The 123,441-nt window shown below is 41.8% G+C and overlaps 1 long non-coding RNA gene across 2 annotated transcripts; it reads right to left on the minus strand.

Annotated features, from left to right (window-relative positions):
- Positions 1-24,371: 24,371 nt before the first annotated feature.
- Positions 24,372-120,546, minus strand: LOC135206280 (uncharacterized). 2 transcript variants are annotated; one of them, XR_010312725.1, is made up of 7 exons: positions 119,984-120,546; positions 89,139-89,213; positions 88,954-89,028; positions 48,181-48,276; positions 35,811-35,937; positions 27,835-27,932; positions 24,372-27,643 (listed from the first exon to the last, which is right to left on the minus strand). It is a non-coding gene; the product is annotated as an uncharacterized LOC135206280 (long non-coding RNA). The 2 variants fall into 2 exon arrangements; XR_010312722.1 differs by having other exon boundaries at positions 24,373-27,643; positions 35,797-35,937.
- Positions 120,547-123,441: the final 2,895 nt, after the last annotated feature.

A 123,441-nucleotide genomic window follows, 5' to 3' on the forward strand; every position in this document is an offset into this window, starting at 1 on the left:
GCAGGTAGTGAAGGAGTGGTTGCTGTGTTTCTTCTTGACAGTGTTCACATGGTCTGACACTGTTTTCCACAATTTCCCAGCAGGCTTTGTATCCTAGCCTGAGTCTGTGGATGATCACAGCAAGTTTTCTTGGTGTGTGCCTGTCTATGGGAGGCACTAGGTCAGTCGACCTCTTATACCATCTGGCAGATGGTGAGTTCTTTTCTATCCACTCATGATGGTCTTTGCAGAGTGGTTTCATCGCATTCTTGACTTGTTGCTGTGCAGGTTGTATGTGTATCTGCACTCTGTCAATGTGCTTTTGGCTAGCTCATCGACCCCTCTCATTGCCTGGAATTCATATATGACTGGGTATCCAGTTTAAGGTGACAGATCTTCCTCTTTCGCTGTGCTGGTGCAGCAGTGTTTTAATTCCAGCCAGCAGTGCCTTGTTTTCTTTGTTTTTCTGTTGTTGCAAGGCTTGCATTGAGGACTTTGAGTCGGTGTGGATGATTACAGGCCCTTCTTCATTCTCTAGCGAGTATAGCAGTGCCTGTCTTATTGCTATTAATTCTGTCTGCATAGTGGAGGCGTGCTTGGAGGTCCTCCAGCAGGCTGTGTATTTTCTTGAATATACTGCAGCTCCCGTAGTTTGATTCTCAGGATCTACAGTGCCATCGGTGTAGTATGTTTGTGCCCCTATGATCTCAGTGTTTCTGATTGCCTCATAGGCTGCAGCTCTTAGCTCTTCTCTTGTGCAGTCTTCTTTTGCTCTTGGCAGGCTTGTGTATTTATATGTTGCAGTGTCCTTCTTCCAGGATGGTAGATGTTGTGTGCCATGTGTTGTGTCTGGACTTAGCTGCAACAGTATCTCTGCCATGCCTAGACTCTTGATGTTGTCACTTTGGTCCTTACCATAGGAACTCGGACTTAGAATCTCTGGGTGTTTAGCAAGTCCCTCTCTGGCTCTTTTCCTCGAGATGGAGTCTCTTTCTGAGAGGACCATCTTGGCCATTGTGCTTGCATTTTGCAGTGCAATCCTATCCTCTAGTTTTGGCAAGTTAGTTTCAAGCCTGAGGTTGCACAGCCTTGTCCACATGGGTGCTCCTAGCATGAGTCTCATTGCATTGTTTTGAATGACCCCCAGTGATTCGTTTTGAGCCTCTGTCAGCCTCATCAGAGTGGGGGCAGCATAGTCCACCAGTGTTCTGGTGCAGGCTAGGTAGTACTTCCTTTGTATGTGTTCATTTGCTCCCTCCTTCAGGGATGACATGTATCTCATGGCAGCCAGTCTTGCATTTGCTTTCTCTCAAGTAGTACTTGATTTCCTCCTTGAAAGTTAGCTGCTGGTCTATGAAAACTCCCAAGTACATGTAGCTGTCTACCCATTCTATGGGCTCAGCTCCTATTGTCAGTGGTTGCAGCGGTCTGTGGGCTTTTAATTGTCATGGCCTTAGCTGTATTTATATTTATTTTAAGGCCTAGCTCATTTGATTTATTGCTGATGTCGTTGAGTGCCCTTTGCATTCTAGGCATTCTAACAGCTCCTCTTGCTACTACACACACATCATCGGCATAGATAAAGATTTCTACGCCTTCTGGAAGCTGAAGGGAGGCTATATTCTCCATTAGTATGTTGAATAGAAATGGACTTAGAATTCCTCCCTGAGGGGTGCCATTTTCCAAGTCATGGAATGTAGACATCACTCCTTATAACTTTACTCTGGCCTGCCTTCCCAGTATATAGTTTTTTGTCCAGGCTAGTAGGTGTCCTTGGACTCCCTTCCCTACTACTCATTGCAGTGTTGCTGCTGGACTGGCTAATTCAAAAGCCTTTTCAAAATCTATAAAGACTACTGTAGCCTTCTTCTGATTTATGTAGCTGAGAACATCTGTTTTGCACTCTGTAGTTCCGACTCCTTCCTGATATGAGTATAGCTGCTTGTGCAGTGGACCAGTCTTGTACTTCATTGTATTTAGTACCATTTTTTCTCCAGTTTTTTCAATGCATGACACCAATGCAATCGGTCTTGGGTTCTCTGGATCTGTAGGTTTGGGGATTGGCTGTGTGTTTTGCTGCCGCCAGGTTTGTGGTCTTGTATGCTCAATGTGTGTCTTGTTTAGGATTTTCAGAAAGGCTGTTTCTCCAGCAGGACCCATTTTACTGATCATGGTGTATGTTATCCTGTCTGCTTGTGTTCGAGCTTTTATTGCACTGCCAACTAGCCATTTTTTATAGTTCATTTCCAACTTTTCCACCATGCAACTAACTGGTCAAACTACTAAATAAAAAAGCACAACAACATCAAATAACTGTTTGTGATGCAGAAAAATTAAGTGAAATAATAAATTGATTCAAAAACATTTGCGAAATTTAGAACCACCGCATTTCTGTCGCCACTGGGGGAAAATTGGAGGGAAAATTAAGGCCCCAAGGCATAAGTCTTAATCGCGAAAAAATGTGCACTAACATTTTCGTGACACAGCTCTAAGAGCCGATGTAAGGGTAATTTTGGGGTTTTTGTAGTTTTTATGTCCTTTGATCGAGAGCCTCATAGGTGACCATGTGGTTAATTTAGTGTAACCTTGTTGAATATTTAGTCTATTTTTTGTGATACAATTGTAAATCCCCACCGTATCTTGCTGGCCCTTCTATATTGCTGATATTTGCAGGTTTTGCCCTTCATATCAGATCATCCTACTGGTCACATACCATCCTGAGACAGAACCCACCCCAGTTGGAGGGAAAATTTCCGACAGTAGCGTAGTACATTTATTTTTCCTAGGATGCCTCCACTGGAATCCAGGTTTAAGAAAGTCAGGATTTTTAGACATGATTATATGTATGTACTATGTTGATTTTTTAGGATAGTACTTACTCTTTGCACCAGCTGCAATGGTATAAAGTGTGATTTTGAGGATAGATGTGAGGAAGTATGGATTTTCTAAAGACTTTCTGCTAAGTGTGTTAGTATAGGAAGAGAAGGGAAGCAGATATAGGGTGCAAAAGCAATTAGTTAGGTCAGGTTATCAACCTGTCATTTCTCCCTCTTCTCCAGGTCCTTTGTCTATAGTTATCTATATAGGTGCAGCAATAAGGTGCTTGTTGGTATTTCATGGCTTTATGCTGCTATGACGGTAGTGTACATTTATTTTTCCTAAGATGCCTCCACTGGAATCCAGGCTAAGAACTTAGGGATTTGTAGGAATGATCATGTGTAGTACTGTGTTACCAGGATGTTGATTTTTTAGGATACATACTGCGCCAGCTGCAATGGTATAAAGTATGATCTTGAGGATAGCTGTGAGGAGGTAGGGAGTTTTGAAAGACTTTGTGCTTAAGTTCATTAGTATAGAAAGAGAAGGGAAGCAGATAGTGTGTGAAAGCAATTAATTAGGTCAGGTTATCAACCTGTCATTTCTCCCCCCTACCGCTGTATCCTCATTTAGTTGAAGAAAGAGGTCACATACCTTACAGACCTTACAGACCTTACATCTTGTTCGGGTTGCCCCAGGTCCCTCAGTGTGAGGCACCTCTAATGTCTACCAGAGAGTTGCTAGTACATCTTCCGGTATATTTTGCATCTTCCAATCTTGGATGGTCTGGGATGCAGTTTAGATATTTGTCGAGCTTATTCTTAAACACATCTACGCTCACTCCTGATATATTCCTCAGATGAGCTGGCAACGCATTATGAATAGACGCTGCATTATCGATGCTGCGGTGCGCTAGTGGATTAATGTCCTGTGTGCTTTCATTTATTTTTCCTGGTATAGTTTGGGCACTATTAATCTACCTCTGCTTGCTCTTTCTGATATTTTTAGTTCCATGATATTTTCTGCTATTCCTTCTATCTGTTTCCATGCCTGAATTATCATGTAGCGTTCTCTTCTCCTTTCTAGACTATATAATTTTAAGAATTGTAGTCTTTCCCAGTAGTCTAGGTCCTTAACTTCTTCTATTCTAGCTGTAAAGGACCTTTGTACACTCTCTATTTGTGCAATATCCTTTTGATAGTGTGGGTACCATATCATATTGCAATATTCAAGTGGACTACGAACATATGTTTTATAAAGCATAATCATGTGTTCAGCTTTTCTTGTTTTGAAGTACCGTAACAACATTCCCATTTTTGCTTTACATTTTGCCAACAGAGTTGCTATTTGATCATTGCATAACATGTTCCTATTCATCATCACACCAAGGTCTTTAACTGCTTCCTTATTTGTGATGGTCTCATATTAGGTCCCTTATATGCATATAGCTTTCTTTCTCTGTCTCCATAATTTATTGATTCAAATTTATCAGAGTTACATACCATCCTATTTACCTCTGCCCAATCATATACTTTGTTAAGGTCTCTTTGTAGAGCGTTCCTATCTTCATCACAAGTAATTTCTCTACTTATTCTTGTGTCATCTGCGAAACTACTCACTACCGAATCCTTCACATTATTGTCTATGTCTTCAATCATAATAACAAAACCGTATTGCAGCTAACACCGTACCTTGCGGCACACCGGATATTACCTTGACTTCATCCGATTTCTCGTCGTTTGCAATAACTATCTGTTTTCTGTTGTGTAAAAATTCTTTAACCATCTTCCTACTTTATCCACGATATTGTGTTTTCTAATTTTCTTCGCTAATATATTATGGTCTACTTTATCAAAAGCTTTTGCAAAGTCTAAATAAACCACATCTGTTTCATTTCCGCTTTTCATATTTTTGAATATGTTCTCACGGTGGACTAACAGTTGGGTTTGTGTACTTTTTCCGGGTACGAAACCATGTTGTCCTTTATTAAACAAATTATTTTTTATTAAATGTTTCATAACATTTTTCTTCATTACCCTTTCATACACTTTCATAATATGTGATGTTAGACTCACAGGCCATAATTACTTGCCTCTAGTCTTGATCCACTTTTGAAAGTAGGGGTAATATATGCTAATTTGTGCTCATCATAAATCTTGCCTGTATCTACACTTTGTCTTAATAATATTGCAAGTGGCTTTGCGATAGAATGAACTACTTTCTTTAACAAAATAGCAAGGAATTCCATCAGGCCCTGCAGCAGCTCCATTTTTAATTTCATTAATAGCCTGCACAATATCAGCTTCATTAATATCTATGTCAGCTAAATATTCACTATTTTCATCCCTTACTTCTATATCATTATCTTCATTATCTATTCTAGGGGTGAATTCTCTCTTATATCGTTCTGCCAGTATGTTGCAAATTTCCTTTTTTTCATTCGTTAATCTCCCTTCAATTCTCAGAGGGCCTATTTCTATTCTTCTTTTATTCATCTTCTTCGCATATGAGTATAATAGCTTGGGGTTTTGCTTGATATTTAATAGGGTTTTTTCTTCCAAGTCCCGTTTTTCATTTTCTTTTGATTGTATAACTTTTGTTCTGCATTTTCTATCTTACTTTTTAGTTCTATAACTTTCCATGCATTTTTTTCTTTTGCAAGACCTTTTTTCCACTTTCTGATTTTCTGGAACAAGATCCTTCTGTCTCTTTGTATGCATGAATGATGTTTACTTTTCTTCTTCGGTATATATTTTTCCACTATTTTCTCCAATATTTTATATAATATCTCCGTATTTACCCTTATGTCATCACTTACGAAAATGTTATCCCAATCTTTGTTTAATTCTTCATTAATTTCTGACCATTTTATATTTTTACTGTAGAAGTTGTATTTTCCATATCCTTCCCACTTTTTCATTTCTTGCTTATCTCTATTTTTCACTTGCTTTGGAATGAACTGTTAATCTATGACATTATGGTCTGAAATATTCGCATTATAAACTATTATTTCTTTAACATAATTCATCTCGTTCACAAATACTAGGTCTAAAGTATTTTCCTTTCTTGTTGGCAGGTGATTTATTTGTTGAATGTTGTATTCTAGTAGCATATCTAATAGCTTTTCAAATTGCCTCTTATCTTCTGCACTACTATTACTCTCTTTTTTTATATGTATAAGTACAACCACAATCTCCTATTCGTTCTTTCCATTCTACGAAAGGAAAGTTGAATCACCAGATAGGAGAATAGTCCAGTCCTTGTGATTTCTACATATATCATCAAATTTTTCAATTATTAAGTCAAACTCTTTAGTATTAGGAGTCTATATATTACTATGTTCATCAATTTTTCAGATTCAAATTCTACCGCTATTAGTTCACATTCTGAGTTACTATATTTCTCATATATTTTTTCCTTGTTTTTTGTCTTTCCCATATTGCGGTTCCCCCTTGATTCCTATTTTTTCTATCTGATCTATAAGTTTGGAACCCTTTTATTGATCATCATTCCCAGTCTCTTGGGAATACCAGGTTTCACTTATATTCATTATATCTATTTTCTTTTCATTTTGGGTTAGTTCTTCTAAGTATTCTATTTTCTTTTGAGTTACTCGTAACTAAACCCTGCGCATTCATCACTATGATGGTTTGCGTGTTTTCACCTTCATTTAATACTGGTAGTAATAAGGATTTCCCATGTCTCTTTCCTGTTCTGGTATGTTGTTCTTTTTTTCATTTCCAGAAATTCTGACATTAAAAAATCCAACTTTTCCATAATATTTGATCTTCCTTCATCATAATTATTCATTTTGTGTCTGAATCTGCAATTTTCTCCGTTTTTCTGCAATATCCTCTTGCATAATAAATACAGTTTATTATCTGAGTAGAATTTCGGAGCTGATGCTTGAAATTTTTTTGCTGACACCTCTGCATATCTCATTGGTGGTTTGCTTTTCTCTTTTACCTGATATTCTTGATTTCTTTCTCTTTATTGTTTCTTTCTTATTTTGGATTTTATTTACTTGGTTGGTTATTTATTTGATTATGATTCATGGCTACAGGGTGCATATATTTGCATTTTTTGTCGAACTTACATCCTTTTCCTTCTTTTAGGTTTTACATATTTTTGATGCAGATCTCTGCAATCATCCCCATATCCATCTAAGTATGCACATTTACCATATATTTCATAGTTTTTGACATATCTTAGGATGTTTGTAGTAACATCTTTCTCCAAATCTGCAATTCCCTCTTTTCAAAAGGTTGCAGATTTTGTCTTTCTTGTCTATTTTTTCCTCTTTCCCGTCATTGTATAGATCTGGGTAGAGCCTCTTCGGATTTGCTTTTCTGTTGTCATATCGTAATTTATTTCTTCGTAGGTATGCTGCTTTATTGCCTCATATGTTAGTATCAATGAGTATCTCTGCATCCATACTTTTATCTTGTTCTTTTGTTTTCCTTATTTTTTTCTGTCATTTCATTTTTGTTTACTTCTCTTCCGTTTTCCTCTTCTTCTTTTTCTTCTTCTTCTTCCTCTTCCTCTTCTTCTTCATCCTCAACTATTTGTACATTCAATCTTGATTTAATAACATTGTCTATCCATGAATAGACATTGTTGAACAAAAAATTCTTGTATCTTTTCTCAAATCTTGTATTACCTCAACACACTGTGGATGGGTCGGAATGTTTGGCCATGCAGCACATTTTCTGATTAGGTTTTGTGGATTGACTATGCTATACCAAACCTTACACAGTTTGCATGCTTTTGGCATTCTTTTTCCTAATGCATCAATTAGGATATTCACAAGATTCACCTTATTCATTTTCTTTGTCGGAATATGTTGGTTTATGTATATTTTCTTTATGAGTCTCTTGACCACTTGGATTTTATTTGGAACTTCTTCAATTATTTTCAAGATGTTTTTCATTAGATTTGTTCCAGTTTGAAGGATTATATCCTTCTAATATATCTATGAATGCTTTGTATCTTTTTGGTTAGGACTGTTGCTGATTTCATAGATGAGAAATGCCAGTTCCCTTCCTGCTACCTCATCGTATTGCGAATCTGCTAGACACGCCAAATTACGCCACCTCTTCCCGCAGTTGGAACTTACTGCCATCTTGTTCGATTTATAGTATTACACTTGATAAACTAACTTAGAAGACGCTTTATCCTACTATTTTCACACTAATCTTATCACCGATAGTTCACGAACACTTCTAGATATTTCTCAAATTCTAGTCGTATGTTAAACTTGTGATATCTGTTGATTAATCTGACTTCACGCGGGTACGACTCACCAAGCAAGATGGCTACTTACGAGGTCTTAGTTGTCTTTCAGTATTTCAGCACCCTTTAAGTATTTGGAGAAAAAGAACCCAAGCTTTCTCCTTCAAATAGTGTGTATTCCATAAGTTTTCTCTTACTCTGGTGCACAATGCTCCCTTTTATGTCAGCCAAGGCTTGTCTTCTGGATTTTATGAAGCCACAGACCACTGCCTCATGTGATACAGGTGCTTAATCAGCACTTAAACCATCTTAAGGCAAAGATTCAATTTTCTGTATCTTTTCTGTGAAGAGACAAACTCAAGACTGACAAGTGCTTTGGACATGCTAAAATGGGGTCTCAGTTTATATTGTTAAAATATTTTATCTTTTATTGAACTTTTCCTCAGTATAACTGCCTCTTCTCTGCATCAGTTTAGAGAGGTTGAGGTGCTAGCTTAGTGTGTTTGTGGTGCTAGCTTTAGGAGTTCGTGAAGCCAGCTTTAAGTTTTTTTTGGTGCCTGCTTGAGTTTAGCAAGGAAGAGTTTTAGTTTTAACTTGAACAGTCAAACCTATTCCTGACGTTGCAGGCTAATTTCTCATGCTTTTACTAACTCAGTTTGGAAGAAGTGAAAACATTTATGCTTTTCTCTGTTTTAAAGGCTTATACTGCACAGGTTAAGGCGATAAGGTAGGATATATTAGTACAAAATATTTTCAGCTTTGAGAGACTAGCAGAAGCTTAAGGGGTAGAGGCACTGAAGGAGTTATGATAGCTTTTAGGTTACCTTCCACTGGTTTAGTATCCTATAGCTGTTCCTTTGTCTTCTCCAGCAGAAGTACGTATCTTATTCTTTAGTAGGAGGCTGTAAATTAGAAAGAATGAAATGGACAGGTACTAATTCACTGGGATTTTACCTCTGACTTTATCCTAACTCCATAAGCAACTGGATACTAGCACCCCATGTTGGATGAATCGAGATTGTTTAACTTTACGTGCCTGTCCCTGTACAGTTTATGGTTTTCCTAGCGTGGTTTCTGTGGAACATACAGGAGACAATTTTCTCATGCCAGTACATCCTTAGTCATGCAAGTTCCTTTTAAGTTGTATTTATATGGAAGATATTGCTTTGTTTAGGCACTTATACAGCACCTTTATAAGTATTGTCCATAGGCAGATGGTGTCGATTTGTAGGAGGAAGAATTCTTCTCTACTGAGTCAACTGATTCAAGTTGGTCAACTCGGTCGACAGTATTCCAAAGGCCCTTAAGGAAGCTTCCTACATGGTAAGGGCTTTTTATGTTTGGAAATATGGCTTCACTGGAGAATTTGTCAGAATCATCTGGCTCAGTTGCAGTATAGTCTCAGCATAAGAGATTACAACTTACAGCTAACATTCATTAAACTTGTAAGTAATCCAGGTTACATAACATGAAACAATTTTGACAAGTGACATTACACTTACATACATAGAATGGTCAACACTACACTTGGTAAAGCTTATAACACATCAGGGCAGTGGAAAGGCCATCATAGATGCTTAGTAGGTTTGTCCCTGGTCAGAAACTAGTCCTGGGCAAAAGATTGCTTCTTTGAGTGAAATAAACAACATGATAATGGTTTGATAGTTCATTCTGAAGGACAGTGTTTTTGGTGATTGAGAATTCAGGAAAAACAAACTACCTACAAATTGGCTATTACATCCGCAATTCGATGGTTGCTGTGAGATTAGAGGAGTGCTCAAATGTGGATTTATTAGCATGCAGATGAACAGGAACAACTAATCGATTACTACTACTTTGAGGGCCCTCAGGCTTGAGCAGTGGATGTGTTTCTTCGATTTTAGCTTGATTCAGACTTGTAAGCCTTCCCACTCTCACCAACCAGCCTGAGAAGATCCATTAGGCTCAGAGGTCTTGATAAACTAATCCTTTATAATAATAATGATACTAACCTAAACCCCTCTAAGGAAGCATTAAGCAAATTTCAAGTTCAAGAATTGCTCATTGACTCCTGTAGAGTCCTAGTAGCCTCAAAGCAAATTATTTTCGAACTTCTGTCTTATCCTTCCATTCAGGGAAATGGACTTAAACTGCAGAATTCTATGTACTTAAACTAACTTTTACATCTCCCAATTAACCGCTTGGAGGTGCTCGACTGTCTTCTACCAATAAGAGGATCTTCAATGGTATTGTGGGTTCTATCCTTAAGTGGAAAACAACCATGGCCTTGTGTCAGAAGCAACAATTTGTGTACTACTTAGGTTGTCTTCCTAGAGGACATTAAAGTTTCTCTGCTTCTTAGATATATTAAGAGTTTTTCACCATCTGCTTTCCTCAGTATTTTGTCATTTGCTACTAGATCAGTTGAGTTTGAAGCCCCTACAAATCGATATCAATCTCTCTGAAATTTAGATGCAGGTCCAAACAGATTCTTTTGAGCCTCTAGAATGAGTTCCATTGAATTATTTACTATGAAACTCTCTTTTATTTAGCAATATCAGCAGTTACGAGTAATTTTATTGCAAGTACTCTCCTTAAGGCCATTGTAAAGGGAATGCTATTTTATCTTTTTGCTTTAGAGCTGAGATTGATGGTTAAGGCTACTTTTTTCTGAGAACTGTATGAATTCCAGTTTAAGCTCTTTGGTGGGGAAGAATAGGAAACCTTTCTCTGTCCTTTTGGAGCAATTAAAACTTTAGATATTTAGATGTGTTAAGCCCGGAAGAGGCAGTTATCTTTTTGTTTTGTGATTTTAGAAACCTAGAACATCTTTGTCAAAGGTTATGCCTGTAGGAGGTAAAGTTAATCTTTTGTTTTGTGGATTTGAAAACCCAGAATAATTTATATCAAAGGTTAACCCTGGAGGAGGCAAAGTAATCCTTTTGTTTTGTGGATTTGGAAACCTAGAATGCCTTTGTTAAAGACACCATTCGCTTAATGTAGGAATCATCTATCTTTAACAGTAAGTAAGATTCATCTCAAATAATATAAATTTTCATATGTATACTTTCTTATTTGGATACTTACCTGCTGTTAAAGTAGACTCCATCCAGCCTCCCCAAAACTTATTGTGCTGTCAATGAGAATTCTGACAAAAGCTAAAACAACCAAAACACACCTGGTGGAAAACAGGCGTACTAGACAGTCATCCAGGCAGCCATTCGATCTTTTGTTGGAATGCCAACTTGCCTATTGGTGTGGAGATATAAGCTATCTTTAACAGTAGGTAAGAATCTAAATAGTGAATTTTATTACGAAAATGTATATTTTTCTAGGTGAAACTTACCCTCCATCATTATCTTTATCTGTGGCTACATGGTGCAGGTTCAACAGGTGTTAAAAGAATGCTTATGCCCATTCGAACGATTATCCTGTACACAGGCAGATCACATGACTGTAAAGTAGTAGGGCTAGAGCATCTGGAAAACTGAGAGGAGCACAAGCTCCTGGTGCCTGAAGAGCACCCCATGCCCTGAAGAGCACCCCATGCCATTGCAGAAGTGCCCTCTGAGGAAGAAGGCACCAGATGGGGCTTAAAAATAGATGGGATCCAGGAAAGAATCCCAAGTAAGGATCACTAAGTGTATACAGGTCCTACTAAGCCTAGAAGGTACTGAAACTGAATTGTCTCATAAGCATGCTTTGCTTCTGCTACCCTACCTGATTCTTGCATGCTCAAACTGCTCTTTATTTTGCCTTGCAATTCCTTAGGCAACTAAGCAGCAGACTGCAAACATTCCCAGACATACCCGACTTCCCTGTACCTCCATCAGTTGGGGGAAGTGTCACAGTGTGTGACAAACGTATAGCTAATGGGGAGGGTAAACATTGGCTCTTCTGCTGCAGGGGGAAAACCTAAAAAAAGGCTGATAATTATGGGTGGGTAATGAAGCAAGAATTTATGTGGTAAAGTCCATGAATTTTTCAAAAGTAGCCCTATGACTTGCTATATCAGATTCTGGCTTACCAAACCTTACATCCTGAATGATTTGGGTAGCTCTGAAGAGGGAAAAAGGGAAGAGCTACTATGCATCTGACAAATTGTAAGCACCTGGTAAACTCTTACCCTTATCATCACTTCCTACCCTTTTCATCCTTTACCCTGCAAGAAGAAAGGTAGATCCAGTAAATATATTTTGCCTAGTACTAGTAAACAAATTGTTTTAATTTTTGAGCACTCATAATACTAATCATTAGTTTACTAATCTCTTGTAAGTAAAATTACTGCTTTGGGATTCACAAGTAAATTACTTTAAAATATTACTGCTGTGAGATCCACAGGTAAATTATTCCAAAACAATTTTTCAGAAAAAAATGTTTTAATCAAAATTGGAATACATTATAAAACAATCTGAATTCACTCTGGGACAATTAGGTGGCCATTCAAAACGTTATAGTAGCCACACTGAAAGTTTGCAAAGGAGTTACACTCTTCATTTCGTACAGATATTTAATAACTTCATAGTTTCTAACAGAATATACCATAGGTAGTACTTAGAGATAGTATTTGGTCACATCATCTGACCCCAGAGGACTAGAGTGGTCAAAGTGCTCCTAAAAATTGAGAAAAAACTGTTTTGTAGCCTCTGAGGAAACAGTAAGGGTGAGCCAAACACTGAACTGTTTCACAATGAGATGCTACTCTTATGCAACACCTGTCTCAATTACAAAATGGCAACCGTGTCCTCGTCCAAAGGATCAGGTTCACTCACTGATTAGCATTCTGGTGTGCAAGGAAGATCAGAGCCTACCTCTTGATACCAACCACATCCGATACATACTACCTTCTTATCCTGAGACAGGGATGTGTGATAAAACGTAGACCGTTAGCATGTTCAACCAGAGGCCAAGCTATGATAGTCTGGAGGGTCCTCATTGCCATCATCTCCATCCCAAACACCTCTGTTAATGAGAAACACCTTCCTGTAACAAAAACTTCAATAGAAGGTCATTTGTCGGTTCACAGACTAATACATTGAGTACTAATACAGTAGCCTCCATGTCCTCTGACTTGTAGTAATACCTCTGGCATGAAAGTGGTAGGGGGAAGGACCTTTCTGCTGGAGGCAAGGGAACTTAGAACTGCAGATCAAAGTATTGACTTCTAAAACACCACGTGTGAGCTGTGACCATGGCAACCAGACCAAGGGCCTTGATTCAGGAGTGAACTTGAGGCTATCTGTGTCAACAAGACAGTAGATGCTAAGAAACCACAGTCACCTCACCCAGGTTATTCAATTCACTAATGAATAAACTTCATAGAACTGCTGCTTCAGCTCATCCTGAAGGAACTTGGGAGGACTGGGATCATCTGGTCCCTTAAGATCCCATGGGCAGTCTACTGTCTTGTTAATGGAGATAAGCTTTTTGGGTCCACTCCTGAAGCAAGGCCCTCAGTCCAATTGCCATAGACACAACTTGCATGTGGTGTTTTGGAGGAGGTGAACACTTTGATCTGTGAGTTTAGGGAGTTCTCTTGCCTCCCACAGATCATGAGAGGTCCTTCCCCCATTTCTTCCTTGCTAGAGCTGAGGTGGTATTACATATCAGAGGACGCAGAGGCTACTCTGTTAACACTTGATGTGTCAGTCTGCAGACTCACAAATTACCTCTTGATGTTTTTTCTCTGCAGCACAGGTGTCTCAGATGGAGACGGTGGCTATGAGGGCTCTCCAGATCATATCGTTTACTTGACCTCTTGCTGACCATGCTAACAGTCCACATTGTATCAGGCATCCTGTCTTGGGACAAGATGGCTGATTATCAGAGGCCATTTTATCAAGAGGCTTGGCGCTGACCTTCCTGATTTTAAGATTGGTTTTACATGAGAGTAGCATCTCGCTGAAAAGGGTAGCCTCTCACTGAAAACAGTTTAGGGTTGCGGATTTCTAAGGGCACTATGACAACCAGAGTTCGCCGAGTTATTACATAAGAGTAGCCTCTCACTGAAAAACAGTTTAGTGTCGCAAATTTCTAGGACCACTATGACCACAAGTTCTCTGAAGTAAGACGACAAGACCAAGTCAAATATACAGTATCTTTAAGGGTTGCATACCTTTTTCAGTTATTAATTTCCAAAGCTATACATATTCAGTTAGAAAAAAAAGAAATTAAATAGCAGAAGGAAATAAAGAGTATAGCTCCTTTGCAAACTTGAAATGTGGTACTTAAATATGAAAATGTTACAGTATTTCACTAGGACATACAGAAATCTGAAAATGGGATGTAAGAAAATTTTTATAAACAGTTGGCTATTTATGTAGTATGTATTTTCATTTGTTAATTAGAAGTTGCCTTGATCAGCTTTGGGCTGTACGGTAATGTTAGTTAACAAAACTCTGAAGATCAAGTGAGTCTTGTAAGGAAAGCAGGAAGGTAATCAATGTGGGTATTTCATTGTTTATGTTAGTGCTGTACATTTAAATCAGCACAATTTATAGCTGCAATATGTAGTCTATTTTATTCATAAAATTGGGTCCTCTGGTGTGCGGGCAGTAAGAGGATGCATGACATAAGCGTAGATATAGGAAGCGGAATTCTTAGAAAGGGGGGCAGAAAAATAGCTAGGATTCAAGATGATAATGTATTTGTAGCAAACTTTGTGAGTATGACTGATATTGCTAGGAGTGAGAATGATCTGTTGAATGAGGAAGAGATTGAGGAAATGCAAGATAAGTGCCTGGAGGTAAGTATGTTGCGACAATGTATTTTGGGAGGAGTGCGTGTGGAAGATTGGCCATGTGACTTGGATGTATATATGAGGGTTGCTAAATGGTTTGTAATGTGTAAAAACATAGTGTACTTTTTACATCAAGAAGGGGTATATGACAGGGAAGTATATGTGCCGGTGTTTTCTGTTGAGTCAGCTGTGAGTATGTGTTTGTTGGTGCATGATTGGTTTGGGCATACGGGGAAAAATAAGTTGTGGGAATGCATGAGAGAGATTGTATGCGCCTGGGTTAAATAAGATTTGTATGGATGTAGTTGTCACATGTGAAGACTGTCTGAGGGGAAAGTATCAGTGTGTATGCGAGTCTGCCTGTGTTGCGATTGCAGATGAAAGAGCCATTTGAAATGCTTGTGATGGTGGATCACATGAGTAAATTTGCCTATGTGGTTCCCTTCAAAGATAAGAGGAGTAAAACTGTTGTATGAATGATGGGTCAAGTGATGTTGCCTATGTGTGTGTGCATGGCGGCGAAAATGTTGAGTGATAATGGACCTGAGTTTGTGGGTTGGGAATTTGAAGACATGTTGAAGGAATGGGGTATTGTGCATGTGTATTCTACTCTGTATATGCCAAGTGCAAATGGTTTGGCTGAAAGGACTGTTGGAATGATGACTGAGATTTTGCGAATGATGAGTAAAGGCGACAATGATTGGGATATGTATGTAGGATGGGCAGTGTGGGTATATAATGCCACAATGCAGAAGAGTACAGGTATGTCTCCTTGTAAATATGTGCTGAATTTTTAAAGGATTGTTAGGCTGCGGTTGGGTCTGTCAGAGAGTGATCGGGATTTGTGGAAGAAAGTGAGTGAAAGGTTTGAAAGTTTTAAGATTGGGAATAAGGTGTTGAAAGAGGTGGTTGAGATAGGAAGAATGAAAGTGAATAAGGCAAGGGAGAAATTTGAAGGGCATTTGAGATTTTGGGAGTGTGGCCAAATGGATCGAGTTGTTTTGGGGAAATTGCGAGTAGGTGGGCGGATGGATGAGGTTAGCTTCATAACTGCAGGGAAGTACCACAGTATGTTCGGAGAATGCGATGAGTGAATGGTTGAGGGTGAATACGTAATTATGAGCCAAGTGTCAGTGAACAAATGGGGGTGGGAGATCGACAGTTAGTGTTGGTTGAGTATGGAAGAAAGCGGAAGAGTGTAGAGAAAGGAAATGGAAGGAAGAAGCGTGAACGGCATGGTAAGGGTGTTAGTGGTAAGGTGCAAACGGTTGATAAAGTGTGTAGTACGGATAACTTTGAGGGAATGAATGATACTTATAGTGTATGTTGGTTTGAATTAACAGGGATAAGTGAGACTTCAGTGGGAAGGAAACCTAGTAGTAAGGAGGTAATTGATAGTATGGATAAGTCTTTGCAAGTTTGACAGAAGTATGGATGAACTGAGTGGTTTGGTAACAGAAATAGGGGAGATGTTGGGACCAGAGCTAGAAGATGTCGATGAAGTAGTGAATGAGATTTGGGAGGATAGTAGTGAGGGAGATAACGGGAATTTGAATGTAAGTGGTTTGGAAGACGTGAATGGCGATGTAACAAAGAGAATGTATGAGGGTCCTCAAACAAGATCCAGGGGGCCTGCATCCGGGCATCCATGGGTGCTGCGAAAGGTGATTTAGTGTGGATATTGCTATGTAATTGACATCAAATGTAGTTGGGGAGGTAATATGGAGGAGTAATAATGGTAGTTTAAATTTGACAACTTCTCCGAGGGTTGTGTGAAAGAGAGTGAGAGAGAGAGCAAAATTGGTGGAGGAATAAATGGGAGTGGTTTGATGGTGGTCGTAAGCGTGTCTGTTGTAGTGATCGCTGTGTATATCAGTGGTGAGCGTCTGTTATGAGAGTCGGAGAAGTGAGGGAGTCTGTGATCAGAGCTGGTGGTGGACAGTAAGTTTTTGTTAGCATTATTGAATAATATTGATGGTCAGTTATTCTGTGTGTTATTTGAAGCTGTTGTTTGAATTATTGTTGATGTTGTAGGTTTGAAGGTTGTTGTGCCTGTGTTGTTGAGTTTGTTGTCTTTGTGAGTTCTGTTGTGTTGTAGATGAGTTGTTGGAGTTGAATGTTGTTGTGGTTCCTTGGTGTTTGTAGGCGGTGTGCTGACTTGCCATGTTATTGTTTTTTGGTGTTGATTGTGATTATTTGTGCAGTGGTCTTTTGTTGTATAGTTATTGAATTGTTGTGTAGTTGTTGTCCTTGTTTGGTTGATTGTCTATTGTGTTACGACAGCTAGCCTAGCCAAGCTATATCCAGCGGACAGCAGCGCAGCTCCTCATCCGAGTGTGTGGTAAGTAGAAGTGTGATTTTGAGATTTTGTTTTTTAGCTTGTATCCCGCCACAACATCTGTTAAATTTTTATTACAAAAGAACGTAGCCAAGGCTGTGATGTGTTTTCATTCTTTGCAAAAAAATCCAGGGAGAGGGAACATGCTTCATCTCCATTTCCCTGAGAGAAGCCTATCTTCTTATCTATAGTCTAAAGCTCACTGACCCTCTTTGCCATGGCAAGATTCACCAGAAAAATAGTCTTCCTAGTCAAGTCCCTTAGAGAGGAAGACCGGAGAGGTTTGAAACATGCACTCAACAACCACTTAAGGACGTTCAGGTTCCAAGCAATGATTCTTAGAAACATTAAAAGACCTAATAAGGTCCAAGAAATGTCAATATTTCTGATGGAAAACAGAACTTAACATCATTCTATATCCCTTTATAGTGGGCACAGAGAGGTCTCTCATAGATTATAAGTAAAAGTGGTTCAAGAAGACAAAATATTTTGTCTTCTACACCAGAGTCTGAATACTACTGACCTCTCTGTTGGAGGAATCATGTCTGCATCTAGCAATTGCTTCCGCCACTGACTTAGAAAATCCTTTTGCACGGATGAACTTACATACTGATAGTTGAAAGCCTGTCAAAGCCAGAGTGGATAGATTTTGATGGAACCTCCCGAAGTGGGGCTGTCTGAGAAGACTTGGAATCGTAGGAAGCAGCCTTGGAAAATCTATCAGGAGGTATAGAAGGTCCAGAAACCATTCTTTCTGAGGCCAGATAGGGGCCACAAGTCATTCTGATGTTCTGATGAGAGTGAAGCTTCTTTGTTACCTCCCTTATCATCCTAAATGGAGGAAATGCATAAAGATCCAGATCAGACCACTAGAATCATCGCATTTGTTGCCCACACCAGTGGATCAGGAAAGGGGGATCAAAACGCAGGCAGATGGTGGTTCCTGGAAGTAGCAAATAAGTCTAGGGTTGGTTTCCCCCATACACTCCAAAGAGCTGCACAAATCCGACGGTCCCAGGTGCACTCCATAGAAAGGACCTGCTTCTTGAGACTCAATTTGTCTGCTAAAATATTGTATTTCCCATGAAAGAACCTCGTTACTAACTTAGCTTTGTTCTGGTCCACCCAACATAGGAGCTCTCTCACGCTATCTCTCAGAGAAAACAAAAGTCCCCCTTGATATTTTATGGAGGCCAATGCATTGGTGTTGTCTGCATGAATTGTCATCGTCTTGTTATAAACAACACCACTTGCCTGAGACTTCCTTGTTCCCATAGAGAGCTCCCCAACTTAGAACACATCGGAAAAAAAAATCTAGGTTGGGGCTCAACAGGAGAGATTTTCCTTTTATCAACTTTTCTTCAGACCACCACACAGGTTCTCCTTTATCTATAGTGTTATTTTAAAGAAGTGGTGGTCTTGTGGTGCCCTCTGATCCCAACAAGCTCTAAGGTAAAACTGTAAAGGCCTCATATGCAGGCTCCCCAGTCTTACAAACTGCCCAAGGAGACCAAGGTGTCTAGAAGACTCGAACCACTAAGTTGCAAAGCAAGAATGAAGGAAGTGGAATAAGTCTATTTTCTTCAGGGAATCCTCCACCCTCCTGGGAGATAGAGAAGCCTGAAAACTCAGAGTTTATCCGAATCCGTGAATATAGACTACACTGAGTAGGATTCAGCTGGGATTTCTTGAGGTTCAGCAATAATCCCAGTTCTTGAGTCATCATGACCATCTTCTTCAGGTTGTCCATGCACTGCTCCTTTGTTGGAGAACGAATCAGCCAGTTGTCAGGTAGCGTGAAATCTTGACTCCTGCTAAATTTAGCCATCCTGCCAGGGGAGCGAGAACATGAGTGAATACCTGTGGGTGGTCAAGAGACCTAAGGATAGCGCTTGAAACTGAAACACTTGGTCTTTGTTCACAAATCTGAGGTACCTCTTGAATCTACTTGTATGGGAATGTGTAAGTATGCATCTTGCATGTCCAGTGATACCATCCAGTCTCCCTGACTGATGGATGCAAGAACAGATTGTGTCGTCTCTATGCTGAATTTCGTTTTTTCTTTGAAAACATTCAACGCACTTACGTTGAGTACTGGTCTCCGCCTTCCTGAAGCCTTGGGCACAACAAAGAGACGGTTGTAAAGTCCCTTTAATTCAACGGTTTTTTAACACTTGTATGGCCCCATTGTTGATGAGAGAGGCAACTTCTATTGAGAGGGCTGAATATCTCTCCCATAATTCAGAATAAGCCATCAATGCAACAGGATTGTTGGTCAAGGGTGGCCTCTCTTTGAAGGAATATCCCTCCTTCAGCACACTCATTACCTACTGATCTGCCACTTTCATGTTCCATTTCTCTCAGAAGAGATGTAGTCTGGCCCCTACTGGGGCATGGAGGGCCGGGTATTCACTTACGGGATGATGGTTTCATAGATTTCTGGATCGCACAGTGTGTGAACCTAACTGTACCCCAGGTCTAAGTCACAACCTCTGCCTACCCCCTCGAAAGGGCTACGGTTGGAGAGGAGAGGACGATTTGGTGGAGAAGGAAGCCCCAATCTTTCTAGCATTTGTTGATTGGGTCAACAGGTCCTGAGTTGACTTCTTGTGTCGGTGAGATGCAATCTCACTCACTGTTGCTTGGGGAAATAGATGATGTTTATCCAATGGAGAGAACAGAAGGGCTGACATCTGTGATGATGTTACTCCTTTGGACGTAAAGGAAACCCATAGTTCCCTCTTCTTGAAGATGCCCATCTCATAAAGGGTGCCCACCTCCTGTGATCCATCCCAAACCACCTGTTGGTGCAGGAAGGAAACTTAAGTACTGTAGTAATCTTCTGGAAAAGAGGTTTCCTGACCTTTCTTGGATAATGACCCTATGCACCAGTCGAAAAAGTTTAAAATTTTGAACAAGCTCTTTAATAAATGAACTATTTCCCGAGCCGAAAAGAAAAGTTTTGCCGAAGTGTGAGCGGATCTCCAACTCGCATCAATAACTCACAAAAAATCCTCTTGGGAGGAGGCAGCCACACCCAAGGAAGGAGTTTCTGTGGTTGTGTAAGACAGGTAACAACTAGGTGAAAGGTGGGAAGGCAGAATACTGAACATGCCTTTCCTTGTTCCCTCTTTGATGAGGAAGAGAGAACCATTTTCAGGAGCTTGGCGGAGTCTGACAATTGATTACTCATCATAAAAGATGAAGGCAGAGAGGAAGGAGTCACAGGAGAGAACAACTCAGATGAGTTTGTAATATGAACTTGTGTAATGATGCATAGGGAGAGGAAGTTGTTTCCTGGTCCTGGTCTTCATCATTTGACAAAATCGGGGGTAATGCAGGGTCTTCAGAAGGCACCTGCGGTGCTGCATGTTTCTGAAGAAGCCAAAGAATACTATCAGTTGGTGCTGTAAAGGAGCCCATGATGGGTCTAAAGCAGAAGGTTCACAGCTGAACTAGACAAAATTGTCTCTTGAGAATTAAAAGGCTACAAAATCTGGAAAGGCACCATCGAAACACTCGCGCTTGCACTGTCAGTTGAAAAACAGTTCCTAGACTTCACAGAATGCCTGGGAACTATTAAGAGAACCATCCACTACTTTATGACGTTTGGTCACTTCAGGGCGTTTGGATGCTTTGTGGTGCTCGGATGCTTCAGGGAGCTCTTAAGCTTCCTGGTGCTTGGCGAATACTAAGTGTTCAGAAGTAGGGTGCTCTGCTGCAAAGAAGTGCTTGACAAAAACAGGGTGCCTGGAAGAGGAATAAAAAGCTCATGAGAAGCAGGGTGCTTTATACTCAACGAAGAACACTTATGAGATGATGATGGATGTCTATGCTCCCTTCCCTGACGTTCACAAGAAAAACGCTCTGGACTGTCCTACTTGCTGCATGAAGGTTGAGGGCTGAAGAAGAGCTCCCTAAGCCTTTAGCTGGGCAGTAGAGACTGCTCCCTGAATAAAAAAAATGCCACTTAAAGTGGGCGAGACTCGTCAGAAAAGCACCACAGGCACCTCTTGCTCGGAGAAGAATCTCCCCAATTTGAAGAAGGTTGACACACTTCCTCGACACCTTTCCAGCAGCTGTCTCTTGACACAACCTAGGATGCAACAGGCTGGTCTGAGGGGGAGACTGTCCATGGGCAGATCCCACTGACCTCCCTTGGGCTTCCTTGTATGCCTCCTCCCCGGTTTGGGGAAGTATGGCAGTGACCTTTGCCTAGGAGAATCAGCGGGACGAACAGCCACCTCCTCTACTGGCACTTCACTTTTTTCAAATTTAGAAAACAACATTTCCATTGATGCCCTTAACTTGGCCACTGTACCAACTACTAATTTAAAATTTTGATCACATTTATTTTCTAAGCTGGCGAAGCAATCGGGTTCGGAAGTGTGGGAGCCAGAAGGAGTAAGTGGTCTAGGAGAATGGATTGATACAGAAGAAACAGGATTTAGAGGAGAAACAACAGGAATATCAATATTACTGGACAGAGGTGTCTTAGTCTGGCTAGCTAACAATTTCCCACCGGCTTTAGCAGCCGCCTATCTCTTTCAGTCTCTCACTAATTTAGCTAAATGAGAAGCTGTCTTCCATTTCTGTTCACTCCATTCCTCGCATTTGTCACGTTAGATTAACATTACATACCTGTACCCTACAGTTAGTGCAAATGGTGTGTGAGTCGCATGTTAATTTGGTCATTCAAGTATTGCAGCCTTTGCTGCAGATCCAGAAACTACTAGAAGAGCTAGTGTCGGACATAACCTAATTAGCGAACAAGTCACGATCATAAAAATCCGTGAAAATAAAGGTCTCAAATAGAAAAATATAAGTCAGAACAATGGTGAAAGGCTACCATAACAGAGTAGTAAACCAAATGGGAAGATAATAAAAATTCCAAAAACCAAGCTGCTCTGTCAACACCGTGTGTGAATGTTACAAGCAGCAGAAACAAATTGACCTATTGGTGGGTCTTATTACCTACAGAAACAAAAGAATTGCCACCGCGAATTTCCAAAATTCAAGCTGCTGTACAGTAGAAACTCTTGGCTAAATAATTACTGGGTAAGTTACTTATATAAAACTGCAGAATACAGTGCATCAACCAGTGAAGAATATGAAATAAACATAGTAGAAATATACCAAAAGGAAATCATATGAATTCCACAAATCATCAAGCTCATGATGGTATTCAATGAGCAACTAAATGAATTGAGACTGAGTTCACCACCAGCATCCTCAATGTGGCTGCCATAAAGAATAAAATACACTTTCTTATATCAGTGAACAATGTAAAAATATAATCTTCAGTTTATTTGATAAAAGAATTACGTACACATATGTAAGGTGAAGCAGAAACTCACAAAGCAAACTGCATATGTGCAGTGCAATTAAGCACCAAAAAGAATCTCAATTTGAGTTCCTTGAAAAATGGGTAAATGTTTGAAAGAAACATCTTAACAAAATGTTAAGCATCCAACACTAGATTAAATATAACAAAATAGATCAAAAGAGATTTACAGAGTACTTAATCACCATAACATGTTCCACAACAAATATACCAGCCCGAGAAGAGTCTACTTGAGACTCAGAGGTCTGGAAAAACTAACCCCTATTAATAATAATAATCCACAACAAAAATCTTGACAGTTAAAAGTTGTTCAAGGAAGAATGCCTGACTTTTATGTAAAAGTTTTTGACAATTTTGTTCTTAGAGAAAGGGTACCTATATCCAAAGAATTTAATCTGAAAAGGTATTCGAAGCAATAGATTAAGGAAATATGTCACTTGTGTAAGTTGTCCTGGTTATGGCAGTGTTGCTCTTTTCAACTGATACTCTTACCCAGTCTTCTATGACTTTGGCCATAATGTGATTGAGGGGTGATGTAAATTGACTGCTACACAAAAACTAATGCTGTTTAAGATTAAGCCAGCCTTGTGCTGGCACAGGCTCTTAATCCAAGAGCAGCCCGTAACTAACAATATGAAGCAACCATGATAGAAGTAAAAGCAAAACTGAATCATATAAATTCAACAGATCTTCAAGCTAATGAAGATGTTCAATGTGCAATTAAAAGAACTGAAATTGAATCCACCAGCATCCTCAACGTAGATGCCATAAGTTTCATGGAAGAATAAAATGCACTCTTATATTAATGAACAATTAAAAAACATTATAATCGTCAATTTACATATTTGATAACAGAATTACTCAAATGAAAGATGAAGCAAAAACTCACAAAGCAAATTACATATGTGCAATGCAACTTAAGTTCAAAAACAAAGAATCTCAATTTGAAAGTTCTCAAAAAATGGATGAATGTTTGAAAGAATACACTAACAAGTTTAAACATCCAACACTACAGTGAATATAACAAAATAGATGAAAAAAGATTTGCAGAGCAGTTAATTGCCATAACTTGTCCCATGACAGAAACAAGTTTCAATTGCTTAAAGACCAGTTCGTAATTTTTACGTGCCAGTTTTTTCCATTTTGGTCTTAGAGGAAGGGTGCCTATATCCCGGGGATCTAACCTGAAAAGGAATTAGCAGGAATGGAGCTAATGAATTGTGTCAATTGTGTAAGTTGTCCTGGTTATAGCAGTGGTTGCTCTTTACAACTAATCCAAAAGGTATATTCACCTGATAGATTTGGTCTATGGTTCAGATGCTACTGGTATATGGTTGGCTTTGTAGCAAAACCAGCTCTCACCCAATGTCATTATTTGACTTCACAAAGAACAGGGGAGGGTGAACAAGAAAATATGGGGGTCTTTGTAATGATAACACCTTGGGTTACGTTACATCAACATGGGATCACTAGGTACTGTACTGATGCAATTTTTATTATCCTTAAGAGCAGAATGTAGTGATGGTGTATGCATGTCTCAGTCAACCATGATCTATGATTGTTTTGCTGTGAACATGTTCCTAACATCGCAACAGACTCGGTCTGAGTGGTGCCAACTAACTGCTCGCACGGTGGAAAAATCAAAACAACAAAATATAGTGCCAAAAACTGACATCAGCACAAAAGCACCCAAAGTGGAGGGTAGTGCCATCAGTGCACCTCATTCGGTGCAATGTAGGCATTACTTAGGTTCTTTGCAGCGTCCCTTCGGCCCCTAGCTGCAACTACTTTAATTCCTTTTACTGTACCTCTGTTCATATTCTCTTTCTTCCACCTTACTGTCCACCCTCTTCTAACAATTGCTTCATGGTGCAACTGCGAGGTTTTCTTCCTGTTACGCCTTTCCAACCTTTTACTATCAATTTCCGTTTCAGTGCTGAATGGCCTTATTTGCTCCAGTGCTCAGCATAATGCCAAAATTTTATATAAATCAAATCAAATCAACACAAAAAGAGTAGATATGAAAGGGGGAAAACAAAAGTAAATCTGAAAACTCAAACAAAAGTAAATCTGAAAAGACTCAAGTTTGCAGAAGATTACTTGATAGAAAATGTGGAAGGCAATATGGGATAAAATGCTCCCAAAGAGAGCACTTTTCCCCCATAGTCAACCATTTATAAAAAGGTAATTGGGAAATAAGAATTTCAGTTTGACCTCCAAAGACCAGTAAATTACTAGAAAAAGTAATGGTTTGCACAGATTCCAAAACATAAATTTCCTAATTGTACGTCAATACTAACAGTTAAAACACGACTACCCAAATTTTAACGAACAGCAAATGTCTTGCTTTTGAAACAAATCAATATGGAAATTTTGCCTGACTTTTTGGAAGACCTAATTTTAATATTTTTAAAGGAACTCCATTTTATTAAGGTAATAATAAAAATAATATAAATGAACAGTGGCTATGCTATCAAAATAGTAATAAAAATAATTATTTAGTTACTTCATACAAATGCATTTGTATTGTAGTACTTGGGAAATCAAGTTACAGTAGTATTCACTTACATGGAACAATTACATACAACCAACTGATTTAGAAGGGATTCTGAATAGTAATGTGAAGCAGGTAAATTTCATGGACTTTCACATATACAAAGCTTACATCTCACAGAAATTCAACACATGCAGTGATCTTTGGGTTAAAATTAAAAACCTATGGGCTGATTGCCCAGAAGACACAGTGCTCAACTAATACCCTTATTGAAAAAAATAAATACAAAAAATTTTCCCTAACATACAAACCCTCAACTTCATATGACAGATCCTCAATTTTTTAGAATGACAACTGAAGGAATGGGAAAAAATGGTCTGAGCATGCAGATCTGCAATTCAGGATTTAAGAAGTTGACACAGATTGAAAGTGGAGGCACATAGTAGGGCTACTTATAATTAAAGAGTCTGTATGTAAAATTATATTGTGTGTGAATATCACATTCCTTTCATATTTTCCTGACAAATATAAATAAAAAAATTCATGTCCTAAGTGATCTTTATCAGTAGGCTAGCCTCGGCCTGGGTGTGATAACCACCGACATACATAAAAATGTTTACATTATGAAATAAACTGATAATAAATGTAATAAAACCATTTTTACCTTATATGTATATTATTGGCATATCTTAACAAATAGCCTGTTCAAGATTTAATTCCATACAAACGAATTAAACTTTTATCTAAGCAAGCCCAGCTGAGAAAATGCCAACATCAACTTTTGGTTGCACACACAGCAACCTATATTTTTGGTAACCTTCAAGAAATGTTAATGTTAGTGTAATTATGTTGGTAATAACTTTTAAGATAACATAATATTAATTTTCCATCAACCCTTTGTGAGTGGGCATCGTCAAATGATTAGTATACGGACATAGCTTTAGGGTAAATTCTGGATATCATCGTTTCTCTGACGATCAACATTTTGTACCATACAGTTTGAACAAATTTTGCATGAAAAGTCTTCAGATCACTTCCTCGGGCCATAAATGATTCATGTTGAAGGGGAATGTTGCCCAAAATTACCATCCAATGTCTCGTAAATATTTTACATAATATATACACAAGAATTTTTTACTGATTTTAGTTCTTATCTTTTATAACTCGGTAAAATTACCATACAGTAGAACCCCACCCCTTGATGCTAATCCATTCCAGAAGAAGCATGGAGCTGCAATTCAGTCGAGATCTGAATTAATTTTTTTCCAGAAGAAATAACTGAAAATGGATTAATCCATTCTTGACCACTTGGTATTACCCTAACCTTGCTTTTTTATACAAAACATTCACTTAAATTATAATAAATAAGTTCAGAGTTAAATAAAATATTGTATTAGATGTCCTTTTTTTATTTTCAAATGTATACTGCATCAAAAAACTGGCCTACGTCCAATGCGGTCGTAATACCGATGGTGGAGGGAGCACCATAGGCTTAGGTTAGGTATAGTATGTACTGTACTGGGTAGGCACAAAAAGCCTAATCATTACAGTATATTAATAAAATATTAAAAATAAGAAGCTAAATCAGTCACACAAATGCCTCTGCCATACTTTTCAATAATCTCCTTCAGTTCAATTGTGGTTCCTACCGTTTTCCTCTTCTGTTTGTCTGCAATGGCTGTCTTGGGACCCATGATTTAATCAAAATACAATACAGGAAGCCACAAAAACAAGCTTGTGTTTGCTCAAAACATTTGCAGCAGAGTGAGCTGGCATTAAACAATACCAACTAGTGGCGACTAACTGAAACACTTTTGTTTAAAAAAAATCATATAGTTCATCAGGTTGGATACCAGTTTTCTGTTTGAGCTATGAAGCAAAATTTCACATTATTAAATCCATTTATGTTGAGGACTGGGGTTCTACTCTATTTTTTAACTGTCTTGGTAAAGAGGCCCTGAACAGGATTGAAATTACATATTTACTTTCAACTTCCTGTGGAAGATACAGAAATTTTTAAATCATTTTTTTCCTTATATGTACCATGTTTATATACATACAGTACCTTCCTCTTTCCAATTTTTCTTATACCATGTGCATATATGTATATAATTCTCTTTCTATTGAAGTGTTTTTCTTTTTGTTGGCTTTCCATTGATGTGTTTTTTTTTTTAAATTGGCTATCCTTAAATCTAGCCTGTCTAGGGATGTAGCCCAAACTGTGAGGGTTAAAATTCATAATCATTTTGGTGGTTAAAACCAACTATTGTTGGGTTTTTTTTGTGATTGGTGATGAAAAAGTGTTCCCTTTTAGGCGACATGTATGGGAAAAACATGATATATGAAGAAAGGGCTTTGTTATTTTGTTTATTTTGAATTTCTAAGGATGTATTAAGTAAAATAGCAATTGTAACACCATCATCTTTACATAACCAATATTTCATAAAATACCTGTTGTTGCAAAAGCTAGCATACTATACACCCATGGTATCAGATAAATTCAAGAAAATTTGTCAAAAATTTGACATAATTTTTGACCTTGTCTTATCTAAAGGTCATCTTGTACACAGAAATATACAGTAAGTTCCAATTTCCCGCCAGTGCTGAGGTTAGTGTGTGAGTAAATTTAAACAGCAGCAGACACTACCCATTGGCCAGATTTTGTCCATTAAATCTGATGTCCATTGGCTTCAGGTCCGTTGAAGCGAGGTTTTACTGTATCTATAAAAAATAAAATAAAGGCAAGTGAATTTGCTAATTATCATGTGTGAATGCATATGAGGTTATAGCCAAGAAAATGACAATGGTTAAAGACAATAGGGTAAGAAATTCAAGGAAGTCATTAACCTAGTAGGTTGTTTTTACTATCATGGTCAATAGATACACACTTTATACACTGCAACACCACATACCTAAACTATCCAAGTTTAAACTGCATCATGACCTGTTGTGAAGAAACACCCCAACAGCAAATCCCTATAGTATCTATGTATGTGGCCATGTGAAAGCTCTGAAAATAAAAACAAACATTGAAAGTTTTGTATTTCAGTATTTAAGCAGATTGCAGCAAATTTTACTTCCAGCTAACTTGATGAATAAAAGGAAGGCAATTGCATTTCAGAAAATTAAGTTGATTTAAATAAACTACACTTAATATAAACAATGAAATAACCACAATGACCAAGACAGAGAACTCATTTGATCTTCATGAGTTTTGTAATTACTATTACAATACAGCATGAAGCTGATCAAGGCAAATTCTTAAAAAAAAAAAAAAGCAATGAAACTGCCTCTTCAACAAAACTGACAAAACAACATCAAAATTAATGTACTCTAGTTCTACTATAAAAATTTTATTTTCAACCAGGTAAAATAACAAAAACTAAATGTTTACAATTGAGTTACATACATACACTTCATTTCCTAGTTAGTTAATAATTTCTAATTTTCCAACAGAACATAGATCTGGAAATGAATGAAACGAAGCTGTGAAGTACTGAAAGAGATGCAATCCTTAAAGATTTTTTTTGGATTTGGTCTCATCATCTGACCTCCTAGAGCTTGGAAACAATTTTAAAATTAAACTCAAATGTCCAGAGCCCTAATCCTGAGTGAGGCAAGGTCCCCTTGCTAAAGTATACAAGTCCAAGTTATAATCTCAGTAGTCTAGAAGTAATGCCCTCCTTTAAAGATGAATCAATGATTCCTACTGAAGCAGTAGTAGTCCAGCATTTAATGGCAAAGTTCTCCTGACCAGAGAACTTTGGGCACCTGTAGTGGGTTCAGTCTCACATATGAAGACCACAAAAACTGATGAACATAAGTGACACAGGACCTCTCAATAGAGGTGAAGGCCCCTACTACCAGCGTACAGAACAAATCCAACTCAGACTCCTTTGAACTTCAGTTGATCTTATCTACAGCCACAATAACTCTAAAAGGTAAAAGAGGTCACACTGTGTGAAAGAGAGCGTTGTTGGATACCCTGCTGAGAGATCTTTCATAAAGAGATCTGCTCTTGAGGGACTCCATTATAAGAGCAAGGGAGTTGAGAACATATCATTAGGAGGTTATTTGACTTCCAAACCAGTCAAAGAGTATGAGATGGTAAATATTGTTGCACCTCACTGGGATAGGTTAATACATATGGATTGTATAGTGGTAGACAAGCTCCCAGATTATGCAAAGAAATTTGACGTTAAGGTCATTGTGTACAACGAAAATCAGCTTGTCTGATAAAGATTTTTATCTATCCCATAAAGAAACAATCACCTATAGAGTTGTTGATAGGGTCTTCACAATGTGTACAACATACATCCAGGGTTTAGAATTTTGAGAGTACTGTAACCTAATCCAAAATTGACAAACAGTATGCTGTGGCATTGCCTTGGAAAGGCAATAGAAGTAGATAAGCCTCCAACTGTGGGTTAGCTTTGAATAGATTAAAGCAACAGTGTGTCAAGTTTCAGAAGGAAACCAAGTATCTGGAACACTATCAGAAAATCCTGAATGATCAGGATAGGGTGTTCATAGAGAGAATGGAATATTTTAAAACTGATGAAGACTCATTTTTTGGCACATCATGGTGTTTAAAAAGGACAGTGCAACAATCCCTATTGGGATAGTGTTTGACTGTTTGATCATATAGGAGAAAATTGGGTTAAGCTTGAATGATTGTTTGTGGACAGGACCACATATAATAGCAGACCTACTCAAAAGTTCCGCTACAGTTCTAGAAAAAAAATTGCTTCGCTTGCTTGTATTAATGACACAGAGAAGGCATTTTTAATGGTGCAACTTAGAGAAGTGTTAAGAACAGTTCCACAGATTTACAATCCATTTGGAGTACTTCTACCTGTTACTATTAGGGCGAGGTTATACTTGCAGAATTTGTGGAAGCAACAGTTGGATTGGGGTAATCAACTCCCGGACCAATTGCAAAAGCAATGGGTCGAGTTATACAAAGATTTAGAGAAATGTCTTGATACTTCTTTTCCTAGGATACTAGACTAGAAGAGGGGGACTCCTCAGACATATTCTGTGATGCCAGTGAGTAAGCATATATAGCGTTAGGAACAAAAACTCTCATTTAACACTGGTGAAGGTAAGAGTAGTGCCCATTAAAAAATTGACTGTTACAAAATGGCCAAATTTATTAAAGAACCCTTTGAGAAGGATGAATTTGTAGAACTGTTCATTTGGTAGGACAATAAAGTTGCATTAAGTTGGCTACTGTTGGAATATGTTCTACGTACCTGTATTTATGAAAAAATAGAGTACCTACAGGAAATAAACTCTGTAATTCCAGGCGGTCTTGCTTTACGTGCCTATGGATGATAATCCCAGTGACTGGTTGACACGTAGGAGAAGGACAGAAATGTTAATGTAACTGGTGAACTGACCTTGTAAGAACTCCAAGAGACAAAGTATAAGACTTTTATCCTCATGCAAAAGGAAATTTTCCAAGAGGAAAACAAGAGTTTGATGACGGGGGCGAGAAAACCAAAACTAGCTCTCGTACACCAGTTGAATCTTTGCCTAGACAATGGGGTAATAAGGTATAAGGGTAGACTATAACACGCGCAGTTAAGGAAAGCTGCTAAATTTCCAATAGTATTGCCGAAAGGTTGCTATGTTACTCGGGTATCAAAGAACATCATGATACTAACACTCACATGGGTGTACAATGGACCCCCCGTAATCTAGGTGTCGTAGTATAGAACTTAGGCTACGATTTGGTTAGTACAATTCAATTAAGGCTATATGATCCCTTGTGCTTTGAAATACTCTACTTATTTCAATGCGAGTTGTAATACAGAGAAGGGTTTGCCTTCTTGCCAGAGTCTCCTTCCTCCTCTTGCTAAAGGAAGGAGCGGGACTGCTTTCATGATTCTAACAAGAAAAATAGAAAGGAAGCTTGATATGTAGACTTAATGCATCAGGCACCAGTCTAGCAAGAGTAGGTTCCAGTCCTACTCTCAACCCAAATGAGGAGAAGTAGAGGGAGGAGGAGAGGCCAATCACTCTTGAATCGTTCTCACCTGGAGAACTGCACACCTTAGGCGAGATGCAACTTGTCCTTTTAAAGAAGCCGGGTAAGAAAACACAACTTGTAGAGCACCAACACAGGTCCAAGGAAAAAGGTTCCAAGGACTTGTGGGCAAAGACCCGAAGGTAGAAAGACAATGTGGTCCTGATGAGAACACAGCTATCTTCCAGTCTGACAATCTTCAGAATGCAAGGAAAAGACAAGCCATAGGTACCATGAATTCTCAGGAAGTATACAGGTGACTTAGCCACCAGCTGCAGAGAACCTCCTCCAGATCTCGCAAGACCAGGAGAAAGACGTGTCCTTAGACACTTCTCCCTTGGCAAGTCAGTACTGGAGAAAAGTCTTCCGCAGGTACAGCAACATGCCATTAGGACAAAGTAATGAATTATCCGGATCATCAAATACAGTCCAAGGAGCAGGGGATCATGAAAGCTTCAACCCCGTCAACAGACATCAAATACTTCAATATCCGAGATGGAGTTGAGACATGATACCTGCCTTTTGAAGGGTGAAGTTATGGAGGAGTGATGTGGTAGTTACATTTGCAACGTCTTCGAGGGATGCGTGAGAGAGAGAGAGAGAGAGAGAGAGAGAGAGAGAGAGAGAGAGAGAGAGAGAGAGATTGAGTGAAAGCGTCATTGGGTTGTTTGTAATTGTCGGGAATAATTGAGAGTTTAAGTGTTTTCGTGTGTTTGGTGTGTTGTGTTCATGTTTGGTGTTGCTGTATGGTAGTGTGTAAGTGGTTGTGTTTATCTGAAAAGTGTGAGAGAGAGAGAGAGAGAGAGAGAGAGAGAGAGAGAGAGAGAGAGAGAGAGAGAGAGAGAGAGAGAGAGAGAGAGAGCAAGTGGTCTTGGTTAGCGATGGTTTGCTTGTTGGGCGATCGTTTTGGTTGTCTGCTGGTGAAGTTGTGAGTCTGTCTTGGATCAGTGTCTGTACCGGACAGTAGTTTTTAGCAGCAGTCTTGGATACTGTTAATGGTCAGTTGTGTTGTGTTTCTGGATTGAACTGTTGTTTGATTTGCTGTTGGTATCGTATGCTTAGAGTTGTTGTGCCTGTGCTGTTGAGTTTGTTGTGCATGTGTGTTGGAAGGTTGTTGAACTTGTGAGTTTCTATTGAGTTGTAGTTGTGAGTTGTTGAGTGCTGTTGTTGGTGAGGTGATGTGATTTCTTGGTGTTGTTTGTGAGTGGCTGTATGTGGACTTGTAAGGTTGTTATTTTGATGTTGTTGGTGTTCCTTTGTGCAGTGATTTGTTGTGTTGTTCAGTTGTTGTATGGTTGTGGTACTTGGTTGGTTGTTTTGCATTGCGAATCTCAGCGGTTGTTGTGTCTCGACAACCGTATCCAGTGGACACACAACATCTCACCCTGAGTGTCTAGAGTCTGAGGTGAGTACATGTGTTTGTGTTTTGTGTGTTCTGTGTCTCGTTAAGCCAACTGTCCTGCGTAATTAGTAATGTAAAGGGGCAAGCGTGTGGCTGGGGGAACTGTTTTGTCAGTCGTGCTCGATAAAGTAAATTTGGGGAGATCTTGTTGCTTTTGTTTTTTTTGCTTGTGTTTCCTCCACATTATTTTTGGCGCCCAAACAGGGACTGCTAGATTGGCAGAGACAGGACGGTTGGTGCATCATGTGTATGAGTGGTAGGAAAAGTCAGGATGGAAGGATTGAGTGAGGTAGAGAGGTTGAAGGAGGAGCTGAGGATGATGAGGGAAGTTGGGAAAGCAATGGAAGTGGAGAATGAGAGGCTGAGGCTTGAGTGTGAGAAGTATAAGAGGGAGTTAGAAGAGTTTAGAGGAATGATGAGGAGTGCAGAAGAGGGAACAAGAGGAAAGTGAAAGGGGCTGAGCAGGTGGATGAAAAGTTGGGATCAATGATGAGTAATGTGCAAAGGATGGTGAAGGAAATGATGAAAGGGTTCTTTGGAGAGGGAGCTGTCAGAGGTAGGTCTCCTGGGTCTTGTGATGGGCCAGGAGTGGTACGGAAAGTGGAAGAGAGAGTGGATGAGAGTGCAAGAGATGAAGGTGATATGATTGTAGTAAGTGAGGATAAGAAAGAAGGGAGACAGGATAAGGATAGGAATGAGGATAAGGATAAGAAAGGGCTGGAGAAGAAGAAGAATATGGGAAAGGAAGTAAGTAAAGATGATTGACAGGATGAGAAAGGAATTAGAGAATGTTGGGAAAAAGGAAGAGAGTAAGGAGCAAAATGAGAGTGATTTAGATAACGGTGAGTGGGAACAGATAGGTAGAAAGAAGAAAAGTAAGAAGAGCGTAATCAAGAGCATGGATGTTAGTATGGAAGTTGATTCGTTGTATTCGGAGGAGGTAAATAGGAATCAGGATGGAAGTAGTGGAGGTGAGAGTGAAAGTGAGCGAGAAGTACGAAAGCCTTTGTATATGAGAGAGGTACCCCGATGTGCAAAGTATGAGGAATATGGTAGTAGGGATGTAGGGGACTTTTTAAGAGAGTATGAGAAGTATTGTGTGGCTAAGTATGGGGATAACAAGAGAGTTTGGGCAAGAGAGTTAGGTTGCTTTTTGACAAAAATTTTGTTGAGCATGTGTATGGGGTAATGATGAGTGTAGGGAATGTGCTGTATGAGTGTGTGAAAGCCAGGATTGTGGAACAGGCAAAGAGGATAAAGAGTAGCAAGATATAGGAGAAAGCATGATTCTGAAGAGGCAAGAATGAATGGGGTGAGCCGTTGTCAGTGTATGTGTGCAGGTTAGAAACGTTAGCTAGGAAAAAGTTTGGAGATGAGGGATAAATGAGTGTAAGGAGTTAGTGAGGAAGTTGTTAGCGACTGTGCCTGAGAGTGTGTACGAGTTTACAAATTTGGAACGTAAGGAGAAAATGAGATGGACAAATGACAGGTTAACGTGGAATGATATTTTAGAGATAGTTGGGGATTATGAGCTAGGTAGGTGTATGAAAGAGAGTACAAGTGTCAGCGTCAGGAAGGACCGAAGTAAATGAGGGTATGCCTGAGTTTAAGAGCTATGGAGAGACAGTTTTAGAAGGGCCGAGGCGAATGGCAGAACAAGTGGTTGATAGGAGCATTAGAGGAAGTAATGTAAGTGTGGTGAAACCTAAGAAAGATAGAAGTGCAAGTGTTGGAAGGTTAGGGTCAGTTAGCTGTGAGTGAGAGCAGAAGTGTTATAGATGTGGGAAGCCAGGACACAGGAATAATGAGTGTCGGTGGGGAGCATGCATCGGGTGTGGGGAAACAGGCCATTTAGTGAGCGAGTGTAAGAAAGATGATGATATTAAAAGTTACAGGTGTCGACAGGTAGGGCACATAGCGAGTGGATGTCGGGGTACCCGTGTGAATGTGATTTGTGGTAATTGTGGAAAGAATGGGCATTACGCTAGGATGTGTAAAGAACAGTGCAGTGTGCTGAATGTGGAATAGAGGGTCATGTAGCGAGTGTGTGTAGGCAGAAGAGGATGAGTCAGGCTGGGAATTCAGGAAACTAGGTGTTAAGGAGATTCAGTTGGGTGGGTCCTCTAGTGTGCAGATGAGTGAGTGGTTGAAAGTCAATAAATGTGAGCCAAGTGTCAGTGAACAAATGGGTCTGGGAGATCAACAGTTAGTGTTGGTGGAGTATGGAAGAAAGTGGAAGAGTGTAGAGAAAGGGAATTAAAGAAAAAAGCGTGAACTGCATGATAAGGGTGTTAGTGTTAAGAGTACAAACGGTTTATAAGGCGTGTAATACGGATGACTTTGAGGGAATGAATGATGCTTGTAGTGTGTGTGGGTTTGAATTGATAGGGATATGTGAGATTTCAGTGGGAAGGGAACCGAGTAGTAGGGAAGTAGTCGATATTATGGATGAAGCTTTGCAACGGTTTAACAGAAGTATGGATGAACTGAGTGGTTTGGCAGCAGAAATAAGGGAGATATTGGGATAAGAGTTAGAAGGGGTCGATGAGCTGGTGAATGGGATTTTGGAGGATAGTAACAAGGGAGATAATGTGAATCTGGAAGAAAGTGGTTAGGAAGAAGCGAATGGCGGTGTGACTGAGAGAGTGTATGAGGGACCTTGAACAAGATCCAGGGGGCCTGCATCCAAAAATCCTTGGGTGTTGTGAGAGGCAATTTAGTGTGGGTGTTGTGAGTGTAAAGAGACACTGTCAAATGTAACAGGGGAGGTAATATGGAGGAGTGATGTGGTAGTTACATTTGACAACGTCTTCGAGGGTTGCGTGAGAGAGAGAAAGAGAGTGGCAATAGACGAACCCCATAAAATTGGATCTCTGATAACCGAGTCCGGCAATAACCAGGGACTGCCTGTACTAGCGTCTGACATTGTCACAGCCGGTAAATACTCAAAATCAGGTAAAGACACTCTAATTCTACTAAATCGTGAAATTACAGTCTTTTCAAGAAAAACCTACGACTAGCTAATGCTGTAACCAAAAAGCAAACAATACTTCACCAATTTGTCTCAGACCAACAACCTGTAAAGAAAACAAACTCCAAATTTAGTAGAGCTAACAACCTTGTCGTCAGCCAGCAGAAACAAATTGAACAGCCTTGCCTAGTTGTTCCTCTCTTTCCCGAAAGTGGGTGGGGCTATTTATCTACACCAAAACAAAAGTATCGCTATTGCGAATTTCAAATTTTAGCTGCCATGCTAGTTAGAAACTCTAGCTATATAATTACTTGGTAAATTACATATATAAAAACAAAATTTCTGTATGTTGCTGTTTACGCATAGCGTGTGCTTTTTGTCCTTAAATGGGCATTAATAACTACTTACCTGAAAATATAGGACCTCAACTTGTAAGAATGCAGATATAACATTAATTATTGCATGCTTACCATGAATTACTTACTGGCCTGATAGGAAACAGCATCGCATGCTATGATGTGAAGCTGGAAAGCACAGTCAAGATCTCACCCTCAGAAGCTTCTCTTTCTGATCCAGCAATGTAAATAACATTTAGAAATACAGAAGCTCTCCTGTAATTTAAAAAATTTACTTGCATTACATTGTTTTCCTTGTATGGTTATTATAATTATCTTTGTACGGTCAGTCTAATTTTCAATAATTTCCCGGAAAGTGCAACAAAATGTGATCCAATCTTTTGGAAACTAATTCTCTGTAAACCTTATCATTTAGCATATTTTAGAAACAGTCTTATTCAAAACTGGTTTTCATTATTTGGTAGTCTTCCAAACATGTTTTCATTGTACAAAAACAAATTTCAGAATATCCAAGATTTAAACATTAAGGCCTATGCTGTGTTACTCAGGCTTTGACTTACACAGGGGATTGGTTCTATGACTGTACAGTGCACCTCACCTCAAAAACCACATAATTTACATATCATGAAATAAATGGCATACTGTCATGTTATAATTTATATACATACTACAACCTATGCATACATAGCAGAATACAGTAAGTAGTTCAAATAATTTACAGATTGCTGTGCTAATAATACCTATAAAAAATTATGCAAATACTGGTCATTATACTGTTTTGTTTAAGGAACATTGTCATGATGATAAAAATCAAGCCTATAACTTTTAGTACCATGCATACTCTCTTAAGACGACTTACAGTCTGCTTTTAATTAATGACCTGAAAAAGAAACTGTCAACAAAAAAGCAAAGAATGTTCTCTGTAATCTCTTCCTGAAGGTTTGGCTGCAGCTCCCTTTGATGCTGTGGGGGGCTTGAAGGAGACTGCTTTGTTTTACTTTAAAGAGTTACAATGCTCTAGGTCATGTTACATGTGTATGTGGGTGAGTTGGAAAAGTTGGAAAACGAGGGTTAAGTTAGGTTATGCCTATACACATAAACCATATATTTTTCCAAATGCTCATCCAAGGGTTTATGCAATTTTCCATAAATAACTCCTGTTCGTACAATGCCCTTATTTTTGGTTCCCTTCCTAACAACCAAGTTTCCTACTGGAACGGGCACACAATCATTATACATATGGAATTTTTAAAACAAAAAATCCATCGTCATGCAAAAACAATAAGTCAGTAATGCATAAAATGCAAAACAGGATTTCAGAAATATATAAGGCTTATGTATTTGGCAAAATATTTAAGTAGGCCTACCACAGTATTGTAGCTAACTCTCTGGGGCCATCTAGTAGCCTATGGTACTGCAATCCTAACCTACCCTAAGAAGGAGCAAGAACCTTGACTCTAGCCTGAGTATGAGTGCAAAAGGTCAGGAGGGGAAGGAGACTGTTCGGAGAAAAAAATAGAACAGAAAAAGCTAATATCATTGCTTTTCAAGTGTTTTGTTGTTTGGAGAGGGAAACTGAAAAAACAACTATCACTGCTCTTCAATTATTTAACTGATCCAGTAACACAAATATTGCAAAATGTGCTCAAAACACTTGGTGCAAGATCATCATGCTGCAGAACATTGCTCCAGACTCAATGTATTTATGAGCCTTGACTTCCATCTCAGTTGACACAAAATTGCAATCAACGATAGATTACACTCGAAGACAACTTTGAACCAAGATACATCTTAACATGACCTTCCTATGGTGCCATGCCCTGGATCCCACAAACATGATAGTGTCACACACCAAAAAAAAAAGAAAAAAAAAAGAAAAAAAAAAAAAAAAAAAAACTATATAAGGATACGTACTAAGTTAACCTTCTCTTAACAAACCAATCATAGGATGCTGTAGGCTACCCTGACCAGGTAGGCCCTAAGATCCCTTGGGGATCTGTACTGTCCCTTTTGATATAAGTCTTAAAGGATAATTTTGTGCTGACATGGAAGCCAAACCAATGCACATGTTCAACCAATTTGCCACCACCTGGATCTTTGGCAATCAGTATGCCATCTAACATACATAAAGATAACTGGGAATGGAGTGGTCTCTGATTACCATTAAAATCACTAGCAAACTTTAGAAAATCACAGGTCACACAAAAAAAGTAATCTCTAACTGAACAACCAATAAATTAATATTACTTTTGGAGGTTTTCTTCTATAATCATTTGTTCACTGGTGGATTGCATCAACATATGTACTATGACTGTTGCATACTGTTCTAAGTATGCACATACTACCCTTCATCAGAAAGCATATGGCATTTTATACCAAAAACTAACTAACAAACCTAGAAGTAGGCTACTCTAGATGATGTCACTTTTCTAGACTTTGCAACAATTATACTCTACCACTTGATAATTAACACTGCCCTGTGGTTGGAGTGTAAGAATACTACCACCGTAGGTTCTGCGGGTTGTAAAAGGTGACTGAAAGGACAGCTGCTGCTTTGCAGTCTTACTTTTTAGTAAAAGGCTAGGCCCACCGCCAATAACTGTGGAAACTGCTGCCTTGCAGTCTTACTTTTTAGTAAAAGGCTAGGCCCACTGCCAATAACTGTGAAAACTGCTGCCTTGCAGGTGGACTCTTTAGTCAATGGCTAGGCCCAATAACTGTGGTTGATGACAGTAAGGGCATGTGGTCTGTAAAAAAATAAACCCTTTGCCAAACAATAAGCCATGCCTGATGTTTTAAGGAATATGAGTGTGGCTAGGGTGTCCCCTGTAAGTGTCGTGCATCAGAATCCCCCTACTGGTGTGATAAATGGGCGAGGGGTACCACAGGGTTCACAACTGCAGCCAAAGAAGTTAGTGAAAGAGTGGCAGATAAGTATGTGGAATGTAGGTACTACTCTTAACAGGAAAACTGAGGGAGATAGCAGATGTGATGGAGAGGAGGAGGATAGATTTCTCGCGTGTACAGGAGACTTGGAAAGGGAGCGGAAATAGAGAGACAGGAAATGGGTATAAGCTATATTACAACAGGTCATGAGAGGGAAGAAATGGTGTTGGAATTATAGTAAGTAACAACTGGAAGGAAAAAGTAGAGGTGAAGAGAGTAAATGATAGCCTTTTAAAGATTCCAATAATAATAGGAGACAAGATAGTAAATAAATATATCAGCATGCACTCCTTACATGGGGTGCCAAGAGCAAGAGAAAGAATTATTTAGGAAAGAGTTTGAGGCTGCCACTAGAACAGTGAAAGAGGAGAAACTAATGATAAGAGCTGATATGAATGGCTGGGTGGGAAAGAGAAGAAATTAGTATGAGGAGGTACATGGAGGTCATGGGTTTGGAATTAGAAATGAAGATGGGGATTATTTATTGGAGATGGCTCAGTTTTGAATTGGCCTGTATGAACATGGAATTTTTATTATAAAATTAATATTAATCATAGTTACCTGTATAATTTATCTAGCCCTAAATCCCCCAAAACTGCACCAAAATTTACCACCTTGGCAACCCTGTTACCTCCTATTCTGTCCGCCAGTTGGCAACACTACTGTTGACAGTTGCAAAACCTTCCCTTGAAAATCAGTTGTGATAGGCAGATCGTGGGGTAGGATGGATGGGATTAGATAAATTATACAGGCAAGTATATTTAATATTAATTTTATAATAAAAATTCCATATTAATAAACATTACCTTAATATAATTTATCTAGCCCGATTAACCACATTGAAAAGGAGGAGGGAATCTGAGTAAAATTTCCCTTTTAGGCAGAATAGGAGGAACCAACCTAAAGCAATTAATGGAAAAGGAAGAATAAGAAAAAAAAATAATAACAGGACAAAACAACAAAGAAATATATATCATATACAGAGTTAAAAACTCAACCCAAAGTCTAAGATACTAAGAACTCAAAGTCTCCTACCATAATGCCGCCGAACTGTGGTAGTAAAGGACAAGGAGTAAGTGCATAGTCAGTCCGTCTGTACAAAAGTCAGGTGACAGACCAAGTGACAAGTCAGACGACATTGAGGACAGCAAGGTTGCACCCTGATGACTTCATCAAGCACTACAACCACCAACGACACCTGCTCTCTCACGAATGTCTGGCACCAAGAGAGAGAGGAGCGAATATTGGCAACTCTTTCCCTGAAGGATGGGTGCCTGGACTGCCTGGGGGATTCAAAGCTAAGCAAAGATTGGGGGTGTATCAACACAACCCAAAGTCGCCAGCAGCGATATCGGCTCATGAGCAACTCCTGACTCGATCTTTCTGGTGCCAAGAGAAAGGAGCACGGATCAAAAAGGCGACTCAGTCCTGAAGGATGAGTACCAGACAGTCCAAACTGGTCTCATGTTAAACGATCATCGGAGGGCGTATCAACGCAACCAACTTCGTCAACAAGAAACTCAGAGCTACTAAATGTCGCCAGATCTTGCATGAGTGTCTGACTCCGAGAAAACAGGTGAGACAAAAAGTAGATGGTGAACGAGTGCCGACAATCCAGTGGTGGGTCCCATGTCAGACTGACAATGGAAGCAGCGCGAGTTGTCAAGCAGCCAGTCCTTGTCATCAACAACACCTAAATACCTAACTGCCTAATTCCCATTATAACTAAACCAAAAACTGCCAAAAGTTATAATGCAAAAACAAAAACAAAAAATACATATACAACAAAAATAAGATACAGGTAGCAACCAAATGTAAAACAGGAAGACTACCTAATTCTACGGTCTGACAACCTGTCCTGCCATCACCAACGGGCCCAAAGAACGAAGGTCGCCTAGAACTAGAGAAATATCCCTCAAGTAAAAAGAGGCAAAAACAGAATTAGAATGCCAAGTCACTGCATCAAGCACCTTGGTGACTGAGTCGTTCTTCATAAAAGCTACTGATGTAGCAACTGCTCTAACACTGTGTGCTCCCAGCGCCTGGCCTTCACAGGCAGCCGAACCACCAGTTTTAACAATAAGATCTCTGAGGAAAAAGGATACACCATTCTTTGATATAGGTCTCTTGACATTTCGGGGTGAAACAAACAGATGACGGGGACGATGCTGAATGTCCTTCGTGCGACGTAAATAGCATGAGAGCGTCCTAACAGGGCAAAAAACTAATTCCTCATTTAATTACCAACAAAGTCGACCAGCGACTTCAGAATGAAAGACCTGGGAATGGGATTATCAAATGATTCAGTCTTTGCGACAAATTCGGGAAGGTGTGACAAAATTATGTCTTGTCCAGATCTGGCACCCACAAAAGAGTGTGCTTGCAGTTCACCCACCCTCTTGGCTGTAGCCAGCGAGACAAGGAAGAGTGTCTTAGAAGAGAGGTCCCTAAAATTGGCCGTATTCAGAGGCTCAAATGGAGGGAACCTTAAGGCTTGAAGGACTTTATTAACGTCCCACGTCGGAGGAGAACACTGCGGACTGGGTCGAGATAGGGAAAAAGATAGAATTAAATCTCTAATGACATAAGATGAAGAGATTTCAGGGAGCCTCGCCTTAAAAACATACGAAAGCATCGACCTATAATCCTTAATGCATGAAGGTGACAGGCCCCTTTCATGATGTAAATGAATTAAAAACTCCGCTTTTTTCGGTAAGGAAGGTCTAGAAATTGAATGCCCTTGAGACCTACACCAACATCTGAAAACCAACCATTTAGCCTGATAATATACCCTGGTTGATTGCTGTCTGGCAAGAGCCAACTGTCGAGCCACTCTGGAGAACCCTTCATGCTTGGAGAATCTCCTGACAGTCTCCAGGCATGAAGATGAAACACGTGGAGCCTCTGATGGAACCGATGAAAATGGGGTTGTTTGAGAAAATCTGGTCTCTCTGTCAGACGAATGGGGGGCTCCACCAGTGCTTCCAGTAGGTCGGGAAACCACTCCTTCTGTGGCCAGAAGGGGGCGATCAAGGCGAGATCCAGACACTTGGTTGCCCTCATTTAGTTGAGGACTGACCTCACCAGAGCGAATGGAAGAAATGCATAGGCTTGAAGGCCCTCCCAGTCCTGCAAAAGAGCGTCTGTCCCGGCACTCTTTGGAGTCTGGTAAGGGGCGAAGATCTGGTACCGAAAATTCAGTGGGGTGGCAAACAGATCAACTGTGACAGGCCACTTCTTTCTGAGGCTGTCGAAGACTTACTGGCAAAGTGTACATTTCGACCCTTGAACTTCGTTCGGTCTCGACAAGGCGTCTGCTAAGACGTTGTGATGGCCCAGGATAAACTGAGGGACCAACGTAATCCTTCTGTCTTTTGCCCAACACAGGATTGATCGGGCTTTTTGAGTCGGAAGGTCCGACTGTGTGCCACCTTGGTTTCTTAAGTACGAGACTGCTGTGGTGTTGTTGACGAAGATCATTACAACAGACTCTGACAGTTGATCCTGAAATGAAAGAAGGCCTAGGTACACTGCCCCTAGTTCCCTCCAATTTACTGACATGATCCTTTCTTCCTCTGACCAATGGCCTGGAGCGGCTTTGGAGCCCAGGTGCGCCCCAACCTTGATCTGAGGCGTCTGACCAAAACATTAGGTCCGGCAGAACTGAAAGAAGAGAAGACCCTGACTTGAAGTGGTGAACTTGCAGCCACCAATGGAGATCCTTCCGACATTGTGGAGAGGTGACTATCATGTCCTCGGACATGAAATCCCATGACTGGCGAAGTGTCGACTGATGGGACCTCATTCTGAGACGACCTCCGGGAACCAGTTGGATGAGGGATGACAAATGGCCTAGGAGAGTCCTCCAAAGAGAAACTGGCTGCATCATTACAGAGGACAAAAATTCTTTGACCAGACTTAGAATCTTGTCTATCCGTGTCTGAGAGGGAGAAGCCCTCAAAATCTGGGAATTCAAAACAATCCCAAGATAAGTCATGATCTGGCAAGGGATTAAATTGGACTTGTCTAAGTTGACATGAATGCCCAAATCAACACAAAGAGACAGAACTATCTCCCTGGACCGGAGACATTTCTCTAGAGATTCGGCCTGGACTAGCCAATCGTCCATATACCGAAGCATCCTTACATTTAACCGATGCAGAATAGCTGAAACCGGAGCCATCACCTGAGAAAAGACCTGTGTAGCAGTTGTGAGGCTGAAACGGAAGGTAAGGTCTGCTCTTCAGATGGATGGGGATTTGCAGATAAGCATCCTGCTGATCGATGGAAATCATCCAGTCCCCCATCCCGACGGATGAAAGAACAGTCTGAACCGTCTCCATCCGGATCTTGGACTTTAGAATGTACTTGTTCAAGACCGAAAGATCTATGATGGGGCACCAGGCACCCGAAGCCTTTAGAACTACAAACACCCAGGAGGAGGAGGAGCTGGCTCTATGGCATCCTTCTCCAAGAGGGCCGAATACTCCTCCAAGGCTTGACCCCTGATTGAGTGAGGGGAATAACTGATGAACTCTAGAGGACGATTAGAAAGTGTAGGTCTCGAAACAAAAGGGATTTCGTAACCTACCTTCAGGACCTCCATTACCCAAGAATCCACTACTCTCTCCTGCCAAGCTGACCAATAGCAAGAGAGACAAGCTCCTACTGCGGTCTCCGGGCAAGGTAATGACTCCTACTTCCAACAATTCTTATGCACAGACAAGGAAGAAGAAGAAGAAGAAGGTCCACCTGGAGGTTGAGCTCTTCCTCTGCCCTTAGATCTATGCCAAGAACCTCTCCTGCGTTTCAAAGGGTGAGCACCAGAGGAGGAAGCCGAGGAGCCAGAAACCTGAGATGTACTTGGGAAAAACAAGCCAGAAGGAGGAGGTTGTTGGGCTGGAGCAGAAGATGCAGGTCTGGCACTAAACTTACGCTTACTCTGTGAAGAAACGGGAGGAAAACCCGAGGAAAACGCTCTTGATAAGGCCCAGTGAGCTTGTAAAGAGGCATCACCTTGATGTTCCTTCAAAACCTCAGAAGGCACAGACAGATCAAAAAGGGAATCGCCAAAAGGAGAAGAGGACAATAAACGGTTTCTCTGAATCTCCGAAACAGAAGAGGGTAACTGCGACAAATACGGGTTACGCCCTAGTGAAACGAGAAAGGCCTGCATAGAAGCAGCAAGCTCATTCTGATGTACAGAAGAAATTGAAATAGACAAGCAGAATTTCTTAAAGAGGAGCATTGAGAGGAACAAACCCAGAGTCCTTGACATACATTAAAAGAACCCTGAGGGCCCACATATTGAAGGATTGAGCTTCTTGTAAGGAGCTCATAACCGACTCCATGGCAATAAAGTCTTCGATCGAGACCAAGACCGAAGCCTTGGAAAGCAAAGGTTGACCTGAAAGTTGGACAAAATCAGGATTTGGTTTGGTTTGGGGGGGTCGAGAGAATGAAGTATCATCCGCCGCCTGATAAACTCCTCTCCGGTGTCGTAGAAGAGAAGAGAGCTTCCTCTTCCCTTACCCGATCACCTTTGAAAGTTTAGCAGCGATGTCCGCCCTCACTCTCGCAAACCTCTGAGCAAAGGGAAAACGTAAAAATTCCCGCAACTGGGAACGACCGTCAAGAAAAATCCCTTCTGTAATACAGGCGGAGGCTGCTTCTGCTCTTTAGGCCTCGCCTGAGGAAGAAAACTCAAAATTAAATTTAAATAAAAAAGTTTCTTGAACTTGACATCATGACCGCTGTTCAACGAAACATCAATATCACACAAATCCACGTCATCATCATCATCATCATCATCATCAGATCCTAACTGAGAAACTTCCCCCGAAGTAACACCCTGACGACTAGCTGTCTTAGGTCTAACACTAATACCCCTCACCCCTTCTCCTAAATAAGCGCCCTTTGGCACTGTTATGGGACTAACAGGGGACACCTTGGGTAAAGAATCGTCAGGCACCTGCCCGGACCGGATCCCCCCAGGCCTTCGCCACGATGGGTTCACAAGCCGGGGGTATCTGTCGCACCGTTACCCATGGTACTGTCGACAGGTACCTGACGAGGAGCTGAAAATGAATCTAAAAGTGTTAGACATCCTAGTAAAAGCTACTTCAAAATTCTCAGACAGCTTGTTAAACTTGGCTGAAATGTCTATCTAAACTATGCTGTAATGTTTCAAATTTCTTCTTCCAACTAGTTTCCATTGCCAAAAACTCTGAATCAGAATCAGAAACGACTTCATTAGTTACCAGTTGCACAAGTGGCAAAGCATCAATTAATGCGGAATCGGAATCACACGATACTGAAACCGAAGAGCCAGAGCCATTAGCGCACAAGTCAAGGAAACCGTTAGATACAGGTCTAGCTACCAATTTCTTTTTCTCCTTAATCAATCTTTTATGCTGCAAGATTCTTTGATGCTTAATATATGTCGTCATGTCTTCGTCAGACCAAGACTTACATAAGTCGCAACGTGAAGTCAAGTCACAAACCTGTCCACGACAAGAGCTACAAAAGTCATGGGGTTCATACTCCCTGCTATGCATCTTTGTCCCACAAGCCTGGCAATTCCTGATGTTGCTAGCAAAAGGAAGAATTGAATTATCTTGGCTATCCATTGGACTGTTGGACAGGTCACGTAATTCCAGGTCGCGCAAAAGTTCGTAAAATATATATCACAATAGAAATAAAAATTAATTCACTAATTCCGTGGATATAATACGTGAATGGTAATTAACATAAAGACGCATTAACAATTAATGAGAGCTTTAAAGGCACAAAAGGTTTAGGAAATTTATAAAGAGCAGCCGTGATGTAAACAACACGGGCGCTTGTTAACAACTGATTTTCAAGGGAAGGTTTTGTAACTGTCAACAGCGGACAGAATAGGAGGTAACAGGGTTGCCAATGTGGTAAATTTTGGTGCGGTTTTTGGGGATTTAGGGCTAGATAAATTATATTAAGGTAATGTTTATTAATACATGGTTTCAAAAGTTAGATAAGTACTTGATAAGTTATGAAAGTGGAGGAGTGCAGAGCCAAATAAATTACATCCTGGTTAGAGGAGCTGACAAAAGCAAAGTGACAAACTGCAGTGACAAACTGCAAAGTGACCTTGGGAGAAGCGTGTGTTAAACAGCATAGGTTGGTAGTGACGGATTTTAAAATGAAAGGTAGGAAACCCAAGAAGAGAAAGAAAAGATTTAGAATTAAGATTTGGGACCTTAAATGAGAAAAAGGGAAGCAATGTAGGAGGACTGTTAGAAAGAGCTGTTTGGAAAGGGGAAACATAGAATTTGGACAGGGTAACAGAGTGGAAAATATCTAGGCAGACATGAGAGAAATATGTGTTGGGAAAGCAGAGGAACTGGTGGGAATAACCAGCGGATATGGAGTGTCGAGAGGAGAAAAGGGGTGGTGGAATGGAGAGGTGCAAGAATCAATTAAAAGAAAATCAAAAGCATTTAAGGCTGGAAAGTAAGGCATGCACAGGGTGCAGAGGTATGGTACAGAGAAAAGGAAAGAGAGGTGAGGAGGAGGGTAGGTATGGCTATTGGAAGGACACCAGAGCAGTTGAATGAAAGACTAGGAACAAGAGAAGGATAAAAGGATATCTATAAGATTTCAAACTTCAGGAAAAGGCAGAGACAGGATGTGGGTAAATTGGGTGTCATCAACGATTGTGATGGAAATATACTGCATAGGGATGAAGACATTATGAAGAGATGAGAGTATTTTGAACAACTGTTAAATACTGAAAATGAGAGAGAGAGAGGAGATAGGGGAAGCACAGAGGGTGGAGGGACCAGGATACAGAAGTGAAGAGAGCATTAAGGAAAATGAAGAATGGTAAATTGCCAGGTCCATAAGAGTTCCAAATTGAAATGATTAGCTAAATTACTAGGTACAGAGGGGGAAAAATGGAGGCTGGATTTATTAGAAGCTATATGTGAATAGGAAGAAATGCCGAGGGACTGGGAAGAGAGTCTAATGGTATATATATATATAAAAGCAGAAGGGAGATGTCATGGATTGTGGTAACTACAGGGGAATTAAACTAACAGAGCATGGATTGAAAGTTTTAGAGAGAATACTGGATAAGAGATTTAGAGAGATTAGAAACATGCAGTATGGATTCATGAGAGGCATAGGGACGGTGGATGCCATCTTCATAGTAAGACAGCTACAGGCGAAGAGGTTAGAAGGAAACCAGAAGCTCTATTGTGCATTTACAGACCTAGAGGAAGCATAAGATAGAATCCCAAGAGAAGTGATGTTTAGGTGTTTAAGGAAAAGGAAAGTCCCAGAAAAATTGGTTAGGCTGGTCGAGATGATATATAAAAGAACAAGCACAAAAGTGATAACAGCAGTTGGGGAAACAGAAAACTTTGAAGAGTGTTGGATTACACCAGAGATTAGCATCAAGCCTATTATTGTTTCTACTGGTCATGGATGTGTTGAGTGAAGAGATCAGGAATGAAGAGTTGTGGGAGTTGTACATTGTACACCGATGATCTGGTAATTACTGCTGAAAATGAGGAGGACCTACAGAGAAGGTTTGGACACTGGCAGGAATCTTTAGAGGGGTGGCTTAAAAGTGAATGTGAATAAAACTGAGGTTTTGCTGAGCAGTAGGGAAAATAAAGACAGAATAGCAATACAAGAATGAAGAGGTTCGATTATAAAACAGGCAGAAAAGTTTAAATACTTATGATCTACTTTTAAGCCAAGAGGGAGGATGTGAGGCTGAAGTTGACAGTGGGATAAAAGCTGCATGAGGGAAACGGAGAGAGATAGCTGAAGTGGTTTGTGATAAGAAAGTGCCAATCAAGCTAAAGTCAAGATACATAACACAGTGATAAGACCAATGTTAGTGTATGGAGCAGAAACACAGGCTCTAAGAAAAAAAAGAGGAAGTAAAGCTTGAGAGAACAGAGATGAGAATACTGAGGTGGATTATGGGATATCGCTGCTTGAAAGACTGGAAAATGATGAAATAAGAAGGGCAGTCTTAATAAAGATTACAGAGGTGATAAGAGTCACGATTGAGATGGTATGGGTGTGTTGAGGATGGATGACAAGGAGAGAGTGAAGAGGGCTTAGGAGGAACCTGTTAGAGGAAGAAGATTGAGAGGGAGACAGAGAATTAGATGGCAAGATAAAGTGAAGGAAGTTATGGAGAGAAGAGGTTTTGGTGGAGGATGATGCCTTTGATAAAAGGCAGTGGAGAATGCGCATCAGGCAACCGACCCCTTAATGTAGGGATAATAGTGGGAAAGAAGAAGAGGACTTGATAATTAGAAAGTGAATTTGCTAATTATCAAGTGTGAATGCATATTAGGATACTATAGGTGAGAAAATGGGGAAAAGTTAGACACAGTGGAAGAAATTCAAGAAAGAAGTTACTAACCAAGCAAGTAGTTTTAAAATTATAGAAAAAGGTACAGCAAGTAGTAGTTTTAAAATTATAGTAAAAGGTACAGAGTTTCTTATATTACATTTCTTGAAGAGTAATGCACTTTTTACAGTGTAATATCATACCTAAATTGCCTAAGTTTTAACTGGATAATGATCTGCTGGGAATAGATACCTCAACTTCAAATCACTGCATCTAAGTAGGTGGTTAAATTCAAACCTCTGAAAAGAAAACCAAAATCAAATTTTGGACATCAGTATTTATGCAGATTATAGCAGATTTTGATTTGTAGCAAACTTTATGAATAAAAGAGACTATTGCATATATATAATGTTGTAAGAAGCAGGAATATTTTGCTGATCTAAATGTACATCACTTAACCCTCTTACGTCGATTGGACGTATTAAACGTCGAGTCAAAATGTCTCCCGTATGCCGATTGGACGTATCATACGTCGGCTCAAAAAAGTTTTTTTAAAAATTCGCGGAAAAATACTTACAGGCCTACCAGCCGAAAACTTTTGAATCACGCGCCTTGGGGGATGCTGGGAGTTCACGGATCAAGGCGTTGTTTTGTTTACAATCGCTACGCAGGCGCGCAAGCGCGAATTTCTTTCTTATCGCACTAAAAAGTATCAGTGACACATCTAAAATATTATTTCGTCATTTTGACATAATTTTTGCACCATTTTAAATTATCCTTTACATGAAGTATTATATATGAAAATGTGCGCAATTTCATGTAAAATACAAAAAAAAAAAATACTCATGATTGTAGCTTTTATCAGTTTAGAAATATTTTCATATAAATAACGATAAGTGCAAAAATTTCAACCTTCGGTCAACTCGGACTCTACCGAAATGGTCGAGAAACGCAATTGCAAGCTAAAATTCTTATATTATAGTAATATTTAATCATTTGCCTTCATTTTGCAACAAATTGGACGTCTCTAGCACAATATTTCAATTTATGGTGAATTTATGAAAAAACTTTTTCCTCACGTTTGTGCGATAACTCTTCCGATAAATTTTTTCGTGCGATTGTCCTAATGTTTGCACCCTTTTAAATTTGCCGTTACATAAAGTTTTATATATGGAAATGTGCGCAATTTCATGCACAATACAACAAAAAATAACCCATGGTTGTAGCTTTTATCAGTTTCGAAATATTTTCATATAAATAACGTTAAGTGCAAAAATTTCAACTTTCGGTCAACTTTGACTCTACCGAAATGGTCGAAAAACGCAATTGTAAGCTAAAACTCTTATATTCTAGTAATATTCAATCATTTACCTTCATTTTGCAATGACTTGGAAATCTCTAGCACAATATTTCGATTTATGGTGAATTATGAAAAAAAAAAAAAAAAAAAAAAAAAAAAAAAACAGTTTCCTTACGTCCGCGGGGTAACTCTTCCGAAAAAATCAGAATTTTTTTTGTGCGATTGTCGAAATGTTTGCACCATTTAAAATTAGCTGTTACATAAAGTTTTATAATATGAAAATGTGCGCAATTTCATGTAGAATACAACTAAAAATGATTGAAGGTTGTAGCTTTTCTCTTTTTTCGAAATATTTGCATATAAATCACGATAAATAGAAAAAAAATCACGTTCGGTCAAATTTGACTCTACCGAAATAGTTGAAAAACGCAATTGTAAGTTAAAACTCTTACGGCCTAGTAATATTCCATAATTTTTCTTCATTTTGAAACAAATTTGAAGTCTCTAGAACAATATTGTGATTTATGGTGAATTTTTGAAAAATATATTTACCTTCACTCCGCACGCCGATTCGCGGCCGCAAGTCTCCGAAATACGTACATCGCATTATCCCAATATTTGTTCCTTTTCATATTAGCCGTTTTATAGAGTTTCATATATAAAAATGTGTGCAAATACATGAAGAATACAATAAAAAATAAGTGAAGGTTGTAGCTTTTTCCATCTCCGAAATATGTGCATATAAAAAAATATATATAAAAATTTCGACATTCGGTCAAATTTAACTCGTCCGAAATGGTCGAAATCTGCAATTCTAAATCTAAAACTCTTACAGTATCGTAATATTAAATAATTTGTCTTCATTTTGAAACAAATTGGAAGTCTCTTTTTTTTTTTTTTAAAAGGGGGGAAAAAAAACAAAAAAAAAAATATTTAGAATTACGGTGAATTTTTTAAAATAACATTTTTTACGTCCGCGCGTTACGAATTCGTACATCATTTTGTGATAATATTTTTCCGGTGTTGCTTTTATTGTTTTACTATGTATTATATATCAAAATGATTGTAATTTAGTGTACAATACAACGGAAAAAAAAGTAACTCATTAGCTTTGACCGTTTTTTGCACAGCGTGATTTGAATACGTATAATTATCTATGAATTTTTTTTTCCGCTACCATATCTCGCATTATTTACATATGATAATGATATTATTTTTAATTTCTGATGATTGCATACTAAACTTCAGGCAATGACAAAAAAAATGAGCCAAAAATGAACTCTTAATCTTGAAAACTAAGCGTGCTGTGATTTTTTGAAAAATTATTTTTTCCGATTCCGCGCTCACTCCAAACTAGCGCCGGCATACAGGAGAGGTTTTGATTTTTAGGGCTTCGGCGTAAGAGGGTTAACATAAGCAATGGAATACCCATAGTGACTACTTAACTCTAAACCACTTTCTTTAGAAGACTCACTTGGTTTCCTTGATTTATGTAATTAACATTACCACAAAGCCTAAAGCTGATCAATGCAAACTTTTCCCATAAAATATCCATGAATAAACAGCCTTTAACACAACTGAGAAACTACAATTAAATTTAATTTACAAGTCTTAAGCTATTCATAAAAATTATATCCTCTACTTAAATTTCCTTGTCTTTAGAGGAAAATAAAAGTTTTTCATATCTATTGTAACCACACTGCAAGTTTGCACAGAATTATACTTTTCATTTCCTACAGATATTTAATTTTTCATTTTTCTGACAAAATACAGCTTTGGCAATGAATGAAAAACTAGCTGTACAGTACTGAAAACAATAAAATAAACAATCCTCAAGAAATTTTCTGGATTAATCTTGTCATCTGACCTTAAACCAACTCGAATAGAGCTCCTAAAAATTTGAAACATTCTTTAAATATGAACTTCTATGTGCTGCCAAACACTCTTCAGAATGGGGTGTGATCTAGTATCTGAGCCCAACAATTACTCCACAAATAATGTCTTACTCAAAGCCAGCCATGAATGCAGTGAAGTTTTACCTATATAAATCAGTAAAACTTCAAATGGAATCTTTGTGCTAAATAATCAAGAAAAATGACACAACCAAAACAACATGTACATACAAAAAGATGGTGTAGCAATGCGCTCTCCTCTCAAGTACTCATGGGTGACATATCGAATATGTACTAAATATACAGTTGTATAACAAAAATGATCAAACTATCACATATAAGTCTTTCAAGCATACTAAGAGTAAAGAATTTGTGCATGCCAAATGTCTCATTGTTTTGATTAAAGGGTTTGATTTGAGAGAGACTTCTCAAGTAGAATACTTTAAAAAATATATTTATTTTCAAGTTAATATGAAAAACATTTGACTTCACACATTTTCTTTTCATTACTAAGAATTATTTCATCATAATACTACAAGCTTTATGTTTTTATCCTTTATCGGAGTGAAAACAGTAAAATGTGTTCGTTCATGCCCCATAGTTTTGACTAAAATACATTTCTCTCAAATGTTATGTCACGTTTGATAGTACTATACCAAAATTTGCAGGAGTTTCATCTATGTTGCCGTTGCACGATAATAGTCATTAGCTGATGAACATTGCTTTCTAAACTTCAGCTACAACTTGCAGCTTAAATTTAGCAGTATATTTCCTTGCCAATCTTTTCTTCACAGCAAATAAGGATATAGTAATATAAAAATATATCAGGTCTATTCTGCTTAACGTCATTTGTAACATAACTATGGTAATTTTTTACTATGATGATTGAATTGCAAGCAAACCGCTGCTATCTGATTCAGTTGTTCATAACAAATCAGCTCTTTCTCGTTCGGTTGTTTATGGCTGTATGTGCTTACACAACAAGCATAACATTACTAACGATACTTTTAGCATTCTCTTTACTTTTTTTAACTTCACTAGAAGGTGGGATAGATGAAGAGATGGAGAAAAAGAGGTTAGCCTACTGTAATTTGGCATAAAAAAATTAGCTCGCATGATACACGAGACACATGATAAATTTTTTAGGGTGAAAATTTGGGGGTCGCATGATACGAGATCACGTGTTACATGAGTATATACAGTATATCAAAGTATGATATTGTTAGAATACAATAAAGTTTTGTACATACTTACCCAGCAGATATATACTTAGCTTATGTCTCTGACGTCCGACAGAAATTCGAATTTCGCGGCACATGCTGCAGGTAGGTCAGGTGATCTACCCCCCTGCCGCTGGGTGGCAGGAATAGGAACCGTTCCCGTTCTAGAACCAGATTTTCTCTTCCACCTGTCTCCTGAGGGGAGGCTGGGTGGGCCATTCATCGTATATATCTGCCGGGTAAGTATGTACAAAACTTTATTGTATTCTAACAATATCATTTTTGTACATGCAACTTCCCCGGCAGATATATACTTAGCTGATTGACACCCTTGGTGGTGGGTAAGAGACAACTATTTACTGAATAGACAGGTAAACAACATACGTTGTAGGTAATAAATAAATAAAACCTTGGTTCCTACTTGTTCAGGCGGAAGATTCCATGGCTAATGCCTAGGAATCTGCTTCACCTCAAGAGCCTCAGCGAGGATGTGACCATGGCTAAGAGTTCTTGTGGGTCTGTCGATGGGGTCTTATCCATTTACTCGACAGAGCCTCTTACATGACAATATGCCTATGTCTAGTGGCATAATTAAGGAGCACAACACCGATCCCGATCACCTGATCCTAACACGAGGGTTAGTGCTTAAGTTGAAAAGAGTTATCCCCAAACTCCTTTCAAACAACCCAAAGAAAAAACACGACGTTAACTAAAATTTAACTCACTAGTTAGGATCAGTATCGGCTCCCTATCCCAGCAATGTATCCGCAGACACGTATCAACCAAGAGAGAAGGATCTCTCGTAGGTTATCTTGACATCCTTCGGATATGGGAAGTCAACACAGAGTGCATCTCCCGTATGTGACAGCTAATATGTCCTTATGAATATGTTAAGGAAAGAAAAGAACAAGAATACAGAAAAGCTCGCACTTCATGCGCTTTTAATTCTCAGCTGTTTGAAGGAATCATCAATGCACTTGTCAAGTGCTTAGGAGATCACATTGTCTCAAAGAAGGCCAGGGCATTCTTTGATATAGATCTCTTCTGGGTGAAGCCTGGAGCCTGGCTAGCGCCTCGCGCCTGGCTGGAGCCTTGCGCCTGAATGGCGCCTAGAGCCTGGCTGGCGCCTCGCGCCTGGCTGGCGCCTCGCGCCTGGCTGGCGCCTGATTGGCTCCTCCCTCCTGGCTAGCGCCTCGCGCCTGGCTGGAGCCTTGCGTCTGGCTGGCGCCTTGCGCCTGGAGCTTGGCAGAAGACTTCATGATTACTGTCTATGAGTCTGCATGCCTCAAGAGTTTCAGCGAGGTAGGGACCTATGACTGACAAACCCTTCTGGATCATGTCAATGGGGGCTAGCCCGCTTACACGACAGAGCCTTCTCGGATCGTGCCAATGGGGGCTGACCCACTTACATGGCAGAGCCTTACCTGTATCATATCAATGGGGACTAGCCCTCTTACATGACAGAGCTTTAGGTTTCTCTTTACTGGAAGGAGCCTTGCGCCTGGATGGATCCTCAATCCTGACTGGAGCCTAGCCTTGAAGGAGCCTGGCACCTGGATGGCGCTGGCTGGCTTCTAGAGCCTGGCTGGCTTCTAGAGCCTGGCTGGCTCTAGAGCCTGGCTGGCTCCTAGAGCCTGCTGGCTCCTAGAGCCTGGCTGGCGCCTCGCGCCTGGCTTGGCTCCTCCACACTTGCTGGAGCTTCGAGCTTGGAAGAGTCTCTAGGCTGTCTTGGCGATGTCCACATCGGACACTCTTATATCTGTCCGATTTGTTCGCCTCTGGCGCATTTGCGCCAGGTTGAAGGCCCGCTCCTTCTCAGTATCCGGCCATGACAGAGTTCCTTGGAACTGTCCGCCTCTGGCGTTTTTCGCCTGTATTGGCATTTGGCGCTTGGCTGGCGCTACATTGTCCGAGAGTCCTGAACAACCACATAGTTTATCAGGAGACTGGAGAAGGGTGGAAGAAACTCTTCCCCTTTGAGCTTTTGGCCCCTGGCAAGGGGAGGTGAATTTTAGGTCAGTCTACACCCAGTAGACGACAGGATATCTAACAATACGAGAGAGAAGAGTCTTCCTCCGAGGAGGATCCTTCGTGAACACTTCTTTTGCTAACGAGATCTCTTCTTACATGTTGATGAGGTTCCTCGTTGCAGAATCTTCCCTATCCTTGCCCGAAGGAAGGGAAGGAGTCTGGAAGTCGGAGGAGACTCTGAGCTGAAATTGGGCGGAACCCTGATTTCTAGCTCTTATTGTATTCTTCTGAATACCTTCTGGGAAGCATTTTGAGCCCTCATCGCACCCTGAAGACTCTGTAGGCAAACGTTTAAACCATCTCTTCTTCTGTAGATGAAAATGTAAGTACCCTGCCTGGGCAACTAAACTTCTATCTGAAAGCGTTGCGTCAGGAATAGAGGGATTTAGTTCTTTTGCCAGACATACTATGCTGGCAAGAACCCATTGCCGAGTCTCCATTGAATCTGATGCGAGATTCCAATGCACAAAAAATTCACTTGTCTTCTTGGTCGTTTAGGGCTAAGAGAAACAAAGAATTCCTTCATAAACTTCCTCAAAGAAGTTTGATGAGGAGCAGTTCCATTTTGTCGGAACACGGAATCTGTGGCCACAAAAAAAAAATTCCATTCGAAGTACATGATATCCTACTCTGTTTCCGTAGTTTGCGGTATCGTATAGATCCCGAAGATCTTAATCCTCTGTTATCTCTAATTTCCCCACCTTGTAGAGACAGAGTATAGCCTTTTACTGCGTTCTTTGATAGCAGATATATCATAGGTGATTCTTCCCTCTGAAAGTGAAGAAAAAACCTCGCTATGTGGTTCACAGAGGTATCGGAAGAGGACAGTTTCCTCATTCCATCTAGCACGATCTGCAGCAATTCTATGTCTTAGCCATGACTATTGTCATTTACCTTGAAAAATCCTCTCATTCATGTCCACTTCTGGTCCAGTCTGCACGTGGAAAGACTCAGAGTGGAGAGGTTTTTCAGGTCTATTTATAATAGATTCTGATAGAATATCCAGATACCCTTGGAAAAACCTTACGAAACATGCTGTGATAAGAACGTGACTTCTGTGAATCCAACCTCTCTAAGGCCAAAATGAGGCATTCATCCTCTCTTCCTTTGACGCCCATTTATCTTAATATCTGTTAAGAATTTATAACTACGGGAAAAAAGACTAAAGTTTATTCCCCTTCTTTAAATTAAAGATGTCGTATATTGCTACCTCTCTTGGTTCGAGGAAAGGAAGCAGTCTATAGGAAGCCTGTTCGTCTTCTACCTTGCGAAGAGATCTATGAAGACTTTCCGCAGGTTCTCAAAACTCTTTTCAATAAATGTTAGACATACGTTAACAGTTATTATCTTCGATCGAGAAGGTTCTCACGGACATGCAAAATCTTGCATCGAACCTTTAAGGATCGTTACGTTCCGTGTCTGTTCCCAAATAGGTTCTCTTTTGTTAACGCGAACAGGGGCGAAAAAAGAGATTCTCGATGCTCTTTGCGATATGAGAGAGTCGTGGAATTGGCCTAAGTGATTAAAAAAAAATCATTTCATCATTCCTTGTAAGCGACCCCTTTCCGATTAAATGGGTAACGAAATCAGGAACGAATCTTGCCGTTACCGAGCCTCCGAGAGGCTACTGGTTTGTTTGTTTGTTTGTATGGTGTTTTTACGTGACTTCCGAACCACGTCGAGAGTGAACTTCTATCACCAGAAATCCACATCTCTCACTCCTCAATGGAATGGCCGAGAATCGAACCCGCGACCACCGAGGTGAGAAGCAAACAAACACCAAACCAACCACTACTGGACTCTTAGGTTAATAACTCGCTAAAACGAGAAAATATCTTGGATGGTACTTCTGGCGGCATTTGGCGCCAGGCTGGCGCTTCTGGCGCAATTTGCGCCAGGCTGGCGCTTCTGACGCTTTGCGCCAGGCTGGCGCTTCCTTCTAGTTCTTTTAAGGTTATGTGCCAGAACATCTGTGCCCTTATGGTAACCCGACATCCTTCACGTGTTAATTCCGTTCTTAGTAGGAAAAAAACTTTTATATACGTAGTATAGTCCCATTCAGGGAAACAACTTCTGCCACTAAGAGAATGTTTCCCATCCGACTCACCCATCTTCTCTTGAGCAATATCCGATTCTAAAAAGGTTGTGTGCGTTTCTCGAAAGGATGAGAGAATTATATTATTTCGTGCTCTGCCGTATTAGACTCCTTTATAATACTGTCACATTGTGGTAAACAGCATTAATCTAGGAAACCTTTGTAAGGATACTAGGAATTCTGTAGTTAACCTCGGTATGCGCATAAGACTTGACCATACAGTAGTCTTAAAGTGAATTCTCTTCTACTACATTCATCTTCTCACTAAGCATGTACTCTAATAAGCCATGCTTTCGTAAGCATGAGAGCATCATATAATATAGAGTTCCGCTGCGTTAGAATCCTTTAATAATGTTACCTACGGTAAACAGCATTGAAAGGTTGTAATATCTTTCTTATTGAAAGCTTCTTAGCAAAAGGCAGACAATATTTTATTTATGTTTGCTTAACTATCCCCTCAATCCGAGGCTAAAACCGCGATTGTAGGGGAGAGACACGGTTAGTTATTCCATCCCGCAGGAGAGAGACATGTAACCAACCACTCATGACCGACACCTACATGTTACTGCGTTGGTCTCTAAGGCGCGATAGCAGTCTCCGTTAGCCGTCTGGCCTTACTCTTCCAGAGTTGCCAGCTACTCCATTAAATAAAGGAGTCTTATAAAATTATTATCGAACTTCAGGAAGTTCTTATTAATGCATATTTAAGCGAAACAAGACTTCGATAAATCTAGAAGCTAAGTAGGTGTTGTCTTAACAATCCCTTTAAGCGTAGTCCCTTCCTAAGGAAATTCCCTGGAAGGATACTGATAATTGAGTTGCTCTACAAAGAAGTAACTACGGTATGTGTGATTTGCCGTATCGTATTCTCATGCAGCAGATACTCTACTACCTTCTTTCCCTGCCGAGGCAGATAAAGGACAAATTTTTACTGTCTTCGTTCTTTTCGTTAATTAGAATGATAGAAAGAGTGATATATATCTCCTTAAGGAAGGAAGTTAATCCAGGAACTCTTTAAATCTTCGTGATTTCCTCATAAATCGCGAAGAGACAGAATTCCTGTTCGTCTGTATGGTTTACGGAAGGAAGTAGATATTTCCAATCCGCCATCATACCCAAACGTCGATGAGATTCTTATAAGAAAAACTCCCAAAGCGCTTGCCTCTTCATAACGAGGGAAGAGCATGAATGAAGGAGTGTGTCCGCATTACTCAAAGAGGAGCCTCGCGACTGACCTCTCTCTCTTAAGAAGATTTGGAATATTCTGGCGCCTGGCTCCTTGCGCCTAGCGCCTGGATAGTTCCGCGCGCCTGGAATGTTCCGCACGCTATAAAGGAGACTCGCTCCTGGAACGTTCGCTTGTGTGGAAGGTCCCGTGCGCCCTGATAGTTCCGAGCGCCTACTAGACCCCTTTTAGAAAGAGCCTCTTGCCCGGAAACGTTCAATGGAAGGATCGTTCTGATTGCCACTGTACTATAAGGCTCCTTGCTCTAGCCGTCTGTTTTTCTGTTGCAATTTGCGCCAGGCTGGCGCTTCGTCTCTTTGAAGGCGCCTTGCGCCAAGAAAAATTTTCTAGAACGCGGCTCGCTCTCAGTTGCTAGAACGCGGCTCGCGTTTGGTTGTAGGAACGCGGCTCGCGCTAGCTGTTTTCTGGAACGCGGCTCGCTGCTGGCTGTTGGAACGTGGCTCACGCTAGCTTGCTGGAATGCGGCTTCCTAAGTTCCTGGCTGGCTCTTGCTCAGTGTTCTCTTAGTTTTTCAGAGAACGCGCTAGATCATCAGAACATATACATTCTTCGTCTTTTCGGATGTAAGATGAAGAGACGCACTTTTTTAAGGATGCCTTTTCAATGGCTATCCTTGGCAGTCGAGGACGCTCTACAGATCCTGCCGAGGAGACGCCTGACCGGTGGGGATTCTCTGAAACCCCCTTACGGCTTTCGACATTCCTTCTCCCCTGGGCTTGGGAGCTTGAAAGAGGTCTAGCCTGGGAGCGAGACAGAGCCGATCAGACGCACCCTCCACTGCAATGGGGAACACTAGTAATCACTTCTTACCTTTCAATAGCTCGCATTTTGAGCCACAATCCTTGTCTTCAAATTGCAATTATGAATTTGAAGTTTCTGCGAAGTAAGAAGGTGATGAGGATGCAACACTACTAGTACTGTTAATACTCTAATTGCTCGTTAGTACGAGTTTCTAAAAAACTTTAAAAGAAACGTATCTAGTTACATGCTTTACTCCCGACTCCCTAAAGTAGGAAGTCAGTATATTTCCTCAATCAATTTCTAACAACTTATTTACACATATTAATGAATAAATATATTTCCCTTTCTTGCAAACTATGTGAGTGTCTACCGAAAAATTTCGGTAGTTACACGTCATATATTCTTCGAAATTTTCGAAGCCAAATTCATTAAAAAGTTAATAAAAGCGTATGCCGAACCAAAGACCCAGTACTTCCCTGCAAAAGACAGCCCAGAAGATCGATGGCGATGAAAAACGAAAATCAAGTCAGGAGGTAGCAACAACATATGTTGACACTACCGCGACAGAGAAAATCTGGTTCTAGAAAAACGGGAACGGTTTTCCTATTCCTGCCACCCAGCGGCAGGGGGGTAGATCACCTGACCTACCTGCAGCGTGTGCCGCGAAATTCGAATTTCTGTCGGACGTCAGAGACATAAGCTAAGTATATATCTGCCGGGGAAGTTGCATGTACAAAATATAATCTTAGAAGCCAATATTAAACATTCTCCAGTAAAGGCTGATTCTGATGACTCACATACTGGAGGAGTTAAGAAATAGAAGAATTCCAGATGCACCTCCTGATCCATGGAAGGCTGTGCATGAAGAGTACAACAAGAAGCCTCTCTATATCTCAAAGTGAGCCTGGCTACCAACTAAGAGGTAAACCAACCAAGGACCGGCAACTGGATGGGAAACCTCATTAGGCCATGGAGGTTTCTGACTGGTTACAGCTTCTGACAGAGATTTGGAAGGTTGACTACTGAGGTGGCTCACAACCAAGGTCAAGCCCTACTTGGAGATTTACTAGAAATCTAAGAACACACTACTGAAGTAAAAAATTGGAAAACCATCAATCATCCCTTTAAAGAAGGCTAAGCTGAAGGCAAGTTGTACTAATCTCCACAAATAAGAGAGGGGCAAATCGTCCACAACTCAAAAAACCTGTAGGTACTGAACACATAAAATGAAGGTGCTCCAGCCCAACTGTTTCAACAACCAATGTCAGTCACAGAAGACAAGCAGAAGCCCACCATCTATCTGTCAGAGATCACATCAATTTTTTCAAATCTACAACTAGGTTGCAAATGACCATGGAATGACATCATCCTGACTGGGAGAACTTAGTGCCTTTGGTGGGTTCAATTACATAAGAAGACCCCAAAGTAAATGAGGGACAAAAGAGACACACTACAGTGCATAGAACAAATCCGACCCTGACCCTTCTGAACTCTTCAAAGAAAAGATGGAGGTAGCATTGTTGATGACTTCTTGATAAGATGGTTGCCATTCAAAATACCAAACAACAACCTGGGGCTCAAAGAAGATGAGTACCATCGAACTTACTTCAGGCCCTGACATTGTAAATCCTTCACTCACCAGAAGGGCTTCCTATCCTGAAGTTAAGGTGATTGCAAGCATGGGGAGAACTGGACAGTGAGAGACTCCATGCAAAAGGCTCTTAGCAATTATCCAGCAAAAGGCCCTTAGCAATTATCCAACAATGAAGATAATGAAGAAGAGGAATCAATTATTAGCTATCTGGAACTGTTAGGAGCATTAAAATACAATCCTCACAGGAGGGTCTGGGATGGCAATGCACACATGCCCACATCCAGCCAACAAATTGGCTTGCCCCTGACCTGAGGAGAGATTCAATTCCCTAAAAAGCAAACTGAATCTCTATCAAAAGCAAACTCAGTGAAACCCATAAGGAGGATGGCGACAGGTTTGACTTAGCTCTACCTGCAGATCCAGGAATCATCACAAGAGCCCTGGAACTCGCCTGCAACACTGCAGACTATCACCCCAAGAAGCCAGTAACCATTAAATGTCTGCATAAGAAGAAAAACCTCTAGGCAAAGCACCAGAATGCCACCACAGGCAGAAAGCCAAAGACATCCAAGGAACATATATAAACCAAATCCAGGATTCAGCATAGGAACCATAGACAGCCAAATGCAGTGAAGACTTTTCTTGAACAAAAAAAAAAAACTTTTCTTGGAAAGAAAATGATGGGAATGTTGAAGAACATATTCTTGCAGAAAGCACAGGGGTGGCTAATTCCATTGAAGTTATAGATAAGAGAACAGACAGAAGATTAGCTTGGGCTTCCAGTGAAAAGAAAAGAAAAAACACAAGGTGACGAGATGCAAAACCACTGTTTCAGGGAAGAAAGGGCAAAACTTCCCAGGAGCCAAGGTGAGTGAATGAGAGGAAAGCCAGGACTGCACGGAAGGATAGAGACTGACACTGATGAGGCAGTCAAGATCCAAAATGCAGCTAATCCAACAGCAGTATAGGATTACTATCTGAGAGAACACAAAAGGTCAGTTTATAATACTGCAGCAATTGGAAACTCCATACCAATTATGAACGGCCATGCAACTGGCAAAAGAAATATTTCAAAACTTACAGGTAAGCAGTTAACCAATGAACAAAGAAAGAAAAGTTAGCCCCATGGGAACCATGACGCCTCCAAATTGCCAACTTCACTGCAAAAAGATAACAGATGCCAATTCTAAGCCCAACCATTTGAGGAAGTGAGGGCCACAAAAGAGTTTTATCAACCCAAGACCCCAACATACGTCACAACCAGTGAAGCCTGCCATGCCTAATACAAAGACAAATAGACCACCATTAAAACTACTAATAGAAGCCCATAATTTTTTAGCCTCAAACACAATACAAAATTGAAATGCCAGAGCAGGATTAAAATTCAATGTCATTTATAAATAGGCAAGCAATGGCAAGTAAATCAAATGCTAATTGTAAGTTGGCTGAGAATGCATGGTGGAACCATTATCTTTGTAACTTTATGCTTTATGCACTTTGACACAACCCCACATAGTTGAGGACTATTTCATCATGAATGGATTTGTGACACTCATTACTATTGTATTTGTGATAAATTCATTGTCAATGACTCAAATATTCTTTTACTACTGAAGCACTTTGCTAAAAATTCTTTCTCTGTTGAACAAACAACAACTACATAACAGTCATCCATAATATTGCAGGTACAAATAAAACTCCAGCATACCAGAACTTCTGCTTTGACGAATGTCTAATTCAAAATACAACCATGTCACAGGCTCAATGTTCATTAGCATAAATTCATTCTTTGGTTTTCATATATAAAAAAAGAAAAATATATGTTCTCTGAAATAACACAAAAGAAAACTAGGTATACATACATCTCCAGAGACTCAAGGTGTCATATTGCTCAAGAACTAAAAGAAAATTGTAAAGCATACTAAAAGCAATCCTTATAATACTACACAAGTAAAAGAAAAATAATGACACTAATGGAGTGGTGCCCATACAGGCAGTTCTCTTTTATCAGCGATTCAGTTTTATGGTGCTTGTCTAGCGCCAAAAAATGTCATTTTTATGGTAAAATAAAACTTTAGTATATACTTACCCAGTACTTACTTAGCTAAGATTTTCTACTCAACGGCAGCTTGAACTTTCCAAATTCAAAGTAGTGATTCTTTTTGTTTCTAAAAGTAACTAGCCACTCCCATTTACATGGCAGGGAAGAGGAATAACTACACTTAACAGCTCAATTTGTTTACATGCTTAAATGTCCATGAGCGAGGAGGAGGGCAGGCTCCATTCGTAATTACTGGATATGTATGTATAAGAAATGTTATCTTATCATAAAACTGTCATTTTTATATAAGTAAGTTACTCAGTAATTACAGTAGAGACCCGGTTCACGACCGTATTAGTACTCGACATAATCGGATTTCGCCACTAAATTTCCAATAAACTTGTATCTGTTTTCAACCAAAAAACCAGTTTCCGACCCCGACCATATGATGTTTGTAAACAAAACTGTTTCCCGTCAGCCGCCGCTAGTTGGCGTCATCCAGTGCTACCAAATGTAGCATAATTTCATGTGTTTTAGCACAATTTGACCCAAGAATTGGAGCTTAGCATAATTTCTTTCACACTTAGGGTTCTAGTACAATTATAGAATGTATTTTCACTAAAATTTTAAATAAAATGCAGAAAATTCCTCAATTTCATACACAGCTATAGTGAATGTATCTACAAGTGAAATTGCCTCAAAAGCAGCACTAACAAATGAGTTAATTGCTAAGTTTGAACCCAACTAAGGAATGTTAAATTTTGTGAATATAAATAAATACCCACACTGGCATGACAAACGATCAGTAGTGTTAATAATGTGTTTTCTTCATGAGTAAAGAATTACTTTTTTTCCTTTTTTAAGTTTTATTTTTTTCAGTAATCAAAATTTTAATTATGTCTGAAGCGATTTTCACACAATTTTCAAGTATTTATTCATTATGTATGTGATCTGTTAAAGAAAAATAGTGTTTCAGTGGCATGATAATGATCAAGTAATAAGTACGTATGTTTTTCTTCTTGAGTAGAGACTGGTTTGTTTGTTTACCTTTTTTTTAGCTTTAATTTTTCAGTAAATATCAGTAAATAACAAAATGTTATATTTGAAGTAATTTTCACACATTTTCAAGTATTTATTAATTGTTTATGTGACCTGTTAAAGAAAAATGGTTCTGAGTGGCATGATAATGATGCAGTAATAAGTAAAATTTGTTGTTTTTCTTCACATTTGTATGTGTGATCTTCACACATTTGTCAAATAGTATAATAGTGATTGCATATCAAATAGTGTACTAGTGATTGCGTATGTGATCTATTAAAGAAAAATGGTGTTTTATTACGAGTTTCCTAACATGTAAAGATCATCAAATTATTAGTTATAATATTGTCTGTTCGTCACTTTTTATCATTTCACCTAATATATAAATGTTTTAAATTTCCATTACATCGTTGTTTTAGCTCGAATGTATTAGAGAAATGAGATAATGATAGATTAATAGCATAATTCTGGCACAAAATTGCACCATATTTGGCATAAATTCTTGCTTGGACCGACTAGCATAATTTAGCATAACGGTTGGTAACACTGGTGACGCCACTCAGCATTGTTTAAAGTCCGCAACTAATGTTTACAAACATTCAAACATGTGTCGTGTCTTGTACACCTTGCGCGTGCGCGCATTTCGTTTGCTTTTTCGGTGGTATCAACTCTAAACGCAATTACCTTTTGATTCATCATGGGTCCCAACATTACTACTGGCTATCTATTAAAACCTTTTGCTATTGTTAATCTCTGAAATAATGGAAAAGCGTTTTCCTTCTTCAAAATGCTTCCATCATTTCCAACTCCAAAATAAACCTTAAGTTTTGTCTATCCTCTCCTCTGCATGAAAGTGATGAGCGAAAAAAAGATTTAATCAAGCACCCTTGCTTGATTTTTTTTCAAGCGTAGACATATTCTAAAACCATGCTCACACTTGAGGCGCGAGTTTCAGTAGCAAATGCAATACGTATTTAAGTGTTAGGTTTGGAGTGAAGGCAATGTTATGTACGTAGGTTACATGTGCGGTTCGGTAGTGAATGCAATCTTTAAGCTTTGTTAAGCTTTCCGGTAAAGAAGAAGTTAGTCATAGTTTATATCAGAGAAGTCACTATGCCATATTAAGTGCGTAGTAATTAAGAAATTAAGAAGAATCTTTTATGTCGTACTGTAATACGTTAATGTTTACGTGTAAGATTTGGTAGCGAACCAGTTACATACGTAACATGTTCGGTTCGGTAGCAACGCAATCTAAGCTTTTTAAGCGTGCCGGTAAAGAAGAGGTTAGCCTTAGGTTAACTCAGAATCCGCTACGGTATACATTAATTATAGAAATTAAGTAGATTCTTTTATGTCTACTGTAAAAATACGTCATTGTTTACGTGTGAGATTTGGTAGTGAAACCACTGTCACATACCTAACGTGTGCCGTTCGGTAGCGAACGCAATCTTAATCTTTGTCAAGCTTGCTGGTAAAGAGGAAGTTAGCCTTAGCTTAATAAGAGAAGCCGCTATGGTATAGAATAATTATAGAAATTAAGACGATTCTTTTATGTCTACTGTAAAAAGATGTCAATGTTTACGTATGAGGTCTGGTAGTGACACAGTTTACATATGCAACGCATGCGCGGTAACGAACGCAATCTGTATGCTTCGTTTATAAGCGTCGTCGTAAAAAGAAGAAGAAGAAGAAAAAAAGAGGTTAGCTTGATATTATACTCAAGTGAGGCTGGTACGTAATGGTATAGTAATTAAAGACATTAAGAAGATTCTTTTACTTATGCGTACGTATATATGTACCATGCAGTACCATAATAATTGTCAAAGTCCAATAAGCTTGAAACCAGCCCAGATATTGGACATTTGCCGTAAAAGACGCACCTTTTTTATAAGGACATTCATGAAACAAAATCGTTAGTATCATAACATTACATTTACTGAAAGATAATTTTCAAGCGATTTTGTATACAGTATTGCAGTCGACTCCGTAAAAGATTTACAATAAATTAATATCGAATGTAAATGTTTTTAGGCTTATAGCGAGATATGGTTTCTTTACTACTATAGTCCCGATATAAGCCACCAGGGCTGCGCTATGGTTTGTTTACATCCTTAAATGCCGACTTACTGTAGGCAAATTTTTGCAAGTTTTTGATAAATATAAATTGGGTTTAATTTTAATAGTTAATTAATTTACTGTAATAATTAGACTTGCTTTTCAATGTTTTTTTTATGTTAGCAACACGTTTTATGCCTACCCACTACACTACGTTCTACTTACTATTTACCTAGGTAGCCTATGGATCTTGGTCAACAATCAGTTGGACACAGGCTAGTTTTCTTTTATACTGTATATTATACATTTAAAATTATAAATATACGTTAAACATGATATTTATTTAATCTTTTAACTTATTTAGTTGTAATTTACATGTAATGTATTGTATAAAAAAAGGCAAGGTTTAGGGTAATAAACTGATGGTCAAGAACGGATTAATCCATTTTCAGTTATTTCTTATGGGAAAACTTGCTTCATTTCTCGAAATAATCGAATTTCGACGCTCCTTCTGGAACGAATTATCGTCGAGAACCGAGGCTCTACTGTACTTAGTTGATTCCATAATGAAGGAGGTGGGAAACATGGACTCAACTACTAACAAAACCCTCCATTATAATGGAATAAATAAAATAGCTAGCATTGAAACAATACTTGTTGTTCCTTGCCTGTTGAGCAAGCTGTGCAGGTAAGTACTGCCTCTGATTGGCACTCCTCCCAACTTGTAGGACATGGCTGTATAGGCCAGAATCATCTCTACTAACATGGGACCTTGCAGCAAAGAAGTATTCCGTATGCTGGCAAGATCTTATTATTTAGCTTGTGACGAAGGATACGACCGTAGGTCAACAAGGTAAAAACAATAGCCCCTGCCCAGGGCTTAGTACCAACAAACAACAAACCAGATTGTTTAGTCACTTATAGATGAAAAAAAAAAACAATTACATTTACATCAGCATTAAAAACATGACCACTACCCAACATTAAAACTGGTGGGAACTCCAGGTACTCGGTACCCCCAAACTCCCCTAGAACTCAACACCATATTAAAGGTGATAAAAATATTTTTAGGAAGGAACACTTCCTGCACTTCCACACATATCACTATGCCAGCTACGGACAATGGTCCTAAGGTACTACAATTACTATAAATTGTTTCAACATCCTGAAGATAATGCATTACAAAAACGGATTTACATTTCCAATACATTGCTGGCAGTATAGAAGAAAGGGAAAGATTGTCTAAAGGCTATGGGAGTAGCAACTGCCCTGACATCGTGTGCTCCGACCTTCAACACCCACAGATCTTCCTCTGCAATTTGGGAGTGTGACTCCAAAATCAAGTCTCTTAAGAAGGACAATGCATTCTTCGACATAGGCCTCACAGGGTTTTTTTCCGAGCAACCCAAGTTATTATAAACTGTCCTCTGATCTTCTCTGTGTGTTGTAAGTAATACCTGAGAGCTCTCACTGGACACAGGGATCTTTCCTCTTCTTCCATACCTAAAACATAAGTAAGATTCTTGATAACACAAGAACGGTTGAGACAGGTTCTTGTTCTTTGCTAAAAATCTATAGCAAGGGAACATACTGCATCCTCCGTAGAGAAGCCCATCCTTTTATCGCTAGCTTGAAGCTCACTAATTTTCTTTGCTCTGGCGAGCACCGCCAGAAAAATTGTCATCCTAGTTAAGTTCCTTAGGGACGATGAACTAAGAGATTCGAAGCGAGCACTCAATAAACATTTCAACACCATGCCTAAATTCCAAGTGAATGAGACCTTCTTCCTAGACTTGGAAACATTTAAAGATTTAATAAGATCGGAGAGGTCTTGGTCACCTGAGACATCAATAACTTCTAGATCATCTCAAATACAGGAGAAAGTCTGCTATTTGAGCAATAGGGGTTCTAGAAGACAAAACATTGTGTCTCCTGTACCAACATCTAAAAACTGACCACTTCGTTTGATACTGTTGTGGCGGGATCACAAGCTAAGCAAGCAAACAGAAACATCCCGACATTTATATTAACCCCTTCTTTACGGGTGGGTGAGCAGAATGTAAACATTGCGTTTGCTGCCGAACTGAATCTCTCGGTAGTGACTCAAGTTTGGAGGGGTGCCGATCGTAAAAATATTTGCCAAAAATACACTAATCAAGACAGGCTAATGAAATATCAGGTATTATTAGCACTATAATAACGCATATTCTCTGTTAGTTTTATCATCCTACAGGGTAAAATAAATGATTTTATGAAAAAAAATGTGAAACTCAGTGTCCCTTGTACAAGGGACACTGGTGGGTCGGTGAGAAAACTACGGTCTTGAAATAGAAATTCGGTCTTACAGAATGTTGGTATATCGCACCTGGAACATGCACATAAAGTTTATCAAAATAGAACCGTAAATAAGCACGTAATAACAAAAAAAAGAGCAAAAAACTAAAGCGAAAGCCCCGCCAATAAATATGGAAATCGCAAATTTTATAGTATATCTTTCAAAAATTTGGTCAATGTCATTTTCTACGTTTTCTAAGATTAGTTTCATCACAGAAAACAACTTTAGGGGCATCAGGGTATCTAAACTAATTTTTCAAGTTTCTTGTCCTCAGAAAAAAATCGCTTTTTCTCTGGTTTGGTTTTTTTATATATATAAAGTTACTATAAGGCTTTATTTCTACCTCATTTATCTGGTGTTCATATCTTTTATTTGTAAAATGTAATGTGAATAAATAAAATAAATACAGTAAATGATGATACAACTGGTTTTTTTACTTGGGTAGAAGTTATTACATGTTTACGCTTGTCTGGTTTTGTGATTTTTTGTTGAAGACCGCAGTTCATCTGTCACTACACACTTACCTATAAAGCAATAATCAATATTTTTTCGGGTTCATCATGCGTCTGGCATCGTGTCATACTGTTTATTTTGCTCCAAACTCTTCAAACCGAAATTACAGAATGATTGGAAGTCCCTATCTGAAAAAGAGGAGTTTTGGTGGTACTACGCATACCACCTTTATGCACCTGGTGCGGTGTAGTAGACTTGAATGGTGGTACCCACCTACCTCCAAACAAACTTTCAGTAATGAAGAGGTTAATCAATCCTGCCTTACAAATTATCCCCAGCCACACTTTACCCTTTACGTTTCTTTAATTACTAACAGGAGACTTGGTTCAGCAAAGCAAAAAACAAAATCTCAATAACATTTACTCACCAGGAAACTTGACACAATCAGGGCAAGAAGTTGTGCTTTCAATGCGGTATGGCCATCGAAAAACAAACTCCACCACCACTAGCATACCACTAAACACCAAACCAACTGTCACAAACAAACAGCTGAATACCAACACAAAGAAATACTAAACAAGCACCATGACTACACACCAATTCACAAACTTCAGACACGACAAATCGCTCACCAACTCGACAACCACAGATGGACACAAGCACGACAGAACTCGATTACTGAAAACCCAAAACTTATGTGAAATGCACATAGACAACTGTATTGACTGACTACCTCTCAATCTGAATGACTTCACTGACTGACTGCTCCTGACTGACCCCGAATGCTCGGCGACTGAGCCACTCAACAAGCCAAACCGCCCACCAAACAAGCAGTTCACCCGTCAACCACCCATTCATCATTCACACCCTCTCTTTCTCTCACGCTCTCCCTCTCAAAATGAAAAAAAAAAGGAAAAAAAAACCAGGTGCAACTTCCCCATACTACCTTAACAATAATAATAAACATAAAAAAACTATATAATCAATATGCATAACATCCAAGACCCTTCCTATTGCTTCCGACGAACGCAAACCACCCAATGAGACAACAGACGAAACAACCAGCCGCTCTCTCTTTCTCACAAGCAACCCTTGAGAATGTTGTCAAATGCAACCAATTCATCAGTTCCCCCATATTTCCTCCCCTGTTACATTTGACAACATCCTTTCACATACTCACAATATCCACACTAAATAGCCCTCCTTAAAACCCAGGGATGTTTGGATGCTGGCCCTCTGGATCTTGTTCGAGGCCCCTCATACTCTCTCAGTCGCATCGTCATTCACTTCTTCCATACCACTTCCATTCAAACTTACACTATCTCCCTTACTACTGTCCTCCCAAATCCCAAACACTATCTTATTTACCCTTTCTAACTCTTGCCCCAATCTCTCCCATATCTCTGCCACCAAATCGCTCACCTCATTCATATCCCTGCCAAACTCCCGAAGATCCTCATTCATACTGCTAACCACTTCCATACTACTTGGTTCCTCTCCTGTTGAAATCTTGCTAAACTTTGTCAACTCAAACCCACACACACTGTAAGTCTCATCCATTCCCTCCCCAGGCTTATCTGTGTTGCACGCTCTATCAACCATCTCTACCCTAACACTAGCCCCTTTATCACTCATTTTTCTCATTCATTCCCTTTCCTTACCTTCTTCCGCTTTCTTCCATACTCAACCAATACTAACAGCTGATCCCACAAATCCATTTTCTCACTGATGCTCGGCTCATTTTTATTCACTTTCAACCACTCACTCATCGCATTCTCACGGATATACTGTGGCACATCCCTCCACCTGTGGAGCTGATTATGATGTGTACTGACCTCATCCATACCCTCATCCATTTGCAACTTCCCCAAAACATAACTTAAACCCAATTGATCCCACTTCCAAAACCTCAAAAGGCCCCTCAAAATTTTCCCCTTCCCTTACTCCCATTCATTTTCCCCTCCCAATCACCTCTTTCAACACTTTATCCCCAACCCTAAAACTTCCAAACGTCCTACTTGCTCTCTTCCACACATCCCGATCACTCTCTGATAACCCCAACCTTAGCCTAATAATTCTCTCATAATTCAACACATACTTACAGGGTCTCTTAAGACATACCTATACTCTTTTGCAACGTGGTGTTGTACACCCACACCACACGCCCCACATGCATATCCCAGTCATTAACATACTCATAATTCGCAAAATCTCAGTCAACGTCCTAACGGTCCTTTCAGCCAAACCATTTGCACTGGGCATATACGGAGCAGAATAAACATGTACAATACCCCATTCCCTCAAATTCCCATCCCACAAACACAGGCACATTACCACTCAACATTCTCACAGGCTTACACAAACACATCGGCAACATCACTTGGCTCATCATTCGTGCGACAGTCTCCCTCTTCTTATTCTTGATGGGGACCACATACACAAATTTGCTCATGTGGTCCACCATCACAATCATTGCTACATGCCCTCTTGCAGTCATTGGCAAAGAAACACATTCAATCACAAGCATTTCAAACGGTTCTCTCATCTGCAGTCGCAACACATGCGGACTCGCATGCACACACTGATACTTTCCCCTCTGACATTCTTCACATGTAACGGCCACATCCACACAAATCTTACTTAACCCAGGTGTAAATACAGTAGTACCTCGAGATACGAAATTAATCCGTTCCGAGGCGCCTTTCGTATCATGAGGTTTTCGTATCTGTGACCACATTTTACATGTAAAATGGCTAATCCGTTCCAAGCCCTCCAAAAACACCCCAGTAAATTTCATAATAAAGCTAAATTGACCTATAAACAATGAAATACTACAACAATTTGGACCATTCAATACCTAAATTAATAACAAAATGCAAAATAACCTGTAAATAAAGTGTAAATTAGTGTACATGATAACAAGAAATATACTGTACGTAAAATGTGGAAGCTTACCTTTCGAGTGAGGCTATCTCCGAAAGTGGCGGCAGAGGAGGAGGAGGACAAACGGCAGATAACGTACATACGTACGTACACTTAACTTTACGAAAACACATAAAAAATTTAAGGAAAATTATAAGACTAAAATTTACGAAACACATTAACAAAACTGTAACACTTAACTTTACAAAAAACTTAAAAATTAAAAAATTTTTTTTTTTTTTTTTTTACTTTTTTTTTACTTTTACGTAAGCTTTTTTTTTTTTTTTTTTTTTTTTTTTTTTTACAGAATTTCAACTTCATCACCACTTTCAACGTTCTGTTTATCACTTGGTTCTTCCTTTTTGCTTTCAACTTTCTTTTTTTCATCACTTGGTTCTTCCTTTTTGCTTTCAACTTTCTGTTTTTTATCACTTGGTTCTTCCTTTTTGCTTACTCCTGCTAATGCTGAAGACCTCTTTAAAAAATAACGATCCAAGGAAGATTGCTTCTGCCTACTTTTCACAATGTTCCTGAAACGACTCAGGCAAACGTCATCGAACTGCGCAAGCATACGACCTGTGTGAGCCTTTTCGGGGTGTCTTTTTTCGATAAACGATTGCACTTTATGAAAAGCGGCTCGAACATCCTTAATTTCTGCTGTTGTCATAGGGTCCTCCTCCTCTTCCTCGCCGCTGCTAGAGAACTCCTCCTAAATGACGTTATGTTGCATGGCCTCCAACTCCTTCAGGTCATCCGTCATAAGCTCCTCTTGGTGCTCCTCGAGAAGGTCGTTGATGTCGTCCTTGTCGACGACCAGCCCCATGGACTTGCCGAGTGCAACGATCTCGTCAAGATCTGGTTGGGAAACAGTTTCGGGATTGCCAACTGTTTCGGACTCTGCAGCACCAGCTTCGCCCACGTCGAATCCCTCGAAGTCTCGGACGGATACGGCATCAGGCCAGAGTTTCCTCCACGAGGAATTCAAGGTTCGCCTTGAAACCTCCTGCCAAGCTTGGTCGATGAGTCGGATACAAATGACGATGTCGAAATGCTCCTTCCAAAATTGACGCAAGGTGAGGTTTGTGGTATCGGTGATGTCGAAACATCTCTTGAAAAGATGTTTCGTGTACAGCTTCTTAAAGTTCACTATCACTTACTGGTCCATGGGCTGGAGGAGAGGGGTGGTGTTGGGCGGAAGAAAAAGAATCTTAACAATGGAATATACTCCGTTAGGATATCTTCCTCGAGGCCAGGAGGGTGGGGAGGGGCATTGTCCAACACCAGCAGACATTTCAGGGGGAGGCGCTTCTCTTCCAAAAATTTCTTCACTGTCGGGCCGAAACACAGATTTACCCACTCGGTGAACAAAAGCCTCGTTACCCAGGCTTTTGCATTAGCCCTCCACATCACTGGAAGCTTCTCCTTCAGCACTTTGTGGGCCTTGAAGGCTCGAGGAGTCTCGGAATGATACACCAGTAGGGGCTTCACCTTGCAATCCCCACTGGCGTTTGAACAAAGTGCGAGCGTAAACCTGTCTTTCATAGGCTTATGCCCGGGTAGCTTCTTCTCTTCCTCCGTGATGTACGTCCGACGAGGCATTTTTTTCCAAAAAAGGCCAGTCTCATCACAGTTGAAAACCTGCTGAGAACTGTAGCCTTCCTTGGTCATCATCTCGTCGAATGTTTTCTTAAATGCTTCGGCCGCTTTCGTGTCCGAGCTGGCAGCCTCCCCATGACGCACCATCGAATGGATGCCAGTCCGTTTACGGAATTTCTCGAACCAGCCATGCGAAGCCTTGAACTCTGGGGTTGGCGTTGAAGTCCCTTCCCCTCCGTCGTCTTCCGCCTGCGCAATCAAATCGCCGAAAATAGCACTGGCCTTGTGGGCGATTGCTGTCTCCGTTACCGTATTGTCTTTTATCCAGACATGGAGCAGCTGTTCCATCTCGTCGTGCACGTGGGTCCTCTTGCTGGACAAAATAGTGATGCCCTTCGACGGTGTAGCTGCTTTGATGGCATTCTTCTGTTTAAGGATGGTGCCTATTGTCGACGGATTACAGCTGTATTCCTTTGCAATCACACTCAATCGCATACCAGCTTCGTACTTCTTGATGATCTCCATCTTTGTCTCCAAAGAGAGCATGCGCTTCTTTTCGTGAATTTCAACTTTCTTGGGACCCATGACTACGTTATCTTGTACATAATTTACATATAAGTTACACAATAAAGTTTTCACACAACACGATAATAGTACTGCAACGAAATCACTAACGAATTTACGTTACTAAACGAAATCGTTGGACCGAACGAATGCCGCGTACGTACGATAAAGATGTTGGTACGAAGAGGCCGAGATAGGTACGCCACCACGCACATATAAGATGCATGATGGGAGGGATGCTGTCCAATAGGAGAGAAGGATCTCATGGCGGTGACTAGCATCAGGAACCAATGGGAGAGCAGGAGGATGGTGGCGAGTCTACTAGTACTAAGATGGCGGTGCGCGGCGCGAGTTTCAAAATTGTTATCCGGGCGAATCTCATACTTTCAGAAACCTTTCGTATCTTGAAAACTTTTTGTATGTAGAGTCGTTAAATTTTTCGCATTGGCTTTCGTATCTCGAGTTTTTCGCAAGTTGAGCCTTTCGTATCTCGAGGTACCACTGTAGTCTCTCTCTCATGCATTCCCACAACTTATACTTCTCCATGTGCCCAAACTTATCATGAACCAACAGGCACATACTTATGGCTGAGTCACTGGTAAACATTAGCACCTACACTCCTTTATTATGCATTCCTCCCTGGTGCAAAAAGTACACTACATTTTTGCACTACAAAACATCTTGCAAACCTCTTTTATACCTCCAACTCACATGGCCAATCTTCCACATGTACTCCTCCCAAAATGCATTCTCACAACTTACTTAGTATCTCCAAGCACCTATCTTGCATTTCCTCTATATCTTCCTTGCTCAACAAATCATTCTTGCTTCTAGCAACATCAATCGTACCCACAAAGTTTGCCACAAAAACAATGCTATCCTGAATCCTTGCTTTCTTACTAACCCCAGTTCTAAGAACCCCGTTCCCTATATCTACATTCAGATCATGTATCCTAAAAAAATCTATTCCTATTAAAAACCAAGTTGGCATATCATCTTCCAACTCCCCTACCCTAACTGAAACATTTCCCTGTCCTAACCCATGTATTCTTACACTTGTACACTGTCTTTCCAATCCCCAATTGCATCTCTCCATCTCATTTACCACTGACCCACTCACTAGGGAAACCTGCGCTCCCATTTCAACTAAGCTACAGTACCCACTATCATTTACTCTGATAAACGTTACCATTTTCCATTGGGTTCCATGCATACACACATTCACTGCCGCATCTACCTGATCATCCATACAAGCATCCTCCCCACATTCTTCATGAGTTATTTCCCACTTTCATACTTCTGATTCAAATCCCCCTCACAATCCCCTTTTCTGACTAACCAACTACAACCGTGTTCCATATACTGAATTCTCAAAATCCCATGCTCACTATTTGCAGTTAGCTTCCCTTTATACTCAAATGGTCTGTCCCACCCAAAATACAAAAGCACTTCACCCCCAAACAACTCCGCTACCACAAACATAAACCGTGACATCATCTCTTCCCCCCCCTTGCTCCTCTGTACATGACCCTTCCTTCTGCACATCACTCATCAACCTTACTCACAGCTCATCTGCGCTCTCAGGCATTCCTTCAACCACACCCTTACTCTCCAGATCTTTCAATGCCGAAAACAAACTCTCACAAACTCTGTCGGCCCGGACAAACCTCTCTCTTACGACCAAACCCTCAGGCCCTCTATTGGGATCCCAGTCACTTTTCATGGGATCATCACCCTTACCATGCATCCTGACATGGCATCCGCAACCACATTCTTACTCACTGGCACATACTCTAACCTAAAGTCACACTCACTCAAATTCTCAATTGTCCTCGCAATCCTAGCATTCATATACATTAATGTCTGATGGTCGGTCCATAAAACAAATCTTACCCCCATACAAAAGTACTTTCAATGCTTTCACACAGAATCTTATAGCGACAACCTCTCTCTCAACAACCAAGGACTTTCGCTCCGCTTTATTAAAGGCTCTACTTACAGTCGCTCCGCTTTAAAAAAGGCTTTACTTACATAAGCTATCACTCTCAATTGCTCTTCTCCATTAACCTCTTGCAACTGCACTAAACATACCCCCATACTAAACTCACTAGCATCTGTGTAGAGCTCAAGCCTACTCTCATCCTCACCATAATCCGGGAATGCCAAGGTAACATCCCTTGCAGCCTCCTCTTTCAATTTCTCAAACGCTCTCACCATTCGCTCATCCCACTTCAACTTAGTGCAATTTCTCTTCCCGTCCATTCAGTCAGTGTCTTTCCTACCCCCACAGTCCCTAACAAACTTCCTTCCAAACTCAATCAAACCGGAAAAAACCTTTCAACTCACGCACAGTCTGAGGACATGGAAATTCTCTTACCTTTTGCACAAACTTTTCGCTCTTCCTTACACCACCTGCACTCACCATATGTCAAAGAAATTCCACCTCCCTGGCCAACCATGTACACTTCTCAAGCTTCACATTCACTCCAACCTCTTCCAAACTTCTCAAGCTTCACATTCACTCCAACCTCTTCCAAACTCTCCAGCACCTTCTAGTAACTCCATATTCTCTTCAACAGTTTCACTCGCAATCAAAATATCATCTATAAACACAGTCACCTTATTCCTATCAAATCCAGCCAAAACTATATTCATTGCCCTCTGGAAGGCAGCAGGTGCATTAGCCAACCAAAACTCAACCTTTTAAACTGGTAGTGGCAACTACACTTCGATAAAGCTGTAACAGGCCTGCTCCCCTCCTCAAGAGGCATCTGATAATAACCCTTTACCAGGTCTAATTTGGTAAACATCCTCATCCCATGCATCTTGTACACACAATCAGACACTACATTCATCGGGAATCGCTCCTTCACAGTCACTTTATTCACACTTCTGTAATTCACATTGTGGTGGAATCACAAGCTAAAAAAAACTCTAAAAACAATTGTACTTGCCAACTACATGGCACATTCGGGGCAAGGAGCTGCACTGTCCACTGGATATGGCCGTTGTAACACAAACAACCAAACAAGGACAACAATCACAAAATAACTACACAACAAAAGACCACTGCACAAACAATCACTAACAACATAAAAAATAACAAGACAAGTCAGTACACCACCTACAACACCAAGGAACCACAACAACCCACCAACAACAACTCACAACTCCAACAGCTCATCCATAACTCCACAACACAACAGAACTCATAAGCGCAACAAATTCAATAACACAGGCACAACAACCTTCAAACATATATCAACAATAACTATAAAAACTTCAAAAACACACAAAATAACTGACCATCAATAATATTCCAGACTGCTGCCAAAAAACTGACTCTCCACCACAGCCTCTGATCACAGACTGACTCAAAATACAGACTAGACTTGCGACCGACCCAAACAGACACAAAACACCCCTTGCCAAATGAGCAATTTGCTTGTCAACTGTTCATTTACATGAATACAAACAACCTAACGAGCCAACAACCAAAACAGCCAGTCTCTCTCACTCTCTCTCTCTCTCTCACGCAACCCAAGAAGACGTTGTCAAATGGAATAAACAGATCGTTCCTCCATAACACACATCCACAAACTTCCATCCGGCTTTCGTATAGGGACTATGGGGCTATTTCAGGCACTCTCACTCTTCTCTATCACTCCTACCCTCTCAAGCTCCTCAATCTCTCGTGCGATAGGCGTGGAAAAGTGTCAGGGACACTTATATATGGGGGTATTGTCTTCCAGAACTATTTTAAATTCCAGAAGCTTAGACCCCCCAAAATCCTCGTCTCCATGGCTCAACATTCCACCTATTCCACAACATCCACATCAATCGCTCCCTGTCACCATCACTAACAATTTTATCCACCCTAACCCTTTCTCTCAACTCATCATACTTCCAACTATCACCTTCTTTCACACTACCTGTCATCACCTGTCACACCCTAATGTACCTTTCATTGCCCGCATTTATCAACGTGTATAGCAACCCTACACAATCACCTTTACGTTTACCCCGCACTTGCTTCTTCCTAGCAATTGGTAACAAGGCCACATAAACTTGAGGATTCTCCATGTCTACGACCCCGTCGTACACATGCACACTAGCTCTTACCAACTTGCTCACATCCACACCTTCAACCATGTATCCACACTTGTCACCATTGGCGATCCATAGACTACCCAGCCTCTCAACTTTCACGCTAATGACTTCCCCGACCTCACACGACACTTTCACACTCTTCTTCGCAACCTTACTGTCTACCCCTCCATGGCTATCAAGTGCAACTCCCCATATACATTCCCTTTCATCTGCAACTCAATCATGTTCACGCTCAGATGGACCACCATCCCACATTCCTTCAAAGACCTATACCCTAACAACATATACTTATCATTCATTCCCTCGACCACACAAAGTCAGTTTCATCAATCACCGCCCCCTTGATTTCTATCCTGCCACACAACATTCCCACCACAGGTATACCTAAATTCCCTATTCTTCGTACCTCCCCTTTACATTTTCTAACCTCACACCTACTCTGCAACTTATCACATCCATTTTTAAAGAGAATGTTGGCACCACGGCCAGTATCAATCAAAGCTACCAAACACACCCCCTTGCATCTTACCTTCACACTCATGCACTCATGGGTTCTATCCCCAAACCCTTCCTCATGCAACATCCCTTCCCACACATGCATCACCCTTACTGCCCGCACAACAGAGGACCCACCCAACTGAATCCCACATCTATAACATTTAATTTCCCCATCTCTCTGACACTCACTAACTATATGTCCTGTCTTCCCACACCTGAAACAAGTTCCTAATGCCCACCAACATTAATTCTTCTTATTCCTTGGTTTCTCATATCTATAACACTTCTGCTCCCACTCACAGCTAACTGACCCTAACCTTCTGACAGTCACACTCCGTTCTTATGGCGCGTCATAACCCGAAAATCGTCGTAAGCCGGAACGACGTTCTTGAAAACACGTCCACAGGGAAAATTTCACTAATTTGCAATTTTTCTTAGGGCCATATCTCTAAAATTATCACTAATTTACTTTTTTCATGTGCAACACTGTGTCTTCACAAATTAATATATATTTTCATTAAAATACAAAAAAAAGAGAGAGAGAGAGAGAGAGAGAGAGAGAGAGAGAGAGAGAGAGAGAGAGAGAGAGAGAGAGAGAGAGAAATAACTCCTTACAGTTTCAATAGATTGAAATGAACGTCTGTAGGCAACCTTTTTCCCCCTCCCATAAATACATATATTTCTCCAGAGAAGAGAGAAAGAGAGGACTGTGCAATTATGTTTGTCTGTCTATCAATTCTTTTGCTGAGAGCGAGAGAGATAAAAGGAAGAAATAGAAACACCAAATGTATGAAAAGTATCATGTGAGAGAGAGAGAGAGAGAGAGAGAGAGAGAGAGAGAGAGAGAGAGAGATTGTCCTTACAATATTTAAAAGAGAGAAATGGAATGGTTATTGTATTTAAAATACTCAGATATGAATTTTGTACTTACAGTTTATAGTATTATTATTGGAAAATATTAATGATAAACTTATTACATACATGTCCATGAAAATGATCTCATCTCAGTAGAGAGAAGAGTTAGAGAGAGGAGAGGAGATGTAGAGAGAGAGAGAGAGAGAGAGAGTAGAGAGAGAGAGAGAGAGAGATTTACATAAAACATTAAAATTCGTGACGGCATGGTATGGCATTGTTAAGCTCCCGAGTGTCACTGGAGTTGAATTGATACAGAACAAAAAGACAAAGGGAAGAATTTTCTTTGAAAATAGTTATCGTATTATTACGACTTCTAATTATTATTATTATTATTTGATTTTGAAAAATATAATAAACACGTGCATCTACCATAAAAATTCCTCTCATCTCAGTAAAAAAGAGGAATTATCCGTTACAAGTGAAATGGAAAGGTCATTTTCATCTCTTCAAAATACGACATTATGAAATTTTGTAATCAAAGTTTTCTTATTATTATTATTATTAAATAACTGAAATTATCAATAAACATTTTACATACTAGTACCATAAAAATTCTTTCATCTCGGTGAGAGAGAGAGAGAGAGAGAGAGAGAGAGAGAGAGAGAGAGAGAGAGAGAGAGAGAGAGAGAGAGAGAGAGAGAGAGAGAGTGTTTATCTCTCTCTCTGTTCTCTCAAAAAATACTTATAACGCTTCCAGCGAAAGCAGAGGGAGGGAGTTACCACAATGACACATTATTATCTTGTGTGGCAAAAGAGAGAGAGAGAGAGAGAGAGAGAGAGAGAGAGAGAGAGAGAGAGAGAGAGAGAGAGAGTTAACTTAATTAAAAGTGACATGGATAGATTAGTACGTATTGTATTTCTTTAAAATACTATCACATATGAAGATTGTAATTACAGTTTATATTATTATTATTATTATTATTATTATTTGAAAGTATTAAAACAAATAGTACAAGTACCTAAAAAATCTCGAGTCTCAGAAATGGGAGAGGAGATAGAGAGAGAGAGAGAGAGAGAGAGAGAGAGAGAGGGGAGAGAGCAGAGAGAGAGAGAGCGAGCAGGAGAGAAATTTCAGGACCACGTGATTGCAACACTGCAGCTCTTCCCCCTCCTGGCTGTCACAGAACTTGATATATCTGACAGTTTTAGTACCCTGGATCTCGAGAAAAGGTTACTGGAGGTTACTTGAAGTAGACTGGGATTTCCTTCATTCTTCCATAATTTTTTAAATATAAGCTAAAATCTTACTAATTCACTATGGTATTTTCTTTAATGAATTTATATTATTGTTGTATAAATATAATATAATATTTGAAAATAGTAAATCATTTATTTATCAACTACAAAAAAAAAAAAAAAAAAACATACACTGGAGAACGAGATTTGGAGAAGTAGAGGGGGGAGAGATAGAGAGAGAAGAGAGGAGGAGGAGCGAGAGATAGAGAGACGACGAGAGAGAGAGGAGAGAGAGAGAGAGAGAGAGAGAGAGAGAGAGAGAGAGAGAGAGAGAATTTATTTTTATTTTTGTTAGTGATAGTCAATTTTCAAACTTATTAAACTTACTAATACAGTATTAATAAAAATTAATATTGGAAAATTAGTAAATCATTTTTTGTATTATAAAAATGTATTATAAAAATGGTTAATTTAGTCATAGAGAATAAACATCAAAATACACTAATTAGTGATTATTTTCGTCGTAAAATACAAAGAGAGAGAGAGAGAAGAGAGAGAGTAGAGAGAGAGAGAGAGAGAGAGAGAGAGAGAGAGAGAGAGAGAGAGAGAGAGAGAGACGATGAGAGAGAGAGAGAGAGAAACTGTGCTAAACTATAAAGGATTCTTATAGTATGCTGTTTTTTAAAAGCGTCGTAAACTCAGAGCGTCGGAAGCGTCAGCGTCGTAACCTCGGAACAAGCGTCGTAATCCAGGGCAGATTTTTCAATGAACATTTAAGAAAAAGCGTCGTAACCTCGGAACGTCGTAAGCCAGACCCGTCGTAACCCGGGGACCACCTGTACTTACGTTACTGGCCCTAATGCTCCTATCAACCACTCGCTCTGCAATTCGCCTCAGCCCTTCTAAAACTGCCTCCCTATAGCTCCTAAAATAAGGCATACACTTATTCACTCCAGTCTTCACGCTGACACTTCTGCTCCCTTTCATACACCTATCTAATTCATAATCCTCAGCTATCTCTAAGATATCATTCCATGTCAACCTCTCATTTGTCCACCTTACTTTGTCCTTACGTTTCAAATTTATAAACTCATACAAACTCTCAGGCACAGTCGCTAACAACTTCCACATTAACTCCTTGCACTCATTTATTCCCTCATCCCCAAACTTTTTCCTAGCTTAAGTCTCTAAACGGCACACATAAATCGACAACGACTCACCAACATTCATTCTGGCCTCCTCAAGATCTTTCTTCCTCCTATACCTAACGCTACTCTTTGCCCTCCTAGCCTGCCCCATAATCCTAGTCTTAGCACTCTCGTAGAACACATCCCCTCACTCATCATTATCCCAAGCATACTCAACAAATATCCTGTCAAAAATTCCCTTAACTCCTTAACCCAAACTCTCCTATTATCCCCATACTTTGCTGTACAATATATCTCATATTCCTTAAATAAGTCCCCTATATCCCTCCTACCATATTCCTCGTATTGTGCACATATACAGAGCCTTTCATATTTCTCACTTACTTTCACTCTCACTTCCGCTACTTCCATCCTGACCCCCTCTTAACCTCCTCCGAATACAGTGATTCCACATCCATACTCAAATCCATTCTCTTAGCCACGCCCTTCCTACCCTTCTTCTTGCCTACATGTTCCCACCTACCACTATCCGAATCACTCTCATCCTGTCCCTTACTCTCAGCCCCTTTTCCCAGCGTCCTCAGTCCTTGTCTCATCCTTACCAATCTTCTTCCCTTTAGTCTTATTCTTGTTCTCAGCTCCCTTCTTACCCTTGTCCTCAGTTCTGTCTTGTCCTGTGTCTTTCCCTTCTTTTCCTCACTTATCACAAACACATCACCCTCTTCACTCATACGCTCATCCATTTGCCCTCTCACCTTCCTCATCACTTCAAGCCTGTCACCAGACCCAGGAAGCCTACCTCCAACAGGCCCCTTCTCTAAGAAGTCCCCTAAACATTTCCTGCACAGTAATCATCACCAACTCCAGCTTTTCATCCCTTTTCTCAATCATTTGCTCTTCAGCCGCTTTCACTTCCTCTTTCATTCCTTCTTCCGCACTCATCATCCCTCTCAACTCTTCCAACTCCTTTTGCTTCTCACACTCAATCCTCAGCCTCTCATTCTCCACTTCCACCCTTTCCCTAGCTTCTCTCTTTACCTCTTCAGCGTTCATACCGACCTCGCTGTCCCAGCCGTCCTTTTACAGCCACACCAGCAGTCCCTGTTCGGGCACCAAAAATACTATATGGCAGGATCACAAGCTAAGCAAGCAACCAAGACCTCCCCATATTTATGTTAATCAATCCTGCCTTACAAATTACTAAGAGGACGCTTGGTTCAGCAAAGCAAAATACAAAATCTCAAACACATTTACTCACCAAGAAACTTGACACAATCAGGGCGAGAAGCTGTGGTATGGCCATCGAAGAACAAACTCCACCACCACTAGCAAACTGCCAAACAACAAACCAACTGTCACAAACAAACCGCTGAATATCAACACAAAAAAACACCAAACAAGCACCAAGACTACACATCAATTCACAAACATCAGACATGACAAATCGCTCACCAACTTGACAACCACAGCATGACAGAACTCGATTACTGAATACCCAAAACTGATGTGAAATGCACACAGACGACCGTACTGACTGACTACCTCTCACTGCGAATGCCTTCATTGACTGACTGCTCCTGGCTAACTCCGAATTCTTGGAGACCGAACCACTCAAAGAGCCAAAATGCCTGCCAAACAAGCAGTTCACTTGTCAACTACCCATTCATCATTCTCTCTCTCTCTCTCTCTCTCTCTCTCTTCTCTCTCTCTCTCTCTCTCTCTCTCTCTCTCTCTCTCTCTCTCTCTCTCTCTCTCAAAATGAAAAAAAACAGGCACAAACCTTCCCCAGACTATCTTAACAATAATAATAATCTTAACAATAAAAATAAACAGAAAAATACAATATAATAAATATCCAAAACATCCAAGACCCTTCCTATTGCTTCCGATGAACGCAAACAACCCAATGAGACAACAGACAAACCCACCAGCCTCTCTCTCTCTTGCAACCCTTTAGAATGTTGTCAAAAGCAACCAATTCATCAATTCCTCCATACTGCATTAGAAGAGACACGTCTGAATTTAGCAATCGCCTCTGGCACAGGCTTAAAAAATCTTTTCATTCTGATAAGTCTACACAGTCGAAAGCCTGTTAGAGCTAGAGTGAACAAATTGTGATGGATCCTCCTGAAGTGGAATTGCAGGAAGTAGTCTTGGAAGGTCTACCAGGAGATCTAACAAGTCCAGGAACCATGTTTTCCACAGCCAGAAAGGAGCCACTTATGTCATTCCGGCATTCTGAAAGACCGGAATTTCTTTAAATACCTCCCCTATCATCCCAACTCAGCTTGTCTGCTAGTAAGTTGGATTTCCCTTGGATGAACCTCATGATTAGTTTTGTTCTGTTCCGGTCCACCCAACAAAGAAGTTCTCTTGCTACCTCGCAAAGAGAGAACGAGTGTGTTTCCCTTGGAACTTTTTGATAGCCAACACCACGGTGTTGTCTGAATGAACTTTCACTATGTAATTGTAAACATCCTCTGCTAAGTGGAGAAGACCTAAGTTAATACAATCCCCAGCTTACGACGGGGGTCCCGTTCTTGAGACACGTCGTAAGCCGCAAAATCGTCAAAATTCCTAAGAAAACCTCACTTTTAATGCTTTGGCTGTATTGAAAACTATGTAAACATTGCCTTTTCATCAAGAAACCCTTAAAATATTGATTATTTTACATTTTTGGAGTCATATTTCTTCTGCCAGATCAGCGTCGTAAGTGCCATAACCCTTGAACATGCTTCGTAAACCTGGAAACAATTTCCGAAAAATATAATTGAAAAGTGTTGTAACCTCAGAACGTCGTAAGCTGAACCCGTCATAAGCCGAACCCGTCATAAGCTGAACCCGTCATAAGCCGAACCCATCATAAGCCGAACCCGTCGTAAGCCGAACCCGTCATAAGCCGAACCCGTCGTAAGCCGGGGTCTGCCTGTATACTGCTCTCAGTTCCTTAAGTTGATGGGTATTAATCTCTCCTATGGGGACCATTTGCCTGAGATCTTGGACCCGAGAAGAGCTCCCCTACCCAGATCCGACGCATTGGAAAAGAAGTCTACGTAGGTTGGGGCTCAGCAGGAGATACTTCCCTTCTAACAACTTTTCTTTGGACCTCACCAATCCTTTATCTGCTGAGTGATCAGAAAGAAATGTTGGTCCTGCGGAGTTTCCCAATCCCAGCAGGCTTTGAGATAAAATTGCAGGTGCCTCATGTGCAGTCTCTCCAGACTTATGAACTGCTCCAAGGAAGCCAGGGAACCTAGAAGACTTAGCCACTGAATCATGGCGCATGAATTCAGGGAGAGGAATACAGTGTGGGATGCGTACCCCCCCCCCCCCCCCCCCCCCTCCCCCCCACCCCCCCCCCCCCCCCCAATACTTGGAAGCCCTATAAAAACACTTAAAACGGCCGGCCTATTTTGTTAGTTTAAATTCTCTAAGAAAAGCCCACTAAAAATATTTATACCTTTTTTTTAATAGTTTTATCACAAAAAGCACATTTTATGATGAAATTGATAAAAAAAAAAGGAAGTTGTGGATATTTCTCACAGAAAAATACTGCGCATAGGCAATTTTCCCCTGAATAATGGAGGGAAATGTTCCAGAGGGAAATCTGCAAATGCGCGAGTCCACGAATCCGGAGAACATGAATACAGTGGGTCCACGGTAGGTCTATCTTCTTCAGGCAATCCTCCACTCTCTTGGTGGACAGAGAAACCAATCATCTAGGTAGAGCGAAATTCTGATCCCCTCCAGGTGTAACCATCCTGCTAGGGGGGCTACGACATGAGTGAATATACCTGTGGGGAAGTTGAGAGACCAAAGCAGAGCACTCGAAATTGGAACACTTGATTTTTGTATACAAATCTAAGAAATTTCCTTGAGTCTATGTGTATTGAGATATGAAAATATGCATCCTCCATATTCAGGGATACCATCCAGTCCCCACTGACTGATGCATGCAAGAACAGATTGTGTTGTTACCATGCACCATGCTGAATTTTGTTTTTCTATGAAATGCTTCAGGGCGCTCACATCGAGAACTGGTCTCCACCCTCCTGACACCTCCAGCCCAATGACGAGACGGTTGTAAAACCCCTTTGACTCGATGTTTCTTAATTAATTCCGTCGTTCTCTTTCTTAAGAGAGAGGCAACTTCCACTTCGAGGGCCAAAAATCTTTCCAAACCTTTGGAGTAGGCAGTCAAGACAACGGGAGTGCTGGACAGGGGTGGTTTCTCTTTGAAGGGGATGGTATATCCGCCTCTCAACACCTTTACCACCCAATGGTCCGCCCCTTTGGAATTCTATCTCTTCCAGAAGATATGAAGTCAGGCTCCCACTGGGGCACGAAGGACTGGATCCTCACTTACCTGCTGGCTGTTTTGCAGTTGATTTCTTGATCGCACCGGGTGTGAATCTAACAGAACGCCTGGGTCTGAGTCTAGATCTCTTTTGGGCCATTAGATGGATGAGTCAAGAGGTCATCTGTTGATTTCTTGTGTAAATGAGATGCAATCTCATCTACAGTGTTCCCCCTATATTCGTGGGGAGTTGGGTACCAGACCCCCCTGCAAATAGCTAGAATCTGCAAATAGTAGTTGAAATCCCTCTAAAAACTTTTAAAACTGCCAATTTTGCTAGTTAAAACTCAAGAAAAACCCACTAAAAATGCTTATATCTGTTTATTTTAATAGTTTTATCACAAAATGTTTGTTTGATGATGAAATTGATAAAAAAAAGAGGAATCTGTGGATATTTCTCATTGATAAATACCACAAATAGGCAAATTTTCCACGAATAATAGGGGTAGTATATGTTCCAGAGAGAAATCAGCGAATACGTGAGTCAGCGAATCTGGAATCCACAAATACAGGGGTCCACTGTACTGCTGCCTGAGGAAAAGATGAAGTTTGTCTAACAGCGAAAACAAGAGAGCAGACTTCTGTTGTGACATCATTCCTTTGGAAGTGAAGGAAAGCCATAATTCTCTCTTCTTGAGGATTCCTATAAAATAAAGGGCAGCTATCTCCTGTGACCCATCCCTAACTGCTTTGTTGGCACAGGTCCTGGGCTCTCTTGGCTAATGCGCCTAAGCACCAGTCAAAAAAGAAAGTAAGCATCTCAAATGCTTTAAATAAGCTCTTCAACAAATGATCCATTTCTTGAGCTGAAAAAAACACCTTTGCCGAAGCGAGTGTGGATCTGCAACCCACTTCAGTCAGACCCTGAGAAGTCTCCCTGGGAGGAAGCAGCTACTCCCACTGAAGGGGGGGTTTCTCTGGTCGTAAAACACAAATACCTGCTGTGAAAGACAAGAAGGGGAAATACTAATAAAGCAAGCCTTCCCCTGTTCACTCTTCTCGGACATCCAGTTTTTCACCTCACCAAAAGCTTTTGTCAAAGAAAAAAGTGAACCAGCTTAGGAAGTTTAGCAGAAACTGAAGGTTGACTGATCACTTTCATGAATGATGATGCAGGAGGAGTTGCTGGAGATAAAAACTTTCAAAAAGTGCTGTAACTAATACTACAACAACAGAGCATATGGGGAGTACGTCGATTTGTGTTCTGGTTCCTCTTCATCAGACACAATTGGGGATAAAATTGAATCTCGCGACAACATCATGAAGCTCTATATCTAAGGGCACTCCAGGAACCCAGAATGCTCAGGCACTTCAGGGAGCTCGGGTGCTTCAGGACGCTCGGAAGCCTCCATTGCTTCCGACAGGTCTGTCGGATCAGGGTGCTCTAGAAAAGAACCACTTGAAAGAGGGCGCCCAGGCGAAGAATGATGAAAATCACTACAAGTAGAGCGCTTAGCACTCGATGAAATCCGACAAAGAGACAAAGAAGAACGACTTGGGTGTCCTCTCTGCCGATCAGGTGAAGAGAAATGCTCAGGGCTATCCCACTTGCTGCATGGAGACTGAGGATTGAAGGGAGGCCCCTCAACCTTTTGATGGGCAGCGGTGAAGATTGATCCCTGAAAAAAAAGTTAAGTATATCTTAGTTTTACCAGACCACAGAGCTGATTAACAGCTCTCCTAGGGCTGGCCCGAAGGATTAGATATTATTTACGTAGCTAGGAACCAATTGGTTACCTAGCAACGGGACCTACAGCTTATTGAGGGATCCGAACCACATTAGATCGAGAAATGAATTTCTATCACCAGAAATAAATTCCTCTGGTTCCACATTGGCTGAGCCGAGAATCGAACTTCGGACCACCGGATTCGTAGCCGAGCGCGAAATCCACTCTTCCAACGAGGAACTCTATTGATTCCTGAATGAAGTCTGCCTCTTCATTGGGCGAGAATCATCAGGAAAATGCCATTGGCACCTCTTATTCGGAGAAGAGTTTTCCGAACTCAACAAAAGACAAGACACTTCCGAGACACCTTTCCAACAGCAGTCACTCGACGCAACCTAGGATAAAACAGGTTGGTCCATGGGCAGACCCCACTGACCTCCCTTGGGCCTCCGGTTTTCCTCCTCCCAGGTTCATGGGAGTCTGGCTGTGACCTTTGCCTAGGAGAATCAGCAGGACGAATAGCCACCTCCTCCACTGGCAATTCACTTTTCTTAAATTTAGCTAATAACACTTGCAATGATGAGCCCAACTGGGCCACTGTACTCACTACTAAATTCAATTTTTTATCAAATTTACTCTCTAGGCAGGCGAAACGATCGGGTTCGAAGTGTGGGGAGCAGGAGAAGGAGTAGGCGGTCTAGGAGAACAAATTGGGGTAGGAGAAACAAGAATAATATCGAGAAATAACAGGAACATCCACGCTACTAGATTGAGACGCTTTAACCTGACTAGCTACTGTTTTCGAGCTGGCTTTAGCAGACACCTTCCTCTTACAATTTCTTTCTAATTTATTCAAGTGAGAATCTAAAGTCCTCCATTTCTGGTCACTTCAATCCTTACATTCATCACACGTTCACACCGAGCACAGGGTGTGAGAATCATATGAAAACTTTGTCATCCGGGTATTGCAGCCTTTACTGCAATACCAGAAACTAAAAGAGTTAATGTCAGACATGCCTAACTAGATAACATGTTCACAATATAACAATATAACAACAATTTAAACAAACAAAAAACTGCCAAAACAATGCTGAAAGGCTACTATAACAAATCCTTCACCAAACCTGAGAAGACAAACAAAATTTAAAAAACCAAGCTGCTTAGAAGAACACCGTGTTGACGGTATCAGTGGCAAACAAATTGAGCTATTATTGTAGTTGTTCCTCTTCCCTGTCACGGAAAAGGGCATGGCTAGTCACTTGTAGAAACAAAAGAATCTATACTGCAAATCTGGAAAATTCAAACTGCAATCGAGTATAAACATCTCAGCTAAAGAATTACTGGGTAGGATACTTATATAAAATCGGCTACTTTCGGCACCAGAATGCACCAATTTCCAGTTATCAGTGCTGATAATAGAGTTATGGCACTGATACATGCCTAACAGGGGCATCATTAACCGGTTATTGGCCCCATAAGTGCCATAAATTGCTGATTTTTGGTTATCCGTGATTTTAGCTCATCATCAAGCTGTCGAAATGGAACCCTGCCAATAACCAGGGACTGCCTATACAGACTTAACTATGAACAATTGATTAATTACGTCTGTTAAAAACTGGTGTCACAACATCTCGGTTATTGACACCAAAATAAATTTAGATAAAAGGTAGAATTAAATCTAAAATTAATTTAATATAAAAAATCTAAAAATATATTTAAATGAATAAATTTGTTCAAATATATAAACTCTTATATAGATATTCTATTATATAGTAGTCTAAATTTTGTGAAAAAATAGTACTACTGAAGTGCATTAATTTCCCTTAGTTCCTTAAATCTTACAGATTAAAATTATAGTATGTATGGCCTTACTACTTATTGCAAAAAATAAAAATAAAATGCTCAATAATTTACTAAAACTAATTATATAACAAGACTCAATAATTTACTAAAACTAATTATATAAAAAAAATAGTTCTTACCATTTTCTCTACTAGCAAATGTAATCTTTTTCCAGAAAATTTGCAAAATATATCAGTTTGCTTGTGATGACCAATCTGAAAAGAAATATACCACATTAGAACAGAGGGCTAAACTAGCAACAATAATTTAAGTACTTCAAGAGGACCAACCAATATACATGATAAGAGATGACAAGTGGTCTTACCATATTCTCTACAAGTAAATGTAATATTTTTCCCGTAAATTTGCAAAATATATCAGTCTGCTTGTGATGAGCAATCTGAAAAGAAATATACCACCTTAGAACAGAGGGCTTAAACTAGCAACAATAATTAAAGAGATGACAGGTGGTCAGACATGTTTTAATAAAAATCTTAATATATCAACATCAAATACATGACTCAAATCTGCAATGATAAACATTATTCATAAAATGATCAACCAATTTACAGATTACAGATAGGAAGAGTTACTTTTGCAGTATTGTACATATGAATATGACAAGTTTACCAAGGTGAAATAAAAACATCATTATTAATATTATTATTTTTATTATTATTTTTTTTTTCTTGCTCTATCACAGTCTTCCAATTCGACTGGGTGGTATTTATAGTGTGGGGTTCTGGGTTGCATCCTGCCTCCTTAGGAGTCCATCACTTTTCTTACTACGTGCGCTGTTTCTAGGATCACACTCTTCTGCATGAGTCCTGGAGCTACTTCAGCCTCTAGTTTTCCCAGATTCCGTTTCAGGGATCTTGGAATCGTGCCTAGTGTTCCTATGATTATGGGTACAATTTGCACTGGCATATCCCATATCCTTCTTATTTCTATTTTCAGGTCTTCATACTTATCAATTTTTTCCCTCTCTTTCTCTTCAACTCTGGTGTCCCATGGTATTATGACATCAATGAGTGATACTTTCTTCTTGATTTTGTGAATCAACATCACATCTGGTCTATTTGCACGTATCAACCTATCTGTTCTGATACCATAGTCCCAGAGGATCTTTGCCTGATCTTTTTCTATCACTCCTTCAGTTGGTGTTCGTACCACTTATTACTGCAAGGTAGCTGGTTTCTTTTGCTACTGAATCATGCCTCTTTTTGTACTGGTTCTGCGCAAGTGCCTGACATTCGTTTGCTATGTGGTTTATGGTTTCATTTTCGTATTGCACTTCCTACATATGGGAGAGATGTTATTTCCATCTATCGTTCTTTGGACATATCTCGTTCTTAGGGCCTGATCTTGTGCCGCTGTTATCATTCCTTCAGTTTCCTTCTTGAGCTCTCCCCTCAGTAGCCATTGCCACGTGTCATCGCTGGCTAGTTCTTTAGTCTGTCTCATGTATTGTCCGTGCATTGGTTTGTTATGCCATTCCTCTGTTCTGCTTGTCTTTCTCTTGTCTCTGTATATTTCTGGGTCTTCGTCTACTTTTATCAGTTCTTCTTCCCATGCACTCTTGAGCCACTCATCTTCACTGGTCTTCATATAGTGCCCCAGTGCTCTGTTCTCGATGTTGACGCAGTCCTCTATGCTTAGTAGTCCCCTCCCTCCTTCCTTTCGTGTTATGTATAGTCTGTCTGTATTTGCTCTTGGGTGTAGTGCTTTGTGTACTGTCATATGTTTCCTCGTTTTCTGGTCTATGCTGAGAAGTTCTGCCTTCATCCATTCCACTATTCCTGCGGTGTATCTGATTACTGGCACTGCCCCATTGCCCTGTGTTTATGGCTTTTATCATATTTTCCGGCAGTTAAGTTTTGACTTGAGTATCACCTTGAGTCTCTGCTATGTTCTTTCCTGATTGTGTCCTTCATCTCTTGATGTTTTATATCCCCTCCTTCCATTATTCCCAGGTATTTGTATCCCGACTCATCAATGTGTTTGATGTTGTTCCCATCTGATAGCTTTATCCCATCAGTCCTTGTTACTTTGCCCTTTTGTATGTTGACTAAGGCACATTTTTCTATTCCAAACTCCATCCTGATGTCCCCAGATACAATCCTACAGTCTGGATTAGGGTATCTATTTCCTTGATGCTCTTACCATACAGCTTGATGTCGTCCATGAACATCAGATGGTTAATTCTGTTGCCTCTTTTCTTGAGTTGGTACCCAGCATCCATCTTCTGCAGTACTTTTGTCATGGGAATCATGGCTACTACGAAGAGTAGTGGGGACACTGAGTCGCCCTGGAAGATCCCTCTCCCGATATTAACCTCTGCTAGTCTTATTCCAGAGCTTGTAAGTATTGTATTCCAGTTGCGCATTGTATTTTTGAGGAAGCTCATGGTGTTTTCCTCTGCCCCATATATTTTCAGGCATTCTATTAGACACGTGTGTCGTACCATGTCGAAGGCTTTCTTATAGTCTATCCATGCCATGCTTAGGTTGGTTTTCCTTCTCTTACTGTTCTTAATTACCATTTAGTCTATCAGGAGCTGGTCTTTTGTGCCCCTACACTTCCTTCTGCAGCCTTGCCTTTCTGTTGATGGGGGATGGTGTTTGTATCCTCTAGGTAGTTGTATAACCTTTCGCTGATGATACCTGTTAGTAACTTCCACATTATTGGTAGGCAGGTGATAGGCCTGTAGTTACTGGCTATATTTCCCTTACTCTTGTCTTTCTGGACTGAGGATGTTCTTCCTGTGGTCATCCATTTGGGCGCATGGTGATTTGTGATACAATGCTGGAGTTGTTCTGCTATTCTTGGGTGTAGGGCCTTGAAGTTTTTGAGCCAGTATCCATGGACTTCATCGGGACCTGGGGCTTTTCAGTTTGGCATTTTCTTCAGTTGTTGTCTGACTGTGTCGGTTGTGATGTCAGTGAATCTTTGTTTTATTCTCCCTGTTTCTTCAGCCTTGACTTCCTGGAGCCTTGTTGCATGTTTGTTGTGTGATACCGGATTGTTCCAGATGTTTTCCCAGAGTCTCTTACTTGGTTCAGCTTCAGGAATTTCTTGGTGGTTGTCTTCCCCTCTTAGTTGGCTGTATAGTCTTTTCTGGTTGGTTCCAAATAGTTTGTTCTGTTGGTATCCCTTATTCCTGTTCATGTACTGTTGGATCTTATGTGCTTTGGCCTTAAGCCTCTGTTTTACATCTTCTATTGTGTTGTTTAGTCCCCTCTCCTGTACTTTGTATTTCTCGTTCAGTTCCTTCCTTGTTTTCTTGCTTCTTAGCCTTTTTTCTGCCTATCTTTCAGTTTACTCAAGTCTGATCTCATCACATTGACTTGCTTTTCCAGGCGCCATTTCCAAGGCGGTAGCTGTTTTGGTTTCTGTTGGGTTGGTTGTGCTGGTGGTGTTGGTGTTCGTATCCCCATCAGTTCTGCTACTAACCTTGCTCCTGCATATGTCAAGTTATTTGTTTCTGTGATATTGGTGGTGTGTATTAGTCTCATTATTTCATTGGCCTTACTTGTTTTCTCCCTTAATTTCTTGGTGCTGTAGGCTTTCATGGAGGGGATCTTTGTTCTCTCTGTATCTGGCTTCATCCATTGTCTGATCTTTTCTACCCATTCCGTCCTGTCTGTTACTTCATCAGCGTTTCTTCGTCTGTCGTTGTTTGACACCTCATCATCCCTGTCGTCTTCTGTGGCATCGTTGCTGTGTGTCATTTCCCTTTCCAATTCCTCTCTTTCTGTTGGGGAGAGCCAGTTCTTTTTCTTCAAGTTCCTCGCTTGGTCTGCCAGCCTCTGCTCTGTTTGGCGGGTGTTATTCCTCTAATTCCAGATGTTGACCAACCTTCTTCTATATCCTCTCTCTGTAGGGTTGCTTCTGATGTAGCATCTCCACATTTCTTTATTTTCTTTTCTTGTCCATTTCTTCCTCTGATTTGCTTCTGTAGCTCCAGTCTCTGGTTGTTGGTTACTGTCGTTGTTGTGGTGGTCAGTTGCTGGATGACGACCTCCAAGTACCCTTCAATTATCATTATTATTATTAATATTATTATTATTATATTGAAATCATATTACAGTTTAACACTTAAAACTATAATATATTTGTTCTCAGTAAAATCATTCATACTTCATCCTCAAATACATAGTAATACAGAGAAGTCTCTGCTCCCTTCAGTCATATAAACACATTCAATTTTTAAAATTTACTATTATTACACATTTTTGCTAAGTACAGGCAGTCCCAGGTTATCAGTGGGGGTTTTGGTCTCGGCGGAGGGCTGATAATAGCGAAAACCACCATAACCGAAACTGAGCAATTTATGGCGCTTATGGCACCGAGATTCGGCTAATGGTGCCTCTATTAGGTATGTTATGGCACCATAAGTCTATTATCAGCATCTTATGGCGCCAATAACAGAAACTTGGCCTGTTATGGTACCATAAATCACCAATTTTATGGCGCTAGACAAGTGCCATAGAACCGGATCGCCATTAACCGAGTCCACCGATAACCGCGGACTGCCTGTATGTCAAACAAGAGCCTTTTATAAATTAGTATTTCACAGTGTAGGATCGAAACAGTCACTGAAGCTTAGTGTTCAACTCGTAACTCCTTTTCTTTCCTTTGGTAACAAGGGATAGAAGTGGCTAAAGTGGGATTATGATGTATGCTATAATTTGTATAACAAAGAAAAATAACAAATTCAAGAAAAATCACTTTCCCTTTGCCTAAATGGACAAAGTGGGATAGTTAGAGGTGGATTACGATATGTATAAGGCTTGAGATTTGTATTACAAGGAAAAATGCAAAGTACAGTATATACCTAAGAGTCACTGTTTAGGTAGGAATTATTTAATGGAACAAAACTGACAATATTCTGCAAGGATCAGGATCTGAGGTTAAAAATCTATGCTACATCCTGAACAATCTGTGACAATGGCAAGAGTCTGAGGGGATGGTCTGTCACCCCTAAGAAAAAGCCAACTTCCTAGTCAAGTACACAGCATGGAAGTCAACACTTGTACCTTAATACTGTCAGGTATTGAACCAAGAGGCCTGGAGAGCAGTTTATCAAGTAAAACTTTATCTATAAAAATTCTGGGCAAACCTGACTTTTGTTTTGTGAAAAGAGAGGATGGAAGCCAGTATGGCTAGTCTGTCTCTTAAACCTAACTGGAGCTTCATCTGAATGTGTATGGCAGCTACAAGCTCATCAACTAAACAAAGATGAAAAATGACATTTTTATGATAAAATCACAATTTTTGAAAGTAAATTGCATTCTTCCTAACCATACAAATCTGAGGTCCTTTACATAAGGAATTACTTTTGACGTAGCTGGAATTACGGCCTTGAAATTCTTGAACAAGGTGGTTAGGCAGTAACTACCGTGTGGTAGGTTTGTCCTCCTCCTCTGTCGCCACTTTCGGAGATCGCCTCACTCGAAAGATAAGGTTAGGTTCCACATTTTACTACATATGTATGTACAGGTATGTAAAGTATTTCTTGTACCATGTACACTAATACACTTTATTTACAGGTACATACTACAATAAAGGTTATGTTAGGTATTAATGGTCCAAATTGTTGTATTTCATTGTTTATTGGTCAATTTAGCTTTATTATAAAATTTGCTGGGGTGTTTTTGTAGGGCTTGGAACGAATTAAGCAATTTACATGTAAAATGCGGTTCAAGATACGAAAAGCTCAGGTTACAAAGGCTGCCTCGGAACGGATTAATTTCGTATCCTGAGGTACCACTGTATGTTGTTGGATCTTCGTTTTCTTTCGAATTTATGGCATTCAGTTAGCAGATGACAGACTGTGACCAGAGTACGACAATGGTCACACTAAGGGGCTGTCTTTCCTTGCCTTGCAACATCAAGTATTTGTGTGTTAAGTATTTATGTCCTATTCTTAATCTTGTTAATATGACATCTTCCCTTCTTTGACATTGTTGTCTATTCTAAGGTTTTACAGATGATTTAATATGCTTTAATTTATGATTTAATTCTAGCCATTCTTTTCCCCATTTTGATTGACAGTATTCATTTATTGGTATTTGTATTTTTTTGATAGACTGCTTTTTTACTGCCTTTTTGGCTTCTTTATCCACCTCTTCATTACCCTTTATGCCCACATGGGAAGGGACCCAACAGTTTTATATTTATAGATTTCTGTTTTACTATTATATCTATCAACTCCCGTATTTCTTCAATTACGGGATGAGAAATTGTGTATTGTTTTAGCGCTTCTAAAGCACTGTAAGAATCCATGTATATTACAAAGGTATCGCTTGCCTTTCCCACCATAAAGGTATATTTTATAGCCTTTAATATCACAATTTTTGGAAGTAAATTGTATTTTTCCTGACTATACAAACCTGAGGTCCTTTACATAAGGAATTACTTACGGCGTAGCTGGAATTACGGCCGTTAAATCTTGAACAAGGTGGTTAGGCAATAACTACCGTGTGGCAGGCTAGCCTGCCCGGATGTAAACACTCAACTTTGCCTTTCGGCCCAGGTACAGATTGAGGGGTGGCATGAGGTGGGCATATATGTAAAGGACCTCAGGTTTGTATAGTTAGGAAAAATACAATTTACTTCCAAAAACTGTGATTTGTTCCTACACAATATACAAACCCTCGGTCCTTTACATAAGGAAGACTCACTGATTGGTGAGAGGAATCTGAGTGCCCCTCTAGAACTGACTCGAGTTCTACACACCTAGGCTACTCCTCCTGGTCGTAAGAGCGAGGAGGAGTGCCCTGCCTCTGACAACTTGATCGGAGTATAGGAGCTGCATGATCAAGAGCCAGACTTCTGGGCCTTCTCAAAAAGAGTGAGGAATCGTGACTCATCCGAAAAAGGGCCGTGAAGAATATTTGGCATCGGAGACATTAATGCAAAGTTCTGGGAAGGGTTTGCATTATTGTCAGTCTCCTTCCTCCCCTTGCTAGAGGAAGGAGCGGGATTGCTTCTATGATTCTGATAAGGAACATACAAAGGATGCTTATGTATAAGCTTACCGCATCAATCGTCCAACCAGCCAGTGTGAGTTCGAGTCCTATCCTCAACCCGAAGGAAGAGAAGTGGAAGGACGAGGTGTGGAAGGGGGAGGGAGCCAGTCACTCTCGCATCCTTCTTACCTCTACAACTGCACACCATGGACGAGATGCAACTTGTCCTCTTGAAGGAGCTGGGTAAGCAAACACATCCTGATGGGTTCTTCAGGCAGTACAATCCCTGTGTTTTCACTACTGAAAAGTGCTACACTTTCATTGCAACTCCGACTTCTCACCGAACAGCAATGAGGTAGCAGTTTAGCGTTTTCAGCCCTCGGTAAAACAGCAGGGATTAAAGCCGTCTTCACTGATTGGTGTCATCGACAGGACTTTTTCTACGTTCAGAAGCTTGAGAGTTAACTTCTCTTGATTCAGCTGTGAAGACTAGGTCTGCATTCACCTAAATCACCTTAGTCTTTAACTGGCACATAGTATTGTTTCTCCTTAGTTGAGATTCAACTACTATGAGATCTTCTGTCTTGCGCTTCTCATGGGCTGGATTAGGGAGGACATTCCTATACTTGGAAGTAGAGCTGGCAGGGCGGGGAACAGGCGAGGTCTTCCGTTATCATCTACAATTCAGGGTGAACAAAGAATAATTGCACACCTACGAATTAGGAGATTTATTTAGAAGACAAACTCAGATGTCTGAGAAAAAAATTCTGCGTCATCACAGCGGCAGGTGCGATGAAGAGGAAGACTAGGCTACAGACTTCTGTTACCGTGAGGTAAACAGAAAGATGATAACGAGTCTAGTGAGATATCCCTGTCTGAAAATTCTCGCAATGGCAAAAGGCTTTGCAGTAGAGATGGTCATGCACGTATGCGAGAATTCCAGCCAACCAGAGACCTAAGTCTGTGATTGCCGGGCAGAGATTCGATTCGGTAGTCAATCATCCCAGAGGACGAGAGACAGAAGCCGAATGAACTATCTCGGAGAGCCAGCTGGTACTGGGCTGCGGCAGGCAGGTCTGGCAGGCAGGCAGCCCGTACACTGCTAGCTCTTGCTCACTCGTCATCCTGAGTTGCCAGGTAATCCATTCCAAGAAGGAATGCGTTCGGCTAGAACCATTGAGCACAAGAAAATACGCTCGAGCATTTGCATTTTAACCTAAATGGATTTCGGTGAATGCAAACGCTGTGGTGTCGTTGTTGTAACAATACCACTCAAAATCGAAACTGGTAACTCTTTGGAGGCTTGCAGGGCAGTCCCGGGCTGTAGTTCAATTAAGAAGATACTATTCATCTCGGTCACAACCCGTAGAGTTAACTACAGTATGTGCCTACACCTTGGACAATTCAACTGATAACAGAAGCATGTAGCGAGGGTTTGTAGGTTCCTGTACATAGACCTCCAGCCTAAATTCACTTCCATTCGAGGAACAAGAATAAGGACTGGAAGCCGACCTCCTTCATTCTCTAATGAAGAGATCGAAGTTGAAATTTTCCCTGAGGCGATGGACTGTCAGGTCCATCCAGGCTGAGCCCCTCCCGAGATATTCTTCCTTCAGCAGCAGTACTGTGGTCCCCCCGTATTCACACGGGATGCATACCAGACCCCCCCCCCGCGAATAGTTAGAATCCGCAAATATTTGGAACCCCTATAAAAATGCTAAAAACAGCCTATTTTTTTAGATAAAACTTAAGAAAAACCACTAAAAATTTTCAATCTTGGTTTTTTTTAATAGTTTTATCACAAAAATGATATTGTTATGATACAATAAAGTTTCATACATACTTACCTGGCAGATATATACATAGCTAAGACTCCGTCGTCCCCGACAGAAATTCAAATTTCGCGCCAACTCGCTACAGGTAGGTCAGGTGATCTACCGGGCCTGCCACCCTGGGCGGCAGGACTAGGAACCATCCCCGTTTTCTATCATATTTTCTCTCTTCCACCTGTCTCCTGCAGGGAGGCTGGGTGGGCCTTTAATTGTATATATCTGCCAGGTAAGTATGTATGAAACTTTATTGTATCATAACAATATCATTTTCATACAATCAACTTACCTGTCAGATATATACATAGCTGATTGGCACCCTTCGGTGGAGGGTAAGAGACAGCTACTATATGGAATAGACAGGTAAACAACATATGTTGTAGGTATAAATAAAACCTTGGTTCCTACCTGATAGGTGGTAGACTTCGTGGGTGTTTGCCCAGTAGTCTGCATCACCTCAAGAAACTTTAGCGAGATATATGATCTATGGCCAAGAGTTCTTGTGGGTCTGCGATGGGTCTTATCCGCTTACTCGGCAGAGCCTAAAAGGACTTTGTCAATGGGTGCTGATCCACTTATATGACAATACACCTTATGAAGGAGCACACACAACCAATCCCGACCACCTGATCCTAACCATATTGTTAGAACTAAGGATTGTTCCGAGTTTATAACCCGAACTCGTCACAACAACCGTAACTCAAAACCACTACGCACACATACATAATTTCAAAAAAAAAAAAAAAATTATACTCATCTAATTAGATATGACAAGATTCTCTTACTGAACAACATAGACGGCCGCCCGTGCTAAACCAAGTCCTCCATTGTTCGAAGAGACTCCAGACCATATCCAAAAAGAAGAAAAGTATATACATTTAAAGGATTGGTGCCTGCTCCCGTACACAGAATCGTATCCGCCGATACGAAAGGACCTAGAGAAAAACACTTCTCATATGTCACACGAACGTCTTTCAAGTAATGAGATGCAAATACTGAGTTGCATCTCCAAAATGTCGTATCTATGATGTGTTTTAAGCGACATATTCTTATGAAACGAGAGAGACGTCGCTACAGCTCTCACTTCATGAGCTTTAACTCTCAACAGTTGTAACTGTTCGTCAGGGACCTAGACCCTTAAGTGAGCGTCTGTAATGACGTTTCTCACAAAGAATGCCAGCGCATTCTTGGACATCAGTCTTGTGGGGTCTTTTACCGCGCACCAAAGACCTTGTCTAGAGCCTCCCATCTGATGCTTTCTCTGAAGGTAGAACTTCAGAGCGCCTTACAGGGCATAGAGACCTCTCTGCTTCTCTGCCTACGAGACTCGATATGCCTTTGACTTCGAATGACTTAGGCCAGGGATTCGTGGGATTCTCGTTTTTAGCTAAAAACAGGGTCTTAAACGAGCAAATAGCTGAGTCTCCCTTGAATCCTACTTTATCCTGCAGAGCATGTAATTCACTAATTCTCTTTGCCGTAGCTAAAGATAATAGGAATAGGCATTTTCGGTGATGTCTCTAAACGATGGCCAGATGAGGAGGTTCGAATCTTTCAGATGAAAGAAACTTGAGGACTACGTCTAGGTTCCAGTTCGGAGGTACCGGTTCCTTCGACTTTGAAGTCAAATGACCTTATGAGATCGTGGAGACCTTTATTATCTGCCAGATCTAATCCTCTATTCCTGAAGACAGCAGAGAGCATACTTCTGTATCCCTTTATTGTGGATACAGCTAGATGAGATTTTTCTCTCAGGAATAGCAGGAAATCAGCAATTTCCGCTATAGAGGTAGTGGAGGAGGACAACTTCTTGGATCTACACCACCTTCTAAAAACCTCCCACTTCGATTGGTATACTTTCGTAGTGGAGGTTCTGCGTGCTCTCGCGATCGCGCTTGCCACTTCGCGAGAAAAGCCTCCGCTCTGACAAGTCTTTCGATAGTCGAAAGGCAGTCAGAGCGAGAGCGGGGAGGTTTTGATGGTACCTCTTGAAGTGTGGTTGTCTGAGAAGATCCGTCCTTCTTGGTAGGGATCTTGGAAAGTCTACGATCCACTCTACCACCTCGTGAACCAATCTTGGGTCGGCCAAAAGGGGGCTATTAACGTCATCCTCGTCTCCTTTGACGCCACAAACTTTTTCATTACTAATCCCAGGATTTTGAATGGGGGAAAAGCATATACGTCTACTCGAGACCAATTTAAACAGGAAGGCGTCTACCATAAGTGCTCTTGGATCTTCCACGCGAGCAAAAGAACTGGCAGCCTTTTGGAAATGAATGTGGCGAAGAGATCCACATGAGGTGGTCCCCCACAGCGACCAGAGATCTAGACACACTTCCTCGTGTTAGGGTCCACTCTGTATGAAGGACCTGGTTCCTCCTGCTGAGTCTGTCCGCCCTCACATTCTTTACTCCCTGTACGAACCTTGTCAGAAGGGAGATGTTCCTGTGAAACGTCCAAAGCAATAGGTCTCTCGTCAGTTCGTAAAGGAAACGAGGAGTGAGTCCCTCATGTTTTCGAATGTAGGCAAGTGCGGTGGTGTTGTCCACGTTTACTGCCACTACTTTGTTTGACACCAGAGGTTCTAGACTCTTCAAAGCCAGATGCACGGCGAAGAGCTCTTTGCAGTTATGTGCCAAGTCACCTGCGCTGGTCCCAGGTGCCTGACACCTCTTCTGAGCCTAATGCGCTCCCCAACCTTTCTCCGACGCGTCGGAGTACACACTAGGTCTGGGTTCTGTGTTTTTAGAGAGATCCCTTTGTTCTCTTCCAGAGGGGGCAACCACCATTCCAGGTGCGATCTTATCTCCACTGGAATGGGAAATACGTCCGAAAGCTGTCCGGTTTCCAGCTCCAAGACTTCTTGAGGAAGAATTGAAGCGGACGTAAATGCAGTCTTCCTAGTGGGAAGAACTGTTCGAGCGAGGAAAGGGTCCCTAGAAGGCTCAACCATTCCCTCGCCGACGTATGTTCCTTCCCTAAGAAGAGAGAGGACTATCCGCAAACCTTTTGCGATTCTCTCTTGCGAAGGAAAATACTCGAAAACCCCGAGAATCCATCCGAATCCCCAGATAGACTAGGTCCTGTCTGGGGGTCAGCTGAGACTTACTCCGAGGTTCACGAGCAATCCCAACGCTTTGATCAAATCTAGAGTTAACTTTAGGTCCTCCAAGCACTGTCTCTCTGATCTGGCCCTGATGAGCCAGTCGTCCAGATACAGAGAGATATTTACTCCTTTGAGGTGAAGAAACCTCGCCACATTCTTCATCAGGCTTGTGAAGACCTGAGGAGCTGTGGACAGGCCGAAACACAAGGCTCTGAACTGAAAGCTCCTTCCCCCCGTCATGAAACGGAGGTACTTCTTCGATGAAGGGTGGATCGGAACGTGAAAGTAGGCGTCCTGGAGATCTAGAGACACCATCCAATCTCCTTGTCGTAATGACGCTAGGACTGAAGCAGAAGTCTCCATGGAGAACTTCTCCTTCTGAACAAATTTGTTCAGAGAGCTGACGTCCAGTACTGGTCTCCAGCCTCCCGAGGCTTTCGCAACCAGAAAAAGGCGATTGTAAAACCCCGGGGAGTTTTGATCCAGTACTAGTTCTATCGCTCTCTTGTCCCACATTTGTTCTACCATCGATCGAAGAGTATCCCTCAGCACAGGATCCTTGTACTTGGCTGATAGTTCACCCTTGGTATTACGTTAGGGGAGGAGTGTTCAGGAAAGGGATACGATATCCCTTCCTTATGATAGCCAATGAAGACGCGTCTGCGTTTATCAGTGTCCAGGCCTCCACAAATCCCAGGAGCCTGGCACCTACTGGTGCTTGGAGGAGAGAAGCTTCATTTTCCCTTTTTAAAGGGACGAAAGGCAGACCTACCTCTCTTCTCCGGAGCCTTCCTTCTTGCGGGAGGTCTGGAGGTCGGACCACCTCGAAAGGGCTGAACTGATGTACTAGGTCCTTTCTTGTCAGATGCAGAAGCAGGCTTCTTCTTCCTTGCTGACTGCGTCAGAAGATCCTGAGTCGCCTTCTCAGTTAAAGAATGAGCAATGTCCTTCACTAACTGAGAAGGGAACAAAAAGTCAGACAAAGGCGAATACAGTAGCGCTGCCCTGAGCGTGTGAGACTGCTTGGTTAAGAAGGCCCCATATACAGTCCTCTTCTTTAGAAGACCTGCTCCAAACAATGAGGAGATTTCAAAAGAGCCATCCTGTACCGCTTTGTCTATACAAGACAATATGCATAACAGGGCTTCAGGTTCGATTCCTTCCGAATCATGGGCTTTCTTGGACATCACCCCAAGGGACCAATCTAAGAAGTTGAAAACTTCCAATACATGAAAGAGTCCCTTGAGGAGATGGTCCAGTTCAGAAATTCCCCACGTAATTCGTGCCGAATTGAGACCTTGTCGACGTGAAGCGTCAACTAAGGTCGAAAAGTCTGCTTCCGACGTAGACGGGAGAGCAATACCCATATTCTCTCCCGTCTGATACCAAATGCCTCTTTTACCAGCTAATCTCGCTGGAGGCATGCAGAAGACTGTTCTCACTAAGTCTTTCTTAGACTTCATCCATGAGTCTATGGATTGTAAGGCCCTCTTCATAGAAATGGTGGGCTTCATTTTGAGAAAAGACGAAGGCTTCTTCGTCTTAGCACTCGAAAAGAGAGAGCGCGGAGAAGGAGGAGCGGCAGGAGTCAACTCGTCTCCATACTCCTCAAGAAGCAAGGCAGTCAAAACCTTATAGTTCGACAGTCCTTCTCTTCCCTGATATTCATTCATCCGAGTTTTCTTCCAACTCGGGATCTAAATGAGTCTCCGCTCCCTTTCCGTGCGTTCCTCTTCTGGAGGAGACAAACTCCTAATAGGAGAGGGGCTAAGGGAATGATAATCTTTCCTCTTTCCCGCTTTAATAGCCTTGGAAGGCGCCACAAGCTCAGGCTTCTCTTGATAATTAGAAGACGCTTCCCGCTTGGATGACGCTTCCCGTTCGCCAAGCGTCCTGGCTGACGTCTCTCGCTTACTTGGCTGCTGACGTCTTGATGACGCCTCGCGCCTGGAAGACGCTCCGCTCTCCAAAGGCGTCCTACTTGGAGTTCAAAATATTGGTCGGAGCGTCACGTCTACCAACAGTTTTCAATGACGCTTCATGTCTAAAAGACGTCTTACTCTCTCTGGCGTTACGAAACCTTTCGTAAGCAACCGTTCCTCGCTCTCGAACCCGAAGCTTCTGTAAGATGTTTAGAAGTTTCACGTCTGCATGACGCTTCTCGTTTAGCAGAAGAGAGAGGACGAGACTTCTTGATTGGAAGCGCCACGTCCTTCCTCACGAGGCGCTAAAACTCCCACTAGAGAGGACAGTTGCTCTTGAACTGCCATAATTATTCTCCTTGACGCTTCTCCCACGTCCACTGCATGACGCCTTTCGTCATCACTCGGGGGAGAAGTAGGAAAGGGTACTTCTGCGTACTCGTCAGGTGGACGCTGACCGCCACCTTCGCCTTCTTAATAGAAGAGGGAGCGTTCATCTGAGAAACGCTCTGGGCTCGAATCTATTTCGGGGTTCTTTCATATGACGCTTCAGAGGTCTCGACAAGTCGACTCCTTCCACCCTCGTTTAGGTGAGGGAGAGGGAGAGGACGAGAAACACTCACGAAGGACGCTTTTCCTATAGCGCCCTTGAGCAGCCTGCCACGAAGCAGAGCTAGCTGAAGGGACGTCTGACCGTTGGGGATTCCCCACGACCTCCTTAAGGCTTTCGACTTTCCTTCTCCTCTGGGCATGGGAGCTTGGAAGAGGTCTAGGCCTGGGAGCGTCGCAGGGACGATCAAACGCCCCCTCCACAACACTGGGAGAACTCACTTCACTGTAATGCTCACTTTCACTAGCCTTACCTTGCAAGTCCGCCATCTTGGACTTCATGTCTCTAATCGTAGCTTTCAGATTGGCGTTCCGAGGCCGATTCCGAAAGTACACTTTGAGAATGAGATACATAGGGAGAATCTAAATCAGTAGGATTAGAATATCAGTAAAAGGCTCAAATAGGCCTTGAACTCACACCTTTCAGACGTCTAACCCTATCCCTCTCTAACTTCTTCAAATAAGAAGTCAAAGTCTTCCACTCTTCTGCATTTAATCCCTCGCATTCCTTACAAGTATTATTAGCAGAACACTGAAACCCCCTACATTTACGGCATACAGTGTGAGGATCAACCGAAGCTTTCGGTATCCTCACCCTGCAGCCTACATTCCACACACATTCTCACACTCACATTTGAATCAGGACATCTGAGAAAATCCAAAAAAGCAATTCCAAAAACAGTCCACAGTAGCGAATGAACCAAAACACGATCCAGATACGTCACCAAAAAGCCAGAGAAAGAAACGATGATCAATGGATGAAATATGAATCTAAGTCAGGAGGTAATAGCAAACAATGTTGATACCACCCGGGCGACAGAGAAAATATGATAGAAAACGGGGATGGTTCCTAGTCCTGCCAGCCCAGGGCAGGCCGGTAGATCACCTGACCTACCTGTAGCGAGTGGCGCGAAATTTGAATTTTTGTCGGGGACGACGGAGTCTTAGCTATGTATATATCTGACAGGTAAGTTGATTGTATGAAAGTGCATTTTAGGATGAAATTGATAACAAAAACCAGGAATTTGTGGATATTTCTCATAGAAAAATACCGAGAACCTAGCGCGAATTTTCCGCGAATAATGCAGGGAAAACGTTCCCCCGAGAGAAATCCGCGAATGTGTCAGTCCGCGAATACGGGGGGTCCACTGTACTTCCTTCAAACGCTAGAAATTCCAGGAATTCGAGCATTTGGCGAGATTCCCAATTATCGTAGTAACAATTATCTGGGATTCTCGTCTCGCCCACTCTGGACCGTGGTTTTGCCCAAGTGTTTGCAGATCGTAGAAGACCAAAACACTCGAAGAGTGCTAGAAACTCCGAAGAATTTTAAGCGCTTGGCGATCCCACCCCCCCCCCCCCAAATTTTTGTCAGATGATCATCGGGTTGTGGTCCTCCTGATTCCCATGCAAATCGAGGATTGGTCAAGATCCTTCCTCAACGACGGGGACTTCCGTCCGGTAGGACCCGAAGGTCTCTTTAGGAACGCAGTCCCCGACGCGGAATCCTACGGAGAACGCTCTGCAGGATCCCTCCCCTTCCCGTCGCAGCCATAGGAAGAGAGGGGATGGGGGAAGAAGATCGGACGCTCTCGTTCGCCTCGCCAGCAGAACTAGCAGTCGGAGAAGCGAGTTACAGGCATCCGTCAACCTGCGGTGATGGCCGCTCCGAGTCTAGGAAAACGTTACTGTCTGGAGAACACAGTTTCCCGAGGAGGGTTACGAAACTCATACTGTAGGCAAAACGTCTGCCGCCACCGTGACCGTCGCCTGGGTGGGGCTGAGCGTGCCTGACAGGAGAGAGCTGATACCATCTTCCGACGCGTCCCAGTCCTCGTCGAGGTCGAAACCTCTCAAGAGGACCAAAGGGGGAGCCCACACCCGTCTCTGCGTGCGTGGTCCAGCGGGACCGTCACGTGAACAGCGGTGATGGTCATTACGTGAGTCTAGGAAGCGTCATCGTCCTCGCCAGCCCCCACAATCTCCTCCAACCATTTGAACATATGATCTGTTTGGTCCCAAAACCGAACCGGGCTCGTGGCCGGACCGTAAGAAGTGCATTCATCACGGTCACTCCTGTTCGCCTCATTCCTCCTAGTGTAGCCTGAGGAGGTTGAAGGGACAGGTGAGAGAGACCTGATGTTCCTACCTACCCTGCCCACTAACAGAACCAGTAGGCTGGGAGGACTGCAGGCGATCGCCAACCCACGGTGGCGATAGAGCTGTATGTCTGGAGCAGCGGTCTCCTTGCGAAGAAGCGCTGGACAAAGGACGGAGCGTCAAGGGAGCTGCTACGAGCGCTCCTATCCTGCCTACCAGCGGAATCAGTAGGCTGGGAGGACTGCAGGCGATCACCAACCCACGGTGGTGATCGAGCTGCAGGTCTGGACCAGCGGTCTCCTCGCGGGGAAGCGCTGGACAAAGGACGAAGTGTCGGTCTCGTGCGTCAGGGGAGCTGCTATGAGCGCTCCTACCCTGCCTACCAGCAGAACCGGTAGGCTGGGAGGACTGCAGGCGATCACCGACCCATGGTGGCAATCGAGCTACAGGTCTGGACCAGCGGTCTCCTTACGGAGTAGTGCTGGAACGAGGACGGTAGCGTCAGTCTCGTGCGTCAGGGGAGCTGCTACCAGTTGTGCAACCCGTCCGGTCCCGGTGGGAGCGACAGACGGGTGACTGGTAGTGTCCACTAACGCAGTGAGAGCGAGCACCGTCCTCTCGACGCGCCCAGGCAAGGCTGAACCAGGTCCAGGTGAGGTTGGAACAGGTCCAGGTGAGGCTGGACCCAGTGACCAAGGGGGGGGGGACCTCTTCACAGCCTCGCTACATGAACGGTCTGGCGGGAACGTCACATCAACCCTGGGTACTGCGCGATCGCCAGTCTGGCGAGAGTCACCTGAGCAACTCCTACCATCCTTCCGCTCCGTGCCTGGGTCCTGACACAGTGAGCGTACTCAGCAGTCTGGACCTTGGCTGCATGGTCACCCAGTACACTAGTGACGCTCGCAAGCGAGCAGCCAAGACGGTTCCCGGTCTGGAGGTGGAACCTCTGGAACCAGGAGCAGAGGTACCGACATAGCCGGTACCTCTATGGTCCCCGCCTTCTTCCCTGGGGAAGGAGAGACGGGCCCCGTTCCCAGAGGAACGGGAGGACCAGCGGAAGACCCACCTGTCTCACCGGAGTGAGACAGACCCTTATAAATCTCTGTGCGAGACTTCTGGGGGGGGGGGGGGCGGGGGGGGGGGGCACCTTCTTCTCCCTCGGCTGGGGGGGCCTTGGAAAGTCGAAGGGGATGAGGCGGTAGTTGGGGCAGTTGCGGTAGCAACGCGGCCCAACTGCACTTGTCCAGAGGGACCTGCGGGAGCAGCAGTGGAGAGAACGCTTCCTCGAGGAGGGTTACGAAACTCTTACCTGGCAGGTGAAGCGTCTGCCACCACCGAGACTGGTCGGTCGCACGAATGCGACCATCATCTGGGTGGGGCTGAGCGTGCACCTGACAGGAGACAGCCGTTACCGTCCTCCAACTCTTCCAAGTCCTCGTTGAGGCAGTCTGGACCTTGGCTGCACGGTGATCACCGTAGGTGACCGCACACTCAGTGACGCTCGCAAGCGAGCGGCCGAGACGGTTCCTGGTCCGGAGGTGGAACCTCTGGAGCCGGGAGAGGGGGTACCAGTGGTGGCTGGTATCTTCATGGTCCTCGTCTTCTTTTTCCCTGAGGAAGGAGACGGGCCCTGTTCCCGGAGGAACGGGAGGACCAGCAGAAGACCCACCTGTCTCACCGGAGCAAGACAGACCCTTAGAAGTCCTGTGACGAGACTACTTAGGGGGGGACCACCTCCTCTTCTGCGGCAAAGCCTTAAAAGTCGAAGGGGTGGAGGCATGAAAATATGATGATCTCGAAGAGGAAGATGACGACACTTGACGAGCTCTCTTCCTCTTCGATTCCTCCAAATTCTGCCAGACATCTACCATCAGGCGTAGATAAACATCACAGGGCAGCACGACAGCTTCGTCCAGTGACATAACTCCAGGGTAGTAGTGGTAAATGAATATGATTATCAGTAGGGGATCAGTACACACACTCGAGGATCGGTATCACAACATGCTACAAGTCACAGGTACAATTCCAAGGTTAGGATAACCAATACAAAGAGCTATCCAACCAATACTGCTGTAAACACAATCACCACTGTTAAAGGATACTTCTCACGCATCCAAGGGCACCGCCCTCTGAAGTGAGAGGAGATCCTCCAAACATCAACACCACACGCCCATTCTTCTACCTTCTTCCAATAGTAAGTGAAAGGATGAAGGAGAAGAAAAATTACCATAAAACAAACTAGGACAAACCTTTGAAGTTCCCCTTGGTAATTCCCAAGCGTAAGCATAATTTTCAGATGAATACATGTTTCGTCCTCACATTAAATACATATCTCGTCCTCATGCAGGTTTGGACCAGTGTTAAAAGGCGAAAGAATGTAAATAATATGTTGGCATACCTTTGCCGCCAACTCTTAACACAAGTAGAGAGGCGGCTATAAAGGCTATCACAAAAAGTGGGTTAGTATATTAATTGATTAATATCAAACACCGTATATACAAATTTATTTAAAAACAAAGATAAACCAAAAGGATCCCACCAGGAAAAAAGATCAACAACCAGTCAGCCAGAGCTCACAAACACACGTCTTCATCGGAAGACGGCTGAAAGCAAAGTGGAGTGTTTACATCCGGGCAGGCTATAGTCAAACTCAGCCTTTTTGGCCGATTAGACGTTGGTCTTGTTTACCCTGGATTTTCCACACCGTTGCCGCTTCTCCCAAGGTAGGTACTTCTGCCCCACCTTTCTCTCTTTCTTGCGTTCAGCCTCTGACCACCATTCTTGATTTGCTTTGGAGCAAATCCTTTTAACTGTCCTTTTGCTTACTTTGGTGGCTTTGGCTGTGTCCGCTGTAGGCCTTTTCATCTCAAAAGTACCGATTAACATTATAAATTATTTCCTTAGTCTGACTATGCATGCAGGGGCAGCAAGAATGGGAGGTGTTTACATGGTGGGTACGTGACATGGAATGACCTTTTCGGGCTGAGATGGCAACGGAGAACTAACCCAGCACAGAGGTGATGTCAAATTTCAGGAAAACATTATTAGTAACATTCATTTCCCCATCAAAAACTTAGTCATTCTTCAACATATGAAGTTTTATTATGAAACAGAGTAATTACCATATATTTAGTTAGTATAAAAAATATCAGACATTTTTTCATCACTGTCGTGGCGTATTTAGAGAACTGTGGCAACTGTGCAGCCAACGCCTCAGTGGCCAAAAAGGCTAGTTTGACTAAAGCCTGCCACACGGTAGTTAATGCTTAACCACCTTGTTCAAGATTTAACGGCCGTTATTCCAGCTACGCCGTAAGTAATTCCATATGTGAAGGACTGAGGGTTTGTATATCGTGTAGGAACAAACTGCCTTGAAAACATATTTTACGAAGAGCTCACATGCTTATTCTAGTTCATATGGCACTTTCATATATCACATTATGTTGACGAAACTTTAATCTTTTGAATGGTATGCTTAAAGATATTATTGTATTCTTGTTTCACCAATTAAATATTGAGTGAATAAGGCTGAGCCACGCGATGACGATGGATCGACTGCGGTGTTTCCCCCATCTAGCAGAAGATACTCTTGGCCAACTAAACTGTAGGCGCTCCCATGGTCCCCCTTACAGTTTTTATAAGCTTTTCGATATTCTATTACTCCAAGTTTTCAAAAATTGCGCCAAAACATACAAGCACCATCTTGTTTGCATTCGTCCGTAAATTATCTAGCAGATGATACTCTTGGCCAACTAGGGTAAAACATCACGGAAGGCCAACCCTCATCTAGGTGGACGGGTCTTATTCACTCGATATTTAATTGGTGAAACAAGAATACAATTGCAACTCTAAGCATACCATTTAAAAGACTGAAGTTTCGTCAACATAATGTGATATATGAAAGCCCCATACGAACTAAAATAAGCATGTGAGCTCTTCGTAAAATATGTTTTCAAGGCAGTTTTGAAATCCAATATGGCGGCTACGTTTTGCATGGAAGGTTCTGATCAGTGACGGCCACCATCTTTCCCCAGCCTTCCCAGCACTCATTTGAACAATGTTAGCGTATATATGTAACGTTTATTGATCTTACTCAAGATTGCAGTTGTAATCAGCACAATAAAACAACATTTTGTTGCCTATATTAGTGAAAGTATGAAACTTGTCATTCCCGGGGTTAAGGTTTGAACTGAATTCATTCTTACCTTGTAATCGGTGGTTTTTATCTTTACTGCCATAGCAACTGAAACTCCACAGTGCTTATTTGATTGTTATTATACACATTTTGGTCTCAGTTCACTCCACATTGCACTTTAAACCCGTTGTTGTTCCTGGCTTCTAAGCGCGCGTGCCACAAACACAGTTACGAACAGCAGACGACGACAGACGACGAAACTGCAAAGTTTTATTCCCTAAATTGTTTACGTTACTCGTTATTTAGTTTATATTTTACTTTGTTATTTAAAACTTTTAATTTAATCATGTATATTATCCCTTCTTTGCAACCAAATTACCCGAAAAAATACAGATATTTCTAAAGTAGATACAATCAAATGTTTCTAACGTTTTCGTACATCTGGCTGCCGAAAACCATAGAGGAACGAGTACGGATAAGTGCATAGAGGAACGATACGGATAACAGAACTCGGACAGAATTATATACTTTTTTTTTTTTTTTGCTTTTTGTTTTTGCTAGCACTTTTCATTGATTTCAGTCTATATTAGTATTTTGAATTTCTTTAATAATCGTATGCCAGAAATAAATGTAACCTTTAATGTTTGCATGCTAAGAATGGCAAAATCATCGTTGCCACATTAGTGGAGGCTTACACATACGCCGTTTCATTATTATAAACTGTTTCCAAGGAATTCTAGTTGTCATAGTAATGCAATAATGATAAAATTGCTTTAATATTATGTATATATACTTCCAATACATAGCCTAATTTCACCAATTTCAACGTTTTGTGTATAGTCTTATACCCAGTTTGGAGGGGTCAACAGAGAGAGAGAGAGAGAGAGAGAGAGAAGAGAGAGAGAGAGAGAGAGAGAGAGAGAGAGAAAGGAAGGCACAGGAACAGAGGAGGAAAGGGGTGCGATGGAAGGGGGGGGGGGGGGGGGGGTTGTTTTAGGTGGAGTGGCGATGGAAGTTAGGTGGAGCTACGTGTGTTCATATCCATTTCTGCATAATGGAGTTTTTGTCTCTTGGTACACGGACTAGTGTCATTATTCTTTACGATTAGTGATTCACGATACCTTATAAATTACGGCACGGGTGGGTGTAATGCACTATAGCAAAATCTCGTTCTGATACGAGTGTTCGTTACAGAAATAGGTATTGCCCAAAACGTGCTTTGCAACTGTCTCTGAAAACCATAGTAGACATGCTGCTTAGTTGTCAATCAAGTTTCTTTTTATAACCAAATATTTTTTACAAGCTAGCTATTGAATAAATTTGTATTTTTCTCAGTCAAAACATATGCCCCGCAATGCTAACTTTTCTCTTTAACGACTTTCTGGTCATTGCAAATTCGGCCCCATAATTTCTTATGGTGCGAAAACAGACAGAGGTCCAGGGACCTGGAAAACGATTGCGTCACATGCGTAACAATACGCAGTAATCCGGCAGTAAAACATCTTCATATATCCCAAAAAGTAAATAATAAAGATATATATGCACATTACGATTATAACAATTACATGAATAGCTGATAACAATCTGCATGAATAACTGGTAACTGTTCTGCAAGACAGTTGAGTATAGCAATTATTTACAATAGGTACGAAAGTCAAGATGTAACGTCATAATACAGAACTTAAAAGAACGTTCTAATTCAGAAAAATAAATTACTTAAATTTGAGTCAGAGTCGAGTTTAATTCTTTTTCAATAGAACGAATATTTTCAAATTAATCATCATAAATATGTAAAATATTGATGTTTTACTATTTATTTAAAAATTAGCTAAGACACGCATCTCGTCATCTCTACCAAAACAGTTGTTTTACTCCTACTGTTTGCTTGGTGAGGAAGAAACCGTGTTTCGATTGTTGTGATGAAAAGTGCCCAGCTCTGTGGGGTACAAGTGGTGTGGGCGGATTTATCACAGGAAATGGAAAGTTTTGTTGACAAAGCGACTCAGTAAACATCGAGATGGCGTCAATCTTCGAAACATTTTTAGTTGTAAGTAAAAATTTCTAAGCGTTTTTGTGAGATTTCCATGCCGTGGCCACCCTTTTCAGTACCTTTGTTTAAAATCTTAAAATTTGGCCTTAATTTCTAACTTTGGAGAAAATACTTACTTCGAAAGGAGATTAAAGGTCTATAGCTCGTTTCTCACCAACAACAAGTCGCGGACTGATGGCCATCTCGGTGTCAGGACGCGTTATAGGTAATGTACTTTTTCGGAGGGTGGCAAGAGTTGATTGTAGGTGGCCTGCTTGGCCGGCCGTGGTGTTTTACCCTAAAATGACAATTTGTCGAAAATTGCATTTTTTCCTAACTATACAAACCTGAGGTCCTTTAACAATAGGAAGTAGCTAGCGGCAGCTGCGGAACGGTCGTAAGCTTCGAACAAGGGAGAGAACGGTAGTTAACTGCTTGTCCGATCGTCGCGCGCCGCGCGACTGGGAGGTAAACAAATCACTTTTGCTTTTTGCTTTTGGCCCATGCAAAATACGCAGAGTGAGGGGTGGCATGAGGAGGGACTATATGTAAAGGACCTCAAGGTTTGTATAGTTAGGAAAAATGCAATTCTTGACAAATTGTCATTTGTTCCGATACGTAATACAAACCCTCGGTCTTTAACAATAGGAAGACCAACTTCTTGGTGGGAGGAATCTGAGTCTTTTTGATGAACAGACTGGTGTTCGTCCATCCCTGGAATGCCTCCTGGTCGTAAGAGCGAGGGAGGGATCCAAGCCTCTGTCCGATTGATCGGGGTGTGCACCGCAGGATCAATGGTCAGACCTCTGGGCCGAGTACTAAGAGAGAGGCAAGCGTATCTCTTTTGTACCAGCATTGTAAGAACTTTTTCCTATACATGAGCAAATGTAAGTAATGGGTTTGTCTCATGTCGGCATCCACTTTATCCCCCTTGTTGGAGAAAGGGTGGTATGATTTACTCCTATCTCTAGTTAAAGAGGTAGGATGGGGCTCTGTTGAATAGCTACCTGCATTATCTGACTCCCTTCCAGAACGGTAACGACCGTTATCCCTCTGCCCACAGGTAGAGGTAGAAAAAAGATGGTGAAGAGAAGCCAGTCACTCTCTCATTCACGCATTCATTCTCCCAGTCATACCAGGAATCGATGCTGTTCTGCCTGCTCGGGTGCTGGGTAAGCTTACACACGTGTTGAGCAGCCACCACAGGTCCAAGGAAAAAGTATCCAAGGACTTGTGGGCAAATATCCCGAAGGTAGAAGGACGTGAAGGTGGTTTCTGGTTGGCCCAGGACACCTGCCTCAGGACCTGCGCCACGGAGAAGTTCTTACGGAACGCTAAGGAGGGTCCGATACTCTGACTTCGTGGGCTCTCGGACGGAGCGTACGGATGTCGTCGCTAACCATCAGCTTCGTACGCTCTCCTGATCACCTCACGCAGCCAGAAAGAAAGCGTGTTCTTGGAGACTTCTTTCTTGGTAACCCCAGTGCTAACGAAGAGGCGTCGACACTCAGGCCTGAGATGTCGACTTCTCTTCAGATAGCGCCGTAGCGCCCTCACAGGACAAAGCAGCATCTCATCCGCATCATTATCGGTGAAGTCCAGGAGGGGAGGGGATCGTGAAAGACTCGAACCTGTCGTCAGGGATCGATGGATTCTGAGTCTTAGCTACGAAGTTCGGGACGAAATCGAGCGTCACAGATCCCCAGCCTCTGGTATGTTTAACATCATAAGAAAGGCCATGTAGTTCCCCTACTCTCTTCGCCGATGCCAGGGCCAGCAAGAAGAGGGTCTTGAGGGTCAGATCCCTGTCTGACGACTCTCGGAGTGGCTCGAAGGGTCTTCGAGTCAAACTCCTAAGTACGAGAGTCACATCCCACGCAGGGGACCTGAGTTCCTGGGTGGGCAAGACCTTTCGAAGCTCCTCATTAGCAAGGATATCTCGAACGAATTCGAGATGTCCAGTCCCCTCAGTTTTAGGACGAGAGCCAGGGCGGCTCTATATCCCTTAACTCGTGGGTACTGAGAGGAGCTTCTCTCGCGCGAAGAAACACGAGGAAATCCGCTACCTGCTGAAGAGTGGCTCTGAGAGGAGACAGACCCTGTCTACGACACCAACCACAGAAGACGGCCCACTTCCCTGGTACACAGCTGCAGAGGGACTGTCGGACGTGTCCAGCCATCTCTGTTGCTGCGCTACGAGAAAAGCCTCTCGTCGCAAGAGATGGTGGATAACAGCCAGCCGTGAAGTGAAGGGGACTGGACTGCTTGGTGTACCGTTCTACGTGGCTGGGCTAGAAGGTTGTGCCAAGTGGGTAGCTCTCTCGGTGCGTCCGCAGAAAGAGCCAGCAGGTCCGGATACCAAACGGCTTGTGGCCGTTTGGGAGCCACCAGGATCATTCTGAGATTGGGAGTGGACCAGCGCTCGACTGATCACTTTCCGAATCAGACAGAAGGGAGGCAAGGCGTAGGCGAAGAGGTTGTCCCAGGGGTGTTGGAGAGCGTCCTCTGCAGCTGACCCATGGGTCCGGCACAGCTGAAAAGAAAACCTGAAGTTTTCTGTTGTGCGGGTGGCGAACAGGTCTACGATCGGTCGCCCCCACAGGTGAAGAGCCTTTCCGCCACGTCTTGGTGTAGAGACCATTCTTCGGTCCCTATCACCTGATCCCGACGGCTGAGCTTGTCTGCTACTACATCCTCTTGCCTGGAATGTAGCGGTGCTGACAGCTCTATCGAGTGAGCCGTGGCCCACTCGTGCACCTGCACCGTCAACTGATGGAGCGGAAGAGACACTAGCCCCCCCTCGCTTGTTGACATATGCCACTACTGTGGTGTTGTCGCACATCAACACCACTGAGTGTCCCACCAAGAGGTCCTGAAACTCTTGGAGAGCGTTGAACGCCGCCTTGAGTTCCAGGACATTGATGTGAAGGTGCTTCTCGTGACGGTCCCACACACCTGCAGTCAGCAACTCCTCCAGGTGTGCGCCCCATCCCTCGGTCGATGCGTCTGAGAACAGAAGCATCTCCGGGGGGGGAGTGCGTATGGGCACTCCTCTTAAGAGGTTCTTGTCGTCGAGCCACCAGGCTAGGTCCTGCCTCACCTTGTCCGTGATAGCACGGGAAAGTAAGGAGGATCCTTGGCCTGAGACCAACTCTCCCTTAGTCTCCACTGGAGAGACCGCAGGTGAAGACGCCCGTGAGGGAACTAATTCTCGAGTGACGACAGATGGCCGATCACGACTTGCATTGCTGTGCTGCCTGTTCCTGCCGAGACAGGAACCGGCCGGCTGCCTCCCTGAATTTGCTGATACGCAAGTCTGCGGGAAAGACTTGCCCTGCTACCATGTCTATCAGCATACCCAGGTACTTCATCTTCTGCTTGGGTTCGAGGTCGGACTTCTCGTAGTTTATCACGATCCCCAGATCGCGACAAAACTTGAGGAGTCGATCTCTGTCCTGTAGCAACTGCGAGCGGGAGCTCGCCAGGACTAGCCAATCGTCGAGATACCTCAGAAGACGTATCCCGTTCGAATGGGCCCAAGCCGACACCAGAGTGAACACTCGCTAGTGAACACCTGTGGGGCGGTTGAGAGACCGAAACAAAGTGCCCTGAATTGGTACACCGTCCCGTCGAAGATGAAGAGGAGGTACTTTCTGGAGGACTGATGGATGGGTATTTGAAAATACGCGTCCTTCAGGTCCACTGAAAGCATGAAATCGTTCCCCTGATTGAGTCGAGCACTGAGCGTGCCGACTCCATCGTGAACCGCGTCGTTGCGAAACGAAGCGGTTCAGGGGAGAGAGGTCTATCACCGGACGCCAGCCCCACCCCCCGATGCCTTCTCACTAGGAAGAGGCGGCTGTAAAAGCCCGGTGACTGGTCCTCCACGATTTCTACAGCTCGTTTCGCCAGCATGGTCTTGATCTCCTGTCGAAGAGCGTTGTCCTTTACTGATCCCGGACATAGGTCTGTAGATGGACGGTTTGGAGATGAGGGGGGGCCGAGACTCGAAGGGTAGTAGATATCCTCCCGAAGGACGTCTACTATCCAGTTCTCGGCGCCGTAGCGCTGCCAAGTCGCCCAATGGCTCGCTAGGACACCCCCCCACTTCCGGCAGCAGGTGAGGAACGCCGTCCCTAGCGTTTCCCTCCTCGTTTCGACTTCTTTCCAGCACCTCCTCGGGGAAAGGAGGGCTGGGAGGAGGGCTGGTTGCGGCCTCCTCTAGCCGAAGTTGAAACAGCTGGAGTCTTCACACGGGGTTTGGACGGTGCAACCGTCTTCGCCGCCGTGGAAGCGCTAGCCAAGCTCTTTGGTTTGGCCGCAGTTACTCGAGGTTGCCCAGAAACCTTCGAGACTGCCTGGTGGACTAAGCGGTCACTCTCGTCAGTGCGCCGCCGTTCCACCGCAGCGTCCACCACTCTCCAGGAAAGAGAGCTGGGGAACTCCTAAGAGGTCCATTTCGTAGCCCGAGTGCCGCCTCACGCCCGGCCCCCTTGGTCACTCGGGTAAGGACTGCGTCCCTCGTCGAAGAACCAAGTTGGCCCACAGGTTAGCAGTCTGATGGGCGAGGTAAGAGATTGCTCTTCTCCAGACTGGCACAGTCTCCTGAAAGAAGCGTCGTCTTCGAGAGCAGAACTCCCAGAGCCGGCCGCTACTTTGGATATTGTGAGGGACCACAAATCCAACAGGAAACTGCCTGGAATGCTGCCATAGCGGTAGATTCCAGGGCAAGTGCCTCCTGCTGCGAGAACCATAGGTTCTCCGACAGGAGCTGCTGCAGGGACACACCTGGAGTCAGCCTCGCTAACTCCGGGTTAACCTGTTTCGGCAGTATCGGGTCTTCCGATGGCACGTAAAATCGCCTCTGCCGCTGTAGAGGAGGAGGAAGCAGCTTAGAGGACCGTCCGGATTTTAGCGAGTCTCCCGTCCGGAGACGAGATTCTCCACCTGATCCAGGACCGAGTCCGCAAGCTCCGATCGTGGCAACCCCATCATCATTTTGGGCTCCCTCTTGGGACCCCAAAATGATTCGAGGGCCGGGACGTGGGCTCTGCTGGTGGTAGCGGCGATCCTTCCGCCAAGGTCATTATGCAGACGCATCAGCTTAATGACCTCTGCGAAGTTCCTCTGTATCTCAGGCGTTACAGCGTCTTGTGAGTAGGACCGTCCAGTCCCTCCAGCAAGAGCATATCCCTCGATACTCCTCCTTCAAGAAGGAGGAACAGCGACAGACCCCTGACGGTCGCCTCCAACTACTTGCGCGTACGTTCTGGTCGGTCCTAAGACCGTGCCTGAGCCGTTACGGCGTCATAGCTGGGTCACGAGCGGCGCACCTCCTCCGTGATCGCTCCTTGGTACCTCGCTCCTCCCGGTATAGCCCGAGGAGGTTGAAGGTACGGGAGAGGCAGACCTGACGCTCCCCCCCCTCGCTCGCTGGCAGGACCAGCGTGCGTGGAGGGCTGCTGCTGATCGTCAACAACCCGCGGGTGACGGTCGAGCAGCAGGCCTAGCCTTGCCGCTCGCCTGGGGCGATTGGCCTCGGCTGAGAACGTCGAGACCGATCTCCTGCGTCAGGCGAGCTGCCGCTGGTCACCGTCTGCCGCCCGGTCCATCGGAGCGGCGGACAGGTGACCTGCTAGGCTCTCTGTCGCGTCGAGACCGGCCAGCGTCTCTCGGCGCGTCAAACCGCTGGTACCAGCCATGGCTGGTACCGGCGGCCGTGGGGACTCCTTCCTCGCCTCCAACCCGTGGCCGGTCAGCGACCGTCACGTCAGCCCGAGCAGCCAGTTGATCGCTGCGACGAGCGTTCCACTGGCCTGGCGAGAGTCGTGTGCACGACTCTCGCCAGTCTTCTGCTCCGCGCCGCTGTCTTGACGGCGAGCGAGATCGGGCGTCAAAACTTTGGCTGGACGGTCCTCTTTGGAAGAGCGTCCACTCGGTGCTTCTCGCGAACGAGCAAGCGGCCGAGACGGAACCTGGTTAGCGGCAGAACCGCAGCACCAGGTGAGGACGCACCAGCCGAGGCTGGTGCACCTCTGGTCCCCGTCGACTTCTTCTTTGCAGAAGAAGCGACGGGCCCCGTTCCCAAAGAAGGACAGAGGACAGCAGAAGAGCTCCCCAGCTCGCTGAGCGAGCCGGGCCCTTAGAAGATCCCGAAGGAGTCTTCTTAGGGGGGGAGGAGGCAGCCTTCTTCTTCTTCGGCTGTTTAGCCTTAGAAGTCGAAGGGAAGGAGAGGCAGCCGACGACGAAGAAGACGATGAAGACGACGACGACACCTTCTTCCTCTTCCTCTTCTTCTCGCCAGGCTCCGCAGAACAGACGTCAGGTCTTCCATCCAGGAGGGAGCCGGGGCAGTTGCGAAGCAACAGGGCCCGACTGCACCTGTCCGGAAAGACCTGAGACTGTGACAGCAAACACCAGCAGCAGGAACAACAGGAACAGGTCCGGGAACAGCAGGAACGGCAGGGAAACATCTGAAAGGGAATGTGCAGGCCGATCTGTTAAAGGGAAGAGTAGCTGGCAACGGCAAACAGGTACAGCAGGCACGGCAGGTACCACGGGAGAGCCAGGCGTCCTGTCGCAGTCACCGTCATCCGTGGCACTGGCGGCAGGTCCAGGGGGGTACTCTTTGGGCAGCGGAAGTCCGGGGTCGGCAAAGGAAAAAAAATCCAGGTGGTGGTGGCACCGTCCTCCTTGGCACGGCAGCAATGGGTTTTGTATAGCCACCGTGGGTGTCACCGACATTATATGGGGCGTATATACCAGATGTGGTGGCATCTCATACGCTGGTGTCGTTATTGTGGTAGTAGTGTGGTCACCGCACCATGAGTGACCACCGCCGACCCCAGCCAACCGCTGAAGCAACCCCTGGATGCTGGGCACTCCCTGCAGTCCCAGCGACTCCCACACCTGTCCCAAGTCGTCCTTCGCTGATGGCACACCTGCGGAAGCAATAGTCGGGGTTAGTTGGAGGGGCTTCCTCGCGCCCTGGGGAAGACACCCCCCCCAGAGCGGACGGAAGAGCCCCGAGTACAGCTGTACGTCCGGGTAGCGGGCGCCCTCATCCACACTCGACGGATCGAGAGAGGAAAAGGACTCCGCTACCCCCCCCGCAGGGGAAGGAAGCGAAACGTGGGGGCTGGCCGGGGGGCAGGGGGGGAGGAAAGAGGACGTACAAGTGTCCGTCACCAAATGAGTCACTGGAACTTTTCCGATGACTTCTTGGCCGGCCTAAGTCTCTTCCTGCCCTCTTATACAGCACCCACTGCGCTCGGACCATTAATACATATGACACAAGGTTCGGTTGCGGGGAGCACTCTCGCCCCCGGCAAACAAGAGTACAAAACCTCATGGGGGTCCACGTCAACGAATGACTGAAACCTCCACATCTACGCCCCTCCAGCCCGGGGACACACTCTACGGGCGACTGGAGGGCGCGGTGGGTGATATCTCCATTTCTTCCAATTCACTCATTGCAAGATCAATAGAATTGTCAAAGTACTTACAGTCACTCCTGATTTATACAGAAAGAGAGGCAAATACTCAAACTCAAAGCAAACGACAAAGCGGGCAGAGCGATGGCGCAACGTCCTTCCCACACACGGCCGAAAGCAAAAGTGATTTGTTTACCTCCCAGTCGCGCGGCGCGCGACGATCGGACAAGCAGTTAACTACGTTCTCCCCTTGTTCGAAGCTTACGACCGTTCCAGCTGCCGCTAGCTACTTCTATTGTTAAAGGACCGAGGGTTTGTATTACGTATCGGAACAACTGCAGGCGCTCCGTCTCGTGACTGGTGCCCATCTCAGTGTCAGTACATGTTAAAGTACTTTTTCTGAGGGTGGATCCAAACGCGGTCAAAACTGGATCCGCTAATCCAGTCAGTTATTTCCCCTAACTTCTATTTAATCTTAAAATATGACCTTAATTTCTAACTTTGGAGAAAATAGTACTTAGGTACTTTGAAAGGAGAGTAGAGGTCTCGAGGTGTTGCTCCCACCACCAATGACTCGTGACTGGTACCCATCTCCAGTGTCAGGACGTGTTACAGTACTTTTTCGGAGGGGGGGATCAACAAGCAGCCAAGACTGGATCAGCTAGTATAGTCCACTCGGTTGTTTCCCTTACATCCAGCTTCTTGGCCGAAGGAACGATGAGAACACCCTCAAAGGCCTTTTAACGGCTAGCCTATAGCTTGGACTTACGTGAAAACATAGTACTGGTAGTTATCTAGCTAAGTCATAGTGGCTAGTATCTAGCTAGCTAGTAGCTAGCCTATAGTACCTACCTAGGGTAGGTAGTAGGTAACTATACTAGGTAGCTATGTTGTGCAAAATTCCCGTCATCTCTCACTTCGTGTGACAGATCTAAAAACTACGTACATTACCAAATTGCTTGGAATATAACTAAATTCCACACAATACCGAACAACTGCACCTAAAATCAAACAAAACGTTAATTCTCACCAAGTCTACTTTTGAAGTTCTCACAGATTATCAATCAAAACAAACTGGCAGTGATGCCAAGTCCTACCTCGAAGAAAACTCATAAACTACGTAACAGACGGTTTTCCCCTATGTGTCAAATTGTTCGTAGCTGAATCGAAATAATAAAGGATCCCTTTGCGGTCCATTGCCGTATTAGGAAGTAGGTGAAAATAAAAATAAAAAATTGAAAACATGTCCACATATCTACATTTGAAGGAAGAAGTTTTCTAGTAATGGCTGAATCAACTAACTAATTGATTGTGAAGTTAAACACGTATTAACACAAGTTCCATATCCATGTCTTTCGTCTCAATTCATAAATTAATCAGTTTGATACAAAATAAATATGTATTAGAAATTAGAATTACTATACATTTTCCTGCGCAAAGATTTTCATAGTAGGTTTCCAAAATGAACGGCAACACTGCAACATGAGAAAACTAGGATCGCTTAAAACAATATGAAAAATGGAATTTCCTATTAAATTCATTTATCTAGGATTGTAAAAAAAAAATTGTAAGACTTCAATATTTCCTAATGACCGAATTTATGTTAGTGATATGGTAATAGTAGTAGTAAGTGGGATTTGCCTTTGAAACGGCTTCCATGCTTGTTTTATTCCTATTTTGTTTTTTATTTATTCCTCCTTTGTGTGTAAGTTTTCTCTCTGTAATGCCATTATTAATTTTATAAATCCTTTCCCACTTTCATCTTCCTCCCTCAGCAGATATTACGCAAATAAAAGTATATTAGATATCAATTCCTCTATTTTCATAGTCGCATTATATGCAGGGCAGTAGAATAAGAAATGTTCTATATGTTAATTTTTTTCCTCACAGCACAACATTTTGTATCTTCCCCTTTTAGCCTATGTCTATTATTTAATGCTAGAGTGCCTTCTCTTATGTTTTCTATATATTTTCTGTAGATTCTTAATGTTATCTTGTCATTGTCTTTCATGTTGTTAATCGTTACACCTATAGGTATACAATCGGTTTAACTATTTTTGTACCTCCTATGTGCTCCATATTTTCCACATCGTCAATACTTTACCATTCGTTGTTTTTGTCTTTGTTTATATTTAGGCCACATTTGCTCGCTATTGCATTGCTTTTGTTATTTCTACAAGGGTGTATCCTAGTATTAATCCATCATCTGCATAAAATAGTGCCACTATCCTTATAACCTCATTTCTGAAACCTTTTGTTGCACTTTCTAATTTTTCTATTATCTAGTAAGTAATAATCAAGTTCAGGACCTGTTCTTTACCTCTTTACCTTCATAACGACGCTTCAGTTTCTCGTGAAGTAATTTATGTTTGCACATTCTCTTAATTTCATTTTGTCTTCATTCCCACATTGTTATAATCAATTTTATTTTCAATAATAACTTTATTGAACGAACATTTTCCAACTCTGTCATTTTTCGCCTTTTTTTTTTATTGTTTTTTCGGTTCAGCTACATCTGTTCTCTGTTGTTTATATTTCAAGCTTCCCAACCACTCCAAATAATAATAATAGGTTCTTCACCTAAAATTTAACAACAATTGCAGCTGACACGTCATTCTGCATGTATTTCTATGATATCAAATTTCAGTGTACTAGTTCTTGCTTTGAAATATGTTACTAATGCAAAACTGCTATCGTGTATTTGTTTTCCCTGAAATCCTTTCCTTCTCTAGTATAAATTGATTCCTATCACAGTCTAGTTCAATTTAAGCTACAATTTCCATTTCTCTGGTTCCTTAAGTATGGGTTTGCCTATCTTTCATATTATTCATCATAATGTTATTTTTCTTTATTTATTTTTAACCAACACTTTTTGCTCGCATCTTATCAGGAGCTGAATATAATACTGTGATTTCTGCTGTCACAAAGTCACGGTCACAAAGAATAATGTTCCCAGCTTTACTAATTCATTTTAAAAGCTTCTCTTCCTTCTCTGTTTTTTTTTTTTTTCATTGTTAGATATGTTGCCACATTAAACTGAAAATGATTCAGTACATCCTTGTCTAAGCCAGGTAGTTAGTAACTTCCATTTCTCAATCTGTATCTTCCCCAGGTCGGTATTTGTTTTGTCGCTCCTAAGTATGATACAATTGCATTTACGACTTTCGGGTGAATTCTGAATTCTTTCAGAACTTCTGTCATAACTTTTACTGAGCCAAAAGCTTTTCTTAATACTATATCAGTTAACATTACGGGCTTTGTAATCCTGTAATTCCTCGACACAATATTATACGATAAGATGCTGCCGTCTTTTCCGCCTCCTCCCATAACAGTGTCATTGGTCTATGGTCTTTTGTCATGGGCCTTCTTTCCTTGTCAATCATAATTTTATGGTTTTGAATTTGGGTTTCAAGCTGTCTGGTCTTGCTGCTCTTTGTTTTAAATTCTTAGTATTCTTAGGTAGTTCCTAAATTGTCCAGGATAGAGGTATCTCCGTTGGTTTGGGTAAATAATGGGTTTTCATAAGTAAATCATCATGATTTCTTAACATAATACTCATTTCAATGCTCTACTCATCTACTTTTATGCTGTCAACCAATACTGCCATTCTGTCTTGCTTTCTTCCTATACTAAATCTATATGATTCTCGAGTTAATTATATTTGGCTTTCAGCGTTGTATTAATTATAATTATTCTTGGGTTTCTTTTCCATCCTGCTGACTTCATCTCCACTTTATTTGGGCGTGAAGTTCACTGCCGTTCATGAAGAAAGTCATAAGCTTAGATAACGTTAAAAATATTACTCTAAAATAACAAATCATAGAACCACTAAGTCTTGGTAAGCAGAAGGGCTGCTGAGACCATGTTCCAGACGAGACATTTGGTATGATGTATTGTTTTCTTGGCTGTTGAGTCCATCTGTGTAGTTACAAGTTTACTGAAGTTGCAGAGAAGTGTTCTGAGCTGTCAAGGACACGCTAAGATAAATGAGCTGGACAAGTCCCTTACAAGTCGTTGCCTATCTGGAGGTTATGGAGATAGTCATCCAGACACTTGGTGCGTCAACAGTATCCTGGCGTTATGAGACATGTTACAAAATCAGTGAAATCTCGTTCACATTAATCTTTTAGTACTCTCCTAAATATAGTCTTTACGGATACACATTTTATTATGTAAATATTGGTATGAATGTGCTCTCTCTCTCTCTCTTTTGTATGCCTGTTGGTCCAGATCTATTTTACCTTTAGTTCTTATGCTTTCTGATTGCACCTCCATGCATGAAGATGAAGTTGATTTTAATTTCGAATAATGCTGTATGAAACTCTCAGTCGGCCGTGGTGGCCTGTGTTGTTGCGGTGCCAGAGGTACGATCATGGCTTTAATCAACCTTTATAAAAACAAAAACTACTGAGGCTAGAGAGCTGCAATTTAGTATGTTTGATGATTGGAGGGTGGATGATCTACATACCACATTGCAGCCCTCTGGCC

Source organism: Macrobrachium nipponense, chromosome 11, assembly GCF_015104395.2.
Source record: "Macrobrachium nipponense isolate FS-2020 chromosome 11, ASM1510439v2, whole genome shotgun sequence".
NCBI lineage: Eukaryota > Metazoa > Arthropoda > Malacostraca > Decapoda > Palaemonidae > Macrobrachium > Macrobrachium nipponense.